Source organism: Aegilops tauschii, chromosome 7 (genome assembly GCF_002575655.3).
Source record: "Aegilops tauschii subsp. strangulata cultivar AL8/78 chromosome 7, Aet v6.0, whole genome shotgun sequence".
Lineage (NCBI taxonomy): Eukaryota > Viridiplantae > Streptophyta > Magnoliopsida > Poales > Poaceae > Aegilops > Aegilops tauschii.
In genome coordinates, this window is record NC_053041.3 from 651,235,082 (window position 1) to 651,379,260 (window position 144,179).

At 44.0% G+C, this 144,179-nt stretch overlaps 7 protein-coding genes and 1 long non-coding RNA gene across 9 annotated transcripts; 3 read left to right on the forward strand and 5 right to left on the reverse strand.

Annotated features, from left to right (window-relative positions):
* Positions 1-25,628: 25,628 nt before the first annotated feature.
* Positions 25,629-27,144, forward strand: LOC109777841 (vignain-like). Its single transcript, XM_020336400.2, has one exon. It carries the CDS (start codon positions 26,068-26,070, stop codon positions 27,142-27,144), a length of 1,077 nt encoding a protein of 358 aa, XP_020191989.1. The 5' UTR covers positions 25,629-26,067.
* A 4,724-nt stretch (positions 27,145-31,868) lies between these two features.
* On the forward strand, positions 31,869-35,502 carry LOC109777843 (acyl transferase 1). The gene is made up of 2 exons (XM_020336401.4): positions 31,869-32,447; positions 34,253-35,502. Exons 1-2 carry the CDS (start codon positions 31,995-31,997, stop codon positions 35,180-35,182), a joined length of 1,383 nt encoding a protein of 460 aa, XP_020191990.1. The 5' UTR covers positions 31,869-31,994; the 3' UTR covers positions 35,183-35,502.
* Positions 35,503-52,734: 17,232 nt separating this feature from the next.
* LOC141027615 (uncharacterized) lies at positions 52,735-53,411 on the reverse strand. Its single transcript, XM_073504704.1, has 2 exons — positions 53,292-53,411; positions 52,735-53,031 (listed from the first exon to the last, which is right to left on the reverse strand). The coding sequence occupies exons 1-2, from the start codon at positions 53,409-53,411 to the stop codon at positions 52,735-52,737; spliced, it is 417 nt and encodes a 138-aa protein (XP_073360805.1).
* A 15,079-nt stretch (positions 53,412-68,490) lies between these two features.
* LOC109777844 (SKP1-like protein 1) lies at positions 68,491-71,178 on the reverse strand. Its single transcript, XM_020336402.4, has 2 exons — positions 70,747-71,178; positions 68,491-68,880 (listed from the first exon to the last, which is right to left on the reverse strand). The coding sequence occupies exons 1-2, from the start codon at positions 71,101-71,103 to the stop codon at positions 68,722-68,724; spliced, it is 516 nt and encodes a 171-aa protein (XP_020191991.1). The 5' UTR covers positions 71,104-71,178; the 3' UTR covers positions 68,491-68,721.
* Positions 71,179-76,896: 5,718 nt separating this feature from the next.
* On the reverse strand, positions 76,897-79,586 carry LOC109777845 (SKP1-like protein 1). Its single transcript, XM_040396370.3, has 2 exons — positions 79,138-79,586; positions 76,897-77,272 (listed from the first exon to the last, which is right to left on the reverse strand). The coding sequence occupies exons 1-2, from the start codon at positions 79,408-79,410 to the stop codon at positions 77,114-77,116; spliced, it is 432 nt and encodes a 143-aa protein (XP_040252304.2). The 5' UTR covers positions 79,411-79,586; the 3' UTR covers positions 76,897-77,113.
* A 13,363-nt stretch (positions 79,587-92,949) lies between these two features.
* On the reverse strand, positions 92,950-96,485 carry LOC109777848 (uncharacterized). The gene is made up of 5 exons (XM_020336407.4): positions 95,785-96,485; positions 95,627-95,694; positions 94,370-94,501; positions 93,620-93,781; positions 92,950-93,509 (listed from the first exon to the last, which is right to left on the reverse strand). Exons 1-5 carry the CDS (start codon positions 96,230-96,232, stop codon positions 93,216-93,218), a joined length of 1,104 nt encoding a protein of 367 aa, XP_020191996.3. The 5' UTR covers positions 96,233-96,485; the 3' UTR covers positions 92,950-93,215.
* A 252-nt stretch (positions 96,486-96,737) lies between these two features.
* Positions 96,738-97,112, forward strand: LOC141027944 (uncharacterized). Its single transcript, XR_012189984.1, has 2 exons — positions 96,738-96,871; positions 96,965-97,112. It is a non-coding gene; the product is annotated as an uncharacterized lncRNA (long non-coding RNA).
* A 593-nt stretch (positions 97,113-97,705) lies between these two features.
* LOC109777849 (lysine-specific demethylase JMJ17) lies at positions 97,706-111,982 on the reverse strand. Of its 2 annotated transcripts, none has more exons than XR_002236440.4 (33): positions 110,375-111,982; positions 110,077-110,134; positions 109,553-109,675; positions 109,390-109,447; positions 109,173-109,309; positions 108,641-108,799; positions 108,465-108,548; positions 108,068-108,235; positions 107,633-107,785; positions 107,348-107,539; positions 107,198-107,263; positions 106,983-107,078; positions 106,769-106,855; positions 106,530-106,646; positions 106,230-106,437; positions 106,079-106,143; positions 105,493-105,551; positions 105,278-105,409; positions 105,052-105,208; positions 104,633-104,962; positions 103,430-103,612; positions 103,274-103,335; positions 101,128-101,203; positions 100,682-100,831; positions 100,464-100,591; positions 100,025-100,145; positions 99,877-99,950; positions 99,654-99,798; positions 99,368-99,452; positions 99,110-99,205; positions 98,928-99,023; positions 98,634-98,845; positions 97,706-98,334 (listed from the first exon to the last, which is right to left on the reverse strand). XR_002236440.4 is itself a non-coding variant. In XM_020336408.4 (33 exons), the coding sequence occupies exons 1-33, from the start codon at positions 111,886-111,888 to the stop codon at positions 98,070-98,072; spliced, it is 5,721 nt and encodes a 1,906-aa protein (XP_020191997.3). In that variant the 5' UTR covers positions 111,889-111,982; the 3' UTR covers positions 97,706-98,069. The 2 variants fall into 2 exon arrangements, 1 of the variants encoding a protein (XP_020191997.3); XM_020336408.4 differs by having other exon boundaries at positions 99,368-99,517.
* Positions 111,983-144,179: the final 32,197 nt, after the last annotated feature.

Consider the following 144,179-nt stretch of genomic DNA (forward strand, 5'->3'; position numbering starts at 1 on the left):
CATTGCCGCTGCCCCTCTCCATCGCCTTCGAGATGAATGCCAGAGGGAGACACAAGAGTCCAGCGCCGCCTTAACCGAGTAGGCACCATCACCGAACAGGCCTGTTGAGTAGACCATGGTGGCATGTCGACCAAGTCCAAAACCCGTGCCATCTCTGTTCCAGTTCTACTCACGTCAGCCGATGGTCGGGGGAGAAAGGCCGGATCAACCATCCTGAAGCCCCAAACCGAGAACCACCACCTTTGACTTCCCCAAAATGCCGATGCCCCACAAGGGAGTTTGGCTGCAACAGTTCGATGATAGCACAAACATATATCACCAATACCGAGGAGCAAAGCATCCTCCTGACGGGGAAGGTGTTGAGGCGAACTTATCTGCCGTAGTGCCACCCCATAACCATGGCGGTTCATCCCAAGGCATGCTCCTACTTTCAACATGTTGGGAATGGAGGTGTCGAGGTTTCCACCCCATCCCTCCTCTCACATGAGAAAATCAAATGCCACAGACATATATCAGTTCTAACGCCAAGAAAAATGAGGTCCCCGGGGAAAAGGAGATGAGACCCGCCTAGCATGCCCTCCGCACATCCCATCCTATCAAAGCCAAGTCATTGGCAGCTCGTTCATTAGAGAAAGTACAATAAGGTGACCTAGGTAGCCTGTAAGACTTTAAATATTATAGTTTTGCTAAGTTTGAAGAGAGAGAAGAGGAGAGAGAAGAGATGAGGGCTACTAGTTAACAGCCGGCTATAGCACGTGCTCTTAGATACTTTGTGACATAGTGAGGTGGGCCATGTATCAACAAAGTAGTACACATTTATATCTAGCTATGGTACTTGCCGGCTATAAGCTTGGCTATAGATGACATGGCAAAATCATATAGTCAGCAGCTGGCTGTACTATTAACCATGCTCTTACAACCCTCTCTTCTCTTCCTCAGCCACATGGCTTCCATTGCCGATGGACTGAAGGAGCACATGCGCACAACACCTGTTCGACCAAATATCAAGCCTACGACCAGATATGATTGGATAGAGACCTCCCAGAAAAAAATTCATCTAAATAGAATTCTCTGTTTATAGATTTATCCTTGATAATCGTGTTCTCATTGAGTTTTATCCTCATTTTTTCTTGTTTAAGGACTTGGACACGAGGAGGGTACTACTTAGGGGCAAGTGCGTGGGAGGTCTCTATCCAATCATATCTTCATCAACGTCATCGAATAAACAAGCCTTTGTTGCTATCAAGCCTTCTTCAGCAAACACTAGTAGAAAAAGGGTCAAATGTGAAGCACATTAGTGCCGGTTTGATTTTGACCCGGCACTAATGTATCCATTAGTGCCGGTTCCAACGGCTAGGCAGGCGGAGATCATTAGTACCGGTTCGTGAGCAACCTTTTGTACCGGTTCGTGTCACGAACCGGTACTAATGATGCTTCGTCAGGCTGGGGCCCCACGGACACCTTTAGTACCGGTTCGTGTCATGAACCGGTACTATAGTTTTTTAGTAAGCTGTTTTTTAGTCCCACCTCGCGAAGAGAGAGACACTAGGAGCGGTTTATAAGCCTTGAGTGCAGAGACGATGAAGGAGAGGCGCAATGCTCATCTGCACGTTGCTTAGCTTTAAGCCTTGAGGAATAGTGTAGACTGCACGGAGCTATGTGCAGTGCAGTTTGCACTATTCCGAAAGGCTTGAAGCTAATTAACGAGCATTGTGCCTCTTTTTTATATTTAATAACTTATTACAACTCCGGACTTCTTGTGTTACGGCAAAAACTGGACGCACTTCGTGTACAAACTGGACAATCTCTTTCGAAGTATCAGGGTTTCTGACGAGAACTCATCTGTTACATGGGCACTTCATTTTTTTAAACTTATTACAACTCCAGACTTTTTTACGTTCCGTACACACCATTCAAAACGATGTCATCAATTTCCAACACGTTCTGACATCATTTGCTGTTTTTCAGTCATTTGAACTCCAGCCTATTTTTTCATTCAGTATGCATCATTCAAAGCGACATCATCAATTTCCAACACGTTCTGACATCATTTGCTGTTTTCAGTCATTTACCGATTTGTTTAGAGAGCTAAATGACGGTGAAATTGAAAATCACTACAAAATGAACTCTGAAAATGTTGGAACTTGGCATGGTATCATCATTTCGCACGCATAGCATGTGCAAAAGAGTAGAGAGGGTCACGGCGAAAACTGGACGCACCTCGTGTACAAACTGGACAATCTCTTTCAGAGTATCAGGGTTTCGGACGAGAACTCATCTGTTACACGGGCACTTCAATGTTTTTTAAACTTATTTGAATTCCAGCCTATTTTTGCGTTCAGTATGCGTCATTCAAAGCGACGTCATCAATTTCCAACACGTTCTGACATCATTTGCTGTTTTTCAGTCATTTACCGATTTGTTTAGAGAGCTAAATGACGGTGAAATTGAAAATCACTACAAAATGAATAGCAGAAAATTAATAATGCAGAAAACAAAAAAAAAACTATATAATTTTTTTATATTCACAAAGAAACTAAATACAGCAAAAAAATTACTCGAAAATAAATAGAAGAAAATTATATAAAAAATTGTTGGGGCGCTGCCCGCTGGGCCTGCCAACCCTAGGGTTTGCAAATACAGGCCCAGAAGGGCTAGAAGGCTCAACGGGCAGCGCGCCAAAGTTAGGCCCAGAAGCCTGCTATAGAGAGGAGTTCGAGACAGCAGCCGCGCCGGGGCTTTTAAACTGGTGCGGGCGCCCCTCGGCTAGCAAGGTGGGACTAAACTTGCCCGCGCCGCTCCTGCGCCAGCGCACACCTTTAGTACCGGGTCGTGGCTCCAACCAGTACTAAAGGGGGGCTTTAGTACCGGTTGGAGCCACGACCCGGTACTAAAGGGGCAGTTTCCCGCCCCTTGGCCTGGCGAAAATTGGCCTTTAGTACCGGTTGGTGGCTTCAACCGGTACTAAAGGTCCCTCCTATATATATGGCACTTACGAAAAATTCAGTTTGATCGACCACCACTTCTTCTCCAACTACTTCGCGCGACATCGCCGCCGCCCTCGCCGCCCCCGTAGCGCGCCGTCGCCCCCGCCGCCCGTCGTCGCCGTCGCCCTCACCGCCCGTCGTCGTCGTCACCGCCGTCGCCCTCACTGCCCGTCGTCGCACCCGCCGCCCGTCGCCGCCGCCCCGTACCACGTCGCCGTCTTGATCGCGTCGTCGCCCCCGGCCTGTCGCTCGTCGTCGCGCCGTCCCCGTCGCATCGCCGTCTCGCGCCGCCGCCCCCCGCTCGTACACACACAGACATACACACACACATACACACACAGACACACACACACACACACACACACACACACATTGTTTTTACTTATTTTCTGTTTTCTGTTGTTTAGATTAATGTTAGATAAATTACGTAGGTAAGAATGTTAGAATGTTAATGTTAGATGAATTATATGGAAAAAATGTTAAATATTAATGTCAATTTTAGATGAATTAGCTAGATATTAATTAGGTATATATATGAGATTTGAACTAGTTGAATTAATATAACTAGTTTATTTTTAGTATGAGAATTAATAGAACAAGTTTATTTTTAGTAAGAAAATTTAGGTATATGAGATTATTTAAACTAGTTGAATTAATATAACTAGTTTATTTTTAGTAAATGCTTAGTTGAACTAGTTGAATTAGTAGAACTAGTTTATTTTTAGTAAGAAAATTTAGGTATATGAGATTTGATGACCTAATTAAAATATTACTATATATATAGCTACTTTATATATTTTAGTTAGAAAATTAATAGAACTAGTTTATTTTTAGTAAATTCTTAGTTGAATTAGTTGAATTAATAGAACTAGTTTATTTTTAGTAAGAAAATTTAGATATCTGAGATTTGATGATCTAATTAAAATATTACTATATGGAACTAGCTACTTTATTTTAGTAAGAAAATTAATAGAACACGTTTATTTTTATTAAATGCTTAGTTGAATTAATAGAACTAGTTGAACTAATAGAAGTAGTTGAATTAGTTGAATTAATAGAACTAGTAAGTGTTTAATGTTTCACCTATATGAACATAGGAAATATCGTCTGACGACGAAAAAGATTTCATTAAGTGCGAATTCTGTGAAGACCAGCGCGGCCTGTGCGACAGAAATTTCCTTGTTGATGATAGGCGCTTCAGCATCAAGCTGGATGAGACCTTCGAAGTGGATACAGTAAGTCACAACGACAAGTCTTTTTTCCTAATTAAGCATGACTTATATATGCTTCATTTGCTTCAACTTATAATTTTAAATTTTCACTATTCTACTAGCGCATCCCCTGCCATGCAAGAATTTTTGTCTTGGATAAGATAGGTTTCAGTGCTATGGAAACTATGGAGGTAAAGAGAGTTTACCTGAAGACCGAGCATGCTGGTTATACTTTCAACGTCAAATTATACAATGCAGACACGTACACCTATTTTGAATGCAAAACTTGGCAAGCACTATGCAAGGCTTATGCATTTGAGCCTGATATGGTTATCACCTTTGATATTCGTCCCGAAGATAATATTGAAGGTAATAGGGACATCTGGGTCGATGTGCAGACGCCTCCAGTTCTACCATTATGTGAGTTTCTCAATCATATTTATGTCTTTGATATTGTTTATTCAAAAATAGTTGACAACTAATTTCTATTGACAGCTTATTTCCATTCAAGCAAACATGTCCGGCGCTTGGTAGACTGGACCTACTACTGTCCCGGAGCTGAACTAAACTGCGAGGAGATAAGTCATTATGTTTCATGGCTTGAGGATCTTGATGCTGTTAAGAGAAATCATTTTCCTGAATTTTAAAATCTTAATACTCAAAACGTGCGACCAATAGTGATCGTATTGAACTACGGTCACATGTATTTGGGAAAGATGGTAAGATTTTTACTATTAGTCCTTAGTGCATCTTTTGCATACATTATTTTTCAAGCTAAACTTTCATTGCTAAGTATATTAATTACTATACGATGTTCTTCAACAGGGACTCCCGATGACAGTTGTGGCTTAGTGGATCGAGACTAAAGGTCGCATGTCAATTGTTAGCTTACGGCCAAGATATCCTACAGTGCACATGAGTGCATTCAGGATTTCTGAAAGCGATGAATGCTTAATAGTGAAAGATTGGAGCAAAATTGTTAACGATCGCAGAGAAGTACTAGGGGGCAGCAATCAGAAGCGCAGCCCACGATTAGGAGACAGGTTCATCTGCATGCTCCAATATGATGAATCAGGAGAGCTATACATGTTCTATGCTATTTTACCTAAGAGAGAGCAGCAGGAGTGATTTAGCTGGTTATCATGCTCTTAGTACTTGTTGTCCTCTCATGGGTGTCCGTGTTCTTCGTCCTGAACTTAATCTCAAAGAGTGATTTGCTTTTGTGGTGTTATGAACGCTTATAATATCATGACCATGTTGAACTCGATGATATCGTTGCTAGCTAGTATATACTGTTGTTGGTGATGATATGATGCAAGAGTTTTTATATTAATATGATGATGATGATGATGATGAGTTATTATATCATTTATGAAAGAAACCGCATATTAGTTTCAACTGGATGGATCCTAGCTAAGTGATCAAGTATATGCCATATCCATATTACTCACATGCATCCAGTCGAAACTAATCTGCGGTACTTTCACCTAATGATTTCACAACTCATTATAATGTAAAACAATCACTAAATTAAATTGAAAACACAAAACTAAAGGAAATAAAAATTAAAACCAAAACACACCCAAACATTTAGTACCGGTTGGTGTTACCAACCGGTACTAATGTCCTACACGCACCCGGGCCTGGCTCGTGCCACGTGGTGGCACGTTAGCGCCGGTTCGTGCCAAACCGGTACTAAAGGGGGGGGCTTTAGTCTCCACTCCATAGTTCCGGTTGCAGAACCGGCACTAAAGGCCCTTACGAACCGGTGATAAAGGCCGGTTCTGCACTAGTGAAAGTGGCACAGTAGATTAGGCCATCCTTCATCAGTCATTGTTAAGCTTGTTCTTAGTAAAAATAAACTTCCCCATTGTCTTGAGTCTAGCATTCAGTCTATTTGTGATCCTTGTCAGCGAGCTAAAAGTCATCATCTACCATATCCTATTTCTATCAGCATTTCCTCTGCACCCCTACAACTTGTATTTTCAGATGTTTGGGGGCCAGCTCCTACCTCTGTTGGTAGACACTCATATTATGTAAGCTTCATTGATGACTATAGCAAATTTACTTGGATCTATCTCCTTAAGAAACGATCTGAAGTGTTTCAAGTTTTCAAGAATTTTCAAAACCTTGTTGAACGAAAACTAAACACAAAGATCATTGCTATGCAGACTGACTAGGGAGGTGAGTACAAGAAGCTCAATTTGTTTTTTCAGGAACTTGGCATCTCACACCATGTTTCATGTCCCCCATGCACATCAACAGAATGGTTCCGCTGAAAGGAAACATCGTCATGTTGTTGAAGTAGGGCTAGCCCTACTAGCAAATGCATCAATGCCATTGAAGTTCTGGGATGAAGCCTTCTTGACTACCACATATCTCATAAATTTACTTCCTAGCAAGGTTATCAACTATGAGATTCCTCTCACACGTCTTTTTGGCATTACTCCTGATTATAAATCACTACGTGTATTCGGTTGTGCTTGCTGGCCAAACCTTCGTCCATATAATACACGTAAACTTGCGTTTCGTTCAAAGAAGTGTGCCTTCCTTGGGTATAGTCCCATCCATAAAGGAGTCAAATGCCTAGATGTTTCCACCGGTAAGGTATATATTTCTCGCGATGTCGTGTCTGATGAATCCGTATACCCTTTTGAGTCCCTTCATCCGAATGCCGGAGCACTCCTTAGGAAAGAAATTCTTCTCCTTCCACCCAATCTCCAAAACTTAGATCAAGGGGGCGACAATTGCACTAATCCAACTGATGATCCTACCAGTATTAATGGTGTACCTACTCCTATGCAGGACCTTCCAGAAGACGTAGCAGAAATCGGTGCAGAAAATGATCCAAATTTTGGTGAAAATGAACCTATATTTCATGGGTTAGAAGAAGACGAAGCTGGCGCTGAACACGAGGGCGATCCGGTGTCACCTGGAACTCCTGTGCGTCAGGATTCCTCGGATCAGGCGCGCGGATCAACCCTGGACCGCGCGCTGGACAGGATCCGCTCGCGCCAGTCAGGCGTCGCCACGTCGTCACATGCCGGGTCCGCCTCGTGCCCCACGCGCGGGCTAGCGAAATCGACAGCGGCAGAAACCGCGTCGCCCGACTCGGGATCTCTGACCCGCATGCATCCGCAGATCGGTGCGGGATCTTCTGTGGCAATCGAGTCGGGTGCAGTCACGGCTTCAGCCACACAGCATGCCACGGGGTCTGATCCAGGATCTGCTGTGCAAAGTGGTTCCAGGATGTCATCGGGATCTTCTGCAGCAAATTCGTCTACACCATCTCCTGTGCAGAAGCCTACACGTCACATAGTTCAGCCACAATCTGTTCCACGGGTCACAACTCGACTATAAAAAGTTATAAGCAATCCCAAAATCAGAACTGATGGCACTATACGATATGGCATGTTGTCTGTCACAGGGGAACCGCCAAGACTAGAGGATGCTCTTGGAGATCCAAAGTGGAAAAATGCAATGGATGAAGAGTATTTGGCACTCATGAGGAATAAAACTTGGCATCTTGTGCCTGAGCAAAGAGGTAAATATGTCATTGATTGTAAATGGGTTTACAGAATCAAGAAGAAGGCAGATGGTTCGATTGACAGATATAAAGCACGTCTAGTTGCAAAAGGTTTTAAACAACGTTATGGTCTAGATTATGAAGATACTTCCAGTCCCGTTGTTAAGGCTGCAACTATTAGACTTGTGTTAGCTGTTGCAGTTTCCAGGGGATGGAGCTTGAGACAGCTTTAGGGTAACGTAGCAGAAAACAAAAAATTTCTGACCTACGCACCAGCCCAGGACCACTATGGAGACTGCATACAAGGTTTGATCTTTTTCGTTACCGACTCGTAGCGCAGCGGGAAGTAGAGTCGATGACGATCGGCGGTGCAGATCCCCGCAGCTAGGATTTACAACCTCCCAACCGCGAGGATGAATACCCTCATCCGCCATACGGACAGCCCTCCGGGAGGCGGTCGAACAGTCCCCCGGACGGTGTCGCGGACAGCCCTTCGGGAGGACCTTCGAAACTCGAACGGTCACTCGGACAGCCCTCCGGGAGGACCCATAGAACTCGGACCGTCACTTGGACAGCCCTTCGGGAGGCACTCTCGAACAGCCCCTCAGGGCACTAAGATCGAAACTACGACCTCTCTACAGAGTTGCACACATACGGTGACAGCTATCCGGCAGGGCTTCGTCGTCCAGAACTAGTTCCTGCCGGAACCCAGACAGCCTTTCGGCTCTACGAAACTATTTCGCTGGGAGGGAGAGAAGAAGCCAGATCATTGCAATGGCATGTATGTGAGAAGGGATGATCCTTTAGGCAGCCCCCTCCACCCCTATTTATAGGCCAAGCCCAAGGGTGGCTTCTCCAAGAAGCCAAGGGGGGAAATACCAAAAAGGCCCTCAAGGTGGCTTCTCCAAGAAGCCAAGCAAAAAGCACTTTCACTATTCATGACGACATTTTTCAGCGTCCGTTCGAATTGAAAATATTTATGTGGGCTCAGAACATTTCCAGTACCCACTAAAATAATTTTCAACGCGTTCTGAAACAATTTCGGTTTAGTGATTTTCATCTGCGAAAAGCAAACAAGAATGCGTTTTCACTATTCATGAAGACAATTTTTCGCGTCCACTAAATCCGAAAATATTTCTGTGGGTCTTAGAATAATTCCAGTACCCACTAAAATGATTTTGGATTCGTTCTGAAACAATTTCAGATTAGTGAATTTCATCTGCGAAAAACAGCCAAAGCGGTACCGGCAGCTCCGAAACATTTTCGGTTTTTATTTCTGAAAATTCCAAAAAGTTTCCAGAATGATTCTGGCACCCTCCAAGAATTATCAGGCATGTGCCGAAACCATTTTGACTTAATGGCATACCCCGAAACAACTTTTTCGATTTCACCGAAACTCATCCGATGACCTCTCTCTGCGGTACGATTCCGCTGTCCGAAACTTTTCGGTGATTTTCTCTCAGACTCCCTGTCTAGTATTCAGCAGATAGATGACCCTTAAGCGTGTGACCCTATAGGTTCGGTGAAGTATAGACATGACCAGGAACCCCTTCCGATCAATGATCAACATCGGAGCCGTGGACACCCATATTGACCCCTATACCCACACGAATGAATATTCGAGTGAACCTCCAGTTGAGGTGAGCTATTCCTGTTGCTTCACGATATATCACAAACACCTGAGGTGAGATTTATTGCATCCCCTGGGCCAACACTTTGTCCACTATGCAAGTTACCTCGTTACCGGTTTTGTTCTCTTTTCTCGTTTCGTGTTCCGGCATCCCCGTGATCGAATCACAAAGTGTCTGGCCAGACGATGATGGACACCGTAACACCGAGTGGGCCCGAGTATATCTCTCCATCGTCGGAGGAGCAAATCCCAATCTCGAGCTATCAAGTTACTTAACATACTTTCCCATGAACCCGTAAGCCGCCGTAATAGCCATCCAGTTACGGATGACGTTTAACAAACCCCAAAGTTCATGAAGCAAGCATGAAGAAACTCGATACTCTCATGGTCTAAGGAATTATGCAAACATTAACTATCTCTGTGTTATAAACCATTAACTTGTGACGAATGTATCTCATAGCATAACATCAATTCGGGTCAATTCAACACAAATGTCCTTCCTGACATTGTGCCCTCAAAGTTGCTTGGCATAGACATGCCCATGATTGGGAAAACATAATCATCATGCAACACTTGAGCTAGTCTTAGAGGCACGACTAGGAATACATTTTACCGTTTATTATTCCACACGTGCATATGGGTTCTCCCCAGAGCCTTTATGGATATACGAGCTCGGGAACCACAGCAGTTATAGCATGGAACATAAACATAATTATGAACAAGGAGATAATCAATAACATTTATTATTGCCTCTAGGGCATATCTCCTACAACAGCTAGATGTTAAGAACGCGTTCTTGCATTGTGTTCTGGAAGAGGAGGTTTACATAAGGCAACCACCTGGGTATGTAAACAAGAAGGTACCTCATTATGTATGCAAGCTTGATAAGGCGTTTTATGGTTTGAAACAAGCACCAAGGGCATGGTACTCAAGGTTAAGCTCTCAGTTAAGGCGCCTTGGTTTTGTTGCATCTAAGGCTGACACTTCACTGTTCATCTACAACAAGGCAAACATAACTATATTTGTATTAGTATATGTTGATGATATCATAGTTGCAAGCTCTTTACAAAGTGCTACTAATGCTCTTCTGCATGATTTAAGTTCAGAGTTTGCTTTGAAGGATCTTGGTGATCTACATTTCTTCTTGGGCATTGAGGTGAAGAATATTCAAGATGGCATAATATTGAACCAAGAAATATATGCCACTGAACTTCTAGCTTGCATGGGGATGAAAGATTGTAAGCCTTGACCCACACCATTATCCTCTTCAGAAAAGCTTTCAGCCTTTGAAGGTGAGCCACTCAAAGAAGAAGAGTTCACAAAATACAGGAGTGCAGTAGGAGCCCTACAGTACTTGACACTAACAAGACCTGATATTTCCTTTGCTGTTAACAAGGTTTGTCAGTATCTTCATGCACCTACTACTGTACACCGGACAGCTGTTAAGAGGATTGTACGGTACATAAGATATACTGTGAGCTTAGGCCTTCAAGTTAAACATTCTAACTCCACCCTTGTTAGTGCCTTCTCCGATGCTGACTGGGTAGGATGCAGTGACGACAGGAAGTCAACTGGAGGATTTGCAGTATTCTTTGGTTCTAATCTGATCTCTTGGAGTGCCAGAAAACAAGCCACAGTATCCAGGTCAAGTACTGATGCTGAATACAAGTCACTAGCTAATGCAACTGCCGAAATCATTTGGGTTGAATCATTGCTAAATGAGTTGGGAATTAAGCAGAGTCGTGTCATGTTTGTGGTGTGACAACTTAGGAGCCACATATCTTTCTGCAAATCCAGTGTTTCATGGCAGAACCAAGCATATAGAAATTGACTTTCACTTTGTAAGAGAAAGGGTTGCAGAAAAAGAAGTTAGACATACGATTCATCCCTTCCAGAGATCAAGTTGCAGATGGATTCACTAAAGCTTTGCCAGTTAAGCCTTTCGAGGAATTCAAGAGGAATCTTAATATATAATAGTTGAGATTAACGGAGGGTGTTAGACTTAGAGATATATTTCTGTTGTAATCTCAAACTAACTCTATCTCTTCCTCTCCCGTAGCTCTTTCTATCTCCTATGTAACTACCGAATCCCCAAGAGATCGGTACAACCTTGTAAGCCACGGCAGGGGCGTTTTCTACCTCAATCAATATATACACGCGGCTCCCTTACAAGGGAGTAGGAACGCTTCTATCTAATATTGACAACCACATCCTGGAGTTCCATGGTAAGCTGCTATGGGCATCGGTCCATGCTGATCTTAACTGGATTTTGTTTTGATTTTTGCGTTGGACGAAGAAGCAGGTGTCGAGATGCGTTGGGTGGCGATGGACAGCCGGAGCTTATGTGACAGTGTCCTGTTTCTCGGTTTCCCCACCAACTCCGGCATGGATGCCGCTCAGCTAGCACTAGTAGAAAAAGAGGCTTCCATACGCCCCCATTAGTCCCCAAAACAATCGAACCGCGACAAAAGGGGCCTTTAGTCGCGTTCGGGAGGAGACCCTTGACCAACTATCTGGGCCCAGCGCGCTCGGTCGACAGCTGGCGGACGGGAGGGGCTTTAGTCCCGGTTGGCCTGGCCAACCGGGACTAAAGGTCCCCGAAGGCCTTTAGTCGCGGTTGGCCAGGCCAACCGGGACTAAAGGCCCATCCAGCTGGCGGACGGGAGGGGCTTTAGTCCCGGTTGGCCTGGCCAACTAGGACTAAAGGTCCCCGAAGGCCTTTAGTGGCGGTTGGCCAGGCCAACCGGGACTAAAGGCCCATCCCTATATATAGGACTCAGCTCACTTCACTTCACTCAGCTCACTTCACAATTTTCAGAAGGGGGTGGTGGGTTTGCTTTTGATTCCTCCTATGGACACAAGGTGTTCGATGAAATGCCCGAGAGCCTGAAACAAACATGATATGAAGTGTCCGAGCCACACTTGAGCTTTCTCATTTATTTTTCCTCCGCGATCGCGGTTAGCAACTTGAACCTTTCATGTGTCATTGATAAAATACGCATGTGTGTAGTTCATTGTTTAATTTGTATTATTTCTAGCTAGTTAGTTTAACAAATGCATGATGGTTAATTATATACTTTATATAATAATAATGCAGATGAATCGGCAATGGATGTACGGTCCCCGACTCTCCGGCGAGTTCACTACGGGTTTGAAAGATTTCCTCGTAGTGGCAAATGCGAACAAGCAGCAAGGTTTTATTATCTGTCCATGTGCTGTCTGTAAGAATCAGAAGGGTTACTCCTCCTCAAGCGACGTTCACATGCACCTGCTTCGGCACGGTTTCATGCCAAGCTATAATTGTTGGACCAAGCATGGAGAAAGAGGGGTTAGAATGGAAGAAGATGAAGAAGGGGATGATATCGATGACAACTATCATGATCATTTCGGTGATACTTTCATGGAGGATGATGCTGAAGGTGGGGAAGGGTTAGGTGAAGGTGAAGAAGAGGCACATGATGAGCCCGCTGATGATCTTGGTCGGACCATTGCTGATGCACGGAGACGCTGCGAAACTGACAAGGATAGGGAGAATTTGGATCGCATGTTAGAGGATCACAAAAAGTCGTTGTATCCAGGATGCGATAATAGTCTGAAAAAGCTGGGCTGCACACTGGATTTGCTAAAATGGAAGGCACAGGAAGGTGTACGTGACTCATCATTTGAAAATTTGCTGAAAATGTTGAAGAATATGTTTCCGAAGAATAACGAGTTGCCCGCCAGTACGTACGAAGCAAAGAAGGTTGTCTGCCCTCTAGGTTTAGAGGTTCTGAAGATACATGCATGCATTAACGACTGCATCCTCTACCGCGGTGAATACGAGAATTTGAATGAATGCCCTGTATGCACTGCATTGCGTTATAAGATCAGAGGCGATGACCCTGGTGACGATGTTGAGGGCGAGAAACCCAGGAAGAGGGTTCCCGCCAAGGTGATGTGGTATGCTCCTATAATACCACGGTTGAAACGTCTGTTCATGAACAAAAAGCATGCCAAGTCGTTGCGATGGCACAAAGAGGACCATAAGTCCGACGGGGAGTTGAGACACCCCGCTGATGGAACGCAATGGAGAAAGATCGACAGAGTGTTCAAAGATTTTGCAGCTGACGCAAGGAACATAAGATTTGGTCTAAGTACTGATGGCATGAATCCTTTTGGCGAGCAGAGCTCCAGCCATAGCACCTGGCCCGTGACTCTATGCATCTACAACCTTCCTCCTTGGTTGTGCATGAAGCGGAAGTTCATTATGATGCCAGTGCTCATCCAAGGTCCAAAGCAACCCGGGAACGACATCGATGTGTACCTAAGGCCATTAGTTGATGAACTTTTACAGTTGTGGGCCAGACCTAGTGTACGTGTCTGGGATGAGCACAAAGGAGAGGAATTTGACCTACGAGCGTTGCTTTTTGTAACCATCAACGATTGGCCTGCTCTCAATAACCTTTCGGGACAGACAAATAAGGGATACAATGCATGCACGCACTGCTTACATGAGACTGAAAGTGTACATTTGGTTAATTGTAAGAAGAACGTGTACCTGGGTCATCGTCGATTTCTTCCCCGAAATCATAACGTAAGAAAGAAAGGCAAGCATTTCAACGGCAAGGCAGATCACCGGCCGAAGCCTGCGGAACGTACTGGTGCTGAGATATTTGATATGGTCAAGGATTTGAAAGTCATCTTTGGAAAGGGTCCTGGCGGACAATCAGTTCCGCGGGGAGTTGACGGGCACACACCCATGTGGAAGAAGAAATCTATATTTTGGGAGCTAGAATATTGGAAAGTCCTAGATGTCCGCTCTGCAATCGACGTGATGCATGTTACGACGAATATTTGCGTGAACCTGCTAAGCTTCTTGGGCGTGTATGGGAAGACAAATGATACAAAGGAAGCACGGCAGGACCAGCAACTTTTGAAAGACCCAGATGACCGGCATCCGGAATGGTTTCAAGGTCGTGCCAGCTACGCTCTTACCAAAGAAGAGAAGGTCTTTTTTTTTGAATGCCTGAGCAGTATGAAGGTCCCGTCTGGCTTCTCGTCGAATATAAAGGGAATAATAAACATGGCGGAGAAAAAGTTCCAAAACCTGAAGTCTCACGACTGCCACGTGATTATGACGCAATTGCTTCCGATTGCTTTGAGGGGGCTCCTACCGGAAAATGTTCGAGTAGCCATTGTGAAGCTATGTGCATTCCTCAATGCAATCTCTCAGAAGGTAATCAATCCAGAAGATCTACCACGGTTACAGAACGATGTGGTCCAATGCCTTGTCAGTTTCGAGTTGGTGTTCCCACCATCCTTCTTCGATATTATGACGCACCTCCTGCTCCACCTAGTCGAAGAGATTTCCATTCTCGGTCCTGTATTTCTACACAATATGTTCCCCTTTGAGAGGTTCATGGGAGTATTAAAGAAATATGTTCGTAACCGTGCTAGGCCAGAAGGAAGCATCGTCAAGGGCTATGGAAATGAGGAGGTAATTGAGTTCTGTATTGACTATGTTCCTGACCTTAAGCCGATTGGTATTCCTCAATCGCGGCACGAGGGGAGACTAAGTGGAAAAGGAAAGATCGGAAGGAAATCCACGATATGTATGGACGGTCATTCTATGACTGAAGCACACCACACAGTTCTCCAAAATTCCAGCTTTGTGGCTCCGTACTTCGAGCAACACAAGAATATTTTACGCTCGGACAACCCGGGGAAGCCTGAATCCTGGATTAGAAAGGCCCACATGGAGACTTTCGGCAGTTGGTTGCGAAAACATTTAATGAATGACAATGATGTTGGAGATCAGCTGTACATGTTGGCCAAGAAACCATCTTCGACTATAACGATTTTCCAAGGGTACGAGATAAATGGGAATACATTTTACACCATCGCCCAAGATAAAAAGAGCACCAACCAAAACAGTGGTGTCCGCTTTGATGCAGCAACCGAGAATGGGCGAAAGGTCACATATTATGGTTACATAGAGGAGATATGGGAACTTGACTATGGACCCTCCTTTAAGGTCCCTTTGTTCCGGTGCAAATGGTTCAAGCTAACAGGAGGTGGGGTAAAGGTGGACGAGCAATACGGAATGACAATGGTGGATTTCAACAATCTTGGTTACCTTGACGAACCATTCGTCTTTGCCAAAGATGTCGCTCAGGTTTTTTATTTGAAGGACATGAGTAGCAAACCGAGGAAACGGAAAGATAAGAAAACGATCAGTACATCATGCGATGATCCAAAGCACCACATTGTTCTTTCAGGGAAAAGAAACATCGTGGGAGTGGAGGACAAGACAGACATATCAGAAGATTATAATATGTTTGGTGAAATTCCGCCCTTCAAAGTGAACACTGACCCAAGCATTAAGTTAAATGATGAGGATGCTCCATGGATACGGCACAATCGTAAGCAAGCGGGGACACAAGGGAAGAATTGATGTGTAATAATTTATTGTACCAAACTTTGTATTTGGTCGATGAACTGAATGATGTATCAAACCTTTTGTCAAACCTTCAAGGGATTTTAAAATGAATTAGTTTTATTTTTCTGATTTTTTTGATATATAATTGTATTTTTTAGATTTTAAAATGAATTAGTTTTATTTTTCTGATTTTTTTGATATATTATTTGTATTTTAAAAATCATTGAAAGCTAAAAGAATTTTCATAAAGAACTTTTTTGTTAGAAACTTTAATAGCAAAAATAATTATCATAAAGTAAAATAAATAAGTAATTAGAAACAAAACAAAATAAAATAAAATAAATAAGTTTTTTGTTGTAAGTAGAAACAAAACAAAATAAATAAAGCAAAAAAGAAAACAAAAAACAGGCAAAAATAAAAAATATGCCACCTACTGGGCCACCACGGCCTGAATACGACTAGAAACCCATCGATGGGCCAGGATTCAGGCCCGCAGAAGGCCCAGTAGGCCCATCAGGCATAGCAGTGACAATTAGGCCCGTAAGCCTGCAATGGAGAGGAGCTCAAGAGGGGAGCGGCAGTGGGGCTTATAAACCACTGCGCGCCCCTCTCAACTAGCGAGGTGGGACTAAACTAGCGAGGGGAGCGGCAGTGGTAGCAGCACAATGCCTTTAGTCCCGGTTGGGGAGGCGGACCGCGACTAAAGGGTACCCTTTAGTCGCGGTTGTTGTCCCCAACCGCGACTAAAGGGTCTTTCTGCGCGGGAACGAAAGCGGCGCCAAAACCCTTTAGTCCCGGTTGGGGAGGCGGACCGCGACTAAAGGTACCCTTTAGTCGCGGTTGGTGTGGCCAACCGCGACTAAAGGGTACCTTTAGTCGCGGTCCGCCTCCCCAACCGGGACTAAAGGTACCTTTAGTCGCGCGCCGCCGTCCCCGTCCCCAGTGAGCGCCGCCGCCGCCCGTGCCCTGCCCTTGCCCGCCGCAGCCCCTGCCCTTGCCCGCCGCCCGCTGCCCCTGCCTGCCGTCCTCCGCGCGCCTCCCGCCGCCGGAAAAGGAAGAAGAAGAAAGAAAAAGGAAGAAGAAGAAGAAAAAAGGAAGAAGAAAACAAAAGAAAAACAGAAGAAAAACAAGAAAAAGGAAGAAAAAAGGAAAAAGGAAGAAAAAAAAGAAAACAAAAGAAAAAGGAAGAAGAAGGAAAAAAGAAAACAAAAGAAAACACAAGAAAAACAAACAGAAGAAAAAAACAGAAGAAAAAAGGAAAAAGGAAGAAAAAAACAGAAGAAAAACAAAAGAAAACAAAAGAAAACAGAAGAAAAAGGAAGAAGAAAAAAAGAAGAAAGAAAAAGGAAGAAGAAAAAAATGAAAACCAAATGAAAACCAAAAGAAAGAAGAAAGAAAAAGGAAGAAGAAAAAAAGAAGAAGAAAGGAAGAAGAAAGGAAGAAGAAGAAAGAAAGAAGAAAGAAAAAGGAAGAAGAAGAAAGAAAGAAGAAAGAAAAAGGAAGAAGAAGAAAGAAAGAAGAAAGAAACCATTTGAAAAAAGAATAAAAGAAAGAAGAAAGAAAGAAGAAAGAAAAGGAAGAAGAAAAAAGGAAGAAGAAAGAAAAAGGAAGAAGAAAAAAAAAGAAAACAAAACAAAAGAAACCAAATGAAAACCAAAAAGAAAGAAGAAAGAAAACCAAATGAAAACCAAAAGAAAGAAGAAAAAAAAAAGGAAGAAGAAAAAAAGAAAGAAGAAAGAAAGAAGAAAGAAAAAGGAAGAAGAAAAAAGAAGAAAGAAAAAGGAAGAAGAAAAAAAGAAGAAAGAAAAAGGAAGAAGAAAAAAAATGAAAACCAAATGAAAACCAAAAGAAAGAAGAAAGAAAAAGGAAGAAGAAAAAAGGAAGAAGAAAGGAAGAAGAAGAAAGAAAGAAGAAAGAAAAAGGAAGAAGAAGAAAGAAAGAAGAAAGAGGAAGAAGAAAGGAAGAAGAAGAAAAAAAGAAGAAAAAAGGAAGAAGAAAGAAACCAAATGAAAACCAAAAAGAAAAAAAAGAAAACAAAACAAAATACTTGGCAGTGCTCAATAATCTTATTTTTTAATTCCTCCTCCTCTATGTCCCCTTAATCTTATTTTTTAATTCCTTTATACTTAAAGAATTTTTACTACATGCAGGAGTGACATATGGCGGACGATAGAGCCAAGCCGCTTAGGGATCCGGAGGCTGAACGTTATTTAATGGGCATCATCAACAACGAGATTCCTTATGTGCCGGGCTCAGAATATGAGCAACAAGAGGATGTAGTCTCTTCTTTTCTGAACCTTGACGGTGGAACAGAGATTGTCGATGATCAAGAAGGTGAAGGAACGGACATTGTCGACGGAGGTCAACCGTCAACAAACGACGATCTCGAATTGCAAGTAGCAACCACCTCCGGCGAGGTATATATATACATTGAGCCTCTCGTGATACAAACTTACTGAAATGTGAATACATATGTATTAACGCGCGCGACTCTCTTTCTTTTTTTAGCCCTCCGGATCGAGTACGACAAAGCGTGGCAAATCCAAGGCGATGAAAACAGGAGAAACATATGCCATTGAGTTTGTCAGTGAAACCGGCAAGCCCCTACAGCACACCTCAAAGTTTATCAACCAATGCGGAGTCGTTGTTAGAGACAACGTCCCGATCACCGTCCAGGAATGGAAGCAGCCAAAGAAGGCACGTCTTGGTTTCAGTTTTGTCGACAAGAGAACGAAAAAGGATTGCTGGAGAAAGCTTATGGATCATTTCATTCTACCTCCGGAATACAACAAAGTCGATGAATTCGGTAACGAGGTTCCAGGTGGACGTCAGAGGAGGAGGCTAGTTAAAGAGTTCGCTCTTCAGAAGATGGGCGAAGCATTCCGGAACTTCAAGAAAAATTTAACCCGTGACTATGTCAACAAGGGCAAGACTCCGGATTTCAATGGACAACATGAGAAACTGAAAGATGATTGGCCAGAATTTGTGAGGCAAAAGCAATCGGAGCATTTCAAGGAAATATCAAAAAAAAATAAGGATAATGCGAGTAAGAAAAAGTTCCATCATATTATAGGGCCAGGAGGATACCGCCTTTCGGAGCCTAGGTGGCAGAAGATGGAGGAGGACCTGAGGGTGCGAGGAATCCCTCTAGGTACAGAGGGATGGGACCCAAGGGCCAAAAGCTGGTGGTACGGGCATGGGGGATCGCTAGACCCAGAGACAGGGGTGTGTGTTCACCAGCAGAGACAGTTTGCTCCCACCCAAGCCCTTATTGACGCAATGACCCAAGCTCAAGAGGGCTTGATCAAGTTCAACAGAGAGAAAGACGCACTGACAACAGCCCTCGGGAATGATGAACACGGAGGACGTGTACGAGGCAAAGGCAAAGTTCCGTGGAAAGTAGGGTTTTCCCAGGACAATGACCCGTACTGTTACAGAAGCCGTAAGAGAAAGACGGACCGGGATGCAGATCTTATGACGAAGTTTGCATCGGAACTCCATGAGTTGAAGCAGACCGTGCATGAACTAGTAAAAGAAAAATCGGCTGCAGAGCCGCATGAAGATCATGAAGCGGATCGCGGAAGCCAGCAGCGGAGAACCAGCGTGGCTTCCACGGATGCCCCGCCTGGTGCTAGTGCACCGATGATCGAGATTCGTGCACCGGAGCCTCACTACCCCGTGGATGATGTAAAGGAGATGAAAGAATGTGATCTGCATTATCCCGTGGGGAACGTTTCCACGAAGGTAGCTAGCGGCAGTGCTTTACCCTGTACACCTGGAGCACTCCACCACAACAACCCCATTGCATATGGCTATGCTCGTGTCACGGTGGAAGACATAGTCCAAGGGTTTGAGGACCTGGAGATTGACAAACCTACACCCGAAGGGGAGAGAAGACTTGGAGATGTCAAGCGCCAGTTCATTCTATGGAAAAAGAAGTACATAGTGTTTCCAGGCGAGGCGCCAAGGCTAGCAAGTCCACCCCCCTCCGATGGTGGTGGTGGTGGTGATGGTGGTGGTGGCGGTGGTGGTGGTCGTGGTGGTTCACCTACACCTCCTTCACGCCATTCGACGTCGTCCCCCGATCCACAACCTCCGGCGGGTACGACGCCCCCCAATCCTCCTCCGGCGGGTACGACGCCCCCCAATCCACCTCCGGCAAAGGAAACCCGCTCCTGGACTATTAACCCGGACCCTTATGTACCTAAGACCACAAGGGTACCGGAGCCATCACTGAAGCCTCTCCTCCCAAGGCCTGGGGAACTTAGTGAAGCTGAAACCAAATTGGCCGCGTCTGCTGATTATGAGAAATGGAAGGCGGATATGAAGGCGAAAAAAGAGCCTGAGCCCAAGCAAGTATTCACTGAGAAGCAAAAGAAGTGGGCTAAGGATTTTTTGACGACACCGTCCCAAGCCGAGCTGAATATGCCTGACGACTATGGACATGAACTTCGTAGGCAAGCAAAAATATTGAAGGAGGAGAAAGAAGAAAGTAAAAAAAGCGGGAAACAAGTTGACCAGCTCGGGATGCAGAAGAAACAATCGATCCCCCCGCTCATAGTGAAAGCCGGTCCGGAAGAGGACCCCGAGATCATAGCAGCTGCGGCAGCACTTGGATTGACTGTAGCGAGTGCCATGAAACAAGCGTCCGAGATGGGTTTGACTCTTCGTGCCTTCTTAGGCCTTGAGGATGCGCCAGTATGTGAGATAGCATTACAATATGTGCGGAATGGGCCTCTCGTCGAGCCTGCGCGGGAAAAGAGTCTACCACCACAAATGCGAAATCTACTACGTTGGTACAAGCATTTCATAACATGGGCCGACAAAGAATATGTTTATGCGGATGTTACAGAGGAGCATCACACCAAACGGTACTCTGTAGAAGTTCATATGAGTGAATTGTTCCAGCTGTTCAATCTGCGCGACCTCGACAAATCTATGCTGAGTTGCTACGTTCTGTAAGTGATTTATTTCTACCTCATCTCGTTCTTCATTGCCTGCACATGTCAATTAACGATATGTGGGTCAATGAACCCAACATCATGGATGTTTCTTATTTTGCATTCCCAAATCTTCAATCTGCATAATAGCGTACGCAACAATATAGTTAGGACAATATATATATATATATATATATATATATATATATATATATATATATATATATATATATATATATATATATATATATATGCAAAATAAGAAACATCCATGATGTTGGGTTCATTGACCCACATATCGTTAATTGACATGTGTTACAACATCACCCCGAAGACGTGGAGAAAGACTTGTACAAGTTTCTTAGAAAGCATCAACTCAAAAGTCATATTCTATTTCCTTACCATTTTGAGTGAGTGTTTCTCTCTTGTGCCCATTCTCTTTTGTTTACTCCATGCATGGTATGTCTAATCGATGAGTTATGCATGACTGTGCATGTAACGTGTCCGCAGGTTCCACTGGATTCTGCTAAATATTGAACTTCACACCTCCAGAGTTCTAATCATGGACTCTATGGATTCGGATCCAAAGCGTTGGGCCGACATGAGAAAAATGCTGCAAAAGTAATTATTTTCAATCATTTGAGCTCTATATCGATCGGTCTCTTTCGTTCATTTCCTAATATCAAGTAACTAATAACTCCCTTGTTCATTTAATTTTCTTTGCCCTGTAGGGTTTGGAGACGGTTCTCAGAAGAAATTGTCGGTGAATTCAAACATGAGCTAGATTTCAGAAGGTTAGTTAATGTGGATAAGCAGCCACCGGGGACCAATCTATGTGGATACTATGTTTGTGAGAACATCCGGAGACACACCTCTGAGCGGAAGGCATCGGATAGCGTGCGGAACGCGACGGATAACTTGCGGAGGAGGCTTAGTCCAGAAGCTCGCTTCCGACCAATTCAAGAAGAATTAGCAGGATTTTTCATGAGGGAAGTCATCAATCCTAAAGGAGAACACTATACCGAGGACGAAGAAATTTATATGCATACCCGAGATTGAAACTTGTTCGAAGTTGTATATGGTCATCCATCCTAATTGTGTATGGAAACTTGTTCGAAGTTGTATATGGTCACCCGAGATTGAATATATATTATATATTCCTCTTGAATTCTTCTTGTTTGAAATTTCATATGCATGTATATAGTAGCGTAGAATATGTGTACTGAAACTTCATCAAAATTAAAATAAAACACAAAATAAAATATAAAAGAAATAAAACACTCCAAACTAAAAAGAAACCAGGTTTAGGGGGGCTAAAACCCTAAACCTGCGGAGGAGGCCTTTAGTCCCGGTTGGCCACGAGAACCGGGACTAAAGGTCCTCCGCCCCGACGGACCACTGGCGCCCACGTGGACGGGCCTTTAGTCCCGGTCAGCCACAAGAACCGGGACTAAAGCCTTTAGTCGCGGTCCGTAAGAGGCGCGACTAAAAGGGGGGTCTTTAGTCGCGCATATTTAGTCCCGGTTGCACAGCCGGGACTAAAGGCAGTTGCGAACCGGGACTAAAGGGCTTTTTTCTACCAGTGTAGGCATGGACATCGAACACTGCCTTCGATGGTGGTTGTGCCTACTTAGTTTTCCAACACTGCCTGTTGAGGTATAGCTTCATCAGTGGCAAGACCGAGGCTGTGGAGCATCATCTTCTTAGACCGACCCACTATGTGCCACGTGTGTGGCTCCAACCCCAACCTTCCATTGCCCCAATCCGCGATATTCAAGAGAGACTCGAGGCTCGATCCAAACAAGGTGAACCAACAAGTTTTATTTAGTCTCACGGGATTTGTGTGGTCAAAAGTAGAATTTATTCATTTCGGTGCGGTTTTGTAGTGAAATTATTTTGAAGCACGACATCCTTTTGTCACTAAAGCAAAAATTTATGCATAATATAGCATCTACCACTGCGTGGTCATTTTAACACTAATTTATCTATCACTTAATAGGAACGTGACGCTCTAAAGTTTATGTGCACGATTAGCTAGCAACAGACCGTGCTAAGCTTTTCTTTTTCTTTTTTGAGGGGTCAGATTTTGCGAAGCTACTAGTTGAGAGTTGTGAGGGAGGTAAAAAAGGCTGCAGCAACAGCGTCATTGTTAGGCTTTAAAATTTTCCAACCCTCACGTCCTATGCGTTCCTGGCCGCCTGGCCGTTCCATCTATTTAATACTACAATTACAATGGTACCTATAAACTGGGTCAGTTCTCAGTTATCCCAAAGGCTGCTACTCCCCGTAGTTGATTGGGTTGGCCCGCAGTAATGGGCCCAATATGCTAGAAGTCCTCCATTCGCCACTCTATCTCGCCTGGGCCCAATATGCTAGAAGTCCTCCATTCGCCACTCTATCTCGCACAGCCTTCCATCACCCAAGTGTAGGCCGGCCCATGGTCACTTTGTTGTTTCTTTGTTTTTCAATTTTTTTGTCTTTCCTTTTTTTTCCTTTTTATGTTCTTGTTTCTATTTCTTTCCTTTTTCTTTTTCCTTTTTTTCATTTATTTACCTTATCGTGTATTATAGAAATTTCACAGCGTCTTACAAAAATGGTCATCGTATATTAAGAAAATATTCATGGTATCCTACAAAAATCATCCGTTATAAAAATGTTCATCGTATCTTAGAAATTATTCATCGAATATAAAAATGTTCATTGTGTTTCTGAAATGGTTCACCGTTTATTACCGATGTTCAATGTGTATTCAAAAATTGCGAAACAAATAATAGAAAATGTTCAATGCGTATTCAAAAATTGTTCACGTATATATTCATTTTTTTTAAATGTTCATCGTATAATACAAAATATTTCTTCATGTATTATTGAAATGTTCATTATATCTTAAGAAAATCTTCAAGATATACTACAAATGTTCAACGGATATTACGAAATATTTAATTAGTATTCTTCAAAATGATCAAAGTAAAAACCGACCCAAAAACCTGTCTGATATAGTAAACTGGATGCTATAGTCTAGACTGCTAGAATAAAACCTAACGCTACAGTAAAACCAACGAAAAACGAAGAGCCAAAAAAATAAAAAATAGCTTGCAAGCAGAGTGATCCAGCTCAGCAGGCGCGTGCCTAGGCAAGGCTATCTCCTGTTGATGCACGCGGGCGTCACACAGGGGTCTCGTGTTGCCATGGTTGTTGCCCTCCCATCAGAGCAACTCTAGCAGACCCCACAAAAAGCCCCGACCCGCAAAATAACCGTCAAAATGCGGTCAGCGCGGAAAATCCCGCCCAAACAGACCCCACAAACGTGACCGGCCCGTAAACATTTTTGTGGCGCGCGGCAAAATCTCGGCCCCAATCCGCGAATACGCAGGTTTCCGCCTCGCCCCTACGGTGCCCCGTGTCTCCGTGAAGCGGTTGGCGGAATCACGCCGCGGGGGCGTCCCCCACCCTCCACCATCGATATGCTGCATCCCCCCCCCCCCCCCCCCCCCCCGCGCACGCGGATCCGGCGAGACGAGCCACCCCTCGTCGTTGTCGCCGCCGGGGATCGACCGCCTTCGAGCCGCCCCTAGTCGCCGCCCGGGATCGCCCGCCCCACGAGCTGCCGGTTAGTGTTTGCTTGTGCTTTGTGTCGAGCGCTATGCATAGTTGGTTGACGCGGCGTGCGATTTTTGTTCATGTAGATGAATTCAGCCGGTGCGAGAAGTTTTTGCTCGATGATTCGTCCGATTCGGACGACTCGAATGTTGAGACGCTGCATGCAAACTATCGGCAGCAGACGTTGGTGATGGCTCTTGCCGTGAAGGAGCACGAAGACGAGAACCGAAAGAGGCGGCGAGGATCGACCGTCGGGCGTCTTTGCATTCCTCGGAATCGCCATCTGGGGAACGAGATGTTGATGCAAGACTACTTCGCGGAGAATCCAACATTGGCAAAGGGCTGGACAGTAACAAACTCATTTTTATATTCATTTTTTATTTAATTCATGTGTTATTTGTATTCGTGACAAGTTTTATATTGCATTATTTAGTTTGCTTCGGCGATTTGAATAATTATTTGTAATGTGGATGATTGTTGTATTGTGTTGGTATTGATAATTCTTCTGAATAATTATTTTGTAGTGTGAATGATTGTTTTATTTTTGTGGTGAGGTATTGATATTTGCGAACCGGCGGCAGCGGCACAAGAGCAGACCCCATAAAGCCGGCCCTTAAAAGAGTATATTCCACGAATATCCTTTTATATGGGTCCGTTTTGCGGGGTCTGTCTTTGCGGCCGGCCGCGCCGGCCCGCAATGCCGTTTTTCCGCGAACTGCAAACGCATTTTACGGGCGGCGGGATACGGGGTCTACTAGAGATGCTCTCACTACCAGACCTTAACCTCAACCAGCGGCGCCGCCGCCCCAAATCTTGACGTCCACCGCAACATGCAAGCTTGCTCGACGCCGGTGCCAATTGAACCAGCGTCCACAAGCGGCTGCCATCCATAGGAAAGGTGGACGCACTCCCTCGATGTCGACATACCCCACGGACCGAGGGTGAATGATGATGTCTTGTCAGTGCACAGAGCGATAACGGTCTATCACATCTGAAAGCACCGTTTACGGAGGAAGAGATGGAACGAGTCATCAAATCCGTTATTGGATTTGATCAATTACAAATGAGTCTAGATTTTGCATTTATACCTTCATTGGCAAGGAAATTACTTTCCATATGGTTGGTTTTGGTATATGCTGATGTATGTCAATTGACGACTTTCCAAAAATAGTTGACGCATGGAAATGCAATACCTTCCAAACAATTTTGCATGGCATGGCTAATATGGAAAGAGTAAAATCTTCTTAAAATTAAATGTGTGCCATCCATATCTAGTGCCATGTTTGGTAGGGTGGACGTTAAAATAGGATGTTTTTTAGCATTATGAAAAATTAATAAATTCATTGACTAGAAGGAATCTTTGTATTTCTTACTCGTGAGCGGATACCTGTGATTCAACATCTTTCCAAATATAAAGGTGGCAAGTTAGTTGTTTATGATTTCATTTGGATAATTTTGAATACATGCTCCACAACTTGTGCGTCTAAAGGTATGACAGAAGGAAAGCGTTAAAAGGAGAAGTATGAATTGGAAAAAAGTTAAAACTTGTTTGATTCTATCTCATACATGGAAAGTCATGCATGCAAATAAATTAGGAAACTACTTCAGCATTTCCTAGTTTCAGGGGATATGCGAAAGCTACATGTGCACCACAAGGATATCTACTATATATAAGGAGGACCAAAGCTACCTAGGACACTCCAAGCGACGCCGATAGATACCTAGGACACTCGAAGCAACCACTTAGTGTTTACAATGGCAAGAGCAATTGCAACGTTATGTATACTTATGGCCATCGTGCTTGTTGCCGCTATGCCGGCAGTGAGCTCGATAGACATCACAGATAGGGACCTGGGGTCAGAGGAGTCCATGTGGGCACTATATGAGCGTTGGTGTGAGCATCTCAATGTGGATTGTGACCACGGTGACAAGGCTCGGCGATTTAATGTGTTCAAAGAAAATGCTCGCATGATCCACGAATTCAACCAAGGTGATGCACCCTACAAGCTGAGCCTAAACCTCTTCGGTGACATGACCGATGAAGAGGATGACCACGTGTACGGTCACTGCTCTAACCTCACGTCAGATGGTGGGAACCGGCACCAAGGCAAGTTCACACATGGCGTTGTTGTTGCGCGCGACGACCTCCCAATGTATGTGGACTGGCGCATGATGGGTTATGATCAACGCCCATCGGCGGTGACAAGCGTGAAGCGGAAAATTGGTTGTCGGGCCTGTTGGGCCTTTGCAGCGACGGCGGCCGTGGAGGGCATCAACTCTATTAGGACCAGGAAGCTGATTCCATTGTCCGCGCAACAACTTGTAGACTGCGACAAGAAAAATTTCGGCTGTCGTGGCGGCAACGCACAATTGGCCTTCAAGTACATAAAAGAAAACGGAGGCATCACCAGTGATGCTAACTATCCGTATGTTGCCTTTGAGCAGGGTCGTTGCTTGGTGCCAAAAAAGAACCCCATCATCACCATCGACGGCTTCAAACGGGTGCCGCCAAATTATGAGCTGGCCTTGATGCAGGCGGTGGCATCCCAACCGGTCGTTGTGGTAGTTGACCCGAATGGCTTCCGGCGATACGGGGGAGGCGTATTTGTGGGGCCGTGTGGGACGAATCTGACCCATGAAATGATAGTGGTGGGCTATGGCACCACCGATGAGCATGACCTCAAGAGACGTGTAGACTACTGGATCATAAAGAACTCATGGGGGGCAAAATGGGGTGAAGACGGCTACATCCGCATGGCACGCGGCGTGAGCGGTCTCACCGAGGGATTATGTGGCATCCTGATGGAAGCGTCATACCCAGTGAAAAATTAAGAAGGATGGTGGCAATGATATCGAGATGGATTGTTGGGACTCGACGCTATATGTTTCTGGAATTTGATCCTTCATGTCCTCCATCATGATTCGGGCACAAAGTAGCATTTTGTTTAATACGAAGAGCAATAAATTCCTAACATATAGCTATAAGTATATTGAAATGGCCTAGCATGTTCACAGACATGATCTATATAGTTGGATGATGTGTCCCCCTGTTGAGGACTTATGTGATTGCTTGTTCATAGACATCAAAATTTGGCTAGTCCCAATGCAATACTCCCTCCATTCCTTTTTATAAGTCGTATTTGCTTTTCGCAAAATTGCACAATGTAAGGTGGATTTATTCTAATTTCTCATTGGGGACATTAAAACTGAGTACTAATGCACTCCTCTCAGGCAAAACGCTGTGTTGCGACCACTATCGGTCACTAGCATTCATAAGGATTGCATCATTTGCATGGTGGTAACCTACACTAGGGCTCATGGCATACGAAACATACAAAACCAAAATGAGAATTTAATACTAGTGAGGGGCCAGTACCCCCTCCCTGTCAGGAATCTTATAATTTGGAAATGTTACCACCATCCAAATAATGGTATTTTGTACAGTACATTGCACAGTGAGATAGGTTTGAACTGGGTGAGGTTCTTGTATTTGATACTCCCTCCGTAAAGAAATATAAGAGCATTTAGATCACTAAAGTAGTGATCTAAACGCTCTTATATTTCTTGACAGAGGGAGTACAAATCATATATGAATTCTCTCCATCTGTCTATTAGTTACTAATAGATGGCAGTTGTCTGTAAGTTGCCCTTTTCCATCGCTCCTTCAAATTATCCTGAAGTACTACTGTTTTTGTCGACCTCTGGATCAAAACCACCCGAGGCACATTAATGCCAGTAACCAAGCGTAATGGAACGCGCCACATATATATACCGTGGATAATACGATCGGACTGCCATGACCTATCCCAGCAGCCTTAAGAAGGTTAACCTTTCAGATTCCACATGATGGAAAATGAAATGAGAGGCTATGAAATCTCTATTATTTAAAAAGAATAAGTTTCCCGTTTCACCTTACTTCCCACCACCTCTTTGTCAAAAATTCCCTTATGATAATCAATCTCCTTAATTTACTCACCTTTTAAACCAATTTCATTTTAATTTACTTACCAAACTTCTCATCAAGATATAAGGTAAATCACAAGCAAACGTAAATTACAGCGCAGGAGCATTGTCCTAGTGAAAAATAAAAGCAAATGTTGGCTATTTGATATATGACGATACATACATGACACTCTGCTCATGTAACTGAGCCTTCATTCCACACAAAATTAGAACGCACCTTTGATACATGCTAGTCTGCTTATATAATTGCTGGGAGAAGCTGGAATTTTATTGCAGTTACTATTGTTAGCCAACTAATTCCATTCTACCAAGCCGCCAAATGAGTTCTATGTGTTACGAAAATGTTCTAAAACTGATGTTTTTCTTTTTATGATTTTCTAGAAGGGTGGTGGTATTGTGATAGCCTAGCCGTTTTTTGTGTGAGAAACTTTCAATCTATTCATCTTCAATCATTGTAATACAAAAAACACCACAGGTAATAAAAATTACAATCAAGTCAGTGGACCACCTAGCGACGAGTACAAGCACTTGAGGAGCCGGCCACGAAGGGCATCCAGGACTTGAGGTTCTCGGTGTGGAACACCAAGGAGAGGATGTGGTGGTCGCCAACTGGCGCAAAGAGGAGGCCACAATTTTAAAAAAATGGAGGTGAGGGGGTGGGGTTTGCGAAAAAAGCTTTCACACGGTAGTGGTCAACCTGCCACATGTGCAAGCCAAAGCTGGATGCAACGTGGATATGACTAGGGTGACACACTTACCAAACTTTTATGATCCAACTATGCATTTTCATAGTATTAAAACTAACTTGACAGTCCTCAAATAGTTTTAATACTTGCGTATTCTACTCTTTTAAAATGTATACTGACAAGAGCCTTAAATTTTTCCATTGATTTTCACTTGTTTTGAAGTAATTGTTTTAGTTGGTTGCTTTCAAGTACCTATTTGTATTTTAACATGCTGGGCATTATCTAATTTAGCAAAGTACTTTAAAATGGGCTTATGGGCCGTGGGCTGTGGAAAGAAAGCGTTTTTACGTACTGTGGCCTTTCCTTGACCCAGGTTATCTACATGTGCAGTGCTGTTACGAAAAAAACATGTGCAGTGCCTTCCTGGCTCTCAACCGGCCTTCCTGGCATCAAATGCCCCCCTGCCTTTGCCAACAGCCTTCTATCAAATTTTGCATCAAAACACTTCATTCCGTCATTCAGAAGAACTGGCATTTCCATGATCTCACAAGAAAGAATAGAGCAGAGTTGAAGCTACACATACACCCATGTTGATTAATCTAAGGATCGGAGTTGCCGATCCTGTTGCTAGTGTTTGCAAAATCAAACAGGGATTGAGTAAACAAGGAAGAGATTCAGTTGATTAATCAAAGGATTTGCCGACCCTGCAGCCACAACTGTTAATTAATTCAGCGAGGTGAGACTAGCAAGCTCATCACTAAGTTAGCTCTGCTCTCTAGTAGTCTAGTATGTACAACACTAATTATTTTCAGACCATCCACGCCAATTGCGACTAACAGGTCCACGGCAGTAAGCTCGTGTGGTGTCACCTGGATGGATGTGTGCTGCATTTTGCATATCATATTGATCTGTAAAATTCTGTATTTTCTGAAGTCCTCTGCGTCCCACATATCCAGGTTCATCCTTTCATTTCAGCCTCCGCCTGCGCTGCTCATTTCAGCCTCTCTTGCGCTTGTGTCGTCTGCCTCGTTTTCTTCTCTCCGCGCACAACCGACAGCAAAATTTCTCTGCAAGGCGCGTGTATCGCTCTAGTACCTGCTACTAGACCACGTAGAACTAACCCCTGCCAACTCTAGCATCATATATATATAACCTAACTAATTAACCTTCCTACCTACACCCACCATAGCAAACTAGCTTGGAGCCGACAGATGCTCCTGGATAAACGAATAATCTTAGTTGGTGCCTGGCCCAAGGTGATAAACTAGACCTAGCGGCAAGCAAGTAGATCTCAAGGTAAGTACACTGCATAATCACATCCAAAGCAATCCATTCTAAATTTTCCACACATGGACATGCACATAATATATAGTGCTTAATTAATTTGGGTTTTGGTGATCCTATGCATCTTGAGACTCACTATCATCGGAAAAGGAAATATTCGATCGTCACCCTTGACCAGAGGTATCTTTGGACAGACGGGTCGATCTCACAAACTCTCGTAAATAGTGCAGCTAGTTGACCTGAACGAATCACGATGATCAGGGGAGAAAAACTACCATTAAAGAATGGGCAATCAGATCCAAATCTTGGGTAACCGCACTTCACAAACTGTATTCATTTGTTGCATGTGGCTGCCACGTACCTGGATGGATCAATCGGCCATATGCATGGAAATCAAACTAGTAAGCAAGATCAGCAACCTCATGACACTTAGCCAATGTTGTTGCTTCATGGCAGCGGAGTCCTCTGTGCCACTACCCCACTAGAGATGAAGGTGTTGCCCGATGGATGACAGCCACATTGCCCTACCAACACATCAATGTATTAGCGCCTAATGATGGCCATTGCTAAAGAACCAGGTCCATATGCAATCAAAAACTGGTATTACTTTAAAAAAACTGGTATATGTTTTTCCTTCTAAAAAACTGATGTATGTATCTTCATCGATCTACTTGTTAACAATACTACCTACTTAATTACAATACCACATAGTTAATTAATAGAAAATTTTACCTCTTGGAAGGTAAGAGACCATCAGCAATTTTGCAGGGCTAATATTAACTCTGCTCTTCTACAATGTACATACTGCCCCTATACCGGCGGGCTAACCATGCATTTACCCTCTACCGCTACTGACTTAAGCTCTGCTAGTTAGAGTGGATGTAGGGGCTGTTTGGATCGCTATCCTGAGCTGCCCAGCCAAATATTTGGCGTTGACCGCAACGTTGGTGTCCGTTTGGCTGGGCTCCAAAATTTTGGCTTGCCAAGGCCCAGAGGCTCTTTCCAGTGCATTCGATAGCCAACTCCTGGGGGAGACGTTGGCGGCCGAATCAATCGCCAATATTTTGGCTGCCGATGGGTTGGCAGGGCTGCTGTGGGCAGCAACCAAACAGCCCCGTAGTTACCCTAACTAGTACACTTGCCCACACCATGTCTTGTGAAATAGTTAATACAAATAATTTAAAAATATATTATTGATATGGTCAATGCTTTATATGGTGCCCATAGCACCTCAGACACTGTCAAGTGTCAGCAATGTCATCGGACTCTCCACTATGGAAGGGCTTGATGACAGTTAAGGTTGAATTTTTTAGCAGAGGTTCCTTCTCAGCGGGCAATGGTCTGGACACAAGATTTGGGGAAGATATATACGTGGCTAGGGGATCCTTCAATACCCGAGCCTATATAATATCATGTGGCGAGAAGACGTTTTCGTTGCCTGCTAGGTGTTAGGGACGTGTCCGTTGAATATCGAGTTTCAATGTTCGCTTACTGGGTTAAATGAATGGCATGTGGATCAACTTACTGCACCGTTCTGTTGGAAGTAGCATACTTGCGATATCTTGTCTTTTAAGCTCATATGTGTGGACCTGGGATAATCGTGCAACACATGAAAGCTGAAGCCTATAAATTGAGGGTCCTTACGCCATATCCACATGACAAGCTGCCCTGTGTCCATTACACAAGTAGAAGAACAAACCAGCTACTCAGGTACGCACTACACTAGACGCTCCTCCCTATTTAGCAAATATGCCATCCTTTGTGGCGCGTCGGAAAAAACCAGAGCTCGTGCTACCGGCGCAAGCAACACCGCACGAGACTCTGGCTCTCTCCGACGTTGACGACGCCATAGACCTGCGATTTCTGCAGCCTGCCATCGAGTTCTTTCGTGCTGTCGACATCGACATTGATGACCACGGGCTGGGGCGGCCTGCCACAGCTGCCAAGGTAGTCAAGGCGGCCCTCGCGAAGGCTCTGGTGCACTACTACCCGCTGGCAGGCCGTCTCCGGGAGGCTGCTGGGGGAAAACTAGCCGTCGAGTGCACAGGGGAAGGCGTCGTGTTCGTGGAGGCGGAGGCAGACGTGTCCATGGATGAGCTCGGCAAGCCGTCGCCTCTGCCACCATACCCGTGCGTGGAAGAACTGTTGTGCGAGGTGGGCGACCCTAGGGTTGTTCTTGGAGTTCCCTTGTTCTTCATGCAGGTAGCTACTTAGCTAGCCTTCAACTCTTCACGTCATTATTTCACACTATTGTCTATCTATATACTACTTTCATTAGTGTAAAAAACGCTCTTATATTATGAGATGAAGGAAGTATATTATTAAAACAAGAGCCAAACAAGTTACTCCCTCCGTTCCTAAATATAAGACCTTTTAGATATTCCACAATAAACTACATACGGATATATATAGACATACTTTATAGTGTAGATTTACTCATTTTGCTTCATATGAAGTCTATAGTGAAATCCCTAAATGTCTTATATTTAGGAATGGAGGGAGTACTACGTACATCCATATTAACTATATTAACTATTTGCAATGGTTATGGTTCAAAGTCAAAAATGCACACAATATTTATCATGTGCAAAAACATTTTCTAAAAGGGTCACGTATGCACCCACTGGGCGACACATGGCCAATCAGATTCTACATGCATTAGGTACGTAATTATAAATTATATTTCCATAAGGACACGCACAGGCATTAACTAAACAACAAGGGTCTCCCGAAAAAAACAGGCATAACTAACTATATCCATTTCAATTACCTTCACATATTAGTATTGTCTTATGTTAAACTTTATGAACTTTGGCAGTTTGTAATTTTTTTACCAACATCTACAATACCAAAGAAAACCATATAAGATTCATCATTGAATATATTTTCATATATATATATATAGGACGCCAGTTTGGGACACCTAGGTGCCTGGGCACCTTGCCTCTTCATCGTTGGATCGTGTTCAGCGATTGATTTGGAAACCAATAAAAATGCATTAATTGCTAGTTAATTTGGCAGGCTTTAATTCGTGGACCGTCCCATGCATGCATGTCACGTGATAAAAAGGCAGGGTATTAATACGTAGGTCGACATTTATTGCATTCTTATATAACATGTATTTTGCCCTTGTATAACAGATCAAATTAGGAATGGGTACGTATGACGCAAGATTTCATTGGATATATACGCACCCTGAGAATGCACATAATTTTGGTAGTAGGTATTGCATACCCGTATTAGATAGTTAGAAAATAAAATAAAACATAAATAGTTCTAAAAATAAATTATTGGGTATATACGTACCCGCATGTGTACATAATTACATGAGTAGGTATTAGATACCCGTATTTGTACATAATATTGTTAGTAGGTATTTTTGTATGGTATCGTTAGTAGGTATTAAATACCCATATATTTACATAAATTATTGGGTATATACATACCCGATATGTACATAATTTCGTTAATAGGTATTAAATACTCATATTAAATAGTTAAAAAAATAGAACGTAATAGCTCAGAGAATAATTTACTGGGTATATATACCCGTGTATGCACATAATTTTATTACTAAGTATTAGATACCCGTATTAGATAGTTAGGAAACAAAAATACGCGTATTAGATACTCATAGTAGTTCAGAAGAAAATAAAATATTACTTTGATTTATTGTATGGCAAGTCTTGCATGCCTAATAGTTAAAAATGAACATAAAATGTAAACACGGAAAGTCTTGCATGAAGAATAATTAGGAAACAAATCAAACATTCATTGTGCGGCTGTACATACCTAAAACAATTAAGGTGCCCGGGCACCTAGGTGTCCCAGTTAATTTACCTATATATATATATATATTTACAGTAAATGTTTTTATTTTCTTATATAAATTTGGTCAAACTTTATAAAGTTTGTCTTAGGATAATATATAAAATCGACACGGAGGAAGCCATGGCTTAACAACATTATTAACATTTCTTATTTTCTGTATTAAATAATGTAAATAGGTAACCCAGCTGAGATGTGGAGGATTTGTGATTGGTCTTCACATATGCCACAACATCGCCGACGGCTACGGCACCACTCAATTCCTGAAATGCATCGCCGACTTGGCTCGTACCGGTGGTGATGCCTCCCAAATCGTATTGCCCGTGTGGAATAGAGAGATCCTGACCGCACGCATCCCACCGCACATAAACCCAGAATTCGTGGGATTCCTCCAAAGATTAGGCAGCAAAGGCGATGATGTTATGTTGTCAACACCGCCGGAAGAAATGGTCGTCCGCTTCTTCCTCTTCGGCCCAGAAGACATCGCAGCACTACGTAGCCACCATGCCCCCGCACATCTTTCGCCACCAGCGACAAGCTTCGAGCTTCTGACCGCGGTCATGTGGCGTTGCCGCACGGTGGCGCTCGGCTATGAGCACCACCAGCGGGTGGGCCTAATGTTCTCTATGAATGTGCGCGGGGGTGGGAAGCGCCATGGACTCGTCCCGCATGGGTTTTACGGCAACGCACTATTCTACCCTGTGGCAGACACGACCGCCGGAGAGCTATCTGGCAACCCGCTTGGCTACACACTCGGACTCATCCGTGAGGCCAAGCGCAACATGACAGACGACAACATGGAGTCCATGGTGGATTTCATGGCATCTCTACATGGGCGGCCACCTCTCACCATTGACAAAATGTATGAGGTCTCTGACATGAAATGGATTGGACAGGAGGCACTGGACTTCCGATGGGCGAAGCGAGTTGGCGGCGGCTTACCCATGGTGGGGGACATCTCCTTCGACTCTGTGAGTTGCCACATGAGGTGTAAGAATGGCAAGGGTCAGGACGTGATCGTGATAAACATGATATTGCCAGGACCTGCAATGGACAAGTTTGAGAAGGAGATTGCTGTTTGGGTGTGCAATGGACAAGACGAAAAGTAGTGGTCCGGCTCAATTCGATCAGCCTCATACACCCCTACTAAAATAAACCCCAGCGAGCAAGTGCTTAATCACCATGTCGTTTTGAGTTTGCGACTATGTAGGTGAGGTCGTCGTAAATTTGTAAACTTCTAAATAAAGTGCCCCCTCTCAATAAATTATGTTTAAATAATGCAAGGTTGCTTGCATTAATTTGCACTTGCTTTTGGGTATCTCCAACTGCTTCTCCGCTAACCTTTAAAAAATCTGCTTTAAGGAAGGAAGGAAAGAAGTAGAGTGTTTTTTCTGTGAGAGTTGATCAACTGATTGGGCAGAGTCAATGGCAGTGAGTGAGTTCTGTATGTTTTGGCATGATTCGTTCATTTGATTCGCTGGAACAGCCTTCGAACCGCAACTCAGATCAATCGATCTAGAACGGGATTCGGATTCGCTCAGATCAGTAGCGATTCCGTGCACGATTCACCGAACTCAAAATGAATCCAAATAATGAGACCATTGCTAACCTGATATGGGCATGAGTGCAGCAGCTCGACCCAGCCAGTGGCTACACAACAGCTATGCAGACACGAATGGCCTATGGCCCTAAGTGAATATTAGTTGCTCATTATCCAACATGGTATTAGATGCTAGGTAGCCTCTCCCCGTACGATGCAACTCCGTGCATGCTCCATCCTAGCCGCCGCCGCCGCTGAGCTCTGCTCCTAGTCTTCCTCCGGCTGCCCCCTGCTTGGCTTCAGCCACCCCTGCTCGTTTTTCAGCTCGCCGCTGCTGTGCTCGGCCGCATCCGGCCGCGCTGCCGGCCGCACTAGGCCCGTCCCAATCTGCAGCCTCTCGAGCAGGTCGTCTTTCTCTTGCGCCCAGCCGCCCCTACCTCCTCGTCTGGCCGACGTCGCTGGCCCTCTCCGCCTGGCCGCCGCCGCCGGCCCTCTCCGCCTGGCCGCCGCCGTTCCTTTCCCCTCCAGTCGCGGGCCCCCTCTCTGTCCGACCGCCGCCGGTCCTCTCCGACCGGCCGCCGCCATACCGTCTCAGTCCAGTCGCCGGAGCTCCCCTTGCCGCTCGGTTCCCCACCTCGAGGATTTGGCTGGTCCTCGCTCGGTTCCCCACCTCGAGGGAGCCTCAGCTCAATCTAGGCGTTTCTGTGCCCATTGACTTCAAGTCAAAAGAAGAGAGAGATGCTGATGCCACCGGTACCACCGGTTCTTGCTGCTGATGCTTCTCAGGCTGATCGAGATGCAGCCAAAGCTCTCGATGATGCCGCGGTTGATGCTTATGATCAGCAGATGTCAGCTTATTCAGATGCTCTTTCTGCCTACCGGGATGATCTGTCTGCTTGCACTCAGTGGTGCAATGACGATGCTCGTGTTGCTGCTGTTCTTACCGCAAGTGTTCTCCCTCAGTTTGCTTCGGAATTCATGGGCCTCAGCACCGTTGCAGCAATGTGGTCTTATTTATGTCAGCGCTATCAGCCCTCTGGTGATGCTCTCTACTTATCTGTGGTGCGTCAGGAGCACGCTCTTCAGCAGGGTGACTCCTCTGTTGACGAGTTCTACACACAGAGTTCTGCCATCTGGCGCCAGCTTGACTCTCTTCGGACAGTTGTTTGTGGATCTTGCTACTGCTGTCCGACTATGCGGTCTGACATGGAGTTTCAACATGTCCATGAGTTCTTATCTCGCCTCCGCCCCGAGTTTGAGCCTCGGCGTGCTCACTTACTTGCTCGTGGTCGTGTTCCTATCTCGGAGGTACTTGCTGAGCTTCGTGCTGAGGAGACTCGCCTTCGTTCTGCATGGTTGCTTGCGGTTCCTTCTGTGTTGGCGGCCCGAGCTCCTGTGTCGTCTGCTCTTCCCACTGCTCCACCGCTCCTGCCCACACCTTCAGGGGGTGGGTCGCCCTCCTTATGTTGAGAAGGGTCGGTCGTGCCGTGACACCTTCTGTGACTACTGCTCCAGGCTAGGTCACCCAGAGTCTGATTGTCGCCAAAAGCAGCGAAACCAGAGGCGCTCCTCTTCAAGTGGGACTCCGGTGTTGTCATCGACTCCGTCACTCACTGACCAGGACATTGTGCGGCTCAAGCGCCTTCTGGCTTCCCCCGGTTCTTCATCGACAGGCTCTGCTGCTGCTGTGACTGCTTTCACCACTTCATCATCGCAGGCATCCACACCGTTAGGTACATCTTCGTGGGTTCTGGACTCTGGAGCTTCCTTTCGTATGTCCTCTGATTCTTCAGCGTTGTCTTCTCTTCGCCCTCTTGATTCTCCTTTTAATGTTCTTACTGCCGATGGCACCTCTCTTCCTATTGCTAGTCGTGGTATTCTTTCCACTCCGTCCTTTTCTGTTCCTAGTGTTTCTCATGTTCCTCGGCTTACCATGAATCTTTTTTCCGCTGCCCAACTTACTGATTCTGGTTGTCGTATCATTCTTGATACCGACTCTTGCTCCATTCAGGATCATCGCCCCAAGGTTTTGGTTGGTGCTAGCCCCCGGCGCCATGAGTCAGAGGGCCTTTGGGAGGTTGACTGGCTTTGTGTTCCTTCCGCTGCCACCACTTCTGCCAGCTCTCATGCTCTTGCTACCTCTTCGTCTGCGTCCTTCCAGCAGTGGCATCATCGCCTTGGTCACATCTGTGGCTCTCGCTTGTCATCATTAGTGCGTCAGGGCCTCTTAGGGTCTGTATCTGGAGATGTTTCTTTACATTGTAATAGTTGTAGACTTGTCAAACAGACCTAGTTACCTTATCCTACCTGTGAGTCTGTATCTCAGCGTCTGTTTGACTTAGTTCATTCTGATGTCTGGGGTCCTGCTCCCTTTGATTCGAAAGGTGGTCATCGCTACTATGTTTTGTTTATTGATGATTTCTCTCGCTACACTTGGCTCTACTTTATGAAATCTCGTAGTGAGGTTCTCTCTATATACAAACGATTTGCTGCCATGGTTCACACCCAGTTTTCCACGCATGTTCGTATTTTTCGTGCTGACTCCGCTGGAGAGTATATCTCCCGGCTATTGCGTGGTTTTCTCGCAGAACAGAGTACTCTTGCCCAGTTCTCATGTCCTGGTGCTCATGCTCAGAATGGCGTTGCAGAACGTAAGCATCGTCATCTACTTGAGACAGCTCGTGCGCTGATGATTGCTGCTTCTCTTCCACCTCATCTTTGGGCTGAGGCTATTTCTGCATCCACCTATCTCATCAACATTCAGCCATCGACTGCACTGCAGGGTGGTATTCCTATGGAGTGTCTCACTGGTCGTTCTCCTGACTACTCAGCTCTTCGTATGTTTGGACGTGTGTGCTATGTCCTTCTTGCCCCCCGAGAACGCACCAAACTGACTGCTCAGTCGGTTGAGTGTGTCTTTCTTGGCTATAGTAATGAGCACAAGGGCTATCGCTGTTGGGATCCTGTTGGTCGTCGCTTGCGTATCTCGCGTGATGTGACTTTTGACGAGTCTTGTTCTTACTACCCACGTCCTTCTTCCTCGAGCTTCTCTGTGGACGATCTTTTCTTCTCCTTCTCGATACACCCTGCTATGTGCCTCCTGTTTCCCCTCTTCCTCCGGCACCTCTCACTCATTCTCATTCACCACCGACACCCTCTTCACCATCCTCCTCCTCCACCTCTCCACCATCATCTCCAGTTCGTCGGCCTCTCTCACCGTTTCCTCTCCACTATACTCGCCGCCCTCGTACTGAGGATGCTTCCCCTGACACGCCTTCCACCTCTGGTGCACCTCCCTTCACGCCTCCCCCAGTTCATAACCTCCATGCTTGGCCTCGCCCCCCGCCTGATCGCTATTCTCCTGATCGGTACGGTCTCTCTATTATTGCTGAGCCCACTTCCTATCGGACTGCCATGACTCAGCCTGAATGGCAGCTTGCGATGGCCGAAGAGCTTGCTGCCCTTGAGCGCTCCGGCACATGGGATCTAGTTCCCCTCCCTTCCGGTGTTCGTCCCATCACCTGCAAGTGGGTCTACAAGATTAAGACTCACTCTGATGATTCTCTTGAGCGCTAGAAAGCTCGTCTTGTGCCCCGTGATTTTCAGCAGGAGCAGGGACGCGGTTATGATGAGACATTCGCTCCTATGGCCCACATGACCACTGTCCGCACTCTCCTTACTGTGGCTTATGTTCGTCATTGGTCTATCTCTCAACCTGATGTCGAGAACGCTTTTCTCAATGGCGAGTTGCGTGAGGAGGTTTATATGCAGCCACCATCGGGGTACTATGCTCCTGATGGCATGGTCTGTAGACTTCGCCGCCCCCTCTATGGTCTTAAACAGGCCCCTCGCGCCTGGTTCGAGCGCTTCGCCTCTGTAGTAACTGCCGCTGGTTTCTTGCCCACTGATCATGATCGCGCGTTGTTTGTTCACACGTCTCCTCGTGGTCGGACTCTTCTCCTTCTCTATCTTGATGACATGATCATCACTGGTGATGACTCTGACTACATTGCCTTTGTTAAGGCATGCCTTCGCGACCAGTTCCTCATCAATGATCTTGGTCCACTTTGATATTTTCTTGGGATTGAGATCTCCTCAACCTCGGATGGCTTCTACATCTCCCAGGAAAAATATATTCAGGATCTTCTTGCTCGTCCTTCTCTTGGTGATGAGCGCACTGTTGTGACTCCTATGGAGCTCAACGTTCAGCTTCGTTCCTCTGACGGTGACCCTCTTCCTAATCCCACTAGCTATCGTCACCTCGTTGGCAGCCTTGTCTACCTTGTCGTTACACGTCCCGACATATCCTATCATGTCCACATTCTGAGTTAGTTTGTTTCAGCACCCACCTCTGTCCATGGTAACCCACAAGTATAGGGGATCGCAACAGTTTTCGAGGGTAGAGTATTCAACCCAAATTTATTAATTCGACACAAGGGGAGCCAACGAATATTCTCAAGTATTAGCAGTTGAGTTGTCAATGCAACCACACATGGATAACTTAATATCTGCAGCAAAGTATTTAGTAGCAAAGTAATATGGAAGTAACGGTAACAGTAGCAAAAGTAATATTTTTGGGTTTTGTAGTGATTGTAATAGTAGCAACGGAAAAGTAAATAAGCGAAGAACAATATGTGAAAAGCTCATAGGCATTCGATCGGTGATGGAGAATTATGCCGGATGCGGTTCATCATGTAACAGTCATAACATAGGGTGACACAGAACTAGCTCCAATTCATCAATGTAATGTAGGCATGTATTCCGAATATAGTCATACGTGCTTATGAAAAAGAACTTGCATGACATCTTTTGTCCTACCCTCCCGTGGCAGCGGGGTCCTAATGGAAACTAAGGGATATTAAGGCCTCCTTTTAATAGAGTACCGGACCAAAGCATTAACACATAGTGAATACATGAACTCCTCAAACTATGGTCATCACCGGGAGTGGTCCCGATTATTGTCACTTCGGGGTTGCTGGATCATAACACATAGTAGGTGACTATAGACTTGCAAGATAGGATCAAGAACTCACATATATTCATGAAAACATAATAGGTTCAGATCTGAAATCATGGCACTCGGGCCCTAGTGACAAGCATTAAGCATAGCAAAGTCATAGCAACATCAATCTCAGAACATAGTGGATATTAGGGATCAAACCCTAACAAAACTAACTCGATTACATGATAAATCTCATCCAACCCATCACCGTCCAGCAAGTCTACGATGGAATTACTCACGCACGGAGGTGAGCGTCATGAAATTGGTGATGGAGGATGGTTGATGATGACGACGGTGACGAATCCCCCTCTCCAGAACCCCGAACGGACTCCAGATCAGCCCTCCCCAGAGGTTTTCGGGCTTGGTGGCGGCTCCGTATCGTAAAACGCGATGAATCTTTCTCTCTGATTTTTTTCTCCCCGAACACGAATATATGGAGTTGCAGTTGAGGTCGGTGGAGCGTCAGGGGGCCAACGAGGCAGGGGGCGCGCCCAGGGGGGCAGGCGCGGGCGCGCCCCCCACCCTCGTGGACAGGGTGTGGGCCCCCTGACGTGGATTCTTCTTCCAGTATTTTTAATATTTTCCAAAAATATGTTCCGTGGAGTTTCAGGTCATTCCGAGAACTTTTGTTTCTGCACATAAATAACACCATGGCAATTCTGCTGAAAACAGCATCAGTCCGGGTTAGTTCCATTCAAATCATGCAAGTTAGAGTCCAAAACAAGGGCAAAAGTGTTTGGAAAAGTAGATATGACGGAGACGTATCAACTCCCCCAAGCTTAAACCCTTGCTTGTCCTCAAGCAATTCAGTTGATAAACTGAAAGTGATAAAGAAAAACTTTTACAAACTCTGTTTGCTCTTGTTGTTGTAAATATGTAAAGCCAGCATTCAAGTTTTTAGCAAAGATTATGACTAACCATATTCACAATAACTCTTAGGTCTCGTATTTACTCATGTCAATGGCATAATCAACTAGCAAGCAATAATAATAAATCTCGGATGACAACACTTTCTCAAAACAATCATGATATGACATAACAAGATGGTATCTCGCTAGCCCTTTCTGAGACCGCAAAACATAAATGCAGAGCACCTTTTAAAGATCAAGGACTGACTAGACATTGTAATTCATGGTAAAAGAGATCCAGTCATAGTCATACCCAATATAAATTAATAGTAATGAATGCAAATGACAGCAGTGCTCTCCAGCTAGTGCTTTTTAATAAGAGGGTGATGACTCGACATAAAAGTAAATAGATAGGCCCTTCGCAGAGGGAAGCAGGGATTTGTAGAGGTGCGAGAGCTCGGTTTTTAAAGCAGAGATAAATAATATTTTGAGCGGCATACTTTCATTGTCAACATAACAACCAAGAGATGGCAATATCTTCCATGCTACACACATTATAGGCGGTTCCCAAACATAATGGTAAAGTTTATACTCCCCCTCCACCAACAAGCATCAATCCATGGCTTGCTCGAAACAACGAGTGCCTCCAACTAGCAACAGTCCCAGGGGGAGTTTTGTTTGCAATTATTTTGATTTAGTTTGCATAAAGCATGGGACTGGGCATCCCGGTGACCAGCCATTTTCTCGTGAGTGAGGAGCGGAGTCCACTCCTCTTGATAATAACCTGCCTAGCATGGAAGATACGGACAGCCCTAGTTGATACATGAGCTATTCGAGTATACAAAACAGAATTGAAGGTTTAGAGTTTGGCACATACAAATTTACTTGGAACGGCAGGTAGATACCGCATATAGGAAGGTATGGTGGACTCATATGGCATAACTTTGGGGTTTAAGGGATTGGATGCACAAGCAGTATTCCCGCTTAGTACAAGTGTAGGCTAGCAAAAGACTGGGAAGCGACCAACTAGAGAGCGACAACAGTCATGAACATGCATTAAAATTAATAAACATTGAGTACAAGCCTGAGTAGGATATAATCCACCATGAACATAAATATCGTGAAGGCTATGTTGATTTTGTTTCAACTACATGCGTGAACATGTGCCAAGTCGAGTCACTTAAATCATTCAAAGGAGGATACCAGCCCACTATACCACATCACAACCATTTTAATAGCATGTTGGCACGCAAGGTAAACCATTATAATTCATAGCTAATCAAGCATGGCACGAGCAATTATAATCTCTAATTGTCATTGCAAACATGTTTATTCATAATAAGCTGAATCAGGAACGATGAACTAATTATATTTACAAAAACAAGAGAGGTCGAGTTCATACCAGCTTTTCTCATCTCAGTCAGTCCATCATATATCGTCATAATTGCCTTTCACTTGCACGACCAACGATGTGAATGATAATAAGAGTGCACGTGCATTGGACTAAGCTGGAATCTGTGAGCATTCAATAAACAGGAGAAGACAAGGCAATATGGGCTCTTGGTTAAATCAACAATAATGCATATAAGAGCCACTTTAACAATTTAATCACGGTCTTCTCCTATCGATGCCCAAAGAAAAGAAAAGAAATAAAAACTATTTACACGGGAAAGCTCCCAACAAGCAAAAGAAGAACAGGAAATCTTTTTGGGTTTTCTTTTTAATTATTACTACTACAGCAAGAAAAGTAAACCAGCTAAAGCTTTTACCAATTTTTTTGGTTTTTCTTAAGGTTTATCAAACACATAAGAAGAAAGCAAGAAAAAGAAAATAAACTAGCATGGATATTACAGTGAAAAAGTATGAGCACCGACATCTAGCAATGAGTGTCTGTGAACATAAATGTAATGTCAGTGGGAAATACGTACTCCCCCAAGCTTAGGCTTTTGGCCTAAGTTGGTTTATTGCCACGGATGGCCTGGCGGATACCCATAGTTGTAGCCGGGGTCGTACTGAGATGCGGCGGCTATTGCCTCCTGGGCTGCAGCGTGGCGGCGTGCTGCCTCCGCCCTCCTCTCGTACTCATCTGCCTCCTCCCTGGTTATAAAATGTCTTCCTTTTGCCTGAAAGTCAAAGAGAGCAGGAGCAGGGAGAATAATATTGACAGGGTGACGCCTGTCAAAGATTAGTCGGTACTGGAGAGGTGATTCATTCCTCTCGACAAACTGGTGGTGAACCATAGCATTAAAGTCTAGGTAAGTAGGAGGCAATTCAATATCATCATCACGTATGGTTACACCAAGAAAATCAGCTAAGCGGGTTGCATAAATTCCACCAAAGAAATCTCCATTAAATCTATTATGATGCAACCTACGTGCAACAATGGCTCCCAAATTATAAGATTTGTCTCCTAACACAGCACTCCTAAGAATACTGAGGTCAGGGACACACATGTGACATGCTTCATCCTTGCCATTAATGCACCTACCTATGAAGAGAGCAAAATAATGTATAGCAGGAAAAATGAATACTCCCTATGGTAGCTTGTGTTATGTCTCTGGATTCCCCCACAGTTATACTGGCAAGAAAATCTCTAAATTCAGATTTGCGAGGCTCAAGAGGACTACCCCATTGTGGAAGTTTGCAAGCAGTGGTAAAATCCTCTAAGTCCATGGTATAAGAATTTTCATAAAGATCAAACAGGACAGTTTGAGAATTACGTGAAGATGAATATTCAAACCTCCTCACAAAGGAACTAGTGAGATAGTGGTACTGGGGGCACTTTTCTGCCTCGAAGCTCACAAGATCAGCACTGCGCAAATATGCGTTAAATTCTTCCTTGATTTCTGCTCGATCCATAAATTCTTCTGAAGGCCATTCACAAGGCCGCACTGGGGCATCCCTTGGTGATTCATCATCAACATCACGCATTGCAGGCCTGGGTCCTTGCTTCCTTGAGGAACCACCTTGGTACATTTTCCTAAGCATATTTCTTCCTCTGAAAAATTTCTGAAATTTTTAGTAACTTCAAATAAAAGTGAACCAAGCTCAACAAAATTGAAAGCAACTACTCCTACAAGTGCCTAGAGGCTATATCATGCATTAGAACTACTTGGAACCATATAAATTTGACATGCAAGCTCAAGAACATGGTCACCTAGGCAGCACAAATTTGCAATGAATAAAGCACTAGAACAAAAACTAATTGGACCAATGGAGGAGTCACATACCAAGGAACAATCCCCCCAAGCAGTTTTGTGAGAGGTGCTTTGAGCAAGGAGATCGAAAATCGCAGCAAAATGAGCTAGAACTCGTGCTTGAGCTGGATGGTGATTTTTTTGGGAGGAAGAAGAAGTGTGTGGGTGCAGGAATAAGTGGAGGGGAGCCACCGTGGGCCCACAAGGCAGGGGCGCGCCCTGTAGGGGTGGGAGCGCCCTGGACCCTCGTGGCCAGGTGTTTGCTCCCCCTGCTGTGTTCTCAGTTCCAGATATTTTCAAATATTCGAGAAAAAATCATATTAAATTGGCAGGGCATTTGGAGAACTTTTATTTTCGGGGTATTTTTATATTGCACGGATAAATCAGAAAACAGACCAAAAAATACTATTTTTACTTTATTCCAACTAAATAACAGAAAGTAGGAGGTACAGAAGGTTGTGCCTTCTAACTTCATCCATCTCATGCTCATCAAAAGGAATCCATTAACAAGGTTGATCAGGTCTTGTTAACAAACTCATTCCGAATAACATGAAATCGAAGAAATTTCGAATAACACTATGTTACCTCAACGGGGATATGCACATCCCCAATAATAAGAATATCATATTTCTTCTTGACAGTAGGTAGAGGAAATTCAAAACCTCCAATAATAATCGATGGAATTTTTCCAATAGAATTGATACTATGAACTTGAGGTTGTTTCCTCGGAAAGTGTACCGTATGCTCATTACCATTGACATGAAAAGTGACATTGCCTTTGTTGCAATCAATAACAGCCCCTGCAGTATTCAAAAAGGGTCGTCCAAGAATAATAGACATACTATCGTCCTCGAGAATATCAAGAATAACAAAGTCTGTTAAAATAGTAACGTTTGCAACCACAACAGGCACACCCTCACAAATACCGACAGGTATAGCAGTTGATTTATCAGCCATTTGCAAAGATATTTCAGTAGGTGTCAACTTATTCAAATCAAGTCTACGATATAAAGAGAGAGGCATAACACTAACACCGGCTCCAAGATCACATAAAGCAGTTCTAACATAATTTCTTTTAATGGAGCATGGTATAGTAGGTACTCCTGGATCTCCAAGTTTCTTTGGTATTCCACCCTTAAAAGTATAATTAGCAAGCCTGGTGGAGATTTCAGCTTCCGGTATCTTTCTTTTATTAGTAACAATTTCTTTCATGTACTTAGCATAACGATTCATTTTGAGCATATCAGTTAATCGCATACGTAAAAAGATAGGTCTAATCATTTCAGCAAAGCGCTCAAAATCCTCATCATCCTTTTTCTTGGATGGTTTGGGAGGAAAAGGCATGGGTTTCTGAACCCATGGTTCTCTTTCTTTACCATGTTTCCTAGCAACAAAGTCTCTCTTATCATAACGTTGACTTTTTGATTGTGGGTTATCAAGATCAATAGCAGGTTCAATTTCTACATCATTATCATCTAGGTTGAGCATCATCATGAACACCATCATTAACATTTTCATTAGGTTCATGTTCATTACCAGATTGTGTTTCAGCATTTGAAATAGAGATATCATTTGGATTCTCAAGTGGTTCAGCAATAGGTTCACTAGGAGCATGCAAAGTCCTATCATTTTTCTTTTTCTTCTTTTTAGAAGGACTAGGTGCATCAATATTATTTCTCTGAGAATCTTGTTCAATTTTCTTAGGGTGGCCTTCAGGATACAAAGGTTCCTGAGTCATTTTACCGGTTCTAGTAGCCACTCTAACAGCATAATCATTATTCTTATTATTTAATTCATTGAGCAAATCATTTTGAGCTTTAAGTACTTGTTCTACTTGAGTGGTAACCATAGAAGCATGTTTACTAATGAGTTTAAGTTCACCTTTAACTCTAGACATATAATCACCCAAGTGTTCAGGCATATTGGAATTGTATTTCAATTGTCTACCAAAATAAGCATTGAAGTTTTCTTGTTTGACAATAAAATTATCAAACTCTTCTAAGCATTGTCTAGCAGACTTATTAGGAGGGATTTCAGCTTTAACATATCTATAGAGAGAATTTACCTTTACTACCTGTGTCGGGTTATCAAGACCATGAGTATCTTCAATGGGTGATGAATTAAGATCATATGTTTATTCAACAGGCGGTAAATTAAGACCATGTATCTCTTCAATAGGAGGTAAATTCTTAACATCTTCAGCTTTAATACCTTTTTCTTTCATAGATTTCTTTGCCTCTTGCATATCTTCAGGACTGAGAAATAGAACACCTCTTTTCTTCGGAGTTGGTTTAGGAATAGGCTCAGGAATTGGCTCAGGAAGTTTCCAATTATTTTCATTTGTCAACATATTATTCAATAGAATTTCAGCTTCATCCGGCGTTCTTTCCCTGAAAACAGAACCAGCACAACAATCCAGGTAATCTCTGGAAGCATCGGTTAGTCCATTATAAAAGATATCAAGTATTTCATTTTTCTTAAGAGGATGATCAGGCAAAGCATTAAGTAATTGGAGAAGCCTCCCCCAAGCTTGTGGGAGACTCTCTTCTTCAATTTGCACAAAATTGTATATATCCCTTAGAGCAGCTTGTTTCTTATGAGCAGGTAAATATTTAGCAGAGAAGTAATAAATCATATCCTGGGGACTACGCACACAACCAGGATCAAGAGAATTAAACCATATCTTAGCATCACCCTTTAATGAGAATGGGAATATTTTAAGGATATAAAGGTAGCGAGATTTCTCATCATTAGTGAACAGGGTGGCTATATCATTTAATTTAGTAAGATGTGCCACAACAGTTTCAGATTCATAGCCATAAAAAGGATCAGATTCAACCAAAGTAATTATATCAGGATCAATAGAGAATTCATAATCCTTATCAGTAACACAGATCGGTGAAGTAGCAAAAACAGGGTCAGGTTTCATTCTAGCATTAAGAGATTGCTGCTTCCATTTAGCTAATAACCTCTTTAGATCATATTCATACGTCTCCAACGTATCTATAATTTTGATTGCTCCATGCTATATTATCTTCTATTTTGGACATTATTGGGCTTTATTATTCAATTTTACATTATTTTTGGGACTAACCTATTAACCGGAGGCCTAGCCCAGAATTGTTGTTTTTTGCCTATTTCAGAGTTTCGCAGAAAAAGAATATCAAACGGAGTCCAAGCGGAATGAAACCTTCGGGAACGTGATTTTCGGAACGAACATGATCCAGAGGACTTGGACCCTATGTCAAGAAATCAAACAGGAAACCACGAGGTAGGGGGGCGCGCCTACCCCCCCTCCCCCAGGCATGCCCTCCACCCTCGTGGGCCCCACGTTGGTCCACCGACGTACTCCTTCCTCCTATATATACCTACATACCCCCAAACAATCAGATATGGAGCCAAAAACCTAATTCCACCGCCGCAACCTTCTGTACCCACGAGATCCCATCTTGGGGCCTGTTCCGGAGCTCTGCCGGAGGGGGCATCGATCACGGAGGGCTTCTACATCAACACCATAGCCTCTCCGATGAAGTGTGAGTAGTTTACCTCAGACCTTCAGGTCCATAGTTATTACCTAGATGGCTTCCTCTCTCTTTTTGGATCTCAATACAATGTTCTCCCCCTCTCTCGTGGAGATCTATTTGATGTAATCTTCTTTTGCGGTGTGTTTGTTGAGACCGATGAATTGTGGGTTTATGATCAAGTTTATCTATGAACAATATTTGAATCTTCTGAATTCTTTTATGTATGATTGGTTATCTTTGCAAGTCTCTTCAAATTATCAGTTTGGTTTGGCCTACTAGATTGATCTTTCTTGCAATGGGAGAAGTGCTTAGCTTTGGGTTCAATCTTGCGGTGTCCTTTCCCAGTGACAGTAGGGGCAGCAAGGCACGTATTGTATTGTTGCCATCGAGGATAACAAGATGGGGTTTTTATCATATTGCATGAATTTATCCCTCTACATCATGTCATCTTGCTTAAAGCGTTACTTTGTTCTTATGAACTTAATACTCTAGATGCATGCTGGATAGCGGTCGATGTGTGGAGTAATAGTAGTAGATGCAGGCAGGAGTCGGTCTACTTGTCTCGGACGTGATGCCTATATACATGATCATACCTAGATATTCTCATAACTATGCTCAATTCTGTCAATTGCTCAACAGTAATTTGTTCACCCACCGTAAAATACTTATGCTCTTGAGGGAAGCCACTAGTGAAACCTATGGCCCCCCGGGTCTATCTTCCATCATATTAATCTTCCAACACTTAGTTATTTCCGTTGCTTTTTATTTTGCTTTTACTTTACTTTGCATCTTTATCATAAAAATACCAAAAATATTATCTTATCATATCTATCAGATCTCACTCTCGTAAGTGACCGTGTAGGGATTGACAACCCCTTATCGCGTTGGTTGTGAGGATTTATTTGTTTGTGTAGGTGCAAGGGACTCGCGCGTAGCCTCCTACTGGATTGATACCTTGGTTCTCAAAAACTGAGGGAAATACTTACGCTACTTTGCTGCATCACCCTTTCCTCTTCAAGGGAAAACCAACGCAGTGCTCAAGAGGTAGCACATATCTATCATTGCAAGCTAAAATAGCTCTAGCAGCTTCTTCATCCATAACATAACCCTCAGGAACAACAGGCAATTCATATTTATTAGGGGGAGAGTCTTCATCATCACTATCTTCAATATTATCAGTTTCAATAATTTCATTCTCCCTAACCCTAGCAAGTTGTTCATCAAGAAATTCACCAGGTGGAACAGTAGTATCAAGCATAGAAGTAGTTTCATCATAAGTATCATGCATAGCAGAAGTGGCATCATCAATAACATGCGACATATCAGAATGAATAGCAGAAACAGGTTTAGGTGTCGCAAGCTTACTCAAAACAGAAGGTGAATCAAGTGCAGAGCTAGATGGCAGTTCCTTACCTCCCCTCGTAGTTGAGGGATAAATTTTTGTTTTCTCGTCTTTCAAGTTCTTCATAGTGACCAGCAGATATAAATCCCAAATGACTCAAAGAATAGAGCTATGCTCCCCGGCAACGGCGCCAGAAAATAGTCTTGATAACCCACAAGTATAGGGGATCGCAACAGTTTTCGAGGGTAGATTATTCAACCCAAATTTATTGATTCGACACAAGGGGAGCCAAAGAATATTCTCAAGTATTAGCAGTTGAGTTGTCAATTCAACCACACCTGGATAACTTAGTATCTGCACCAAAGTACTTAGTAGCAAAGTAATATGGAAGTAACGGTAACAGTAGCAAAAGTAATATTTTTGGGTTTTGTAATGATTGTAACAGTAGCAACGGAAAAGTAAATAAGCGAAGAACAATATGTGAAAAGCTCGTAGGCATTGGATCGGTGATGGAGAATTATGCCGAATGCGGTTCATCATGTAACAGTCATAACATAGGGTGACACAGAACTAGCTCCAATTCATCAATGTAATGTAGGCATGTATTCCGAACATAGTCATGTGTGCTTATGGAAAAGAACTTGCATGACATCTTTTGTCCTACCCTCCCGTGGCAGCGGGGTCCTAATGGAAACTAAGGGATATTAAGGCCTCCTTTTAATAGCGTACCAGATCAAAGCATTAACACATAGGGAATACATGAACTCCTCAAACTATGGTCATCACTGGGAGTGGTCCCGATTATTGTCACTTCGGGGTTGCCGGATTATAACACATAGTAGGTGACTATAGACTTGCAAGATAGGATCAAGAACTCACATATATTCATGAAAACATAACAGGTTCAGATCTGAAATCATGGCACTCGGGCCCTAGTGACAAGCATTAAGCATAGCAAAGTCATAGCAACATCAATCTCAGAACATAGTGGATACTAGGGATCAAACCCCTAACAAAACTAACTCGATTACGTGATAAATCTCATCCAACCCATAATCGTCCAGCAAGCCTACGATGGAATTACTCACGCACGGCGGTGAGCATCATGAAATTGGTGATGGAGGATGGTTGATGATGACGACAGCGATGAATGCCCCTCTCCGGAGCCTCGAACGGACTCCAGATCAGCCCTCCCGAGAGGTTTTAGGGCTTGGCGGCGGCTCCGTATCGTAAAACGCGATGAATCTTTCTCTCTGATTTTTTTCTCCCCGAACACGAATATATGGAGTTGGAGTTGAGGTCGATGGAGCGTCAGGGGGCCCACGAGGCAGGGGGGCGTGCCCCCCACCCTCGTGTACAGGGTGTGGGCCCCTGACGTGGATTCTTCTTCCAGTATTTTTAATATTTTCCAAAAATATGTTCCGTGAAGTTTCAGGTCATTCCGAGAACTTTTGTTTCTGAACATAAATAACACCATGGCAATCCTGCTGAAAACAGCGTCAGTCCGGGTTAGTTCCATTCAAATCATGCAAGTTAGAGTCCAAAACAAGGGCAAAAGTGTTTGGAAAAGTAGATACGATGGAGACGTATCAGTCCACTATAGTCATCTCCTCCGTGTTCTTCGATATCTTTGTGGCACGATCTCTCATCGTCTTTTCTTTCCCCGCTCCAGCTCTCTTGAGCTCCAGGCCTACTCTGATGCTACATGGGCTAGTGATCCCTCTGATCGATGCCCGTTGTCTGCTTACTGTGTCTTTCTTGGTGGCTCTCTTATTGCCTAGAAGACCAAGAAACACACTGTCGTTTCTCGCTTGAGTACAGAGACTGAGTTGCCAGCCATGGCTATGTTGACAGCTGAGGTGGTTTGGTTATGGTGGTTACTCGAGGATTTTGGTGTGTCTACTACTACCTCGATTCCCTTACTGTCAGACAGTACCGGTGCTATCAGCATTGCGCGTGACCCGGTGAAGCATGAGCTCACCAAGCACATCGGTGTGGATGCCCACTTTGTGTGTGCTGCTGTGCAGGATCAGACTCTCGCTCTTCACTATGTGCCATCTGAGTTACAGTTGGCGGACTTCTTCACGAAGGCACAGACTCGAGCGCAGCATGGTTTTCTTCTCTCCAAACTTAGTGTTGTTGATCCACCATGAGTTTGAGGGAGGGTGTTAGATGTGTATAGTCCCTTTTCGGTACATCCCCATTGTATAAGGGGTTTCCTGCACTTTACCACACATGTATATGTAATGGCCTATGGCCCTCAGTGAATACTAGTTGCTCATTATCCAACAGGAGTGACGACGACGAAGATGTCATGTCTGACGATTCGGCTCAGTCCAGCAGCACATAATTTCAGATGCGCGCATCGCCTCCCTCACGGATCGTCTCCGTTCTCCCCTAATCCTACGTGATAGTCGATTGGCAATCTGGATTTGCATTTAGGAGTTGTAGAATTTGGAGAAGACGATGGGGGTGGAGAGAGCTCGGGCTTCGTGGGGAAGACGCTGAATCCGATTTGGTAAGAAGCACTACCACATGTGGGCCTCTAACTGAAATTCTTTTTTTATTTTGACATGTCCACATGAAAAGATTTTTTTTAATGTCCAGCAATTGCTGGCTATTTCATTGATTCATAGCAGGGAGAAACATGGTGAAAAACAAAGAGATGTGGGGTGGTCAGGGACCAAGGATGAAAAGAAAAGAACGTAAAAAAGGTATTTTAGAAGCCAAAAATCTCACGGTGGTTCCCCGAACGGGCTCTCAATACAGTTCGCTCCAGCGAGTCTCCATAACTCCATCGAGTTTCTCAATTCCCTCAAAATGCCAGAGATGGAGGCTGCCTTGTTTTGGAAGGTGCATCTATTCCGTTCCTGCCAGATCTCCCAGCATGCTGCCAGCTGTATGGTTTTTGTTCCTTTCCTTTCCCTTGGCGCTGTCTTATTGATGATTTCTCTGATGATCAGCACCGGTTGCTTCTGGCGCCACTCATCCTTCGGTGGAAGGTGGAGCAACCGCGCCATGATGCCACCAGTTGCAACACGCTCCATGCCTTGGGGAATTCCCAGAATATGTGCTTGCTTGTTTCAAGATTTCTGTGGCAGAGCTGGTAGAAGTAGCCATTCGGCTAGCCCCAACGCTGGAGCCTATTGTTTGACCAGACTCGGTCCTGCAGTAGCAGCCAAAAAAACATCTTGATCTTCCCTGGAGCTCAAGTTTTCCATATGATGCTATCGAACTCGGACAAGTGCCGGCCCTGGAACTGCATTTTGTAAGCAGAGTTTGCTGTGTATCCTCCTTTCGCCTCAAGGTTCCACCGAATTTGGTCCCTTTCTTCTCCATTGAGTATGATGTTTGCCTCTCGAATTCTTTGGTGCAGCTGCAGGAAATCCGGCAGTAGCTGGTTGACATCACCATGCTCAAGGTCGCTGATCCAAGTGTGGTTGTGCAGCGCTTCATAGACAGTCATGTTTTTGCGTCGGGAGTGGTGGAACAGGTTTGGGTACCTCTGAGCAAGGGTTCCTGGTCCCAGCCAGGTTGATTGCCAGAAGATCATTGTTCTGCCATCGCCAACAGTCACCGTTGTTGCTGCGGCAATAATGCTCTGTCATCCTCGTCGCATGGCGGTGGTGTGCCAACCCATGATCTGTCCGGGTCCTTCCATGCAATCCATAGCCAACGTAGCCGGGGGGCTCGGCTAAAACTTTGAAGGTCCAGGATCCCGAGTCCACCCCTCTCGGTTGGAGTACACACCGTTGGACAATTTACCTTGCAGCTCGCCCCTGATATCGCCTCCTCCTGCTTCCAAAGGAATCTACTCCTGCACTTGTCAATCTCCTTGAGCAGCTTTGGTGGCACTTGCAGCACTGAGAGGGCAAAGGTGGTCATCGCGCTGAGGACGCTCCGGACCAGCTCTCTTCTGCTGACAAAAGGGAGCAGCCGGTCTTTCCATCCTGCTAACCTAGCCCTAATTCTATTGATGAGGAACTACAGGTGCACTAATCTAAGCCATGCGGTCTTCACGGGGAGGCCTAAGTACTTTATAGGGAAGGAGGTAATGGAGCCGCCAAAACTACTGAGGATCTCAGCGAGATCAAAATTCTCGCATCTGATCGGTGTTGCTATTGATTTCGCCGGGTTGACATGCAAGCCAGTGGCTTTTCCGAACTCAATTAGGATCTCCATGATGGTGTCTATTTCATGCCGGTCCGGGTTTGCGAAGATGACCGCGTCATCCGCATAGAGGCTGACTCTGAGCTTGCTCTCTCGGCCTGGCAATGGTGATATCAGGTCTTGCTCCACCGCCGCTTTGAGCACTCTATGTGCCGGATCAATGGCTAGGATAAATAAGAGTGGCGAGAGAGGGTCACCCTGCCGCAGCCCCTTGCGGTGTCTAATCATTGGCCCTGCGATGCCGTTGAGCAGGAAGGTCGACGAGGAGGTGGAGAGGAGGAGAGCAATCCAATCTCGCCATCGCGCGCTAAAACCTAGTTGTTGAAGCAGCTCAAGCAGATAATCCCAAGAAACATTATCGAAGGCCTTTGAGATGTCTAATTTGAGTAGCAGGGCCAGCGTCTTCTTGGCGTGGAGGGACTTGACGCAGTTTTGCACGTAGAGGAAGCTGTCATCTATGCATTTGGTTCGGAGGAAAGCCGTCTGCGCCAGGGAGATCAAGTTCTGAATCACCGTTGCTAAGCGGAGGGAGAGAACTTTCGAGATCAGTTTTGCTATGGAGTGTATCAAACTAATGGGCCTGTAGCCGGTGATTGTAGCGGCGCCGTCTTTCTTTGGAAGGAGCACTACAGCAGCTGTGTTGAGCATCTGGAAATTTCCTCCGGCGAGGTGGTAGAACTGATGAAAAACCTCCATGATATCCCTCTTTATGGTTTGCCAGCAAATTCTGAAGAAAACGCCGGAGAACCCGTCCGGGCCAGGTGATTTCTCCGCCGGCCATTGTTTGATTGCTTGCCACACTTCGTGCTCGGTGAAAGGGTTGTCTAGGCCGCCGCCTTGCACCCTTGGCATGTCGATGTAGCTCCAATCAATTGTGCTGGCTCGGCCCTGTCTAGTCCCTAAAGATCTATCGAAATGGCTGTGGACTAGTTCCTCCTTTTCATCATGAGTTGTGGCAACTCCAGCCGGTCCTTGCAATGAGTGGATGAAGTTTTTTCGGTGCCTGCCATTGATCTAGGCCTGGAAGAAGGCTGTTTGGGCATCGCCTGCTTGCAGCCATGTTATCCTAGATGCCTGGCGTTTCCGGGCCCTCTCCACCGCCGCTAGCCCTAGAATTCACAGTTTCAAAAGCTTTCGCAGGTGGAATTCTCCCTCTGTGAGCGGCCGACATTCTTGTGCGATGTCCAAGCGTAGCACAACCAGCGTGGCCAGCTGCAGTTGTACCTTTGCATCACTAAACAGCGATTTACTCCAAATTTTTAGTTCTCTGGCTACCCTATGCATCTTAATGTTCAGGCGAGCGAAAGCGCAAGTTGTTGGGGCTGGGTGTTGCCATGCTCTTTCTACAGTCTCGTGAAAACGAGGGAACCTTGGCCAGAAGGACTCAAAACGGAACCGCGGCGCCTAACGAGGGGCTGCAGCTGCCGCGAGGAGCAGCGGGCAGTGATCCGAGCACGAGGTGGAAGCCGCGTGCAACATGAAATTGGGGAACATGCCCTCCCATTCGACCGTGCAGAAAAACTTATCTATGCTCGCAAGAGTTGGGTCTTGGCGTTCGCTACTCCATGTAAAACGCCTATTTTTGCATTTAATCTCTCGTAGCCCATCAGCGTCGATTGCCGCTCTAAATTTTCCCATGATCCTCCTATTTATGTTGCTATTGTTTTTGTCGCGGGCCTCGTAGATAATGTTGAAATCTCCATTGAGGAGCCAGGCCTCGCCTTGGGGAGGGGCGCTCCTCACTAGTTCAGCCAGAAAACTATCCTTTCGCGCCCCCTCCGATGGACCGTAGACCGTTGTCAGCCAAAAACTACACCCTGAGGAGAGGACTGAAACTTTGGTCGTGATGGAGAGCTCACCGATCGCATGGGACTGGATTCGGATCGAGGTTGAATCCCAGAAGATGGCAGCGCCTCCTGTTGTGCCATTAGCTGGCAAGACGATGCAGTCGTCAAGTCTCTGCCCCCCTACTTCCTGAATGCAAAGAATGGCGAGGCGGTGCGTGTTTGCAGTGCCTTGCACTACGGAGCGTCGGGCAGGGTTGTTTAGGCCCCGGACATTTCAGCTCAAGATCGGGCAGGTTGTGCTACTCATTTGGAACCAAGATCATCCGCAAGAGGCTGGCCATGGAGACGAGCCCGGCATGGACGACGACGGCTACGTTTTACTGAAAATAGAGACGAGTACACAATCATACCATCTGGGGGTTGCCGGCGGCCACCAATAGGCCCAAAACCCCGCCGGCAAACAGCTAGCAACCATGCCCAACTACTGTTACAACTCGCGAGCCCTAAGGCAAACATACTACAACCTAACTTCATCCAGCGCATGGCTGGTCGTCGTCGACTACAGTGGTGAACTAACATGTGGAGCCTGGGTGGCCGGAGGCCTCTCCATCAGGGCCAAGCATGCCAGCAGCTGCCTTGAGGGCCTGGGCGTCCAGGCAGATCAGCCGCGCGATCGCGGTGATGTAATCGTCTGCCAGAGGCTCGTCGAAATGGCGGATGAGCGCCTCAGCCACAACCGCCGTCATCTTCTCCCTCGGTCCCAGGATCCCGAGGCCATGCACGAGGCGGAGCGTTGCTCTTTGCGCGGGGGGTACTAACGACGGGTTACTTGCTTGGCGAGCGATGGTAGTCTTGCGGGGCGGGGGGCTTGTCTCTTGCTGGAGGCTTGCCGACCACCGGAGTAGGCACGCTGGTGAAGAAAGGGAGGGTTGGTGGCCGCGAACCTTGCTTCCACCGCCCCCTCCAAGCTGCAGCTCGGTCACCTGCCTGGTCACGGCCCCCAGCTGGAGCGCGTGTGAGGTCGTGGTGGTGGGGGTGTGGCGTGCCAGGGACAGCGCCAGCCCCATGTCCAGAGACTCTCTGCTGGCTCTGTCTTCGTCGCCGAAATTGAGAGGCTTTTTCAACTTGGCCGCGATCACCTCGTCCAGCACCGAAGCCACGGCGTCGGGGTGCTTGGGTGGAGCTAGCTGCTTCTTGTCCCCCTCAAAGAATTCAGCCACTGGGTAATCCGCCGGCGTGGTTGAGGAGGAAGCAGCGTCACGGTGCAGCTTGCGTGGCGGGGTGAGAAGGAACACAGGCGCCCCCCTGCCCCGGCGGCAGCAACCTCTCCTTGGCAGGCTCCTTGCCCCGGGAGGCCGATGGGCGGGCGTCCTCCCTGCTCTTGCCCCTCGATCCGCCAGGGGCGCGCTCTTGGGCAGGCTGTTTGCATGCACCGACGTCGAGCTGCCGGTCCCCAGGTGCACAATGGCGGTGCCTCGACACCGGGGTGCGACTGCGGTGCCTGGTACTGGCCGCGGACGTCTTGCCGTGGTCGCCCGCGCGCCCCCTCCTCAGCAGCGTGTCCTTCCATGAGCGCCGGTGGTAGCCCGGGTCATCTCTGTCGTGTCCTCTGAGTGCGCCACCCGACGGCATCCCCTTGCAGCCAGAGGAGGCGACGCGCGGCGGCGGGTGCAGCAGGGGCGCTAGGGCCTGCGCGGGCCGCCCATCCTTGACGCGCACGGTCCAGACCCCGGGGTCGATGCGGGGGTATGGGCGGTCATCCTCATCATCGTCGTCGGAGGGGAGGCCGCTCTGCGGCGAGTGCGAGGAGCGCGGCGAGAGCGGCGTCCAGTCTTCAACACGGTCGACATGCAGCAGCAGGTCGTACTGCAGCAGCTCCGGCGGGGGGGCCACCGCGCGGCTCAGTGGCGAGTAGCCTTGCATCTCCTCCACGCGGCCCGCCCCCCTCGCATGCTTCCAGATCGTGCGCTTGGTCGGGATGAAGGAGAGGCTCCAGACCCAGACCCAGCACACGAAAAGCTTGGTGTCGGCGCGCTCAAAGGTCCGGCTGTCGAGGCGGTCGACAATCACCTTGTCTCCAATGGCCTCCACGGCGCCCTCGAGCAGCCAGAGCTGCATGGGCAGCTTCTCGATCACCACCTGGACGTGCAGCATCCACTTCTGGTGCACAGCATGGGCGTCCTCCCGCCACGGCTCGAGCAGGAATGGCACCCCATCGACGGTGAGCGAGCCGTGCCGCACCGCCAGGTCCTTGTGCGCCGGCAAGTTGAAGAAGACGAAGAAGTCTTCGGGATCTTGAGCTCTCTCTCCAGCGCCCTCCCGATGGACAGGGGGCTAGCAGCGTGCACCTTGGTGCCCACCGCAGTGATGATGACGGCGTGCTGGTTCAGCAGGAACACCTGGTGCTCCATTGCAGGGGTGGAGGCGATGACCTTGTCGCTGTTGCGCGGGCGGCGGGCGTGGTCCATGGCCGGTGCGAGCTCCATGGCCGCAGGGGGGTGGTGAGGGGCGGGCGGCGGAGGTGGAGGTGGCGGTGGTGATGAGGAGCCGTGGGCAGGGGAGACCGGGCGCCCAAGATCACCCAGCCGCTCTCTAGCAGAACCCCCCCCCCCCCCCCTCTCTTGTTGCGTTGATTTTGCGGGCATTCCCAGCCGTAGTGCCCCTGCCGCTTGCAGATGATGGAGCGCAGGGGGTCTCTACAATCTATCCTACGATGGCGAGTGCTCAGGCATCGAAAACAGAGACCTTTGAACCTGCTTAAAAAGGCCTCGCGGCCGGAGTTGTGGCGATGGCGACCGGGGGGGAGTGCTGTTTCCGGATCCGGCCGGAGCCCGCTGGATCAGAGCACGCGCGCCGGTTCTTGCGGGATTGATGGAGCGTCCAGCCATCTTCAATGCCTCCGTCCACCGGCCGAGCTTGGGGGGACGGCACCACCACAATGGATTTGAGGCGATTGCCCCCAAACTGGGGAGGCACGGAGTTGTCCGCTGGGGCAGAGGCTGCAGCATGCCAATCCGCGCAGGGAGAACGAGGCCGAGGCGCAGATCCGCGACGACGGGGCGGCAGGGGTCTCCGGCACCTGGGACGGACCGCTGGACGCAGCCCAGATCTCCCCCTTCTCCGGGGTGCTCCAGGCGAGGTTGGCGGTCGGCGAGGCCGGGGCCCCCGCGTGGGAGCAGCGCGGCATGCCCAGGGGCGGAATCCCCGGCGGTCGGTGGTGGAGGCTAGGGTGTGGGTGGCCGCCGGCCAGCGACGCGGGGGGGGGGGGGGGGGGGGGGGGAGGGTAGGGATTAAACATAGTGAGTTTAAGCACTTCGTAGGGATGTATGTAACAAAATAATGGGTACATCATTTATTCTAAATCTCCTCCATGGTAAAGAAACATACTTGCTGTTGCAATCTGCGCTGTCAAATAAGTCAACAGATGATATCTGCCATGCCCAACATGGGAACATTATGCAGTCATCAATATGATGAATGTTAAAAAATATACTATTCATAAAACATGACACTCTGAGTGATGAGCACCAAGTTCAGCATTGTAGCCACTAAGCACTAATCTGCCAATCGATGCAGCACCGAAGGCACTGATCCATTGCTTGGTCGAATCCCAAAACCTCAATGTTGTGGACTTGACACCTACTTTGAGGTCATCTTCTTTTTTTGTTTTTTTTTTTTTGAGGGAACTACGGCGGGCAAGGCCAGCCTGAACTCATTTTATTGAAATAGTTTTACATAGTATTTACAGAGAGGCGAGAGAGGGGGGGGGGGGGGGGGGGTGTGTTAAGGAGAAAAATAAAAGCTAGGGACTAAGCTACATTCAGACGGGACAACATAATTCCCCAGTCGATCAGAATTTGTTTCCGGGTCTCATTAGCACATCTGTTTGACCAAAGGAAGATTTATTGAGCAGCACGACGGAGAACAGTTCCCAAGGATTCGACCTCATTCTGGAAAATTTTGGCCTTTCTTCTCTTCCAGATACTCCAGAGGATAGCCAAGATGACAGTGTTGCGGGCCTTGCAAGTAAGCTGTGGATTTTGCAGGTCGTGTATAGTCTCGCAATCAGCAGGAGCAATGTTTAGGGAGTCGACGACCGTCCAGACCTCAGAGGCCGTTGGGCAGTGTAGCAGCAAGTGGGAAGTTGATTCAGTTTCCGAGCAGAACGGGCAGGAGTCAGAGTCTGAGAGACTTCTTCGGAATCGACGCTCGTTGGTGAACAATCGCCCTTTGTGTGCGAGCCAGAGAAACAACCTGCATCGGTTAGTCGCATAGTTCTTCCCCCAGATGAAGTCTGCGAACAGATCCTCTGGCCGAGAGGCAAAAGCCACTTCATATGCATAAGCAACAGTGAGGGGTTTGACGTTAATCCTGCATATACGTGAATCTGGCACCTGCGGCATTAAGATAACAGTGGCTAATAGGGATCGCAAGGATTGATGTTCGGAGTTAGCAGCGTTGGATAAACGTGGCTGTAGTGAAAGGCGCAGGTCCACATCGGCTAGCACGGACGCAACTGAGACATTCGGTTTGGTGGTGTGTGAGAAGAGATTTGGATAGTGGGAAGCTAGAGGAACAGCGCTGATCCAGAGATCCAGCCAGAAGGCGCTAGAGATACCGTTGCCAATTTTGACCCGGGTGATGGAGCGAAGAAAGGAAAGGCCGGAAGTTAGATCTTTCCAGACGTTCGTGTGCAACCTATGGGTGTCCCCAATGTAGTGCCCACCGGCCCAGCCGTAGGTGTTAGCAAGCCACGTCTCCCAGGAGGCGTTGCCTGGGCAGTGGATTTTACTTAGCGATTTGAGGAGGCAAATATTGTGGGTGCGCAGGCAACGGAAACCGAGACCACCTTTGCGAATCGGTGCACAAACCTCATCCCAAGCAACCTTACACTGTCCCCCATTGACAGTGTCGTCACCGGCCCAGAAGAAAGCGCGACAACGTTTGTCGATCTCTAGAGTAGTGCCAGCAGGAAGAAGCATAGCGCTCATGGCGTAGGTGGGGAGGGCACGAATAACGGACTTGACGAGGACCGCCCTACCGGCTGCAGAGAGAAGGTGTCCTCGCCAACCGGCCAACCGCTTGTCTACCTTGGCAATCATAGGGTGGAAATCTAGCAGCCGTAATTTATGCGTGGATAAAGGGAGGCCGAGGTAATTTTGAGGGAAAGAAGCAATTGTGCAACCTAGAGAGGATGCCATAAGCGTAGCAGAGTGAGGGTCTACATGGATCGGAGCGAACGTGCTTTTTTCAAAGTTGATCGTAAGCCCAGTAGCCAATGGGAAGTTATGTAAAATAAGTTTAAGGTGGGCTAGATGGTCGGGGTCGGCCTTGATGATAATGAGAGTGTCATCGGCATATTGAAGCACCGGACAGGGGGAGTTTGTGGTGATTGGATGTTGCAGAAGGCCTTGATTGGAGGCATGAAGAATCATACGTTGCAGGACGTCGGCAACAATAATAAATAGGTATGGGGAGATTGAATCGCCTTGCCTAAGGCCATTTTTGCATTGGATCCAATTCCCGGGGACACCGTCGAGCAGGATGGCTGATTGACTGGAGTTATTTAACATCATAATCCAACGTATCCAAGTATCTGGGAAACCTTTCGCCTTGAGAATCTTGCACAGACAGTCCCAGGAGACTGAGTCGAAGGCTTCCTTAAAGTCTAATTTTAGAACTAAAGCCGGACAATTCCGCTTGTGGCAAGCTTGGACAATATCCGCGGCAAGGATGAAGTTTTCCACAATGTTACGTCCTTTAATGAACCCAGATTGGTCAGGGTGGACGAGGTCCGGAATACGCGGTTGAACTCGATTAGTTAGGCATTTGGAGCAGAGTTTTACGGAACAGTTCTGAAGCGAGATCAGCCTGAGATGATCTGGTTCGGAAGTTGCTAGTTTTTTAGGAATGAGAACGATAAAGGACTTGTTAATGCGTGTAAGGTCGGCGGTGCAAGAGTGAAAAGAAGATAAAAGATGCATCAGATCGTTTTTAACAAGGTCCCAGTTTGCTTTGTAAAAAGCCGGCCCAAAGCCGTCTGGGCCTGGACTTGCGTTGTCGTTCATGGAGAGCAAAGCCTTCTTGAGTTCATCTAGGGTGAAAGGCACGCATAGAGCGTTGGACTGAGACGAATTGAGACGAGACGTTGAAACCAACTCATCAAGGTTGGGGGGCATGTGACAGGCGGTTGGAGAGCCGATGATTTTTTTTTGAAGTACTCGCGTAGAGGCTGATGCTTGCCTGAGTGAGAGGAAACATCGACGCCGTTTACGGTGAGAGCCTTTATCTGGTTTTTACGCATACGAATGGTGGTGCAAAGGTGGAAATACTCAAGAGTTCTCATCTCCGAGGGAACAGTCCTTAATTTTGGCACGTTGACGCCAGTAAAGCGCGGAGAGAGCATTGTGTTGATGTAGCGAGAGAGCCACCTGGGTGCGCAAGGAGCGTTCGAGGGTGGACAGAGTGCGCGATTCTTCTATCTTGTCAAGGAAGGTGATGACAGTTTTACAGTTTTTGGTGATCACCAGAGGAGACCTAGCCTTCCTAGCCCAAGTATTGGCTGCGGCCCGCACCCGTTTTAGTTTTAGGCACAGAGAGGCTAAGTTCTGAGAGGGAGGAACACTGTTCCAATTTTGCGTGATAAGATTTTTGAAAGGCTGGAAACGCAGGAGACCATTGTTGAAGCGAAGGATGGATGGTTTAGGAATTTTGGAGGATGCAGAGAGGACTAACGGAACGTGGTCTGACGTCGTACGGCAAGAGGATGTGAGAGAAGAGTCTGGTAGAAGAAAGCTCCAGTCGGTGTTAACGAAAGCCCTATCTAAACGAACGAGGATAGGAGGGGTCTGCTGATTGGACCAGGTATATAACCTGTCGAGCAGGGGAAGCTCCTGAAGCTTAATTTGGTTAAGTATTCGAGATTGAGAAGGTATCGTTATTAGCCTTGGCCGCCAAGTGTAACGTTAAGGAGAACGTGAGTGAAGTAACAGAAGAGACCGAGAAGTCCTGATCGTTCCAGGCAGTAAGGATCCCGCCGGCAGATCCAATTGAGGGAAGAAAGTGAAAGGAGCGCAGGTTAAGGGGAAGAGTTTGGTTTCCTGGAGACAAATGAAGGAGGTCATCTTCTTGGTCCTGACATGTATTGGGATGCGTCCATAAGTAATCAAGACAATCATGATAAGATGTTTTTGCTGACTTTAGATATATGAAAGAACACCACTAGTCAAATACCCGATGTGCATCTATGGTATCGTACACCAATGTCCAACATATACCAGAAGTGTACAATGGGAGGATGACTACAGGATCTAAGCACTCTTTGATAGCAGCCAATCCTAACAAAGCTCCTACCTGAGGCTGTTAAAATATTCATCGTTGTGGTCACTTGGTCAATGAGATCAAATCGTTGAGTGCATCGATAGTTGAGTTTTGCGTTGTTGTGGCTAAAAGATTAGTAAATAGTGCTGCTGATTTGTTGGCTAGGGAGGGTTGCTTGAATAAGCTTTGTATAAGACATTAAGACTTGGTTCCTGACTTCCTGGTACCACTGGAGAGTCCTCACCGTTGTAGCCTCGGAGATTCCGCCATATGAATAAACTGCAACTTTTCCCCGCTCAAAGAAAAGCCCAAGTTATTCAAGGTGCTGGTGTAGCCAAGCCAGCTACTGCGCTGCTCGCTGCCCCCAAGTGCAAGCCTGGCGGCCTCTTCACCATCCGCCGCTCGCGCAGACAGCAGGGTTATACGAATATTAGTAGCTCTGCCGTATTTCAAGACATAGAAAAAAGTTGGATTCAAATATTGGTATGGAATATCAAGCATATCAAGGGGCATGTCTCCTCCTCCTAAAACCTTGCAACACTTTGATCTCCATCTGCGCGCGAGCGATCCATGCAGAGCCCTGGAATTATCTTTGCTTAAAAAATCTAGGCGCTTCGGGAGTCTTTCCCAGTACTATTTTACTTTTGACATGTTCCATTTCACCACTTAAAATCCAGGCACAAGATGTTATGGCAATATACGGGAATCATCTTCGTTCTCTTATAAAATGTAGCATAAAGGAAACATTTGTAGACAAAAAGTTCACATGGTTTACAGTCCGACGAATTAAACTGGGAAAAACTTGCTAAGAATCACAGGAGTATCTAGCAGGTAGCTAGTCTCCCGAGAATCCCCCTCCTCCGGACCACGAGTCCCCTCCACCCGAGCCCGACGACGAAGAGCTTCCCCAGTCCCAGAAGCCCCCTGACGACGGCGGGGACACGTCCGACTCTGCCGCCGCAGAGGAGGAGGAGGAGTCCTTAGTAGAGTCTGGTCCAGTGGAAGATCCTCGGGGAGGCTTGTCATCGTCCAAAAGCGCCGCCATCTCCCAGTCAGAATCATCAAACTCATCAAGCAGGCTTCGGGAGATGCCATGTCTGAGAAAGGCACGCGCGACGAAGCAAATAAATTAACAAAACAAGATGCCGGCACGATTTTTACTTGCTTAACGAGCTTAGACATAGGAGCTTAATTAATAAGTTTGCTAACCCTTTTTGTTTGCGTCGCCTCCGTGCTCCAGGTGACTTGTCGCCGTTCTTATCGGTACGACGCTTCTCAGACTGCATGTACCAATTAATTTTGATGCTGCCAATATGTATGCAGTTAATCAAGCTACAGAAGATTAGTCCCCGCAAAAGTAAAATGTGCATAAGATCTACTTATATACCCCATAAATATAAACATGAGAGGGCATATCAAAACTATCACAACTACCTCCTTCGCAAGGCCAGATCGAAATCGATCGACAGCGCGACCATGCATGCATGCAGCTAATCATTTCGGATGCATGTTACGTACCCGGCCGCCGGCGTCCTCACTCTTGCCGGAAGAGGCGGTGTTGCTGCTGAAGGATACAGCCGACGCAGGGCTCAAAGGGATGCGAGCCGGAAGCCTCGGGCTAGCTTGCCGATCGCCGGAGCGCGAGGGTAGCAACGGCAGATCGCCGCATGGACGTCGCCATGGCCGATCCCGATCGGATCGGATCTCTCCTCGATTTGTTTCGTTTGATGCAGCCGCCAGACCGTCGACGCCTTCTATATGTGGTGACGAGTACGGATCGTTCAAACCCTATCCCGAGCTTATACTAGTATGTTTCTTTATTCACGAGAACGAAAACAAAAAACTTCACATCATGTTTCAGGAAGAAAGGCTTATTGATCAAGAAAGAAACTTGAACTACCGAGAGGGATGGAGATGCGTAAGAGCATCTCCAACAGCCGCGCTAAATAAGCGCCGCGCCGCAAATTTGCCCTTTTTAGTGCGCGCGCAATCGATAGAGGGGCTCCAGCGGACGCGCAATAAGCGCGCGCGCGGCATATAGAGTTGGGCGCACGGTCCGAATCGCCACCGCGCGCTGTGTATTTGGTGCGCCCGCTTCCGCGGGCGGCACACTCGAGTGCTCGCGTTGCACTCTCTCCGCCGCTCCACCTTTGCCCCGCACGCGCCGCTGCCGGCGATTTGACCCGATAGACGCCCACGATCTAGATTGGGAGAAGCACTTTTTCTTTTTGGACACATCAATCCTCAATGAGGCGCAAAAGGAGTATGTCAATCTTGCCCGTGAAAAAGTCTTGATCCAAAAAAAGCCATAATTCGCGCCATGGGTGGCTTCGGAGCTACCATGGGCGGCATGGGTGCCATGGGTGGCTTTGGAGCTACCATGAAGACCAAGGGAGGCATGAGTGGCTTCGGAGCACCTCCGGGCGGCATGGCCGGCATGGGAGGCATGATTTTTGTTATTCACCAGAAAGAAAAGAAAAAACTTCACATCATGTTTCAGAAAGGAAGGCTTATTGATCAAGAAAGAAACTTGAACGACCGGGAGGGATGGAGATGTGTAAATAACAGCGACGCATGAAATCTGAAGCTGCACTGTCGATTCCTGAAGCAGGGAAAGATTCGGTCTACCAACGGCCCAAATCAGACGAGGAGGTTAAGTGTGAATCTTAAAGCTATATGCAGGTGTGTAGATGTGATTTTTTTTGTAAACACCTTTCTCGCGATATCAATCTCTGCTCGAAGAAATACTCCAAAGACTTCGATAAAGAGGCTGCAATTAGACTGGAGCAATGATGTTGTCACTCTTTCACCCACACGAACATTACCAATAATGGTTTTCTAAAGCGCCTTCAGTCGCCCATCTAAAAAGATGGGAAGCCTTGATCGATGAACGTATTTGAGCTAGGAATGATCCCCTAGAAGTACTGGCAGTAGAATCACCCTATCTTCACCATGGTGTCGAAGAAAGATTTCACCACCACAAAGAATCAAAGCAAAAAAAAAGCTTGACACAACAACATAAATTCATCAAATCCGAATAATCAGAACTACGAGGACAGAAAACTCTCTAACCTCATGGCACCGCCAAAAGAATGAGAGAAAATTTATTCTCACAAAACTACAATGCTCACTAGACGTTGACGAAAACACATGGAAACACAAGCAAACAAGAGATCTAACAAAAAAAGGCAAACGAAAAAGAAGGCAAATATTTGTGTGGTTTTCGCAAAAACGTTTTACAAGTGGGGGAGATGAAAACGAGAGGCAAATGGCAAATAATGTAAATTGCAAGGAGATGAGATTTGTCATTAGGAACCTGATAGATGTTGATGATGTCTCCCCGGCAACGGCGCTAGAAATTCTTTGACGGTAGCTTGAATCTGTGTTGGTAATTCCCCAAAGAGGAAGGGATGATGCAGCACAGCTATGGCAAGTATTTTCCTCAGTTATGAAACCAAGGTTATCAATCCACTAGGAGAACCAAGCAACACTATGTAGACGGTACCTGCACACAAAGAACAAATACTTGCAACCCAACGCATATGAGGGGTTGTCAATCCCTCTACGTTAAAAAGATAGATTAAATTGTATGAGATTGGATAAATATATCTGACTAAAACACAAAATAAAATAAGTAAAGAAAAAGTGGAGCAAGGTATTTTTGGGTTTTTGGAATAAGAGAACTGAAAACAATATGATTAAAGATAGACACGGGGGTCGTAGATTTCACTAGTGGCTTCTCTCGAGAAAATATCATACAGTGGGTAAACAGATTACAGTTGGGCAATTGATAGAAAAGCAAATAATTATGACAACATCCAAGGCAATGATCATGTATATAGGCATCACGTCCAAGATTAGAAGACCGACTCCTGCCTGCATCTACTACTATTCCTCCACACATCGACCGCTATCCAGCATGCATCTAGTGTATTAAGTTCATGGAGAAACGGAGTAATGCAATAAGAACGATGACATGATGTAGACAAGATCTATTCATGTAGGAATAGACCCCATATTTTTATCCTTAATAGCAATGATACATGCGCGCTCGCTACCCCTTCTGTCATTTTGTGAGGACACCGCAAGATCAAACCCACCACAAAGCACCTCTTCCCATTTCAAGAAAAAACAATGTAGTTGGCCTAGCTAAACCAAAGATTCGGAGAAGAAATATGAGGCTATAACAGTCATGCATATAAGATATCAAAGAAAATTCAAATAATATTCATAGATAGATCTGTTCATAAACTCGCACTTCACTGGATCCCAACAAACACACCACAAAAAGTCATTACATCAAATAGATATCCAAGAACATCGAGGAGAACATTGTATTAAGAATCAAAAAGAGAGAAGAAGCCACTGCCTACAGACCCGTAGGTCTATGGTGCATTACTCACGCATCATCGGAGGAGCACCAATGATGATGATGAACCCATCTGTGATCGTGTTCCCCTCCGGCAGAGTGCCGGAATAGGGCTCTAGATTGGATCTCGTGGTTCTGGAACTTGCGGTGGCTGGAATTGTGCTTTGTCGACTCCCCTAGGGTTTCTGAAATATTGGGAATTTATAGAGCTGAGAGGCAGTGGAAAGGACTCCCATGGTCCCCACCACCCACTTGGGCGCGCCAGGGGTCCTCTGGCGCGCCCTGGTGGGTTGTGGGTCCCATGGGCCTCCCCTCTGGTGCTTCCTTGGCTCCCAAGTTGTCTTCTGATCCCAAAAAAATCTCCAAAAAGTTTCGTGGCATTTCGACTCTGTTTGGTACTGATATTCTGCAAAGTAAAAAAGAAGCAAAAAACAGCAACTGGCACTCAGCACTATGTCAATAGGTTAGTCCCAAAAAATGATATAAAGTTGCTATAAAATGAATCTAAAACATCGAAGAATGATAATATAACAGCATGGAACAATCAAAAATTATAGATATGTTGCAGACGTATCACCCAACAATAAATTTTATTTGCAAACGTTTAATTATTTTAACCGGCTACTAGTGCCACAATATTTGGACGTTTGGATAGCAAACGGACTATGTTTCTCATGAAATTTGAAAGGTACCCTCACTAGCCAGTTCGGAGACCAGACAAATAATATCAACTATATCGGAGACCTCCTAGGTTTGGCCCAAACTTGGTCCCTTTTAATTTGCTAAGTCCATGGAACTCCATTACACCTACAAACACAATAAAACAAAGGAAAACTAAAAAAACTAATCAAGGCTAAAAGCTATGCAATGAACTCCGTAAAATGCATAAATATCAATAATCATGCATTGTGAGCATGAAAAATTGCTAGATGGAATTATATGAGGGATTCTTATACTAGCGTAAACTTTAAAGGGTGATGGAAAAATCCACACATCACCCGTTTATTCATTTAAATGGATTTTTTGTAAACAAATTATAAATATAATTCTAAAACCCTATATGTTTCAGGGTGGCCTTGCCATGGTCGTAAGTGGCTACCATAAAAATTTCAGGTCTTTTGAAATTAGTTTGATCCCTCAAATAATTTAAGCAACAATTTTTATTTTTATTTTTATTAGAATTGTAGAGAGAGGGGGGAAGAACATGGACCGTCTCTTAAGTAACAAGAGCATCCATCTTGATCGATGAACAAAACACACATGAATAACCAACGAAGAAGCCCAAATCACATGGTGGAAATCAGTGAAACAATGATGATAAGCAAGCAAAACATCCACTTGACAATAACGATTCATTTGACAAATGATAATTATGACCACCATTTTTTGCAAACATAACCACTGAATAAGTTCACCAACACCACCTTATAGATTCTTGGTTCCTTACAACCCATTATGACATAAACAAGCACACTAAAATGTAGACATTGGTAATACTAAGCGTTCATTACTTCAGCGCGGCCTAGATGTTCCTCTACTCAAAGGCCCACTAGTTCTCCCTGCGGATCTCCTCCTCCTCCTCAGGTTTTAATTTCTCATTGATGTTGAAGATCTTGCGGATCTCCTCTGGCGTCTTTCCCGTCATCATGTCAGCGACGGTCTGGCAAGTCAGGTCTAGGAGCCCCTTGATGTTGAGGTGGTTTGCAGCCTGAGAGGGGGCAAAAGTGCAAAAGGAATAATGGTGTGTCAGAGGGAAGCATGGGTTTACGAAAACATGGTTAATTACATATACCACCTACATAGATGTTTTGGCGACAAACTAAAACACAAACCAAGACATGCATTAATCAAAAGACATTGATTCAAAGACCATAACATGGGTTAACATAATTGGATCGATAGTCAAGAAAAGTTAACATAACTGTAACAAAATAGAGTGAGGTCATACACAGCTACATACATTCCTGCATGATAAATGATAATTTTGTAAGTGCATAAGCTACATGGGTTTAGATGACAAGTGCCACTTCTCAAAATGCATTGGCAATTGCATTCATCATCCGGTAATTTGGACATCAACATGTATGGCTAGTACACCACAATCATCAGTCAAGCAATGATACGCAGACGAACACATTCATAGTCAATATGGATCAATACAGTGGCATCTAAAAGATTAGCTCAGATGATAAAGGCAACGATAACAATAAAGTTAGAAACATAGTTATCTATCATAGCAAAATCAAACCACAACACAAAACTTGTGTTTAGGGCTCAGTAATATATGAAATTGGAATATGTATTGCTAGTGAAGATGACACATGTGAGATATAAATCTTATCTATGATAAAAATAAGATAACTATAAGAAAAGAAATTCAAAGTAAATAGTGCTAAACTCTTGCAAACAAGATCAGGATTTTATAGTCGCCATGGGAAGTCATGCATGGTTTCACTTCAAATGATGGAAAGCATCATCACTTCTCACATGGACATGCATATATAATGTATCATCTGGTGATTTAGCTACAAGGATGTAATGTTAATAGAACCACAATCAATACTCAACCAATGCTAGATAGAAGAAGGCATCTGTATATGACATGGATCAGTAGTGGTATCTAAAAGACTAGTTGAGATCGTAAATATTGGATAAAAAGTTAGAAACATTAGCATGATCATGTGATTTAGCTATCACTATGTATATAGCAAAAAAATAGTAAACCGATGCTAGATAGAAGAAGGCATTCATTGTTGACATATGGACCAATTATGGAATCTATAAGATTATATAAGGTAATAAAGACATAGATAGCAAATTTAGAAATAAGTGTGTGATCTACAAAGCATAATTACAAATACCAAAGTAGTAATGTACGATATTGGATTTATGTATTATAACTAAGGATGACACGTGCAACATACCACCCTATCTATGATAAACCAACATAACTATAACAAAAAAAATTCAGAGCAGATACAAATAAAGTCTAGCATACAAGATCATAATTTTACACTACATATGGACATTCATGCAAGGTTCAAATATAGAAACAACAGTGACATATGTAGCATAATCACAAAGACCATATATTGCTCTGCGTAGTCTGATGTTTCCGCAAGTTATCAAAGAGAAACCACTCGCTCTTCATCCCATATATGTAATTTACAAACACAATGATAGTGAATCTAATAATTTAAAATGTTTATATGTTATTCATATATAGTGAAGCATATTAGACCAGATGAACATGGAACTGTAAATTAATATAGCTCCCCAGATAATGCCCGAACCTAGCTATTAGGGTGAGTATGTATGGTCGACCGCTTTCTACATTGCCAATGACAACTCTTTATAACCTAAACATAATCCATTGTGTACCTAACCTAATCCAACCGAGTCAAATCTACCTTGATGAAGGTACAAGGACAGATTCCAATCTATCTAAATCTCAATCAGACACAAGTAACAAGCCACACAAACAAAAACAATCTTGATTCCAACCATGGGGAATAGTAAAAAATAGATCTAGAGAAAGTCAAGGAACAAATCGAAGAACGGAAAGTAATCACACCAGCATGAGGTCGAATATGGTGTCCTTATCGACCTTGATGAAATTGGCGTCCCAGTTTTTGAGGTCCTCCGCGAGCGCCGCAGGCACAGCCGATGTAGCATCTGACGCCCTAGCTCCTCCTCCAAAATCAGATGTGTTGGTGGCCTTTGCTTGGACGTGTTTGTTGTAGTACTCAATGACCTTGGAGAGGATCTTTGAGTTGACATTGCGGAGCAACAAGCCGTTGTCAGTATAGTCATCCTCGATCATGTGCCGGATCATTTGCGACTCCATGGCCACTACCTGCTCCACCTCAAACTCCTTACCGTCCGAACTCTTGAGCTTGATGATCTTCTTCTTGCCCTCTGCAGCCGCCATCGGGTGGATCGGAGCTAGGGTTGGGGTGGGAAAATTGGGGATCAGGGAAGCCCTAACTAGAAGAGGAAACTCTCGCGGCGGCGGAAGAAAGGGGGAAAGATGGGGTGTTTTATTGCAGGGTGGATTGGGCTTTTGGGGAATTTATTTTGGGCCAATTGAGCAACGTTTGGATGGGTAGATAAGTAGGGTACGGGCCTTAGAAAAAATGAAGCCAAATAATACAAAACCAGATGAAATCAAACCAAATTTGTTACGAGTTCAAAGGGGTCAAACTAGAAAATTTCTATTTTCCGATTTGATGAGGACAACGTTGGTATCTTCGGATGGAACTACTTTACCACCTTCCCAAGATGTGGGCTCACCTTATAAGTTGGCCCACGTGACGAAGGTTTCATTTTTATTTATTGTTTTGCGAATCGACGGGCTTAACACATGCCGAATGTTTTTCTGTCAAACCAAAAACATGCAGAAAAGAGTAATTGGCTCTAGGCATTGAATTTACAGTTTAGTTCAGAAAAATAATATAAATTGCTATAGATGGTATTAAAATAGCATGAATCAATCAAAAATTGTAGGTCAGTTTGAGACGTATGAGTCACCGAGCAGAACATAGTACATATGCATATACCTTCACCCCTATGAATGATGCAAGATTCGTTCGGTACTTTCTGCCAGCTCACGGGGTACATATTTAATTTGTACACTTATATTGTTTTTGCGGCTGGATCGAGCCGCGGAAAATTTGTGTTAGGGAAAGTTGCATGGAGAACAAAAAAAATTCTACACACACGAGATCTATCCATGAAGATGTATAGCTACGAGAGAGGGAGAGCATCTTCATACCCTTGAATATCGCTAAGCGGAAGCATTTATCAACGCGGTTGATGTAGTCGTACACCTTCACGATCTGTCCCGATCAAGTACCGAACGTACGGCACCTCCGCGTTCAACACACGTTTAGCTCGATAACGTCCTCACCTTCTTGATCCAGCAAGAGGAGCGAAGTAGTAGATGAGTTCCCGTAGCACGGCGGTGTGGTGACGGTGGTGGTGAAGAACAATCTTCGCAGGGCTTCGCCAAGCACAATGGAAATTATAATGGAGGATAAACTAGAGGGGGCGGGGTTGCCGGCACACGGCTTGGTGAGTCTTGATGTGTTTCGGGTGTCAGCCCTGCCCCTCTATTTATATGTTGAGCCCTGAGGTTGTTTCTTGGAGAAAGAGCCTCCTCAAAGTTTGTTTTGCCCGCAAGGCAAGATTCCTTCTCGGACTCCAGGACCAGACGCCATAGTTCTCGGCATCTGGCCCAGACGCCATGGGCTTCGGTATCTGGCCTAGGGCCAGATGCCAGGATCCCTGGCGTGTGGTCCCTGACCTCCGCAAAACTTCCTTTTGCAGTGACCTAAAGCCCCGTGGGCCTTACTCCCTGGCCTAACCATATCATCCTATATATCAATCTTTACCTCCGAACCATTCTGGAACTCCTGGTCATGTCCGTGATCTCATCCGGGACTCGGAACAACATTCGGTCACCAACATACATAACTCATATAATATTATATCATCAACGAACGTTAAGCGTGCGGACCCTATGATACGTCTCCAACGTATCTATAATTTTTTATCGTTCCATGCTATTATATTATCTATTTTGGATGTTTTATATGCATTAATATGCTATTTTATATTATTTTTTGGACTAACCTATTAACCTAGAGCCCAGTGCCAGTTCCTGTTTTTTTCCTTGTTTTAGAGTTTCGCAGAAAAGGAATACCAAACGGAGTCCAAACGGAATAAAACTTTCACGATGATTTTTCTTGGACCAGAAGTCATCCAGAGGAGTTGGAGTGCAAGTTAGAGAAGCCATGAGGCGGCCACAAGGACGGAGGGCGCGCCCCCCACCCTTGTGGGCCCCTCGTGACTCCATCGACCTAGTTTCTTCGCCTATATATTCTCATATATCCCAAAACCAATAGAGAGAGCAACAAAAACACTTTTCCACCGCCGCAACCTTTTGTAACCGTGAGATCCCATCTAGGGGCCTTTTCCGGCGTCCTGCCGGAGGGGGATTCGATCACGGAGGGCTTCTACATCAACACCATTGCCCTTCCGATGAAGCGTGAGTAGTTTGCCTCAGACCTACGGGTCCATAGCTAGTAGCTAGATGGCTTCTTCTTCTCTCTTTGATTCTCAACACCATGTTCTCCTCAATGTTCTTGGAGATCTATTTGATGTAATACTTTTTTGCGGTGTGTTTGCCGAGATCCGATGAATTGTGGATTTATGATCAGCTTATCTATGAATATTATTTGAATCTTCCCTAAATTCTTTTGTGCATGATTTCATATCTTTGTAATTCTCTTCGAACTATCGATTTGGTTTGGCCAACTAGATTGGTTTTTCTTGCAATGGGAGAAGTGCTTAGCTTTGGGTTCAATCTTGCGGTGTTCTTTCAAAGTGACAATAGGGCAGCAAGGCACGTATTATATTGTTGCCATCGAGGATAAAAAGATGGGGTTTTCATCATATTGCTTGAGTTAATTCCTCTACATCATGTCATCTTGCTTAATGCGTTACTCTGTTCTTTATGAACTTAATACTCTAGATGCATGCTGGATAGCGGTCGATGTGTGGAGTAATAGTAGTAGATGCAGAATCGTTTCGGTCTACTTGACACGGACGTGATGCCTATATTCATGATCATTGCCTTAGATATCGTCATAACTTTGCGCTTTTCAATCAATTGCTCGGCAGTAATTTGTTCACAAACCTTATTATTTTCTATCTTGAGAGAAGCCTCTAGTGAAACCTATGGCCCCAGGGTCTATTTTCCATCATATAAGTTTCCGATCTATAATTTTAGTTTCCGATTTACTTCCTTTGCGATCTTTTACTTTCCAATCTATAAAACAAAAATACCAAATATATTTACTTTACTGTTTATCTATCTCTATTAGATCTCACTTTTGCAACTAACCGTGAAGGGATTGACAACCCCTTTATCGCGTTGGGTGCAAGTTGTTTGATTGTTTGTGCAAGTATCCGGTGACTTGTGTGTTGTCTCCTACTGGATTGATACCTTGGTTCTCAAACTGAGGGAAATACTTACTCTACTTTGTTGCATCACCCTTTCCTCTTCAAGGGAAAAACCAACGCGAGCTCAAGAGGTAGCACCCTACGGGTTCGAGAATGATGTAGACATGACCGAGACGCTTCTCCGGTCAATAGCCAATAGCGGGACCTGGATGCCCATATTGGTTCCTTTATATTCTACGAAGATCTTTGCCGGTCGAACCTTTATGACAACACATGTAGTTCCCTTTGTCTATCGGTATGTTACTTGCCCGAGATTCGATCGTCAGTATTTCCATACCTAGTTCAATCTCGTTACCGACAAGTCTCTTTACTCGTTCCGTAATACATCATCCTATAACTAACTCCTTAGTCACTTTGCTTGCAAGCTTATTGTAATGTTGTATTACCGAGAGGGCCCAGAGATACCTCTCCGTCATATGAAGTGACAAATCCCAATCTTGATCCATGCCAACTCAACAGACACCTTTGGAGATACCTGTAGAGCATCTTTATGATCAGCCAGTTATGTTGTGACGTTTGATAGCACACAAGGTATTCCTCCGATATCAATAAACTGAACGATCATATGCCAAGCTAACGGATTGGTCTTGTCCATCACATCATTCTCCTAATGATGTGATCCCGTTATCAAATGACAACACATGTCCATGGTTAGGAAACCTTGAACATCTTTGATCAACGAGCTAGTCTAGTAGAGGCTTACTAGGGACACGGTATTTGTTTATGTATCCACACATGTATTTAAGTTTCTGATCAATACAATTCTAGCATGAATAATAAACCTTTATCATGAACAAGGAAATATAACAATAAAAACTTTATTATTGCCTCTAGGGCATATTTCCCGTCAGTCTCCCACTTTCACTAGAGTCAATAATCTAGATTGCAGTGTAATGAATCTAACACACATGGAGTCTTGGTGTTGATCATGTTTTGCCCGCGGAAGAGGTTTAGTCAACGGATCTGCCACATTCAGATTCGTATGTGCTTTGCAAATTTCTATGTCTCCATCCTTGACATTTTCACGAATAGAGTTGAAGAGTCCCTTGATGTGTTTGGTTCTCTTGTGAAACCTGGATTCCTTCGCTAATGCAAGTGCTCCAGTGTTGTCACAAAAGATTGTCATTGGACCCGATGCACAGGGTATTACATCCAGATCGGGTATGAACTCCTACATCCAAACTCCTTCATGCGCTGCTTCCAAAGCAGCTATGTACTCCGCTTCACACGTAGTTCCCGCCACGATGCTCTGCTTGGAAGTGCACCAACTGACAGCTCCACCATTCAATATAAATACTTATCTGGTTTGTGACTTAGAGTCATCTGGATCTGTGTTGAAGCTAGCATCGATGTAACCTTTTACGACGAGCTCTTCGTCACCTCCATAAACGAGAAACATACCATGGGTCCTTTTCAGGTACTTCTGCAGGATGTTCTTGACCGTTGTCTAGTGATCCACTCCTGGATTACTTTGGTACCTCCCTGCCAAACTTATGGCAAGGCACACATCAGGTCTGGTACACAGCAAGGCATACATAATAGAACCTATGGTTGAGGCATAGGGAATGACTTTCATTTTCTCTCTATCTTCTGTCGTGGTCGAACTTTGAGTCTGACTCAATTTAACACCTTGCAACACAGGCAAGAACCCTTTCTTTGACTGGTCCATTTTGAACTTCTTCAGAACTTTGTCAAGGTATGTGCTTTGTGAAAGTAATATTAAGCGTCTCGATCTATCCCTATAGATCTTGATGCCCAATATATAAGCAGCTTCACAGAGGTCTTTCATTGGAAAATTCTTATTCAAGTATCCTTTTATGCTATCCAGAAATTCTATATCATTTTCAATCAACAATATGTCATCCACACATAATATCAGAAATGCTATAGAGCTCCCACACACTTTCTTATAAATACAGGCTTCACCATCAGTCTGTATAAAACCATATGCTTTTATCACATCATCAAAGCGTATATTCCAACTCCGAGATGCTTGCACCAGTCCATAGATGGATCGCTGGAGCTTCAACACTTTGTTAGCACCTTTAGGATCGACAAAACCTTCTGGTTGCACCATATACAACTCTTCTTCAAGAAACCTGTTAAGGAATGCAGTTTTGGCATCCATTTGCCAGATTTCAAAATCATAAAATGCGGCAATTGGTAACATGATTCGGATAGACTTAAGACTCGCTACGGGTGAGAAAGTCTCATCGTAGTCAAGCCATTGAACATGTCGAAAACCTTTCGCGACATGTCAATAATCATGCATTGTGAACATGAAAAATTGCTAAATGGAATTATATGAGGGATTCTTATACTAGCGTAAACTTTAAAGAGTGATGGAAAAATCCACACATCACCCGTTTATTCATTTAAATGGATTTTTTGTAAACAAATTATAAATATAATTCTAAAACCCTATATGTTTTAGTGTGGCCTTGTCATGGTCGTAAGTGGCTACCCTAAAAATTTCAGGTCTTTTGAAATTAGTTTGATCCCTCAAATAATTTAAGGAACAATTTTTATTTTTATTTTTATTAGAATTGTAGAGAGAGAGGGGAAGAACATGGACCGTCTCTTAAGTAACAAGAGCATCCATCTTGATCGATGAACAAAACACACCTGAATAACCAACGAAGAAGCCCAAATCACATGGTGGAAATCAGTGAAACAATGATGATAAGCAAGCAAAACATCCACTTGACAATAACGATTCATTTGACAAATGATAATTATGACCACCATTTTTTTGCAAACATAACCACTGAATAAGTTCACCAACACCACCTTATAGATTCTTGGTTCCTTACAACCCATTATGACATAAACAAGCACACTAAAATGTAGACATTGGTAATACTAAGCGTTCATTACTTCAGCGCGGCCTAGATGTTCCTCTACTCAAAGGCCCACTAGTTCTCCCTGCGGATCTCCTCCTCCTCCTCAGGTTTTAATTTCTCATTGATGTTGAAGATCTTGCGGATCTCCTCTGGCGTCTTTCCCGTCATCATGTCAGCGACGGCCTGGCAAGTCAGGTCTAGGAGCCCCTTGATGTTGAGGTGGTTTGCAGCCTGAGAGGGGGCAAAAGTGCAAAAGGAATAATGGTGTGTCAGATGGAAGCATCGGTTTCTAAAAACATGGTTAATTACATATACCACCTACATAGATGTTCTTGCGACAAACTAGAACACAAAACAAGGCATGCATTAATCAAAAGACATTGATTCAAAGACCATAACATGGGTTAACATAATTGGATCGATAGTCAAGAAAAGTTAAAATAACTGTAACAAAATAGAGTGAGGTCATACACAGCTACATACATTCCTGCATGATAAATGATAATTTTGTAAGTGCATAAGCTACATGGGTTCAGATAACAAGCACCACGTCTCAAAATGCATTGGCAATTGCATTCATCATCCGGTAATTTGGATATCAACATGTATGGCTAGTACACCACAATCATCAGTCAAGCAATGATACGCAGATGAACACATTCATAGTCAATATGGATCAATATAGTGGCATCTAAAAGATTAGCTCAGATGATAAAGGCAGCGATAACAATAAAGTTAGAAACATAGTTATCCATCATAGCAAAATCAAACCACAACACAAAACTTGTATTTAGGGGTTAGTAATATATGAAATTGGAATATATACTGCAAGTGAAGATGACACATGTGAGATATAAATCTTATATATGATAAAATAAGATAACCATAAGAAAAGAAATTCAAAGTAAATAGCGCTAAACTCTTGCAAACAAGATCAGGATTTTATAGTGGCAATGGGAAGTCATGCATGGTTTCACTTCAAATGATGGAAAGCATCATCACTTCTCACATGGACATGCATAATGTATCATCTGGTGATTTAGCTACAAGGATGTAATGTTAATAGAACCACAATCAATACTCAACCAATGCTAGATAGAAGAAGGCATTCGTAGATGACATGGATCAATAGTGGTATCTAAAAGATTAGTTGAGATCATAAATATTGGATACAAAGTTAGAAACATTAGCATGATCATGTGATTTAGCTATCACTATGTATACAGTAAAATAAATAGTAAATCAATGCTAGATAGAAGAAGGCATTCATTGTTGACATATGGACCAGTAGTGGAATCTATAAGATTATATAAGATAATAAAGACAAAGATAGCAAATTTAGAAATAAGTGTGTGATCTACAAAGCATAATTACAAATACCAAAGTAGTAATGTGCGATATTGGATTTATGTATTATAACTAAGGATGACACATGCAACATACCACCCTATCTATGATAAACTAATATAACTATAACAAAACAAATTCAGAGCAAATACTACTAAAGTCTAGCATACAAGATCATAATTTTACACTAGATATGGACATTCATGCAAGGTTCAAATATAGAAATAACGGTGACATATGTAGCATAATCACAAAGACCATATATTGCTCTGCGTGGTCTGATGTTTCCGCAAGTTATTCAAAGAGAAACGACTCACTCTTCATCCCATATATGTAATTTACAAACACAATGATAGTGAATCTAATAATTTAAAATGTTTCTATGTTATTCATATATAGTGAAGCATATTAGACCAGATGAACATGGAACTGTAAATTAATATAGCTCCCCAGATAATGCCCGAACCTAGCTATTAGGGTGAGTCTGTATAGTCGGCCACTTTCTACATCGCCAATAACAACTCTTTATAACCTAAACATAATCCATTGTGTAACCTAACCTAATCCAATCGAGTCAAATCTACTTTGATGAAGGTACGAGGACAAATTCCAATCTATCTAAATCTCAATCAGACACAAGTAACAAGCCGGACAAAACAAAAACAATCTTGATTCCAACCATGGGGAATAGTATAAAATAGATCTAGAGAAAGTCAAGGAACAAATCGAAGGACGGAAAGTAATCACACCAGCATGATGTCGAATATGGTGTCCTTGTCGACCTTGACGAAATCTGCATCCCAGGTTTTTAGGTCCTCCACGAGCGCCGCAGGCACAGCCGATGTAGCATCTGACACCCTAGCTCCTCCTCCAAAATCAGATATGTCGGTGGCCTTTGCTTGGACGTGTTTGTTGCAGTACTCAATGACCTTGGAGAGGATCTTTGAGTTGACATTGCGGAGCAACAAGCCGTTGTCAGTATAGCCGTCCTCGATCATGTGCCGGATCATTTGCGACTCCATGGCCACCGCTTGCTCCACCTCAAACTCCTTACCGTCCGAACTCTTAAGCTTGATGATCTTCTTCTTGCCCTCTGCAGCCGCCACCGGGTGGATCGGAGCTAGGGTTGGGGTGGGAAAATTGGGGATCGAGGAAACCCTAACTAGAAGAGGAAACTCTGGCGGCGGCGGAAGAAAGGAGGAACGATGGTGTGTTTTGTTGCAGCGTGGATTGGGCTTTTGGGGAATTTATTTTGGGCCGATTGAGCAACGTTTGGATGAGTAGATATGTAGTGTATGGGCCTTAGAAAGAAATGAAGCAAAATAATACAAAACTAGATGAAATCAAACCAAATTTGTTACGAGTTCAAAGGGGTCAAACTAGAAAATTTGTATTTTCCGATTTGATGAGGACAACGTTGGTATCTTCGGTTGGAACTACTTTACCACCTTCCCAGGATGTGGGCTCACCTTATAAGTTGGCCCACATGACGAAGGTTTAATTTTTATTTACTATTTTACGAATCGACGGCTTAACACATGCCGAATGTTTTTCTGTCAAACCAAAAACATGCAGAAAAGAGTAACTGGCTCTAGGCATTGAATTTATAGTTTAGTTCGGAAAAATAATATAAATTGCTATAGATGGTATTATAATAGCATGAATCAATCAAAAACTCTACGTAAGTTTGAGACGTATGAGTCAACGAGCAGAACATAGTACATATGCATATACCTTCACACCTATGAATGATGCAAGATTCGTTGGGTACTTTCTGCCAGCTCACGGGGTACATATTTAATTTGTACACTTGTATTGATTGTGCGGCTGCATCGAGCTGCCGAAAATTTGTGTTGGGGAACGTTGCATTGAAAACTAAAATTTCTACACACACGCAAGATCTATCCATGGAGATGTATAGCTACGAGAGGGGGAGAGCATCTTCATACCCTTGAAGATCGCTAAGCGGAAGCATTTATCAACGTGGTTGATGTAGTCGTACACCTTCTGTTGGGGATCGTAGCAGAAATTAAAAAAATTCTACGCATCACCAAGATCAATCTATGGAGTCATCTAGCAACGAGAGAGATGAGTGCATCTACATACCCTTGTAGATCGCGAGCGGAAGCGTTCAAGTGAACGGGGTTGATGGAGTCGTACTCGTCGTGATCCAAATCACCGATGACCGAGCGCCGAACGGACGGCACCTCCGCGTTCAACACACGTACGGAGCAGCGACGTCTCCTCCTTCTTGATCCAGCAAGGGGGAAGGAGAGGTTGATGGAGATCCAGCAGCACGACGGCGTGGTGGTGGAAGTAGCGGGATTCCGACAGGGCTTTGCCAAGCGCTGCAGGAGGAGGGAGATGTGTCACGGGAGGGAGAGGGAGGCGCCAGGGGCTGTGGTACTGCTGCCCTCCCTCCCCCCCTTCTATATATAGGGCCCCTGGGGGGTCGCCGGCCCTGGAGATCCCATCTACAGGGGGGCGGCGGCCAATGGGGGAAACTTGCCCCCCAAGTCAGGTGGGGCGCCCCCACCCCCAGGGTTTCCAACCCTAGGCGCAGGGGGAGGCCCATGGGGGGCGCACCAGCCCACTAGGGGCTGGTTCCCTTCCCACTTCAGCCCATGGGGCCCTCCGGGATAGGTGGCCCCACCCGGTGGACCCCCGGGACCCTTCCGGTGGTCCCGGTACAATACCGGTGACCCCCGAAACTTTCCCGGTGGCCGAAACTAGACTTCCTATATATAATTCTTCACCTCCGGACCATTCCGGAACTCCTCGTGACGTCCGGGATCTCATCCGGGACTCCGAAAAACTTTCGGGTTTCCGCATACTAATATCTCTACAACCCTAGCGTCACCGAACCTTAAGTGTGTAGACCCTACGGGTTCGGGAGACATGCAGACATGGCCGAGACGACTCTCCGGTCAATAACCAATAGCGGGATCTGGATACCCATGTTGGCTCCCACATGTTCCACGATGATCTCATTGGATGAACCACGATGTCGAGGATTCAATCAATCCCGTATACAATTCCCTTTGTCAATCGGTACGTTACTTGCCCGAGATTCGATCGTCGGTATCCCAATACCTTGTTCAATCTCGTTACCGACAAGTCACTTTACTCATACCGTAATGCATGATCCCGTGCCCAAACACTTGGTCACATTGAGCTCATTATGATGATGCATTACCGAGTGGGCCCAGAGATACCTCTCCGTCATACGGAGTGACAAATCCCAGTCTCGATTCATGCCAACCCAACAGACACTTTCGGAGATACCCGTAGTGCACCTTTATAGCCACCCAGTTACGTTGTGACGTTTGGCACACCCAAAGCACTCCTACGGTATCCGGGAGTTGCACAATCTCATGGTCTAAGGAAATGATACTTGACATTTGGAAAAGCTCTAGCAAACGAACTACACGATCTTTGTGCTATGCTTAGGATTGGGTCTTGTCCATCACATCATTCTCCTAATGATGTGATCCCGTTATCAATGACATCTAATGTCCATAGTCAGGAAACCATGACCATCTATTGATCAACGAGCTAGTCAACTAGAGGCTCACTAGGGACATGTTGTGGTCTATGTATTCACACATGTATTACGATTTCCGGATAACACAATTATAGCATGAATAATAGACAATTATCATGAACAAGGAAATATAATAATAACCATTTTATTATTGCCTCTAGGGCATATTTCCAACAGTCTCCCACTTGCACTAGAGTCAATAATCTAGTTACATTGTGATGAATCGAACACCCATAGAGTTCTGGTGCTGATCATGTTTTGCTCTAGGGAGAGGTTTAGTCAACGGATCTGCTACATTCAGGTCTGTATGTACTTTACAAATATCTATGTCTCCATTTTGAACACTTTCACGAATGGAGTTGAAGCGACGCTTGATATGCCTGGTCTTCCTGTGAAACCTGGGCTCCTTGGCAAGGGCAATAGCTCCAGTGTTGTCACAGAAGAGAGTCATCGGGCCCGACGCATTGGGAATCACCCCTAGGTCGGTAATGAACTCCTTTATCCAGATTGCTTCTTGTGCTGCCTCTGAGGCCGCCATGTACTCCGCTTCACATGTAGATCCCGCCATAACGCTTTGCTTGCAACTGCACCAGCTTACTGCCCCACCATTCAAAATATACACGTATCCGGTTTGTGACTTAGAGTCATCCAGATCTGTGTCGAAGCTAGCATCGATGTAACCCTTTACGACGAGCTCTTCATCACCTCCATAAACGAGAAACATATCCTTAGTCCTCTTCAGGTACTTCAGGATATTCTTGACCGCTGTCCAGTGTTCCATGCCGGGATTACTTTGGTACCTTCCTACCAAACTTACGGCAAGGTTTACATCAGGTCTGGTACACAGCATGGCATACATAATAGACCCTATGGCCGAGGCATAGGAGATGACACTCATCTTTTCTCTATCTTCTGCCGTGGTCGGGCATTGAGCCGTGCTCAAATGCACACCTTGCAATACAGGCAAGAACCCCTTCTTGGACTGATCCATATTGAACTTCTTCAATATCTTGTCAAGGTACGTACTTTGTGAAAGACCAATGAGGCGTCTTGATCTATCTCTATAGATCTTGATGCCTAATATATAAGCCGCTTCTCCAAGGTCCTTCATTGAAAAACACTTGTTCAAGTAGGCCTTTATGCTTTCCAAGAATTCTATATCATTTCCCATCAATAGTATGTCATCCACATATAATATGAGAAATGCTACAGAGCTCCCACTCACTTTCTTGTAAACACAGGCTTCTCCATAAGTCTGTGTAAACCCAAACGCTTTGATCATCTCATCAAATCGAATGTTCCAACTCCGAGATGCTTGCACCAGCCCATAGATTGAGCGCTGGAGCTTGCATACTTTGTCAGCATTCTTAGGATCGACAAAACCTTCCGGCTGCATCATATACAATTCTTCCTTAAGGAAGCCGTTAAGGAATGCCGTTTTGACGTCCATTTGCCATATCTCATAATCATAGTATGCGGCAATTGCTAACATGATTCGGACGGACTTCAGCTTCGCTACGGGTGAGAAAGTCTCATAGTAGTCAACCCCTTGAACTTGTCGATAACCCTTAGCGACAAGTCGAGCCTTATAGATGGTCACATTACCATCCGCGTCTGTCTTCTTCTTAAAGATCCATTTATTTTCTATGGCTCGCCGATCATCGGGCAAGTCAGTCAAAGTCCATACTTTGTTTTCATACATGGATCCTATCTCGGATTGCATGGCTTCAAGCCATTTGTTGGAATCCGGGCCCGCCATCGCTTCTTCATAGTTCGAAGGTTCACCGTTGTCAAACAACATGATTTCCATGACAGGGTTGCCGTACCACTCTGGTGCGGAACGTGTCCTTGTGGACCTACGAAGTTCAGCAGTAACTTGATCTGAAGCTTCATGATCATCATCATTAACTTCCTCCCCAGTCGGTGCAGGCACCACAGGAACATCTTCCCGCGCTGCGCTACTTTCCGGTTTGGAAGGGGTGACTATCACCTCATCAAGTTCCACTTTCCTCCCACTCACTTCTTTCGAGAGAAACTCTTTCTCCAGAAAGGACCCGTTCTTGGCAACAAAGATCTTGCCTTCGGATCTGAGGTAGAAGGTATACCCAATGGTTTCCTTAGGGTATCCTATGAAGACGCATTTTTCCGACTTGGGTTCGAGCTTTTCAGGTTGAAGTTTCTTGACATAAGCATCGCATCCCCAAACTTTTAGAAACGACAGCTTAGGTTTCTTCCCAAACCATAATTCATACGGTGTCGTCTCAATGGATTTCGACGGAGCCCTATTTAAAGTGAATGCGGCAGTCTCTAAAGCATAGCCCCAGAATGATAGCGGTAGATCGGTAAGAGACATCATAGATCGCACCATATCCAATAGAGTGCGATTACGACGTTCGGACACACCATTACGCTGAGGTGTTCCAGGCGGCATGAGTTGTGAAACAATTCCACATTTCCTTAAGTGTGTGCCAAATTCGTGACTCAAATATTCCCCTCCACGATCTGATCGTAAGAACTTTATTTTCCTGTCACGTTGATTCTCAACCTCACTCTGAAATTCCTTGAACTTTTCAAAGGTCTCAGACTTGTGTTTCATTAGGTAGACATACCCATATCTACTCAAGTCATCAGTGAGAGTGAGAACATAACGATAGCCACCGCGAGCCTCAACACTCATTGGACCGCACACATCAGTATGTATGATTTCCAATAAGTTGGTTGCTCGCTCCATTGTTCCGGAGAACGGAGTCTTGGTCATCTTACCCATGAGGCATGGTTCGCACGTGTCAAATGATTCGTAATCAAGAGACTCTAAAAGTCCATCAGCATGGAGCTTCTTCATGCGCTTGACACCAATGTGACCAAGGCGGCAGTGCCACAAGTATGTGGGACTATCGTTATCAACTTTACATCTTTTGGTATTCACACTATGAATATGTGTAACATCACGTTCGAGATTCATTAAGAATAAACCATTGACCAGCGGGGCATGACCATAAAACATATCTCTCATATAAATAGAACAACCATTATTCTTGGATTTAAATGAGTAGCCATCTCGAAATAAACGAGATCCAGATACAATGTTCATGCTCAAAGCTGGCACTAAATAACAATTATTGAGGTTTAAAACTAATCCCGTAGGTAAATGCAGAGGTAGCGTGCCGACGGCGATCACATCGACCTTGGAACCATTCCCAACGCGCATCGTCACCTCGTCCTTCGCCAGTCTCCGCTTATTCCGCAGCTCCTGCTTTGAGTTACAAATATGAGCAAACGCACCGGTATCAAATACCCAGGAGCTACTACGAGTACTGGTAAGGTACACACCAATTACAAGTATATCACATATACCTTTGGTATTGCCGGCCTTCTTGTCCGCTAAGTATTTGGGGCAGTTCCGCTTCCAGTGACCACTTCCCTTGCAATAAAAGCACTCAGTCTCAGGCTTGGGTCCATTCTTTGGCTTCTTCCCGGCAACTGGCTTACCGGGCGCGGCAACTCCCTTGCCGTCCTTCTTGAAGTTCTTCTTACCCTTGCCTTTCTTGAACTTAGTGGTTTTATTCACCATCAACACTTGATGTTCCTTTCTGATCTCCACCTCCACTGATTTCAGCATTGAATATACCTCAGGAATGGTCTTTTCCATCCCCTGCATATTGAAGTTCGTCACAAAGCTCTTGTAGCTCGGTGGAAGCGACTGAAGGATTCTGTCAATGACCGCGTCATCCGAGAGATTAACTCCCAGCTGAGTCAAGCGGTTGTGTAACCCAGACATTTTGAGTATGTGCTCACTGACAGAACTATTTTCCTCCATCTTACAACTGAAGAACTTGTCGGAGACTTCATATCTCTCGACCCGGGCGTGAGCTTGGAAAACCATTTTCAGCTCTTCGAACATCTCATATGCTCCGTGTTGCTCAAAACGCTTTTGGAGCCCCGGTTCTAAGCTGTAAAGCATGCCGCACTGAACGAGGGAGTAATCATCAGCACGTGACTGCCAAGCATTCATAACGTCTTGGTTCTCTGGGATGGGTACATCACCTAGCGGTGCTTCCAGGACATAATCTTTCTTGGCAGCTATGAGGATGATCCTCAGGTTCCGGACCCAGTCCGTATAGTTGCTGCCATCATCTTTCAGTTTGGTTTTCTCTAGGAACGCGTTGAAGTTGAGGGCAACATTAGCGTGGGCCATTTGATCTACAAGACATATTGTAAAGATTTTAGACTAAGTTCATGATAATTAAGTTCATCTAATCAAATTATTCAATGAACTCCCACTCAGATAGACATCCCTCTAGTCATCTAAGTGAAACATGATCCGAGTCAACTAGGCCGTGTCCGATCATCACGTGAGACGGACTAGTCAACATCGGTGAACATCTTCATGTTGATCGTATCTTCTATACGACTCATGCTCGACCTTTCGGTCTTCCGTGTTCCGAGGCCATGTCTGTACATGCTAGGCTCGTCAAGTCAACCTAAGTGTATTGCGTGTGTAAATCTGGCTTACACCCGTTGTATTCGAACGTTAGAATCTATCAAACCCGATCATCACGTGGTGCTTCGAAACAACGAACCTTCGCAACGGTGCACAGTTAGGGGGAACACTTTCTTGAAATTTTAGTGAGGGATCATCTTATTTAAGCTACAGTCATTCAAAGCAAATAAGATGTAAAACATGATAAACATCACATGCAATCAAATAGTGACATGATATGGCCAATATCATTTTGCTCCTTTGATCTCCATCTTCGGGGCGCCATGATCATCTTCGTCACCGGCATGACACCATGATCTCCATCATCATGATCTCCATCATCGTGTCTTCATGAAGTTGTCACACCAACGATTACTTCTACTTCTATGGCTAACGTGTTTAGCAATAAAGTAAAGTAATTTACATGGCGTTATTCAATGACACGCAGGTCATACAAAAAATAAAGACAACTCCTATGGCTCCTGCCGGTTGTCATACTCATCGACATGCAAGTCGTGATTCCAATTACAAGAACATGATCAATCTCATACATCACATATATCATTCATCACATCCTTTTGGCCATATCACATCACACAGCATATGCTGCAAAAACAAGTTAGACGTCCTCTAATTGTTGTTGCATGTTTTTACGTGGCTTCTATAGGTTTCTAGCAAGAACGTTTCTTACCTACGTAAAACCACAACGTGATATGCCAATTTCTATTTACCCTTCATAAGGACCCTTTTCATCAAATCTGTTCCGACTAAAGTGGGAGAGACAGACACCCGCTAGCCACCTTATGCAACTAGTGCATGTCAGTCGGTGGAACCTGTCTCACGTAAGCGTACGTGTAAGGTCGGTCCGGGCCGCTTCATCCCACGATGCCGCCGAAACAAGATAAGACTAGTAGTGGCAAGAAAAATTGACAACATCTACGCCCACAACAAGTTTGTGTTCTACTCGTGCATAGAAACTACGCATAGACCTAGCTCATGATGCCACTGTTGGGGATCGTAGCAGAAATTAAAAAATTTCTACGCATCACCAAGATCAATCTATGGAGTCATCTAGCAACGAGAGAGATGAGTGCATCTACATACCCTCGTAGATCGCGAGCGGAAGCGTTCAAGTGAACGGGGTTGATGGAGTCGTACTCGTCGTGATCCAAATCACCGATGACCGAGCGCCGAACGGACGGCACCTCTGCGTTCAACACACGTACGGAGCAGCGACGTCTCCTCCTTCTTGATCCAGCAAGGGGGAAGGAGAGGTTGATGGAGATCCAGCAGCACGACGGCGTGGTGGTGGAAGTAGCGGGATTCCGACAGGGCTTCGCCAAGCGCTGCGGGAGGAGGGAGATGTGTCACGGGAGGGAGAGGGAGGCGCCAGGGGCTGTGGTACTGCTGCCCTCCCTCCCCCCTTCTATATATAGGGCCCCTGGGGGGCGCCGGCCCTGGAGATCCCATCTACAGGGGGGGCGGCCAAGGGGGGAAACTTGCCCCCCGAGTCAGGTGGGGCGCCCCCCACCCCCAGGGTTTCCAACCCTAGGCGCAAGGGGAGGCCCATGGGGGCGCACCAGCCCACCAGGGGCTGGTTCCCTTCCCACTTCAGCCCATGGGGCCCTCCGGGATAGGTGGCCCCACCCGGTAGACCCCCGGGACCCTTCCGGTGGTCCCGGTACAATACCGGTGACCCCCGAAACTTTCCCGGTGGCCGAAACTGGACTTCCTATATATAATTCTTCACCTCCGGACCATTCCGTAACTCCTCGTGACGTCCGGGATCTCATACGGGACTCCGAACAACTTTCGGGTTTCCGCATACTAATATCTCTACAACCCTAGCGTCACCGAACCTTAAGTGTGTAGACCCTACGGGTTCGGGAGACATGCAGACATGACCGAGACGACTCTACGGTCAATAACCAACAGCGGGATCTGGATACCCATGTTGGCTCCCACATGTTCCACGATGATTTCATCGGATGAACCACGATGTCGAGGATTCAATCAATCCCGTATACAATTCCCTTTGTCAATCGGTACGTTACTTGCCCGAGATTCGATCGTCGGTATCCCAATACCTTGTTCAATCTCGTTACCGACAAGTCACTTTACTCGTACCGTAATGCATGATCCCGTGACCAAACACTTGGTCACATTGAGCTCATTATGATGATGCATTACCGAGTGGGCCCAGAGATACCTCTCCATCATACGGAGTGACAAATCCCAGTCTCGATTCATGCCAACCCAACAGACACTTTCGGAGATACCCGTAGTGCACCTTTATAGCCACCCAGTTACGTTGTGACGTTTGGCACACCCAAAGCACTCCTATGGTATCCGGGAGTTGCACAATCTCATGGTCTAAGGAAATGATACTTGACATTTGGAAAAGCTCTAGCAAACGAACTACACGATCTTTGTGCTATGCTTAGGGCTGGGTCTTGTCCATCACATCATTCTCCTAATGATGTGATCCCGTTATCAATGACATCCAATGTCCATAGTCAGGAAACCATGACCATCTGTTGATCAACGAGCTAGTCAACTAGAGGCTCACTAGGGACATGTTGTGGTCTATGTATTCACACATGTATTACGATTTCCGGATAACACAATTATAGCATGAATAATAGACAATTATCATGAACAAGGAAATATAATAATAACCATTTTATTATTGCCTCTAGGGCATATTTCCAACACCTTCACGATCCGTCCCGATCAAGTACCGAACGCACGGCACCTCCGCATTCAGCACACGTTCAGCTCGATGACGTCCTCACCTTCTTGATCCATCAAGAGGGGCGAAGTAGTAGATGAGTTCCGTCAGCACGGTGGCGTGGTGACGGTGGTGATGAAGAACAATCTCCGTAGGGCTTCGCCAAGCACAACAGAAACTATGACGGAGGATAAACTAGAGGGGGCGGGGTTGCCGGCACACGGCTTGGTGAATCTTGATGTGTTCCGGGTGCTAGCCCTGCCCCTCTATTTATATGTTGAGCCCTGGGGTCATTTCTTGGATAAAGAGCCTCCTAAAACTCGGTTTTACCCGCAAGGCAAGAGTCCTTCTCGGACTCCAGGACCAGACGCCACAGTTCTTGGCGTTTGGCCCAGGGCCAGACGCCAGGGTCCCTGCATCTGGTCCCTAACCTTCGCAAAACTTCCTTTTGCACCGACCTAAAGCCCTGTGGGCCTTACCCCTTCGCCTAACCATATCATCCTATATATCAATCTTTACCTCCGAGCCATTCCGGAGCTCCTTGTCATGTTAGTGATCTCATCCGGGACTACGAACAACATTCGGTCACCAACATACATAACTCATATAATATTATATCGTTAACGAACGTTAAGCGTGTGGACCCTACGGATTCGAGAATGATGTAGACATGACCGAGACGCTTCTCCAGTCAATAGCCAATAGCGGGACCTGGATGCCCATATTAGTTCCTACATATTCTACGAAGATGTTTATCGGTCGAACCCTTATGACAACATACGTAGTTCCCTTTGTCTGTCAGTATGTTACTTGCCTGAGATTCGATCGTCAGTATCTCCATACCTAGTTAAATCTCGTTACCGGCAAGTCTCTTTACTCGTTATGTAATACATCATCCTGTAACTAACTCCTTAGTCACTTTGCTTGCAAGCTTCTTATGGTGTTGTATTACCGAGAGGGCCCAGAGATACTTCTTCATTATACGGAGTGACAAATCTCACTCTTGATCCATGCCAACTCAACAGACACCTTCGGAGATACCTGTAGAGCATCTTTATAATCACCCAGTTACGTTGTGACGTTTGACAGCACACATGGTATTCCTCCGGTATCCGGGGTTGCATGATCTCATGGTCGAAGGAATATGTATTTGACATTAAGAAAGCAGTAGCAATAAACTAAACGATCATCTGCTGAGCTAACGGATGGGTCTTGTCCATCACATCATTCTCCTGATATGATCCTGTTATCAAATGACAACACATGTCCGTGGTTAGGAAACCTTAACCATCTTTGATCAACGAGCTAGTCTAGTAGAGGCTTACTAGGGACACGGTATTCGTTTATGTATCCACACATGTATTTAAGTTTCCGATCAATACAATTCTAGCATTAATAATAACCTTTATCATGAATAAGGAAATACAATAATAACAACTTTATTATTACCTCTAGGGCATATTTCCATCAATTTGTGGATATTACATGTTGATACATCGACCATCACCGAATTACTCTTATAAAGGATGCAATTACTCTTATAAAGGATGATGGAGTACCGCCTCCGCACACCATCCGCCGCCTCGCGCGCCCTCCGCGTCGTCCAATGGAATAGTGGCGCCCCCTTCTGCCTGCCTCACGGCCACTCCACCGTCCAGCCATGTTGGGTCGTTCCTCACCCCTATGAGCGTGGGGAGCCTCTGGTCTGGCACCTTTTCTTCGCCACTACGTGCACATTTCTTGCAATGAGGGTGGTGTCTAAGACCAACTCCAATGCACCGACGCATTCTGTCCGTGCACATCTGTTTGGGTTGAAAGGAACACAAACCGCGGCCCAATGTGCCGACAAAAGTGGGCGTGTGTCCGCTTTTTGTCTGCATGCGACTCATTTCAGGCCCAGATTTGAGTCGGGTTTGCATCAGCACGGACATGAGGCGGACGCACGCGACGCCCGCCCTTGTCCTCCCCCTAGCCCGTCATTCGGTGGTACATTGGAAGTTACCCTCCTCTCTCGTCCAAAGCTAAGACACCCGGGCACCCCGCCTTCACCCGGTTCGGTCGGTTGTACATTGCCCAGGCCGCCGCCCGCACCCACAAACCTCCCCCGGCAACAGGCCGCTCCCGACGGGTACCCTTGCCAGCGAGCCAGGCCTAGTTTCACCGTTGTCGTAGCGCCCCCCCCCCCCCCCAACCCCCCACGACCATGCCACCACCCTCACCTCCGGCGCCGTCGGCAACGCTCCAATCCTGGCTTCCTCGATCGATGTTCGCCTCCACGGTCGCCACCATGCCGACAGGTCTGCTGCCTGGTCTGGAAGAGGCGCGGGGCTCTTCGCCGGTCGGCTTCTTCAACCACGCCCGCAAGGTGTTCGACGTTTCGTCCGCAAGGTACAAATGGATAGTGGAGACGAATACTTTTTCGACTACTTCATTTGTGATTCAGATGATTCATCGTTGGACGATGAGGAGTTTGTGGTTGCTACTTTGGCCGTCAATGACCACATTGCTAGGCAGTGGTCGATGTTTAGGGGCTCGATCCCGGGCCATGCTCCGGCGTTGAATCACAACAGAGAGAACGGCCTTTGCCTACTCTCAGAAGACTACTTCAAGTCTCTTCCCCACTCTTCAAACACAAGCTATTCCGGTGCCGCTTCCGGATGGCTAGACATGTGTTCTCGTATTCGCGAGGGGGTTGTGGCATACGATGATTATTTTGTATGCAAGGAGGATGTCCTTGGGAGAGGTTGGCTTCTCCTCTTATCAGAAATACACTGCAGCTATTCGAGTGCTTGCATACAAAATACCATGTGATCTGATTGATGAGTATGTCCGCATGAGTGAGTCCACGTGCCTAGAATCCATGTACAGGTTCTGGAAGATTGTGCTAGTAGTGTTTGGTCGGGAGTACTTGAGAGAGCCAACTGTTGCACCAGGTTGTTGGTGATCAATGCAGATAGGGGCTTTTCGGGGATGCTTGGTAGCACACAGATTGTAAGCACTACAAGTGGAAGAATTGTCTATCTGCTTGGCAGGGGTAGTATAGAGGTCATGTGAAAGTTTGCAATGTCATACTTGAGGCCGTGCTTCACAAGATCTTTGGATTTGGTACTCTTTTTTCGGCACGGCCGGCTCTCACAATGACACGACGTGCTTCAGCGTTCTTCGGTGTTTGGAAGGCTTGCAAAAGGCAATTGCCCAGAGGTCAATATTGACATCAACTACTACCACTATAACAAAGGATACTACCTTGCTGATGGTATTTATCCTCAGTGCGTTACTCTTGTGAAAACAATCCCCAACCTGATAGGAGAGAAGAGGCAGTGATTTGCCCAAACACAAAAGAGTGCTAGAAAGAATGTGGAGCGTGCTTTTGGTGCTCTTCAATCTCGATGAGGCATCATTCAATATCCTGCTAGAACTTAAGAGCACCAAAAAGTTTTGGGAAGCGATGAGTGCTAGTGTGATCATGCACAACATGATTATAGAGGATGAGCATGAGGATGAAATCTTCGACCATGGGTTTCAATATTAAGGTGAAAATGGTGTGCCTGAGCATGAAGGAGCGACAATTTTTACATAGTTCACTGAATTTTGTCATGAAATGCATGATTGGCATCTCACAATTATGTAAGAACCCAAATCACAACGGATATCAGTGAATCAACTTCTCCGCAAGCAACTCAAACAGAAGAAAAAGAAAAAGAAGACAACGAGGAGGAAGAGGCAAACACAAGAAGAGAAAGGAAAACAAAACTGTCAAAGTCTGCAACCAAGAAAGAGACTAGCTACAAGTTGCTCATTGCTGCTGCCTATAACTACATCATTCCATACCATACCAGACCATCAACCAACAACCGAATCCACTATTTCTATCATAGATCCGCCCGACCGGCGCCAACATCTTCGGTTAAATTGATCATACTCGACGACATTAATTATACTAACTAGACTTCTTTTTAAACTCACCCAGGAGAGACACGCAACCAACCAAACCAAACCCTAGAATCATCCATCATCCGCTAGCTAGCCTAGGCTCAACTTCCGCCGTACCAAACTAAACAGTCTACATCGTTCACTCCCGGATCGAGTTGATGTCGATGCCGCAGGACCGCGACTCCATCTGCCGCATCATGCCCGTCCATCCGCTCATCATCGCGTCCGACGGCAGCTTCTCCTCTCCGCGGGGCATCGGCATCAGCGGCGAAGGGCCCTCTTCCTCCGCCTCGCCTCCAACTCCGACTCCGTCTCCGCCCCTGCCCCCGTTGGCATCGCCGGTCTGTTCTTCCTCTGCTGCAGCAGGCTCCTGCCCGGCCTTGCCCTTCCTGCTCTTCTTCGACCCCGCGTACATGAAGCTCCCCACGATCACCTGCACCAACACACACAATCACCTGATCATTTATTTCTGGAACACAGCAGACCAAGGGCAAATTAATGAAATGCTGATGTTTCAGTAAAAAAAAAAAAGCGAGTGATCACCTGAACTGTCCCGGCTGCTGTCAGGACTCCACCAACGCTTCCTCCAATAACCCTGTGATCAGCGCCACACAGCGCTATGCATAGCCCTCCGTTTCGTGTGCGCGTAACACCGTCATCTATAACTAGGTATGATCCAGAGAGGCACAGGATTTCGAATCGACCCTGTCAAAGGTAATAGTGTGCATGCAAAAATTGTTACGGTGTTGTCCGTGACTGGTGTTATAACTTATAAGTGTAGCATTTCTTGGCAAAATAGAATAAATATTAATGATTCCATATTCATCAGCAATGGATCTAGGAACTGCAAACTTGAACAAATACCTCCTGTCCTAGGTTGCTAACAACATATCATGACTTCATTTGACGACAAAGGACAGAAGTAGTCAGGTTTACTTCTACCAAGACAACACATCAACAACGTATACATCAAGATGCAGCTACAAAATATGGAACAACAGGAAGGAGAGCACTGCGATGACAAATACTAGAGAACAACTGACATTACTGCCGATAACAGAGCATAAGAGACCATGCTACATATATAGAGAATAGGATCACAGACACTCCCATAACCCAGCCCAGCAGCCTTACTGTTAAACCAAATTCTGTAAGTAACTGGTAAAAGTTTGTGGGTAGGAAAACAGATAACTTGGAATATCTTGAGCACAGCTTCTGTTAAACAAGAATAGAATACAAGGCACATAGATATCAGTCTCTGGGCCACTGGTACTAACAACCATGAGAACATACCTCATATTTAACTACACTGCCGGAACCTGCATCCTGATGAAGGGTTGCTGTGGAGACAGCCCCTGATGCTGACATGATGCAGACCGCCCTTGGGCCCTGTTGCGAGAAGGACATTATCCTGGCTGCGACATCCTGCACAGATAGGCACAGACACACTATAACTATAAGCCCTGCAACAGAATGTGCATAATGCATAGAAGAAAACTACATTATTTAACAGTTTGCTTTGCTGTACTTTCGAAAGACAACTGAAGGTTTCACTCTATGCCTTCTTGGACTATAAGGCGAAGAAGGCAATCAAAGAATAGTTAACATCTGGTAACCAGATAGCAAGAGGGAAAAAGGAACCTAGGGATCAACAATGCACAGATAATGATATTCTAGTACATTAAAGCCAGCATGGACCATGTGGAACCAGATTCATGGGTTACTAGCCTAGCAAACAAAAACCATATCTAACTTGGGCTTTAGAAACCAAACATAACATGCTTTTTCCCTTGCTCAACAAAAGCTTTAGAAACCAAACATAACATGCTTATACATGGAGCCAGGCCCTAGCCCAAGTTATGGGCAGAGTTACTGCTTTCACACACCCTGTGGCATGTGGTTCCTGCCCGCATCCAATCGAATAAAAAGGCAAGGATCTTATTTATAGGAAGTGAAACCTGGAGATAGGAATAGCTTGGGAAACAGAGCAAGAGATGATATTAGTTTCCTTCCAATTAAAGATTGTCTCATTCAGTTCAACATCAGCATGTGGTGTGTTTTTTAAATAATACTCCCTCAAGTTTACTTGAGTGGCCAAAACCAAAAGCTGCGCTTAACATGTGCCAGTATAAAAACCGAAAGTTGTTGTGCAGAACAAGAAGGGGAAAGCAATGCAACACCCATTTCTAAAGCATAGAAAGTAAACATAATTGGCTGTAAGCATCATTGTCACATCACAATAAGTGATCAATATGCCTTGTCAGCGCAAACAAAAAAGGCATCCTTCTCAGAAAGATTTGCATCTATTATTTATCGGTTTATTTCAGGCAGGAAACAGCCGGAACTTTAGAAACCCGCGTCTTTTTGATCCACGGGTCCAAATCTAGCGAATTCTGCTAGAAAGGCGATGCGCTTTTTGCAAAAGTGCAGAGCAAGTAAGCACGTAAAGAAGAAACTGTGTTGGACTTTGGCAGGAAACTGGAGCAATTAATCTAATTCTGTGGGCAACCAACCACATTATCAGTACATATAAATGTGGGGGATACGGACCTCTCCTGATGGGATGATGATGACATGGGGCGTGAACCCGGTGCCGACGGTGCCGAGGAACGATTTCCCTGAAAAGAAGAACACAAAGGAACTGTCTTTCAATCTGGAAAATGCTCTGTTTTCCTTTCCATGTGAGTGGCGGAAGATTGGTTAGTTACCGAGGGAGGCGAGCTGCTGCATCTTGCCGGAGCCGGGGGGCCGGCCGCGGCGCTTCTCGGAGGAGGGCCCGCCGCCGGAGCCGGGCGTGACGGGGACGATGGCGGTGCAGGGGGAGGGGGCGGGGCCGGAGCCGGAGGCGTCGGGCTTGTACTTGCGGGGCCGGCCGCGCTTCTTCCTGCCGAGGTCGTCGTGCGCGGCGGCGGCGGAGACGGAGGCCCCCATCTGGCCCTGGGGAATGTGGGGGTGGGGGTGGGGGTCGGGGCCCATGGGGAAGGAGAAGACGTCGAGCGGGTGGTGGGTGCGGGGGTAGGCGTCAGGCGGCGGAGGGGAGGGAAAGGCAGGGGCTTGGGTGGCGGTGGAGGGGGTGGGGGAGGGGGAGGGGCGGTGGTGGACGTAGTAGGGGGAGGAGGAGGCCGCCAGGGAGGAGGAGTCGTCGGTGGAGTCCATTCATCCGACGGCGGGGGGGCGAGGGAGAGGAGGAGGAGGAGGGCGGCGGCAGCGGAAACCCTAGCTAGATTCGCCGGCGAGGCATGGGTGGATGGATTCCGGCGAGAGAGAAGGGGGAGGGGAGACGAGTGGAGGCCCAAACTCTTCTTTGCTAAAACCCTAGAAAAACAAGAGATGAGAGAGTGGGGTTGGTTTTGGTTTTGGTTTTGGTTCCATTCCAACCAACAACATGACTCACCACAACCTCAAACACATGTTTGGTGTTTCACCTCCCCTCCCCTCCCTCTCTCTCTCTCTCTCTCTCTCTCTCACGCACAAGCGTCGCCTCTTCAAAAAGGAAGTTGTCTTTTCTGCGATTTCTACTACTCTCTCGGTCGTAAGACGTTTTCTTTCTTGACTTTAATGTCAGACAGCCTCCGAGCCACCTTGCACCAATGTGAACCCAGGCAGGAACGATCCTCTACGGCCATTCGATGCACCCATCAGATGAATCAAGGCCGTTAATCACGCCCTGGCCAAAAGCGTCGGAATGCATAATGCAGTGTCAAAAACCGTCTTACATTATGAAACAGGGGGAGTAGTTTCTACTGGCATACAAAGGCTTATTATGTGAGTGGCATACCAGGCTTCTTATGCTAGGTATATGTTAATACTATATTATTGTGTTGCACTGGCATCTCATCTCCCGCTACATGGTCCACGGAATCGTATTGAAGAGCGCTAGTTTTACAGCTAGAGGGTGATATCGGTGTGATGGAATCCGGGAAAGAAGCAATCGGTGGGACGTGTGCACGAACAGTCAATTCAGTACAGCTACTACTTACCTATGAGAAACAATTGTGCAAAAAGTTACATACATGAATGCTCATGTTTACCCGTACTTGTAAATTTCCGTATTATGAGGGTTGGGTGGGGGGAGGTCGTTTGGTGCCAAGAGAGAACAATAAACTTCGGCGCTCTAAAAGAGCAAGAAATCCAAAAGCAAGTTTTACAAGCAAATGTACATGCCTAAATTTTAAACATTTGGAAAGAAAAAAAAATGTGATCTTCCAATGGGCCTTTGAATTTTCATTGAATCTATGATATGTTCCTTGTACAAGCGATGCAGGTAAATGTACCAATCAATATAAAAGCGCATGTTCTATAAATTTTAAACGCGCCTGGAATTAGTTAACAATTCTATCAAAAAACTGAACTGCATTCCTGATATATAGTTTACTCATAGAAAGAAAGATACAACAATTATTTCCAACAACACACAAGAGAATTGCATGCCAGTATAGCTGAGATACAGAACAGAGGTCAACATGCCTTCCATGGAAACCACAAAGCTCTCTTGAAAACAACCAAGTAACATCTTTTTCATAATTTGTACAGAAAAAGAAATACTCAACAGTATCTTTGGAGAAGTCCTAAGTTACAGTGGACAGTCATCTTGACTACAACATCACAACCTGCAATATAGACACCAAATGCAAATCCAACTTGATCTTCTATTAAGAAATTAACTTTTCTTCCAAGGGAATGAGTACACTTTGCTTTTACAGGAATGCTAATAACAAATGTCCTACAGCTCGAACCTTTACACATCATACACAATGGATGTACCGTCGAGCCCTAACAGGAATCATGTATTGGTTACTGGGGTAAAAAGAAAACCAGTGCGGCGCTAGTCACGCTACCACTAACCAGCACAGGCTATTTCTGGCAAGCTACAACTGATGGCAGGATCAAAACTGGTGGCACAAACCCGCCGTTTTCAGAAGTTGATCAGCCATAAGCACATGAAAGAATTGGAAAGGGAAAAAAAGCTAGCCTGAAGAAGATTTTGTACACGCTACAAATTAGGGCCTTTAAAAGGGGAAGAAATGTCTTGGGAATGTCCCATGAAATCGCTACGTCTTCTGGCTGTTCTGTGGGGAATCCTTTTGCTGTCCCGCCACGTGTTGTCTATTTCGCTATCTTGACGCAGAAGCTTTACCAAATCTACCCTAACCTGGGATTTCTCCCGTGTGTTGCTGCTGTTACACTTATTATCCTCCACAGTTTCTGGTTCGTCACCAGATGCTGGAGGAGTGTGAGGTCCTGCTTCGGCGCTTGATCTGAGACATGGGGAAAACGAGTCAGCTGAAAGAACGCGCAATGAAATGCACAGGATAAGCATGAGCGATTAAATCAACACTACCAGCGCCTTGCCATGCTAATGGGGTATTTTTACGGATCATAACTAAAAACAGTTGTCATATTGACATTCTTAATTCCACTAAGCAACAGATTCTGGTTCATGCTATCCTAGCATATAAAGTTATCAATGCGTTACTCCAAGCAAGGACATCATGCAGTGCAAACATCTAGACCAAGCTAACATATCCAAGGACATGGTTAAAATGAGTATACATACCTATCCTCCTCCCTGGCTGACCGGGGAAGCGATATAAACCCTTCGCCATTATTAGGACTGCAAGCAGGACAATAGAATGTTTTTGGAGGGGGGCCACACAAGTTGATACAATCAAAATGATACCACTCATCACACTGATCGCATGCTATCATGGCCCTGTTATCATATGGCTTGCGGCAAATGCAATAAAGAATGCTCCGATCTCTGAGTAACTGCAATGGAACTAGGCTGGTGAGAAAATAACCAACACACAGCTCAATGAATAATTAATGAGATCTAGAATTCGGCATGTACCTTCAGTTCCTTCTCGACGTGTACAGATAGATTCTCCCCTTGAACAATAAGTCCATAAACAAGATCAAGTGGAAGCTCGCCACAATCAAACGCAGCCTGCATCACAGCATGCATGGTCTTAAGGTTTGCAGGGTTTCATTCCTATCTTACAGAGCAAATAGCAAAAGAAACAGGCATCTCACCTTTCCTGCTTTGGCTAGCCACTGCTGACTGGTTTCCTTTATTTCCCAAATCTGCGACTTGAAGAAATCTTCACCAGATATCTCTAAATTTGAACCCTAATAGAATCAGTGCATTAAAGAATACATCAGGCCGAATGAATTTAAAATGTGATTGCCATTGAAATAAATCTTCACCTATATTTGGGAAGAATGCTCTATCCATCACCAAGCACCGAAATAAATGATCCAACAGGAGACGTATAGTTTAAATCATATTACCTCTTTATCAAGGCGCATCACGTGTTGGATCGATGCCTTTTTTCCACCGTACAAGATTTTATGAATTCGTTTCTTCCATATATATCTGTTCAATACCAACTCAATGTTACGGTTGATCTGCTGATCATATAAGCCAGCAGCTGATGTTGCCTACAAAAATGACCAAAAAGGTAAATAGCAATGGCATACTTAATTATATCTTCTAACAGATCCATCACTTCAGAGTCGAGAGCATCTAACGTTCATAAAATTGTTAAAAATAAGGGATAAGATTGCCAAGAATCACCTTTAGAGCAACCAGAAGAGGTTTGCACATCACACTAAGATCATTCCCGTTGCAAGAATCCACGTCATGCAAAATTTGCACCAAAGAGGACTTAAAGTCACAACCCTTCTTGATAATTTCCTCCAACAAATGCAACTCCTCAATTCTGTTAAAGGTCAGGTGAACCTTTGTAAGCCCAAATGAGGAATCTAAGTTTAAATTAAATAGTTATTTTTAAAATTACCCTGTGTAGAAACCCTTTGTAGAACTGAGGAGTTCACTAAGTGCACTAAGAGCAGGACGGTTCCCTTTAGAGATCTGTAACATTTGCATCGGTATCAGAATATAACATCAATCACAGACTTAATCAGATTTATCAAACTGATAAGTACCTTCTCTTGTATTCCTTTCTCTAATGGATCCCCGCTTTCTAAACAGAAGCAAAATGGACAAATATATTCAGTGGTTGTTCGTTTAGAAGCAAGCAGTGGTTCGGCACAAGAGCTGTGGTACCTGCATAATAGATCATTCAGTCAACAGACTGAGAAAATGCACAGAAAAATAAAACATGACAAACAGTATCGAGAAGGCATAGTTTGACCGAACTAGCTAGTTCCCTTCACTCAATACTCGCAGAAAAAAAATCATTTTTAATGCATTTACTTGAGCAGAAAAATAGCGTGTTCTTGTGTTGGATTCAGAGAATCCCATCTCATGTACACTACTGATCTATGTGCATACAAACAAGCATAGCATTCTAGCAGAAGCATAATATTATTTGATTGACACCTCAACGAACATGAAAAACCAATCCAAGCACATGTAATTTACCAGTCTTGACATATTACACATCTGGAGGCTACATCATCTCCCACGTCACATGAACAGATGACACAGAACCCTTTCCTCTTACAATCCTCAGCATATAACATAGAAGCGTTGTCCAATGATCCTCTGATCTGAAAACAGGAAGTGAAAAGCTCAAAGCGCTTGCCAATAAATAAATACAAGAAAGCAACAAACCGTCCTCATTTCAAACAGAAACCAACCTTCAGGAGAATGGAGAGTAAAGAACCATTATCATTGACATCAGGAGAAAGAGTACAGCGGCACTGATTGAACCACCCATCAATCTTTTTAATATCAAGAACAACCCTATCCATTTCACAACAATCAAGTGCAACAGACCGGCCACTGTCCTGTAAAGGTTCACATATCATGGATGTTGCAGAAGATATTCAACACAAAAGAATACAATCACTACTCAATATTTTCATGAAAATGTAAGGAAGTGTGGTGAAGTAAGTTAAAGCTTGCTATGGTGCATATCTCGTGAATCTAAATTTTAGCAAGAATTACACAAATAAACATGAATACAAGAAATAGCCATATTGCAAAAATATTTACAATGCTCTCATAAAAATGTTACAGAATTAACAGAAACAAAATGAATAAGAAATTCAGCACCTAGATATTGATAATATGAATGACTTACTCTGAGCCTTAGTAGTTCAGTCCAGGATTGGTGATCACGCGACATAAAGAAGGCATTACATTGCTCTGTCCATGACCTGAGAGGAAGGAAGAATTGTTGAATGATAAAATGATGGGCCTCAAATGTAACTTGATGGCTTGCACTATTACTCAAGTGCACTAAAGTAAAGTAAAAGGACTGGGAGCGCACGATGCAGCTTTCGAAAAAAGTGCACAAGGCAGAAAAAGGAGATAGTCTTGTACAGTGGTACTCCAGTATAATCTGTTAAATCATTTCAAAGATATTCCAGCTTCAATATGGAAGCGAGATCTGGTTATTCATATCTACCAAATTGCTTCCTAGTGCAGCTGCACTATCTCGAGTGATCAAGCGCACCGTCCATCCACCCTCTGATGCGTTTTTTGGCGTGATACGCCGAGTAGAGTATGTAGTCCATAACAAGCGGCGGTTATCAACATTAATCACAGGTTGTGGGCCATAAGACAATTAATGCGTTCACACAAAGTTGTGGGCAAATCTATGTGTCTTTGTGCATTTCGTTTCACAAAATTTCAAAAAGTTGTATATTTTGAAATCGACAATTAATGCGTTCACACAAGGTTCTTTGCGGCGGCATCTTAGAAACTACGTAGATCCCATTTGCATATGTTCTACAATTTTTTTTCTTTCAGAAAGCAACTTTGGTATTATATGAGGCCACTTTTAGTGCTACATTTGACAACTGCCTATTATGTACCATACCATAACTGCCAATTAGTCTGATGCTCCCCTAAGTTGGCTACTATAGTTATCCTACCACGACGGCCAAATTGCTTATTATGTCCCAAGTTGCCATTTGTGACCAACGAGCATCCTAACACTATCCTAAGTTGTCCTGCAATATTTGCCGGTACCGTATGCAAATTAGGAACCATGAGAGGGAGAACCATGGCTTAGAGCAGTGGTGAGCAGGTGCTGAAACCTGCCCACCCGCCCGAGTTCGAGTGACCCTACTCGCATTCTCAGTGTGTACTCAACTTTCGCCTTAATGAAACGGAATGGGCTGTCTAACCCATGATCTGAATTTTTTCATAGAAACCATGATAGGCAACTTTCATAGGACAACCATGGTTCCTAAGTTGTCTACATCACTACAAAGTTGCCTATGGGTGACACTGTTTTGTCGTCAAGTCGACGAGTCGCACTGGGAGGGTTGACTCAACCCCCTCGACTAGTCGATCGGCCAGGCTCGACTCGTCACGAGTCGCTACCCCAGAACGACTCATCGACTCAAAAACCTTGATTGGTGATGCTCTATTGCCTACAATACCATGTTAGTTGCTTATCATGGTTGCTAAGTTGCCCACCAAGGGACCAAAGTTGCCTACGATATCAGAAAGTTTTTGTGGGGCAACTTGGAATAATGTTAGAATACTTGCCAATCATGGTAGACAATTTAGAGATGATGGTATGCACCTTGGCAAACATGGTAGTCAACTTAAGGGGGCATTGAGTTGGTAGGCAGTTATGATAGGCAACTTTAAAGGTGATATTACACAACTTGATAGGCATGGTAGCCAACTTATAAGAGCTTGGGTAGATATGTAGTCATAGTATGCAACCTAACCGGAAAGTTGCCTTCCTGTAGCACCGAAGTTTCCCCAAGTAGCACCAAAATTGTTCATGCAAAAAAGTTTGTTGAAACATACCCACATGGGATCTAGTTTTGAAGAACTTGTCACGAGAAACCCAACGGTAAAAACAGATCTCAGTTCGGTTCAAAAGTTAGCTTTTTAAAAAACGGTAAAAACATACCCTTTTACATGGTTGTCACGATAAACACAACGGTAAAAACAGATCTTAATTCGGTTCAGAAGTTGTAGCATTTTAAAAAACGGTAAAAACATTCCCTTTTACATGGTTGTCACGATAAACACAACGGTAAGAACAGATCTTAATTCGGTTCAGAAGTTGTAGCTTTTTAAGAAACGGTAAAAACGTTCCCTTTTACATGGGGTTTCCTAATGTGTGTTACAGTAAGGAATCGCACAGATGGGACCAAGGGTGGGGGACCAGGTGATTCCATATCTGGTGCTTTCCTTTTTGGAGGGTCTGCTCGTCCACACTAATCCCATGAACAACACTGAGATTCTTACATGTGACTTACTTATGTTTGTTTATAGCATCCTCGAGCTTGGCAGTCATCATAGAATAAGGGACAGCAATTTCCTGCGACAAGCAAAAAGATAATGCTGCTGAAACCCAAGAACAGCTGAAGAAGTGAATGGAAAATGTGAAAAGTACGTCAGTTTTGAAAACTTGCCTGATGTTCTGCCAAAACATTTTCGACATCTTCCAGTCTATATTTTACAGAGTTTTCAGAACCAGGAAGCAAAACAAGTGCTTTCCTTAGCCAAGATAATCCGCTCATCAACAATGTAGCTAAAGGGCAGCTTGACAATGATGCAGGAAGGTGGACAGCTTCTTCAATTGCTCGATCAACAGCCTGCAAGGTTACATTTACATGGCTCTAGCAACTTCAGCTACGCAATTAAGACATATGTAGTGCAACGGATAACTATCTTTAGACAGTAACAAACAAGTTTCACTCTTCAGCTAAATAATACTCCCTCCGTCCCAAAATAAGTGTCTTAACTTTGTACTAACTTTAGTACAAAGTTGTACTAAACTTGAGACACTTATTTTGGGACAGAGGTAGTATGATTCAGTTTGGATGAGCAAGGACATGCATATCAAAAGACAACTAACTACTGTGGTGCACTGGTATACTATCAGTGGCAGTCCTAAAATGAAGATGACCCACACAAATCACACAGGTCCCTCATGAGTCATGATAAGTTGGATGTCACACAACGTGCATGGGCTATATCAAGGAATTTTTATTTTTTTGGAAATGGTGGCTGTGCACCATGGTGACCTGGGTACTACGGCAATAAGGGTGGACCAGTGGCCTTAAGATGGACCATGATGGCCTCTACTATTGCCGGCACAACCCTACCTCACAGACATGCTCTCTCTCATATAATGCAAGTGAATTTCAATGATTTTAAGAATTTGAGCTTTGGCAAGTTTGAGGGGGTACAGTGTTTGGATCTAGAAGACTGAGAAAGACAGAGGTGAATGAGGAAAAGTGCACGTGGTGAGACCTGCAGTGGAGATACAATCGCCCTGCACTCCTGCTACAAGAAAACGGATGGTGGACCCTTCTTTTGGTGCTGGAGCGATGTGACTGTTACTGTATTAATGTTCCATAGTATTCCGAAAACAAATAGCACACAACAATACTTGATAGTACTATAAGCATAATTATCTTCATCCATTAATGGAACCAAAAATGCAGGTGAAAAATATGAGCTCGGAAATTAAATTGGATTTAGGAGTGTCACTAAAACAATAAAAGCAAATATCTAAGATGGAGAGCATACTAAACAGCCTTGCTTTCTATACATGAACCAATCAAAATGACAGATGCAGTGAGTAACAGTTATGACAGTGAACATGTTACCTCTAACAAGGGAATCCTGCAGCAGAAAGATAGTGCTGTCAACATCCATCCAAGTGTCACCAAAGAATCTTTCATTTCATTAAGAACCTTTAACTCAAAACCAAGAGATAATCCACTTTCTATTTCTGCACTAATTTTACTTTGCAGCTCCTCCAAATCTCTTTCAAGTGGGTCAACTGTAGAGCCGATCACATTCAAATGCACTAGGGTTCTTAAACTGCTTAGCAGACTTTGTGAATTCTTTTCCCACTCTTCAATATTACTGAGAACAGAATTAAGTGCAGAAGTGTCGAGAATGACTTTCATAGTTGCAGGCTGACAGACTAAATCCTGTGATATGAAGAACCATGGTTATCAAAAATATTATAAATAAGTATACTTTCTGAAAATAATTATCATGAAAGCCATATTAAATGAACCTTCAAGTCATCAACTTTAAGACAAACTCCAAATCCAAGTCTATCACATCTAGGTCTCAGATAGGCCTGACATTTGTCCATCCACAACCTAGCAGCAATAATCTCTGCTTTCATAACTTGTTCAGATGGAAGTATAGCTTTTATATCCTCTGACCACCTGAAATAGGATAGTATAAAAAATAGTCTGTAGCATAAGAATAATATAGATCTCTATGATGACTAGTACCGGATATGATCCTCAAACTCAGAGAGAGAAGCTGACTGCTCAAGCATACGTCGAGCCTTCTCTTCCCAAGCAGTGGCATTTTTTAGCACCTCCGACAGACCAACAAATGGTTGCTCCTCTTCAATAGTTAATCTGGCAGACAGGTAATAATAGTGAGGCAGAGCAAAAGAATTATCCTATACAAGATTAGAAACTGGTGAATTGATTACACTTACATGGAGGCTTGTATCAGAATTTCTTTAATAAACTGCAGGGACATTTGTGTTGCAAGAGCCTGTTACATACTTGAATGTTAATGTAATCAATCTACTTAAGCATTAACGAAATAATATCTAAGCTCTGACTTGAATAAGGGATGGCTTATATAACACTTCTTTAGAATCAGATATCACAATGAAAGTTCATGCTTCCTGTGACAGGAATATAAAGATGTTATCGGAGGATCTGACCAAGTTCCAAAGACAGATTCATGACAAAGTTGACAGTTGCCAGCTTTCACAAACAATGTTAAAAATAAGAAGAAGTTAACGGGATTCAAGTTTCAACTCGGGTAAAAAGATATATGTTGGGTTCAATTCTAACATTTCGTCATGAAGTTTTAATCAACGTCTATTTTTCAGTTGATATAGTGAAAAACAAACTAGTGTCCGCTCATTTTATCAGCAAGAGCTACATGATCCAAATTTTGTAGGGGTCAATTGGTTTAATAGCATGATAAGTAGGTGTCTGCCAAAGTGAAACTAGGAAACAAATTCATATTACATGAGTTCTTACTCTCAGTACCACGGTTTAGAAAAATACCTCGGATGCTTGCTTCCTGCAGAAGGACCTCTTTAGTTCTTTCTCAACAAATGGCAGTTCGTCCACTGAGTAGAACAATATCTCTTGTGAGTTAGAAAATATAGCATTTCACTTACAACAATCGCCATGGATACAAGTATTAAAAATGTACCTTTTACTCTCAGTGATTTGCCGTCCTTTAGAATGGCTGTTAACTCCTCAACAATGTTGTGGTAATCATTCCTTTCAAAAAGTTTTGTGAGCATGCTATTAACATGACTTGCCCAGGAGCAAGCACCTGAATAACGTTGCTTAAGAAGGTTCAGCTCTGGAATGTTGAACTTGGTACCATCCAACGCAAGGAGGAAACTCTCCAGTTCCTGGAGTATTTACAACAAAAGAGTAACAAATCTGCATTCCTTCAAATTTGAATAGTTGAGAAAAGGAATAGAGGAGTAGGATGATTGCTAACCTTTAGACCAGGTGAGTCTTGGAGATATGATTGACACTGCATTCTCAATGATTCAGCTTCTTTCCACAGTTTTGAAACAAGATCAACTTCTGGAACTAGAGCTCGAAGTTGTGTCATCTATCAAGGTTTAGACATTGTCAAATGCCTGACGATCCAGAATAATGCACAAACATATGAACAGCACATGAATCAGAATTAACTTTGAAGGAGAAGCTGACAGCCAAAAAATTTGGACACACCTCTAATTTCAGAGTATTCAGGCAATCTATGTCAATGACGCCCAGTTTATTCACTTCAAGTAAATCACGTGCTTTCTTCAACCAAGACTACAGCACAAGTGAAATGCAAACATTCCAGAAGTTAAGAAACTCAATATGTTAAGAAACGAATGCATGGGAAAAGAAAATACCCCTAGCATATCAAATTAACGCATTACACTAATAAAGCGCATACCTTTGCAGAAGAAATCTCACAAGACAACATTGATGTTTCAGTTAGCTCGACAGGGAATTCAGAAGCCCGAGAGTACAGCGCTTCCAAGTGGTCAACCTAAGAAAACATGACAACGAGAAAACATTGTCACCACAATCTATGAAACGGTAGGTGGAAGAATTCAAGGATGCAATGTGAATCTAGTTTGTGTCCCGCAAAAGTTGATTCATGATTACCGTTGAGCAGGATGATAATGCAATGTTTATTTCACTAATCAGCATTTTTCCTCTCTCTGCATAGTCCTGCAACAGGGGGAAATTATAACAACTGAGTAAATCATAGGGACTTGTGATAAGAACTATACTACAGTACCTGATTTTACATACCTGCAGCTGTGCAAGACCAGGTTCACTGGATGCTTCACATCTCACAGCAACTAATTCTTCGATATCCACATACTTTACTTTCTCAGAACACTTGTCTTTACGAAGCAAACATTCATCGATTTTGGAAAGGCAATTTCTAACACTCAGACCCCATCTTTTAGCCTCGGTTAATTTTAGTGCCATGTTCCGAACCTAAGAAATCGATAGCATCACAGTAAATACAAGTCACTCAATTGTTGAAGAATTCTACACAAACCATAGCATGTTCAGCAGAAAAAGACGTACAGAGTCCATGTCATGGTCACCCCACAGAAATTGTTCAGCAGCTTCCAAGGCAGTGGAATATGCAGTATCCAAGAATGGCATATGGAGAATATGATCAGATTTTGAAAGCCAGTCCTTAGCAAGTTGTGCATATGACATATGCTGATCTTTGCCCTGCAGACAGGTCGACAAGGACCCATCAGAAGTAAGAAAAGAAACGAAACAAACATAATCGAGGTGGTCTTCCATTGCACAAAATTATGGTACATGGTGCAGCATAATTTCTTATTCACTGTATCAGATGTCATGGAATCATGAGAAGAGGAACCACCGAGAGATTGACAATACCATCGTAAAAAAGCAAGCAAATTACTCCATGCATACTCTTGTTTAATGGAATGCAAATATTCAAAACAGAGAACTCGACAGAATGGTGCATTGTAGTCCATATCAAACCTTTTTAGATGGCGTGGGGATGTCATTAAGCAACAAGGGGCTCTGCTTAACATTCTCCCCTGAGAGACTAGCCTTGACCTCGGAAGCTAAATCACCCAACTCTGCAAGGGTGTGGCGGTAAAGTAAGCGACGCTTCTCTGGACTGCATTCACAAAGGTGCTTCCAGTGCTGGGAAAGAAAGGAATTGTTTTTAACAAACTTGTTAAATCTTTTTTTACGAAAGCGCTATTCAGTGCCACTGCATAAGATGAACATCCTCATTGAAAGATCTTTTGCTACCGTAGAGCAGCTAAAATATGATGTTCATACCCATGTTTGGCAATAAATGGAACAAGACATAAAGATGACATGGAGTTAACAAATGAGTAAGCAAAATAATGCCATAACAAAAACGAACCTCAAGGCAAACATGAGAAGTCCTACAGCTACAGGAAACTGCTGATAGATACAGGTACTGTTGGCATATGATGCACTTCTTATCCTGCATAGTGAAATTTCGAAATGGTTATAATAGCACATTATACAGAGGGAAAATTACCATGACAGGGGATGAAGGTATATTGATAGAAATACCTCTTCATTTCCAATAAAGTTTGGGTTACTCCTTGGTTGCATTGGACTGGATTTGATAATCCCATTAATCCATAGCTCCTCTCGACATTTTTTCTCTTTAACAAATACCCTCTCAACTTCTTCTTTTAAGTAGGAAAGTGATTTATTGTCCACACCGTTCTGCAAATAAAAGGATTAGGGAATGTAAATATTTGCCAGCACTGTGCACATAAACATCTACAATAGACCATCTGATTCTACAGGTTACGTTTTGGGGCAAACATAAACAAGAAAATAAAGTGCATTAAAATAAATGTATGTGAGATTGTTAATATTTGTCACTTACGACAACAAAATACTGAACTCTCAAAGCTACCTGGTAGACAAACAAAAAAACTGATGATGAAATTCAATAAGCAAACCAGTATAACAGCAGATAAATTTACAAAAAAGGAGGTTTGCTGACCACAACTAAAAGAGCTAAGCTAGCATAACAATGACTCAAAATTAATACAGAAGATAAGCAGCAAATAATCAATAGTTATTCTCTAACCTTTGCGACCACATACAAAAGCTCTTCATGGGACAAAACAGGTGCCTTTCGGTACATACGGTACAGTTCAGCTCCAATTCCACCATGAGGCAGCCAGTCAGCAGGAGCAAAATTAACAGCCTCGGCGCAATTTAAACCTGAATTGAATGGTGCGTCTCAAATTTGAAATAACATCATAGCTGAAAGAAAAATGACTATGGAGTATGGCATGTATTACCTAAATTGAAACCACCATGGTAAGACCTTGGAAAAGTAATCACGAAGTTGCCAGGCTCCTAGAGAAAGATAGCAACAAACAAGTTTTATCTACTAGATGTTGTAAAGAACATCAGTACATATGGTAGAATCCTTGTCTGTTTGCAAAAGAAGTCTGTACTAACCTGCATGACACTGTAAACAGGAACACCATTTGCTTGTAAAACTGACGGATTCAGCATTGTGACGAGGTGAAATAGTAGGTCAGGTTGTGCATCAAATAGATCAGGTAAAGCCTTGCGCATGACCTGTAGGAGTTTAAAATGTTAAACATTTAAGTTACACATAAAAAGCTCAAATGTTACCAAACCAGAATAGCACTGATAAACAGAAATTGTTGCTAAGGAGCATTTTGCTTTGTTTTCTAGACAGTTGCTACAGATAAGAGAATAACAAATACAAAAAGATCTATTGTAATTCCGCTGTAGCTCAAAAGGTACAACAACAGTTGCTACAGGTAGTAATAATAAGAGAATAACTTTACTTTCCAGTTCCCAGTACAGAAGAAAAAATGTTTATCGAGGTGTAAAGAAAAGAAGCCAATGTGTTAGTACAAGTGCAATCAGTATTTGCACACTACTCAATATCACATTTGTATGAACTGGAGATACTAATATCATATTATTCTGTTTAGAAAAACATAACATACCCGCTCAAAAGCATTAGCCTCCGCTCCAGGTACCCCATACCAACATTTTGGTTCGCCCCTGAAATACGTCAGATAACCACAATTTACTTCGGGATGAACAACTCTAGGCCAAAAAATTAACAAAACAAAATGAATGCAGAACGTAAAAAAATTTGCTAGCATCCCTCACAAAACAACAAAAGAAAATTCTCGCCCCACTAATCAACAATCCATAAAACAAAAGTAAGAAAAACAATGTGGGTAAGCAAAGATAAAAAGATAACATGTCCAACATGCTATTCAGGCAGGATTTGCTTACCAATGTAAATAATTAATTGAATAAAAGCAATGGTCCTCAACATGCCAACAAAATGATGAAAACAGCATCCCCATGTAGAGCCACGGGACCATTACACCAGGAATTTTATCCTTGACGGTCCGAAGAACTGAACCTGGCAGGTTGGGAAAATTGTTGAGATTCCAAGGGCTGGAGCAGTACTTCTGCCACGCCTCTGGATCCACTGATGCTGGCACCGGATCGCCAAGGCGAGGAAACCCACTTCCGTAATCCGAAGTGTCAATGTCACTCCCATACATAACCTCCAGCTCCCCTGCCTTGCCCTCCACAATCTCCCAGAACAGCTTCTCGACCTGAACACGGCTAGGAGGTCTTGGCCCAAACCACTTTCTTCTCACCTTGTCATCAAATCGCTTGAAAGCATCAAGCTGACAGGTGTTCCTCCTTTCGACGAATCCGAAACAATCACTGTCAGGGTTCTTGCAGTCCGAGCAGTACCAGTTCCCCGGAGGCACACTCTCGAGCGGAGGTGATAAACAGTACATATGCCACCCTTTATCACAACGGTCGCACAGCAGCATGGCGTCCCCATGCAACCCACTGTCACACCGCTCGCAGACCTGATCGTCTTGGCTGACCTCTGCATCAAGCTTTCTCTTCTTCGGCTTGCGAGCCCCGGCAGACCCTGCATTTTTCCCGGGAGTGCCGTTGTTGTTACCATGGCGCTCATTAGAAGCCACTCCGGCGGCCTTCTGATTTCTCCTCTTCCGGCCGCTGCTGCTGCTAACGCCGGAAGCCTCCTCCTCATCCATCTCTTCATCCCGCGAACCAGAAACCGACGGCTGGTTGTCAAGCTCGACCTTTGCATCCGCCTGCTTCCCGCCCTGCGACGACGCGGATCTGTCCTTGGTGAACTTCTCGTAGTCGTAGAGATGCTCGTAGTAGAGCTGCGCGAGGACGTGCTTGGCGCACTCGGGCACGTGACGGGGCGGCGCCTTGTCGTCGACGAGGCGGACGACGTCGTCCCAGCGCCGGCCCTCGCAGGCGCCGTCGTAGCCGCCGAAGCGCTTGACGGCATGGAAGAGGCGGCAGAGGTCGAGCGGGCGGCCGTCGGAGAGGGCGGGCGGCCTGGGCGGGGCGGTCCGCTTGCGGCCCCGGCGCGGCGGCCCGGCGTCGGCCCTGGCGCGGAGGAACAGGGTGTAGTCGAGGAGGAAGGTGTCCCGGTCGGCCGGGGCGGGGCGGGCGAGGAGGCGGTGGATGGGCTGGCGCTTGGCGGGGAAGTTGAGGGCGGAGGCGTCGAGCGCCCTCGGCGGCGACCAGGACAGCGGCGGCACGATGCGGCAGACGCCGTAGGGCTCGGCGGCCGGGCGGATGCGCGCGACGTAGGCCAGCGGGTCCGCGAACTCCTCCTCCGTCGGGCGGAAGACGGGGGCCTCCGGGACGGAGGCGTATCCCGTGTCCGGGGCGGAGGCGCAGCCGGAGGGGGAGGGGGAGGGGGAGGTGGTGGTGGCCGGGAGGGGGCGGCCCTTCCCCATCGGCGGCGGAGCTAGGGTTTCGGCGAGATGGGACGGGACGGGGGTGGGGAATTGCGGTGCGGGGTGGGGTGTGTGTTTTCTTTTTCCGGAACGGTCCACGCAGAAGTTGGGACACGGCGAGAGGGCCGGGCCAAACAGGCCAGCCCGCGAGCACGCCGGCCCGGCACAGGCTAAACGGGTCATGCCTAGGACTGGAGCCTGGGCACGCGGGCCGGCACGGCACGGCCCGTTTATTTTTTATATATAATTTTAAAAATAAAATTATATATGTATACCTAAAATATAGCCCAATAGGCCTAAAAATCAGCCCAACTGGCTGAAAATGTGCAGCCCGGCGTTCTAAATGGGCCAACGGGCCGGCCCGTTTACTAATCAGGCAATGCCTGGGCCAAGGAGCAACGCCCGTGGGCCGGCACGGCATGGCCCGGCTATTAAACGTGCCACGGCGGGCCGTGCCGGGCCAGGCACAATTAGCACGGGTTGTGTCCTGTCGTGCCGTGCCGGGCCCGCCCGTTTGGCCAGATCTGCTCATGGGCGGTGCGATGCTGGGCCTTCAAGGGCCTGTTTAAGAAATTGAGAAGAAAAAAGGCCACTTCTGTCCTCTCAACTTTGGCTGAGGTCCAAATTTGTGGTCCTAAAACTTTGAAACCATTCATTTAAAAAAAAACTCAAAAAAAAGACATTGAAACCATTCTTTCCCTCAAGAGAGAATATCGAAACTGTATACATTTTTTCTTGGCCGTCGGATGACTTTTCGAATGTTTTTTCATTGGCATTGCATAAAATGAAGCGAATTTTGCAAATCTGTAAGGCTCCGCCGTGACTCCCTATGAGGTAAGATCACTCCACCTGAAGTTCCGTCGCCGCAAACCTCTGTAGCCATGAAAAACCAGTCTAGACCCTGTTCCGGCATCCTGCCGGAGGGGGAAATCATCACCGAAGGCCATCTTCATCATCCTGACTGCCACCATGATGATGAAGGAGTAGTTCACCCTCAGGGCTAAGGGTTTGTACTAGTAGCTATGTATTTGATCCCTCTCTCTCTCTCTCTTGTTCTTGATTTGGCACGATCTTGATGTATCGCTAGCTTTGTTAATATAGTTGGATCATATGGTGTTTCTCCCTCTCTATCTTGTTGTGATGAATTGAGTTTTCCCTTTGAGTTTTCGTTATTATCGGATTGGATACTTTTATAGATTTGAGAGCACTTTATGTATGTTTTGGCACTCAACTCGCGGATTCCTGAGGTGGCATTGGGGTAATCTATGCATAGGGGTTGATGCACGTTTTCGTCCTTGTTTCTTCGGTCGAAATCTTGGGGCACTGTTTGAAGTTCTTTGTGTTGGATTGAGTATTATGGATCTGAAGTTGTTTGATGTATATCGTATAATCAACTCACGGATACTCATGATGACATTGGAGTATCTAGATGACATTAGAGTTGGTTGAATGTGTATCGTATGGTGTTATTTTAGTACAAACTCTTGGTTTTTTTGTGATACTTATAGGAATAGCTCGATAGGTCGATCGAAGAGGATAACTTTGAGGTGGTTTCGTACCGTACAAACAATTTTGTCTTATGTTCTCCGCTAGATAAGAACTTTGGAGTGATTCTTCATCGCACGTTCACTACTGGAAATCCACATTTTACCTAGAGTCATATACCCTAGGGGAAATAGGAAAAACCATAGGGAAAGACTTCACCTTGGGCTTGCCCTAGGTAAAGAACCCTAGGTATAGTATAGTCGGTAAAGACCCCTTCCCCTAGGGTGTATCTAGCAAGCTCTAGGGAAAATTTCTTTACCTAGAGGCACAAGCCCTAGGGAAAGATTTCCATATGTATGTTGCAATCCACATGGATAGGTTGTTTACCTACAGCCAGGCCCTAGGGAAAGATTGTGGGGCCCTTTTGCGCCACATCACCATACTTTCCCTAGAGTTACATACTGTAGGGAAACACATTCCCCATATGTAGACATAATTCAAACGTGTAATTTAAATTTGAATTCATAACCAATAATTCAAATAATTCAAAATGGAGCCATAATTATGAAATGAAAATAACATCAAATAATTAGTGTGTGTGTGTGTATATATATAGATACCAATCGTCACATGCATACAGTAGATGCCAAGGCATCACCAGCCACCACATGTTTGACCAAAAAATAGGCGTGCTAGCTAGAGTTTGCTACATCTAACTGATTAAGCATCTCAATTAGCACGTACATACTGATGTAGGTCAACTAGAGTTTCCTACATTACAGAACATGTACTAGCATGTTAACTATACATGCACCAAAATATTACTCCACGCACTGTACATCCAAGAACATCAAGGAACCAACTGACTGCTCAATAGCGATAGGCTTAGTGCACCGGTTCCAGACTGACTAAAAAATCCCCCAAACATCCCTTCATCGTCTACAGCAGGAACACTTGCAGCAGTAACATGTTCCTGAAAAGAAAGATTCGCAAAATCTCAAAAGCTGGAACATGACAATAAGAACTTATTAGAGGAACTACAGGCAACTCTGTGTTCCAATGAAAATTAGTGAGTTACATCAAGTCGACAAAGTCTAAACAGAATTTCCTATTTCCAGTAATTAGAACAAAGGCATGCAAAATCTGGTATAAATTTTGGCAGCATAACAACTATAAACTGGACAATTGGACAAAAAATATATTATGATCCCTCCAACATCCTCACACAGCCCCATTAATCAACATTAATCCCAAATGATCCAGCACCACACAGGCTAGCATCACACATCACATAAGCATGCATATTGTCACAAGTATGTGAATAGGTATCTCTCAACTTATCCATACACACATAAGTAATGCAACTACACACGCTGCATCGTTCTGAATCAGTTCACTGGTTGTTTTGGTACAAATAAATGAGACCAAAGACTATACTGAAGGAAGGATAAACATTTACTACCAACAATAGCCATGTGAAACTATTATTTGCACACAGAAACAACAATATGTACTACTATGTTTGAAGCACCCTATGGTGCATTGCATTCGTGTTTTATCCCAATCAAGAAATTATACTACAAACAGCTCTAACATTCTCTTCTGAAAAGGAAAGAAGGCAAACATGCATTGTTCAATATACCCCTCTTACTAAGTTATTTAACCCTGGAAGGTCACAACGAACAGACCATTACTATTTGTATCATTTGAGATCAGTTTGAGAAATACATACATTATTAGAGCTAGGATTTGTTTCTTTTTGAGAACACAAAGCTGGCGATTCTTTGCTATTTTCTAGAATCTGCAAAAGAAGAGCCAGGTTTTAGAAGTAACCCTTATCATGCTTTAAATGTATTAATGTGTGTGTGTGTGTGTTTGCTTGAGATGGATGATTACATACTTGGATGGTAGATCGTTGCGGAGATCCAGGAGGAGAAAGCGAACGAAAAGGAGGTGGAACCGGCGGCGGTGGTCATCAATTGTTTTGTTCTCCTACTACCATTGCAACATTTTGAGCAAGGACAAGAAAATCCAAACTTGGCACTACGGACACCCTCAAAAACATGGTTCACAAAAGCATTTGTATTGCGTATCCACTCATCAGAATGCCTTCCATTATCCTTCCACCCACTATACATCCAGCTACGTTGAGCATCCAAAGACATGGTTTGGTTTTGTACTTAAATCTGAAATAAAAATGAATTGCTACGATCACGAGTCGCATCCCAACAAAAAATGAATGCATCATACACACTAATATAGAAAACCACTCATCACCAACAAAAAATAACCCCACATCCCCACATCATACAAGTGAACAATGCATTAATCAACATAGTTTTCATGGAAAGAAGAAATCATAATACCTACTTGATTTAGCAATGCCTTTCTTCTCTGTTGCTTTGATGCCACGAGCAGGGAACTTTTCTTCAAGCAAACAACACCCGACACTTGTTAGTTTCTGAAAAAATGTAGAAAACCAATGAAGAATGTTAGAGGACTTCCATTTATTCATAACATAAAACAGAGACTCAGGTGGAAAAGCCCAACAATTGCGGGTACTAGCTTTCATATGGATAACTAAACAACAATGGTAAAACGCACACGCAATTTTGTCTACATAACTACAGCAATCGTAAAATGCAGTAATCTGACCACTGTTAACACGAGCATATATAGTAATCAATGAAGCTATTGTTTTTGTCATTCATGCAATTGCAGTAGCTATGAACAAATTCAACAGATAAACTACATGAAACATTTCCTGTTCACTGTGTTTAGTGTCTGCATTCTGACCACAATTTACATGGTTGAATGGCTCATTCATGTGTTCGTGCATCTCCATATCAATTAGTTCTTCTATTTCTTATTTTGCTAGAAATTTCTTTTATTCCTATGACCTTCCATACACCTTTTAACCAAGATGTTTAAACTGAAAACCCCACCTGCTGGAGAAGATACTGAACAACGTCCACATGTACTAAATAGTGCACCACCTACTACTTCCTTCGGATGCTAAAACCAAAACAACAGTTTCAGAATTTTACTAGAAATACACAAGTACAACTATCTAAGCCTACAATCAAACATCTTTCTAAACTAGAGGGGAAGAGAGATAGGGACAACCTTTTGGACAGAAGCGGCTGCGTACAACAGAGCAGATCGGGTGCTCGTCCAATCAGCGGGGGCGGCACCGTCTCCACATTCAAAGAGCGACGCGGTCAGCAGAGTTAAGGGCGTCGCGGATGCGGTCACCACGGGTGGCACGACGCCGTCACCCCGGCCGTCGTGGCCATTGCCACCACGCCCGTCGCGACTGTCACCGGTGCAGTACAGGGGGAAGAAGGGGCGCGACGGAGGGGGGCGGGCCGGGGCGCAGCGGAGCGTGGCGGCACGGGGCGAAGCAGGTCGCGGTGGCGCAGGGCGAAGCAGGTCGCGGCGACACGGGGCGGAGCAGGTCGCGGCGGTGCAGGGCGGGCGGGGATAGAAGATTCGTGAGAGAGGGGATTTTTTAGTCTGGCAGCGCAGCGCTTGGGGTTTGGGTGAAGCGTGAAGGAGGGACCTAGCCAAAAAAATTCCTCTACGCGCCCTTTTTCCCTTCGTTTTCTCACTGATCAGTGGGCCCAACTTGTGCGAGGGGAAATAATTGGCGCGCAGTGTCGATAAAGGAGCGCGGGAGGCAATCTACGTGGCCACATCGAGGGCTTCTCTTCGGTCTTTTTTGGCTTCGATGGTATGTACGTGGCACCACCCTAGGGAAAGTTTAGTTTCTAATTTTTTTTGGCTGGAAAGACATGTTTCCCTAGAGGGTCCTGTTCATTTCTTTTCTATCCCTTGAGTTAGCTAATGAGCTCTAGGTAAAGAGGTTGACTCTAGGTAAAATGTGGATTTCTAGTAGTGGTTGAGGGATGGTTATATGATCCAATTATATTAGCATTGTTGAGAGATTGCACTAGTGAAAGTATGAACCCTAGGCCTCATTTTCAAGCATTGCAATGTCGTTTGTGCTCACTTTTGTTACTTGCTACCTTGCTGTTTTTATTGTTCCTATTACAAAAATCAATATCTACTATCATTACTACACTTGTATCATCATCTCTTCGCCGAACTAGTGCACCTATACAATTTACCATTTGTATTTCGTGTGTTGGGGACACAAGAGAGTGTTTGTTATTTGGTTGTAGGGTTGTTTGAGAGAGACCATCTTCATCCTATGCCTCCCACAGATTGATAAACCTTAGGTCATCCATTTGAGGGAAATTTGCTACTATCATACAAAACTCTGCGCTTGGAGGCCCAACACGAGTCTACAAGAACAAGTTGTGTAGTAGACATCAATAAGGCGTCCAATCTAGATTTACTTATACTAGGTAGAGAAAACATGATTAAACATATGCCTAAGCGGCGGCATCAGGGCCAGCGAGGACCGCCATTATGCGGAGTGCCTTCATGTCTAGACGCGTGAGCTTTGCGATGCCGCAATGTCCTCGGAAATGGCACGCCAGAGCCTTCGCTGCCTTGGTAGTCATCTTATCCTTTGGGCCCAGCAACCCGAGTGGCTGGACAAGGGCCATGAAAGCTCTCGCGGCAACAGACACTAGTGCTTGGTTCACGGTCTGTGTGCGTTGTACCTCGCACGAAATGGACGTGGCCTTTGTCTTCATGGGCACGGACGGGTGGCATGGCGGCGAAGCAGAGATGATGGGTGGGGCGGGGTGGGGCAGTGCTGGGGCTGATATCCTTGGGTTGGGCCCAACGCATTGAGCGGCTGATGACTCACAAGTATAGGGGATCAATCGTAGTCTTTTTAATAAGTAAGAGTGTCAAACCCAACGAGAAGCAAAAGGAATCAACAAGCGGTTTCCAGTAAGGTATTCTCTACAAGTGATGTAAGACAGTTGTGGCAGATAGTTTGATAGTAATATAATTTGCAGCAAATAACAAGTAACCAAACTACCAAAGTGCAGCAAGGTGGCCTAATCCTTATTGTTGCTAAGGATAAGCCGGAAGAACTTCTTATAGTGATTTAAGTGCTCTTGAGGACACACGGGAATTTCATCTAGTTACTTTCACCACGATTCACTGACTCACGTTCATTGCTTTAATAAGTTATGTGGGTGGACCGGTGATACGTCCATTTTGCATCATGTTTTCCTACTATTATTTATTATGTTTTGGGTCATTATTTCACTCTATGATGCAATTCTTATGCCTTTTCTCTCATATTTTGCAAGTTTCACATGAAGAGGGAGATTGCCGGCAGCTGGAATTAGACAAACTAGCAATACCAATGTTACGTTTGGTTGCTATACTACGGAATTTCCAGGACGCGCTTAAAGTTGATGCGGTGCGCCCGACGGCCAGTCGTCCCGATGGCTAGCCAACCATCCACGAGGGCGAGCGTGATGGGTCAAGTCCGTGCTGGCGCAGCTCCTCGTGTACGGGAAAGTCCAATGGCCGAGAGATCCAGAGCAGAGTTTGTTCACGCCGGCCAGCACGAGGGTGAAACCATGGCCGGCTGCCTCGCCGTCATACACCTCCATAGAGAGTCGAAGCCTATTCAGTGGGAAAAAAGCGAGGGACACGCAATTCAATCTGGAGCCTAGTGGTTTGATGGAAGCGTGGAACTCGTCATCGGTCGGTGATGATCGGTGGTACTCTACAGTGGGGGTTGAGTGGTGTGGGTTCGTGACCCTTGAGACTCGACCGGGACAGCGGAGGCTTGACGCGGTAATAGCGGCGAGGCGTGCGATATGCACGGGGCATGGAGACGGGCCAGGGCTCTGGTGGTCATACATGTGGTGAGACAACTGCGAATTTGACTCGGGATGACTACAAGCAATGGTGAAATTCCTTCAAGTTTCAGACAGGCGGTCAATAAAGGAGCGGTGATGTTGAGTTCAGGTAACTTTTATGTGTGACACCCAATATGTGAGTTGTTCATTTTCACGCAGGTCAGTGATCAGTGTGTGATTGCGTTGGACGGATACTCTGGAAGTTGGGAGCACAAACTAGAGTAATAAGGAACTTAATTTTGCTCGAGTGTTGACTGTGGTAAACAAAAGGAGGGACTACAAGTTGCAGGTGGAGTCATATGGAGTCTTTGGAGTAGCACTCATGCTCATGGGATAAACTCAAGTCCAATGTGGAGTTTGTTAGAGTTGTGTCGAATATTGTCTACAAGGTAGGTTACTGTTGCACTCTGAGTAGTATTGTGTTTACATAGGATATGGAGTCGTGTCCTAGTAGGTGATGTCTACTACGCAACTTTATTCCTGTAGACACGTGTTGGGCCTCCAAGTGCAGAGTTTTGTAGGATAGTAGCAATTTTCCCTCAAGTGGATAACCTAAGGTTTATCAATCCGTGAGAGGTGTAGGATGAAGATGGTATCTCTCAAACGACCCTGCAACCAAATACAAGAAAATTCTTGTGTCCCCAACACACCCAATACAATGGCAAATTGTATAGGTGCACTAGTTCGGCGAAGAGATGGTGATAAAAGTGTAATATGGATGGTAGAAATATATTTTTACAATCTGAATAAATAAAAACAACAAGGTAGCAAATAGTAAACGGGCACAAAAACGGTGTTGCAATGCTTAAAAATGAGGCATAGGGTCCGTACTTTCGCTAGTGAAACCTCTCAACAATGCTAACATTGTTGGATCATATGGTTATCCCTCAAAGTGCAATAAAGAATAACTCCCGAGTTCCTATTAGTGGAGAACAAAAGATAGGAATTGTTTGTAGGTCACGAAACCACCTCAAATCTATTCTTTCCGTTCGATCTATTCAAGAGTTCGTACTAAAATAACACAAAGCTATTTTTTTCCGTTCGATCTATCCTAGAGTTCGTACTAGAATAACATCAAAGCAAATTCATATTCATAATACTCAATCCACACAAAGAACTATAAAGAGACCCCAAAGTTTCCGTCGGAGAAAAACATGCATCAACCCCTATGCATAGATTACCCCAATATCACCGCGCGAATCCGCGAGTTGAATGCCATAACACATATCAAGTGAATCAATAAGCTACGTCATTGTCACGCCAAGTATTCATATTGCAAGACATATATCATGTGTTCTCATCTCTGACTATTCAATCCGACAAGACAAAACTTTGAAGGGCAAATATTCAATTCATCATAACAAGAGTACAGAGTGGAGAAAGATCATATGATCCAACTATATTAACAAAGCCCATGATATAGATCACGAGAGAGAGAGAGAGAGATCAAACACATAGCTACTAGTACAAAACCTCAGCCCCGAGGATGGACTACTCCTTCCTCATCGTGGTGGCCGCCAGGATGATGAAGATGGCCACCGGAGATGATTCCCCCCTCCGGCAGGGTGCCAGAACGGGGTCTAGATTGGATCTCGTGGATACAGAGGCCTTGCGGCGGCGGAAGTTCTCGTCTAGGGCTATCCCGAAGGGTTTCGGAATGTTTGGGAATTTATAGTGCAAAGAGGGGGTGAGGGAGGTCACTAAGGTGGGCACAACCCACCTGGGCGTGCCAGGGGGCCCTGGCGCGCCCTGGTGGGTTGTGCCCCCCCTCGGGGCACCCCCCAGGTGTAGGTCAGGCCTAGTGGGTTCCTTCTGGTCCATAAAAAATCTCCAAAAAATTACGCGGTGTTTGGACTCTGTTTGATATTGATTTCTTGCGATGTAAAAAACAAGCAAAAAATAGCAACTGGCACTAGGCACTGGGTCAATAGGTTAGTCCCAAAAATGATATAAAGTTGCCATTAAATGATTGTAAACACCCAAGAATGATAAAATAACAACATGAATACTTCATAAATTATAGATACGTTGGAGACGTATCAGCATCCCCAAGCTTAATTCCTACTCGTCCTCGAGTAGGTAAATGATAAAAGAAATAATTTATGAAGTGTGAATGCTAGCAAAGTGCATAAGTTTGATCAATGATAATTTCAATCACTTTTCCTAGCATCATAACAGCAATTCTTTCTTATAAAACTTCTCATGTTATAGTAGCAACCAATTCACATGTTAAGGTTCAAACAATAAACTCTCTTGAAACTCAACAACCTATGTTCTCAGTCACCAAGCAATTGCAATTCAACTTATCAACAGAGTCTAAGTAAGAGCTCCACATACTCAACCATCATATAGTCTTCTATGATTGCTAACACTCACCGCATACATATGAGCAAAACGTTTCAACCAGATACATAGAAAGATAGGGGCTTATAATTTCGCCTCACAACGTATTCACCTTTGGGTGATGTCAACAATAATAACTCATGCTACCAATATTCAACTCGACATATGTGCCTAGACCTTTCCTCACCATATGATGCTTGCCAAAGGAGAAAAATAAAAAGGAATAGAGAGAAAAACTTTGACTCTTTGCATAAAAGTAAATACATAAAAGTAAAAGATAGGCCCTTCGTAGAGGGAAGCAGAGGTTGCCTTGCGCTTATTTGTTTGTATGCTCAACCCCTTAGTGCAAAAGAACGTCACGTTATATTGCCCCTTATGATATCAACCTTTATTATGCAGTCTGTCGCTTTTATTCTTTGCCATCACAAGTTCGTACAACGCTCAATTTTCTCTTACACTAAATGATCTAACACTTTTAGAAGCAATTTTTATTGCCTTATTGCACCGATGACAACTTACTTGAAGGATCTTGCTCAATGCTTAGGTAGGTATGGTGGACTCTAAAAAAGATTTGGGTTTAAGGGTTTTTGGATGCACAAGTAGTATCTCTACTTGGTGCGGAATTTTTGGCTAGCAAAGATAGGGGGCAAGCACCCCATGTTGAAGGATATATGACAATATGATGTCTACTACGCAGCCTTCTTCTTGTAGACGTTGTTGGGCCTCCAAGTGCAGAGGTTTGTAGGACAGTAGCAAATTTCCCTCAAGTGGATGACCTAAGGTTTATCAATCCGTGGGAGGCGTAGGATGAAGATGGTCTCTCTCAAGCAACCCTGCAACCAAATAACAAAGAGTCTCTTGTGTCCCCAACACACCCAATACAATGGTAAATTGTATAGGTGCACTAGTTCGGCGAAGAGATGGTGATACAAGTGCAATATGGATAGTAGATATAGGTTTTTGTAATCTGAAAATATAAAAACAGCAAGGTAACTATTGATAAAAATGAGCACAAACGGTATTGCAATGCTAGGAAATAAGGCCTAAGGTTCATACTTTCACTAGTGCAAGTTCTCTCAACAATAATAACATAATTGGATCATATAACTATCCCTCAACATGCAACAAAGAGTCACTCCAAAGGCACTAATAGCGGAGAACAAACGAAGAGAGTATGGTAGGGTACGAAACCACCTCAAAGTTATCCTTTCTGCTCGATCTATTCAAGAGCCTGTAGTAAAATAACATGAAGCTATTCTTTCCGTTCAATCTATCATAGAGTTCATACTAGAATAACACCTTAAGACACAAATCAACCAAAACCCTAATGTCACCTAGATACTCCATTGTCACCTCAAGTATCCGTGGGCATGATTATACGATATGCATCACACAATCTCAGATTCATCTATTCAACCAACACAAAGTACTTCAAAGAGTGCCCCAAAGTTTCTACCGGAGAGTCAAGACGAAAACGTGTGCCAACCCCTATGCATAGGTTCATGGGCGGAACCCGCAATTTGATCACCAAAACATACATCAAGTGGATCACGTGATATCCCATTGTCACCACAGATAAGCACGGCAAGACATACATCAAGTGTTCTCAAATCCTTAAAGACTCAATCCGATAAGATAACTTCAAAGGGAAAACTCAATCCATTACAAGAGAGTAGAGGGGGAGAAACATCATAAGATCCAACTGTAATAGCAAAGCTCGCGATACATCAAGATCGTACCACCTCAAGAACACGAGAGAGAGAGAGAGAGAGATCAAACACATAGCTACTGGTACATACCCTCAGCCCCGAGGGTGAACTACTCCCTCCTCGTCATGGAGAGTGCCGGGATGATGAAGATGGCCACCGGTGAGGGTTCCCCCTCCGGCAGGGTGCCGGAACGGGCTCCCGAGAGGTTTTTGGTGGCTACAGAGGCTTGCGGCGGCGGAACTCCCGATCTATTGTTCGCCCCGATGTTTTTAGGGTATATGGGAATATATAGGCGAAAGAAGTCGGTTGGGGGAGCCACGAGGGGCCCAGGAGATAGGGGGGCGCGCCCAGTAGGGGGGGCGCACCCTCCACCCTCCTAGCTTCCTCGTTGCTTCCTTTACGTGTACTTCAAGTTCCCTGGATTGCTTCCGTTCCAAAAATAACGCTCCCGAAGGTTTCATTCCGTTTGGACTCCGTTTGATATTCCTTTTTTTCGAAATACTGAAATAGGCAAGAAAACATCAATATGGGCTGGGACTCCGGTTAATAGGTTAGTCCCAAAAATAATATAAAAGTGTATAATAAAGCTCGTAAACATCCAAAACAGATAATAAAATAGCATGAATGCTTCATAAATTATAGATACGTTGGAGACGTATCAGCATCCCCAAGCTTAATTCCTGCTCGTCCTCGAGTAGGTAAATGATAAAAGAAATAATTTATGAAGTGTGAATACTAGCAGGTGCATAAGTTTAATCAATGATAATTTCAATCAGCTTCTCTAGCATGATTATATGTCATAACAGTAGTTCATCTCATAAAACTTCTCACGATCAAGTAACAAACTATTCACATGTTAAAGCATAAACCATAAACTTTCTTGAAAACTAGCAAACTTCATTCTCAGTCATCAAACAATTACAATTCATCTTATTTTCAGGAAGGGTCTATGTCAGAGCTTTGATTTAGCAAACTTCATATACTCAACCATCATATAGTCTTCTACAATTGCTAACACTCACGCAATACTTATGGTTATGGAGTTTTAATCGGACACTGAGAAAGATAGGGGCTTATAATTTCGCCTCCCAACGTATTCACCTTTGGGTGATGTCAACAATAATAGTTCATGCTAACTTACATCCAATCAGGATCTTTCCAACACGAGGTGCTTGCTAAAGGATAAAATGAAAAAGGGAAAGGTGAAGATCACCTTGACTCTTGCATAAAAGTAAAAGATAGGCCCTTCGCAAAGGGAAGCAGGGATTTGCAGAGGTGCCAGAGCTCGATTTTGAAATAGAGATAAATAATTTTGAGAGGTATGATCTCATTGTCAACATAACAACCAAGAGTTCCCAATATCTTCCATACTACATACATTATAGGCGGTTCCCAAACAGAATGGTAAAAGTTTTTACTCCCCCTCCACCAGCAATCATCAATCCATGGCTTGCCCGAAACAACGGGTGCCTCCAACTAACATCAATCCTGGGGGAGTTTTGTTTGCAATTATTTTTGATTTGATTTTGATCTTTTGATCATGGGACTGGGCATCCCGATTACCAGCCATTTTCTCGTGAATGATGAGCGGAGTCCACTCATCTTGAGAATAACCCACCTAGCATGGAAGATACTGACATCCCCTAGTCGCTACATGAGCGATTCGGGCATACAAAACATATTATTATTTGAAGGTTTAGAGTTTGGCACATGCAAATTTACTTGGAATGGCAGGTAAATACCGCATATAGGTAGGTATGGTGGACACTCATGGCAAAAACTGGGTTTAAGGATATTTGGAAGCACAAGTAGTATCTCTACTTGGTGCAAGGAATTTTGGCTAGAATGAGGGGGGAAGGCAAGCTCAACATGTTTGAATGATCCATGACAATATACTTTAACTGAGATGTGGGAAAACATAACCCATTACGTTGTCTTCCTTGTCCAACATCAACTCTTTAGCATGTCATACTTAATGAGTGCTCACAATTATAAAAGATATCTAGGATAGTATATTTATATGTGAAATCTCTCTTCCTTCAATATTCTTTCATGAATTGTTCAAGTGACCAATACAATGCTTGCTAACCTTCAATAAATTTACTACCTCTACTTCTTAGATGTAAAGTCATTACTCCTAACGGGGTAAGCATATGAAACATATATAATTTCATATTTATGACATTCAACTCATTCAACCATTTACTCATAGGATATAAGTGAAGCACACGAGTAAATGACAAACTACTCCAAAAAGATATAAGTGAAGATCAATGGGTAGTTAAATAATTATGTAACTATGTGAAGACTCTCTCTCATTTAAGAATTTCAGATCTTGGTATTTTATTCAAACAGCAAGTAAAGCAAAATAAAATGACATTGCAAGGATAGCACAACTCATGTGAAGAAGCAAAAACTTAGGTTCAACCGATACTAACCGATAATTGTTGAAGAAGAAAGGCGGGATGCCTAACGGGGCATCCCCAAGCTTATATGCTTGAGACTTCTTGAAATATTATCTAGGGATGCCTTGGGCATCCCCAAGCTTGAGCTTTTGTGTCTCCTTAATTTCTTTTATATCACGATCTCCCTAAATCTCAAAAGCTTCATCCGCACAAAACTCAACAAGGACTCGTGAGATAAGTTAGTGTAAACCAATGCGAAACCTTATCATTTTCTACTGTGAAAAATCACTAAAATTATTATTCAACATTGCATACTAAATGTCTATGCATATTTAATACTCCTATCCTCAAATAGAATCATTAAACAAGCAAACATATGCGAACAATGCAAACATAACAGCAATCTGCCAAAACAGTACAGTCTGTAAAGAATGCAAGATTCATCATACTTCCCTACCTCGAAAAATTATGAAAGAAAACTCCCACTGTAGTAAATTTATCAGAGCTTATTATGCAAAAGGTTTCAACATTTTATCACATTTTGACTTTTCTAAGGAATTTTTGCAACAGCGGCAAACTTTCTGTTTTGAAACAGCAACATGTATACTTGCAAAATAAGCATGGTAAAAGCTATCCTTGACATTTTTACTGAAACTAAAGATGCAAAACATTATTCTAAATAACAGCAAGCAAATACTAGCAAAATAAAATGATGCTCCAAGCAAAACACATATCATGTGGTGAATAAAAATATAGCTCCAAGTAAAGTTACCGATGAACGAAGACGAAAGAGGGGATGCCATCCGGGGCATCCCCAAGATTAGGCTCTTGGTTGTCCTTGAATATCTTGGGGTGCCTTGGGCATCCCCAAGCTTAGGCTCTTGGCACTCCTTATTCCATAGTCCATCAAATCTTTACCCAAAACTTGAAAACTTCACAACACAAAACTCAACAGAAATCTCGTAAGCTCCATTAGCAAAAGGAAACAAAACACCATCTCAAGGTACTGTAATGAACTCATTATTTATTTATATTGGTGTTAAACCTACTGTATTCCAACTTCTCTATGGTTTATAAACTATTTTACTAGCCATAGATTCATCAAAATAAGCAAACAACACACGAAAAACAGAATCTGTCAAAAACAGAACAGTCTGTAGTAATCTGTAACTAACACAAACTTCTGGAACTCCAAAAATTCTACCAAAATAGGAAGTCTTGGGCAATTTGATTATTGATCTGCTGCAATTGTAATCAGTATCTTATCACGTTCTGGTGATTTTTAACAGTTGTTTTCGTGAACAGAAAGTTTCTGGGATTTTCAGCAAGATCAAATAACTATCATCCAAGAAGATCCTATAGGTCTTACTTGGCACAAACACTAATTAAAACATAAAACCACATCTAACCAGAGGCTATATCGAATATTTATTACTAAAGAGAACCAAAAAGCAAGAAACAAAAATAAAATTGGGTTGCCTCGCAACAAGCGCTATCGTTTAACGCCCCTAGCTAGGCATGATGATTTCAATGATGCTCACATAAAAGATAAGAATTGAAACATAAAGAGAGCATCATGAAGCATATTACTAACACATTTAAGTCTAACCCACTTCCTATGCCTAGGGATTTTGTGAGCAAACTACTTATGGGACAATAATCAGCTAGCATAGGAAGGCAAAACAAGCATAACTTCAAGATTTTAAGCACATAGAGATGAAACTTGATATTATTGCAATTCCTACAAGCATATGTTCCTCCCTCATAATAATTTTCAGTAGCATCATGAATGAATTCAACAATATAAACAGCACCTAAAGCATTCTTTCCATGATCTACTTGCATAGAAAATTTAGTACTCTCCACATAAGCAAATTTATTCTCATCAATAGTAGTGGGAGCAAACTCAACAAAATAACTATCATGTGATTGAAAATTAAGATCAAGATGACATGTTTCATGGTTATCATTATTCTTTATAGCATACGTGTCATCACAATAATCATCATAGATAGGAGGCATACTTTCATCATAGTAAATTTGCTCATCAAAGCTTGGGGGACAAAAAATATCATCTTCATCAAACATAGCTTCCCCAAGCTTGTGGCTTTGCATATCATTAGCATCATGGATATTCAAGGAGTTCATACTAACAACATTGCAATCATGCTCATCATTCAAAGATTTAGTATCAAACATTTTATAGACTTCTTCTTCTAGCACTTGAGCACAATTTTCCTTTTCATCATACTTACGAAAGATATTAAAAATATGAAGTGTATGAGACAAACTCAATTCCATTTTTTTGTAATTTTATTTTATAAACTAAACTAGTGATAAAACAAGAAACAAAAAGATTTGATTGCAAGATCTAAAGATATACCTTCAAGCACTCACCTCCTCGGCAACGGCGCCAGAAACTGCTTGATGTCTACTACGCAACCTTCTTCTTGTAGACGTTGTTGGGCCTCCAAGTGCAGAGGTTTGTAGGACAGTAGCAAATTTCCCTCAAGTGGATGACCTAAGGTTTATCAATCCGTGGGAGGCGTAGGATGAAGATGGTCTCTCTCAAGCAACCCTGCAACCAAATAACAAAGAGTCTCTTGTGTCCCCAACACACCCAATACAATGGTAAATTGTATAGGTGCACTAGTTCGGCGAAGAGATGGTGATACAAGTGCAATATGGATAGTAGATATAGGTTTTTGTAATCTGAAAATATAAAAACAGCAAGGTAACTATTGATAAAAGTGAGCACAAACGGTATTGCAATGCTAGGAAATAAGGCCTAAGGTTCATACTTTCACTAGTGCAAGTTCTCTCAACAATAATAACATAATTGGATCATATAACTATCCCTCAACATGCAACAAAGAGTCACTCCAAAGGCACTAATAGCGGAGAACAAACGAAGAGAGTATGGTAGGGTACGAAACAACCTCAAAGTTATCCTTTCTGCTCGACCTATTCAAGAGCCTGTAGTAAAATAACATGAAGCTATTCTTTCCGTTCAATCTATCATAGAGTTCATACTAGAATAACACCTTAAGACACAAATCAATCAAAACCCTAATGTCACCTAGATACTCCATTGTCACCTCAAGTATCCGTGGGCATGATTATACGATATGCATCACACAATCTCAGATTCATCTATTCGACCAACACAAAGTACTTCAAAGAGTGCCCCAAAGTTTCTACCGGAGAGTCAAGACGAAAACGTGTGCCAACCCCTATGCATAGGTTCATGGGCGGAACCCGCAAGTTGATCACCAAAACATACATCAAGTGGATCACGTGATATCCCATTGTCACCACAGATAAGCACGACAAGACATACATCAAGTGTTCTCAAATCCTTAAAGACTCAATCTGATAAGATAACTTCAAAGGGAAAACTCAATCCATTACAAGAGAGTAGAGGGGGAGAAATATCATAAGATCCAACTATAATAGCAAAGCTCGCGACACATCAAGATCGTACCACCTCAAGAACACGAGAGAGAGAGAGAGAGAGAGAGAGAGAGAGATCAAACACATAGCTACTGGTACATACCCTCAGCCCTGAGGGTGAACTACTCCCTCCTCGTCATGGAGAGCGCCAGGATGATGAAGATGGCCACCGGTGAGGGTTCCCCCTCTGGCAGGGTGCCGGAACGGGCTCCCGAGAGGTTTTGGTGGCTACTGAGGCTTGCAGCGGCGGAACTCCCGATCTATTGTTCGCCCCGATGTTTTTAGGGTATATGGGAATATATAGGCGAAAGAAGTCGATCGGGGGAGCCACGAGGGGCCCAGGAGACAGGGGGCGCGCCTAGTAGGGGGGCGCCCTCCACCCTCCTGGCTTCCTCGTTGCTTCCTTTACGTGTACTCCAAGTTCCCTGGATTGCTTCCGTTCCAAAAATAACGCTCCCGAAGGTTTCATTCCGTTTGGACTCCATTTGATATTCCTTTTTTTCGAAATACTGAAATAGGCAAGAAAACAGCAATATGGGCTGGGCCTCCGGTTAATAGGTTAGTCCCAAAAATAATATAAAAGTGTATAATAAAGCCCGTAAACATCCAAAACAGATAATAAAATAGCATGAATGCTTCATAAATTATAGATACGTTGGAGACGGATCACAATATAACTTCTATGTGAATATGAACAAACATAAATCATTACGTTGTCTTCCTTGTCCAACATCAACAATTTTGGCATATAATATTTTGTTGGGGGCTCACAATCACAAAAGATTTCCATGGTAGTGTATTTGCATGTGAAATTTCTCTTCCTTATACTAATTATTCGTGAATTGCTTGTATGACTAATATTGTGATTGTCAAGCCTCAAAAGATTTCACTTTCTAAACCCAATGTGAAGCTACCACTAGGCATGATATAATTTCAACTTCATGTCATTCAATTTATTCAACAATTTACTCATATGATATAAGTGAAGCACAAGAGTAAATGACAAACCACTCCAAAAAGATATAAGTGAAGATCATGCGAGTAGTTAAGTAAATAGGCAGCTATTTGAGGACTCTCTCTTATTCAAAAACTTTCAAATCTAAGTATTTTATTACAAACAGAAAACAAGATGAAAATAAAATGACATTTCAAGAGTAGCACAACTGATGTGAAGAAGCAAAAACTTAGGCTCAACCGATACTAACCGATAATTGTTGAAGAAGAAAGGTGGGATGCCCACCGGGGCATCCCCAAGCTTAGATGCTTGAGACTTCTTGGAATATTAACTTGGGATGCCTTGGGCATCCCCAAGCTTGAACTTTTGTGTCTCCTTAATTCCTCTCATATCACGGTTTCCCTAAATCTCAAAAACCCACACAAAACTCAACAAGAACTCGTGAGATAAGTTAGTATAAATCAATGCAAAACCTTATCATTCTCTACTGTAGCAAATCACAAAAATTATTATTCAACATTGCATACTAAAATGCCTCTGCATATTTAATACTTATATCCTCAAATAGAATCATTAAACAAGCAAACATATGCAAATAATGCAAACATAACAGCAATCTGCCAAAACAGTACAGTCTGTAAAGAATGCAATATTCATCATACTTCCCTAACTCCAAAAATTATGAGAAAAATAATACACTTTAGAAAATTTATCAGAGCTATTTTGCAAAAAGTTTCAGCATTTTATCACATTCTGACTTTTCTAGGGAATTTTTGCAACATCGATAAACTTTCTGTTTTGAAACAGCAACTCATATACTTGCAAGATAAGCATGGCAAAGGCTATACTTGACATTTTTATTGAAAAGAAAGATGAAAAACATTATTCTAAATAACAGCAAGCACATACTAGCAAAATAAAATGACGCTCCAAGAAAAACACATATCATGTGACGAATGAAAACATAGCTCCAAGTGAGGTTACCGATAATGTTGAAGACGAAAGAGGGGATGCCATCCGGGGCATCCCCAAGCTTAGTTGCTTGGATCTCCCTTGAATATTACCTTGGGGGTGCCTTGGGCATCCCCAAGCTTAGGGTATTGTCACTCCTTATTCTCCTCATATCAACTTCTCACCCAAAACTTGAAAACTTCAATCACACAAAACTTAACGGAACCTTGTGAGATAGGTTAGTATGATAAAGAGCAAACCATTTCAATTTTGGTACTGTCAAAGACAAGATTCATAATTGTTTCCACACAATTCCTACTGTAGCATATCATTTCCACAATTTATATTGAGCAATATAAGCCATAGAAACAGGGAAACAAGCAAACTATGCATTGAAAACAGAATCTGTCAAAAACAGAATAGTCTGTAGTAATTTGTACTCAAACCATACTTCTGCTACTCCACAAATTATGAAAAAAACTGGACCACATGAGAAATTTGTATATTAATCTTCTTCAAAAAGAATCAACTCAAAATCACTCTTCTGTTAAAAATGAGAGCTATTTTCGTGAGCGCAAGAGTTTCTGTTTTTCAGCAAGATCAAATCAACTATCACCCAACATGATCCCAAAGGCTTTACTTGGCACTTTATTGAAACAAAGACAATAAAACATGATTAATACAGTAGCCTAATCATGTGAACACACAAAAACAGTAGGTAAAAGTGTTGGGTTGTCTCCCAACAAGCGCTTTTCTTTAATGCCTTTTAGCTAGGCATGATGAGTTCAATGATGCTCGCATAAAAGATAAGAACTGAAACATAAAGAGAGCATCATGAAGCATATGACTAGCACATTTAAGTCTAACCCACTTCCTATGCATAGGGATTTTGTGAGCAAATAACTTTTGGGAGCAAGAATCAATTAGCATAGGAGGGCAAAACAAGTGCAATTTCAAAACGTTCAACACATAGAGAGGAAACTTGATATTGTTGCAACACCTACAGGCATATGTTCCTCTCTCATAGTAATTTTCAGTAGCATCATGAATGAATTCAACAATATAGCCATCACATAAAGCATTCTTTTCATGATCCACAAGCATAGAAATTTTACTACTCTCCACATAAGCAAATTTATTCTCATGAATAGTAGTGGGAGTAAACTCAACAAAATAACTATCATGGGATTGAAAATTAAAATAATGATGACAAGTTTCATGGTTATTATTATTCTTTATAGCATACATGTCATCACCATAATCATCATAGATTGGAACTTTGTTCTCATAATAAATTGGAACCTCTTCCAAAATAGTGGAATAATCACTAAATAAAGTCATGACCTCTCCAAATCCACTTTCATCATTATAATCATCATAAATAGGAGGCATGCTATCATAATAATAATTTATCTCATCAAAACTTGGGGGAGTAAAAATATCATCTTCATCGATCATAGCATCCCCAAGCTTAGCTTGTAGCTTTGCATATCGTTAACATCATGGATATTCAAAGAATTGATGCCAACAACATTGCAATCATGCTCATCATTCATGCCAATCATTTTATTAAATTCTTCTTCTAACAATTGAGCACAATTTTCCGAACCATCATTTTCAAGAAAGATATTATAAAGATGATCAATAATATGATGCAACCTCAACTCCATTTTTTGTAGTTTTCTTTTATGAACCAAACTAGTGATAAACAAGAAACTAAAAGATTCGATTGCAAGATCTAAAGATATACCTTCAAGCACTCACCTCCCCAGCAACGACGCCAGAAAAGAGCTTAATGTCTACTACGCAACTTTATTCTTGTAGACACGTGTCGGGCCTCCAAGCGCAGAGTTTTGTAGGATAGTAGCAATTTTCCCTCAAGTGGATGACCTAAGGTCTATAAATCCGTGAGAGGTGTTGGATGAAGATGGTCTCTCTCAAACGACCCTGCAACCAAATACAAGAAATCTCTTGTGTCCCCAACACACCCAATACAATGGCAAATTGTATAGGTGCACTAGTTCGGCGAAGAGATGGTGATAAAAGTGTAATATGGATGGTAGAAATATATTTTTATAATCTGAATAAATAAAAACAGCATGGTAGCAAATAGTAAACGGGCACAAAACGGTGTTGCAATGCTTAAAAATGAGGCCTAGGGTTCGTACTTCCGCTAGTGCAACCTCTCAACGATGCTAACATAGTTGGATCATATGATTATCCCTCAAAGTGCAATAAAGAATAACTCCCGAGTTCCTATTAGTGGAGAACAAAAGATAGGAATTGTTTGTAGGTCACGAAACCACCTCAAAGCTATTCTTTCCGTTCGATCTATTCAAGAGTTCGTACTAAAATAACACAAAGCTATTTTTTCCGTTCGATCTATCCTAGAGTTCGTACTAGAATAACACCAAAGCAAATTCATATTCATAATACTCAATCCACACAAAGAACTATAAAGAGACCCCAAAGTTTCCGTCGGAGAAAAATGTGCATCAACCCCTATGCATAGATTACCCCAATATCACCGCGGGAATCCGCGAGTTGAATGCCATAACACATATCAAGTGAATCAATAAGATACCTCAAAGTCACGTCAAGTATTCATATTGCAAGACATATATCATGTGTTCTCATCTCTGAATATTCAATCCGACAAGACAAAACTTTGAAGGGTAAAGATTCAATTCATCATAACAAGAGTATAGAGGGGAGAAACATCATATGATCCGACTATATTAACAAAGCCCATGATATAGATCACGAGAGAGAGAGAGATCAAACACATAGCTACTGGTACAAACCCTCAGCCCCGAGGGTGGACTACTCCCTCCTCATCGTGGTGGCTGCCGGGATGATGAAGATGGCCACCGGAGATGATTCCCCCCGCCGGCAAGGTGCCGGAACGGGGTCTAGATTGGATCTCGTGGAGAGGCCTTGCGGCGGCGGAACTTCTCGTCTAGGGCTACCCCAAAGGGTTTCGGAATATTTGGGAATTTATAGTACAAAGAGGGGGTGCGGGAGGCCACCAAGGTGGGCAAAACCCACCTGGGCGTGCCAGGGGGCCCTGGCGCGCCCTGGTGGGTTGTGCCCCCCTCGGGGCACCCCCAGGTGCAGCTCAGGCCCAGTGGGTTCCTTCTGGTCCATCAAAAATTTCCAAAAAGTTACGCGGTGTTTGGACTCCGTTTGATATATATTTCCTGCGATGTAAAAAACAAGCAAAAAACAGCAACTGGCACTAGGCACTGGGTCAATAGGTTAGTCCCAAAAATGATATGAAGTTGCCATTAAATGATTGTAAACACCCAAGAATGATAAAATAACAGCATGAATACTTCATAAATTATAGATACGTTGGAGACGTATCAGTAGGACACTTGTATCCTAGGCCTCTCATATATAGCGGGGGTAGATACACGATGTAGCCTATGCCAACATAATAGCACAGGCGCGCAAGGGGGAGCCGGCGGCGTGTGCCGGCGCCTGGGTGGCCGGTGTGCGGTATTGTGACGGTGCCACGGGGAGGAGCGCCCGTAGTCAGGCCCCGGGGATGTAGCCATATGATACGTCTCCAACGTATCTATAATTTATGAAGTATTCATGCTATTTTATTATCTGTTTTGAATGATTACGGGCTTTATTATACACTTTTATATTACTTTTGGGACTAACCTACTAACCGGAGGCCCAGCCCATATTGCTGTTTTATTGCCTGTTTCAGTATTTCGAAGAAAAGGAATATCAAACGGAGTCCAAACGGAATGAAACCTTCGGGAGCGTGATTTTTGGAACGAACATGATCCGGGAGACTTGGAGTACATGTAAGGGAAGCAACGAGGAAGCCAGGAGGGTGGAGGGCGCGCCCCCTGTCTCCTGGGCCCCTCGAGCGTCCCCCGACCGACTTCTTTTGCCTATATATTCCCATATACCCTAAAACCATCGAATACGAAGATAGATCGGGTGTTCCGCCACCGCAAGCCTCTGTAGCCACCAAAAACCTCTCGGGAGCCCGTTTCGGCACCTTGCCGGAGGGGGAACCCCTCACCGGTGGCCATCTTCATCATCCTGGCGCTCTCCATGATGAGGAGGGAGTAGTTCACCCTCGGGGCTGAGGGTATGTACCAGTAGCTATGTGTTTGATCTCTCTCTCTCTCTCTCGTGTTCTTGATTTGGCACGATCTTGATGTATCGCGAGCTTTGCTATTATAGTTGGATCTTATGATGTTTCTTCCCCCCTCTACTCTCTTGTAATGGATTGAGTTTTCCCTTTGAAGTTATCTTATTGGATTGGGTCTTTAAGGATTTGAGAACACTTGATGTATGTCTTGCCGTGCTTATCTGTGGTGACAATGGGATATCACGTGATCCACTTGATGTATGTTTTGGTGATCAACTTGCGGGTTCCCCCCATGAACCTATGCATAGGGGTTGGCACACGTTTTTGTCTTGACTCTCCGGTAGAAACTTTGGGGCACTCTTTGAAGTACTTTGTGTTGGTTGAATAGATGAATCTGAGATTGTGTGATGCATATCATATAATCATGCCCACGGATACTTGAGGTGACAATGGAGTATCTAGGTGACATTAGGGTTTTGGTTGATTTGTGTCCTAAGGTGTTATTCTAGTACGAACTCTTGAATAGATTGATCCGAAAGAATAACTTTGAGGTGGTTTCGTACCCTACCATAATCTCTTCGTTTGTTCTCCGCTATTAGTGGCTTTGGAGTGACTCTTTGTTGCATGTTGAGGGATAGTTATATGGTCCAATTATGTTATTATTGTTGAGAGAACTTGCACTAGTGAAAGTATGATCCGTAGGCCTTGTTTCCTAGCATTGCAATACCGTTTATGCTCACTTTTATCACTTGTTACCTTGCTGTTTTTATATTTTCAGATTACAAAAACCTATATCTACTATCCATATTGCACTTGTATCACCATCTCTTTGCCGAACTAGTGTACCTATACAATTTACCATTGTATTGGGTGTGTTGGGGACACAAGAGACTTTCTGTTATTTGGTTGCAGGGTTGTTCGAGAGAGACCATCTTCATCCTACGCCTCCCACGGATTGATAAACCTTAGGTCATCCACTTGAGGGAAATTTGTTACTGTCCGACAAACCTGTGCACTTGCAGGCCCAACAACGTCTACAAGAAGAAGGTTGTGTAGTAGACATCAAGCTCTTTTCTGGCGCCGTTGCCGGGGAGGCTAGGTAAGCGGCACTCACACCCCGTCAACTAAGCTCTTTTCTGGCGCCGTTGCCGGGGAGGTGAGTGCTTGAAGGTATATCTTTAGATCTTGCAATCGAATCTTTTTGTTTCTTGTTTTATCACTAGTTTAGTCTATAAAAGAAAACTATAAAAAAATGGAATTGAGTTTGTCTCATACGCTTCATCTTTTTAATATCTTTCGTAAGTATGATGAAAAGGAAAAGTGTGCTCATGTGCTAGAAGAAGAAGTCTATAAAATGTTTGTCACTAAATCTTTGAATGATGAGCATGATTGCAATGTTGTTAGTATGAATTCCTTGAATATCCATGATGCTAATGATATGCAAAGCCACAAGCTTGGGGAAGCTATGTTTGATGAAGATGATATTTTTTGTCCCCCAAGTTTTGATGAGAAAATTTATTATGATGAAAGCATGCCTCCTATTTATGATGATTATATTGATGAAAGTGGATTTGGAGAGGTCATGACTTTATTTAGTGATGAATCCACTATTTCGGAAGAGGTTCCAATTGATTATGAGAACAAAAATGCTATTTATGATGATTATTGTGATGACTTGTATGCTATAAAGAATAATGATAACCATGAAACTTGTCATCAAGATTTTAGTTTTCAATTGGATTATGCTTCACATGATAGTTATTTTGTTGAGTTTGCTCCCACTACTATTGATGAGAAGAATTTTGCTTATGAGTAGTAAATTTTCTATGCAAGTAGATCATGAAAAGAATGCTTTAGGTGCTGTTTATATTGTTGAATTTATTCATGATGCTACTGAACATTATTATGAGGGAGGAATCTATGCTTGTAGGAATTGCAATGATGTCAAGTTTCCTCTCTATGTGCTTAAAATCTTGAAGTTATGCTTGTTTTACCTTCCTATGCAAGTTGATTCTTGTTCCCATAAGTTGTTTGCTCACAAAATCCCTATGCATAGGAAGTGGGTTAGGCTTAAATGTGCTAGTCATGTGCTTCATGATGCTCCCGTTGTGTTTCAATTCTTATCTTTTATGTGAGCATCATTTTCATCATCATGCCTAGCTAGAAAGGCATTAAAGAAAAGCGCTTGTTGGGAGACAAAACAATATTTATCCTTACTGTTTTTGTGTGTCCACATGATTATTCTACTGTAGTAATCATGTTTTATAGCTTTTGTTTCAATAAAGTGCCAAGTAAGACCTATAGGATAACCTATGGTGATAGTTAATTTGATTCTGCTGAAAAATAGAAACTTTGCGCGCACGAGAAAAAATTTAGTAAATCACAGAAAAGTGTTTTTGCGTTGATTCTTTTTGCTGTAGATCAATAATCAAATTATCTAGGTCTTCCTATTTTGATAGAATTTTTGGAGTTCCAGAAATTTGCGTTAGTTACAGATTACTACAGACTGTTCTGTTTTTGACAGATTCTGTTTTTCGTGTGTTGTTTGCTTATTTTGATGAATCTATGGCTAGTAAAATAGTTTATAAACCATAGATAAGTTGGAATACAGTAGGTTTAACACCAACATAAATAAATAATGAGTTAATTACAGTACCTTGAAGTGGTGTTTTGTTTTCTTTCGCTAACGGAGCTTACGAGTTTTCTATTGAGTTTTGTGTTGTGAAGTTTTCAAGTTTTGGGTAAAGATTCGATGGACTATGGAATAAGGAGTGGCAAGAGCCTAAGCTTGGGGATGCCCAAGGCACCCCAAGGTAATATTCAAGGATGACCAAGAGCCTAAGCCTGGGGATGCCCCGGAAGGCATCCCCTCTTTCGTCTTCGTTCATCGGTAACTTTACTTGGAGCTATATTTTTATTCACCACATGATATGTGGAGCGTCATTTTATTTTGTTAGTATTTGCTTGCTGTTATTTAGAATAATGTTTTGCATCTATATTTTCAATAAAAATGTCAAGGATAGCCTTTACCATGCTTATTTTGCTAGTATACATGTTGCTGTTTGAAAACAGAAAGTTTACCGCTGTTGCAAAAATTCCTTAGAAAAGTCAGAGTGTGATAAAATGTTGAAACCTTTTGCATTATAAGCTCTGATAAATTTACTACAGTGGGAATTTTCTTTCATAATTTTTGGAGTTAGGGAAGTATGATGAATCTTGCATGCTTTACAGACTATACTGTTTGGCAGATTGCTGTTATGGTTGCATTGTTTGCATATGTTTGCTTGTTTAATGATTCTATTTGAGGATAGAAGTGTTAAATATGCAGAAGCATTTAGTATGCAATGTTGAATAATAATAATTTTAGTGATTTGCTACAGTAGAGTATGATAAGGTTTTTGCATTGGTTTATACTAACTTATCTCACGAGTCCTTGTTGAGTTTTGTGTGGATGAAACTTTTGAGATTTAGGGAGACCGTGATATAAAAGGAATTAAGGAGACACAAAAGTTCAAGCTTGGGGATGCCCAAGGCACCCCAAGATAATATTTCAAGAAGTCTCAAGCATCTAAGCTTGGGGATGCCCCGGTAGGCATCCCACCTTTCTTCAACAATTATCGGTTAGTATCGGTTGAGCCTAAGTTTTTGCTTCTTCACATGAGTTGTGCTATCCTTGCAATGTCATTTTATTTTGTTTTGCTTGCTGTTTGTATACAATACCAAGATCTGAAATTCTTTATTGAGAGAGAGTCTTCACATAAGTTATATAATTATTTAGCTACTCATTGATCTTCACTTATATCTTTTTGGAGTAGCTTGTCATTTACTCGTGTGCTTCACTTATATTCTATGAGTAAATGGTTGAATGAGTTGGATGTCATAAATCTGAAATTATATATGTTTCATTTGCTTACCCCATGGGGAGTAATGACTTCACATCTAAGAAGTAGAGGTTGTAAATTTATTGAAGGTTAGCAAGTATTGTATTGGTCATTTGAACAATTTATGAAAGAATATTGAAGGAAGAGAGATTTCACATATAAATATACTATCCTAGACATCTTTTATAATTGTGGGCACTCATTAAGTATGACATGCTAAAGAGTTGATGTTGGACAAGGAAGACAACGTAATGGGTTATGTTTTCTCACATCTCAGTTAAAGTATATTGTCATGGATCATTCAAACATGTTGAGCTTGCCTTTCCCCCTCAGGCTAGCCAAATTCCTTGCACCAAGTAGAGATACTACTTGTGCTTCCAAATATCCTTAAACCCAGTTTTGCCATGAGAGTCCACCATACCTACCTATATGCGGTATTTACCTGCCGTTCCAAGTAAATTTGCATGTGCCAAACTCTAAACCTTCAAATAATAATCTGTTTTGTATGCCCGAATCGCTCATGTAGCGACTAGGGGCTGTCAGTATCTTCCATGCTTGGTGGGTTATTCTCACGATGAGTGGACTCCGCTCATCATTCATGAGAAAATGGCTGGCAACCGGGATGCCCAGTCCCATGATCAAAAGATCAAAATCAAATAAAAAATAATTGCAAACAAAACTCCCCCAGGATTGATGTTAGTTGGAGGCACCCGTTGTTTCGGGCAAGCCATGGATTGATGATTGCTGGTGGAGGGGGAGTAAAAACTTTACCATTCTGTTTGGGAACCGCCTATAATGTATGTAGTATGGAAGATATTGGGAACTCTTGGTTGTTATGTTGACAATGAGATCATACCTCTCAAAATTATTTTCATCTCTATTTCAAAATCGAGCCCTGGCACCTCTGCAAATCCCTGCTTTCCTCTGTGAAGGGCCTATCTTTTACTTTATGTCTTTTACTTTATGCAAGAGTCAAGGTGATCTTCACCTTTCCCTTTTTCATTTTATCCTTTGGCAAGCACCTCGTGTTGGAGAGATCCTGATATATATATCCAATTGGATGTAAGTTAGCATGGACTATTGTTGACATCACCCAAAGGTGAATACGTTGGGAGGCAACACTATAAGCCCCTATCTTTCTCAGTGTCCGATTAAGACTCCATAACCATTAGTATTGCGTGAGTGTTAGCAATTGTGGAAGACTATATGATAGTTGAGTATGTGGAGTTTGCTAAATTAAAGCTCTGACATAGACCCTTCCTGAAAATAAGATGAATTGTAATTGTTTGATGACTAAGAATGAAGTTTGCTAGTTTTCAAGAAAGTTTATGGTCCATGCTTTAACATGTGAATTGCTTGTTACTTGTTCGTGAGAAGTTTTATGAGATGAACTACTGTTATGACATATAATCATGCTAGAAAAGGTGATTGAAATTATCATTGATCAAACTTGTGCACCTGCTAGCATTCACACTTCATAAATTCTTTCTTTTATCATTTACCTACTCGAGGACGAGTAGGAATTAAGCTTGGGGATGCTGATACGTCTCCAACCTATCTATAATTTATGAAGTATTCATGCTATTTTATTATCTGTTTTGAATGATTATGGGCTTTATTATACACTTTTATATTACTTTTGGGACTAACCTACTAACCGGAGCCCCAGCCCATATTGTTGTTTTATTGCCTGTTTCAGTATTTCAAAGAAAAGGAATATCAAACGGAGTCCAAATGGAATGAAACCTTCGGGAGCGTGATTTTTGGAACGAACATGATCCGGGAGACTTGGAGTACACGTAAGGGAAGCAACGAGGAAGCCAGGAGGGTGGAGGGTGCGCCCTTCCTTCCTGGGCGCCCCTGTCTCCTGGGCCCCTCGAGCGTCCCCCGACCGACTTCTTTCGCCTATATATTCCCATATACCCTAAAACCATCGAATACGAAGATAGATCGGGAGTTCTGCCGCCGCAAGCCTCTGTAGCCACCAAAAACCTCTCGGGAGCCCGTTCCGGCACCCTGCCGGAGGGGGAACGCATCACTGGTAGCCATCTTCATCATCCCGGCGCTCTCCATGACGAGGAGGGAGTAGTTCACCCTCGGGGCTGAGGGTATGTACCAGTAGCTATGTGTTTGATCTCTCTCTCTCTCTCTCTCTCTCTCGTGTTCTTGATTTGGCACGATCTTGATGTATCGCGAGCTTTGCTATTATAGTTGGATCTTATGATGTTTCTTCCCCCTCTACTCTCTTGTAATGGATTGAGTTTTCCCTTTGAAGTTATCTTATTGGATTGGGTCTTTAAGGATTTGAGAACACTTGATGTATGTCTTGCCGTGCTTATCTGTGGTGACAATGGGATATCACGTGATCCACTTGATGTATGTTTTGGTGATCAACTTGCGGGTTCCGCCCATGAACCTATGCATAGGGGTTGGCACATGTTTTCGTCTTGACTCTCCGGTAGAAACTTTGGGGCACTCTTTGAAGTACTTTGTGTTGGTTGAATAGATGAATCTGAGATTGTGTGATGCATATCGTATAATCATGGCCAAGGATACTTGAGATGACAATGGAGTATCTAGGTGACATTAGGGTTTTGGTTGATTTGTGTCTTAAGCTGTTATTCTAGTACGAACTCTTGAATAGAATGATCCGAAAGAATAACTTTGAGGTGGTTTTGTACCCTACCATAATCTCTTCGTTTGTTCTCCGCTATTAGTGGCTTTGGAGTGACTCTTTGTTGCATGTTGAGGGATAGTTATATGATCCAATTATGTTATTATTGTTGAGAGAACTTGCACTAGTGAAAGTATGATCCCTAGGCTTTGTTTCCTAGCATTGCAATACCGTTTACACTCACTTTTATCACTTGTTACCTTGCTGTTTTTATATTTTCAGATTACAAAAACCTATATCTACTATCCATATTGCACTTGTATCACCATCTCTTTGCCGAACTAGTGCACCTATACAATTTACCATTGTATTGGGTGTGTTGGGGACACAAGAGACTTTCTGTTATTTGGTTGTAGGGTTGTTCGAGAGAGACCATCTTCAACCTACGCCTCCCACGGATTGATAAACCTTAGGTCATCCACTTGAGGGAAATTTGCTACTGTCCTATAAACCTGTGCACTTGCAGGCCCAACAACGTCTACAAGAAGATGGTTGTGTAGTAGACATCACCATATCGGTGAACCTCGTTAACAAATCTCGGTGTCGTGCTCGTGTGATTGCTTGATCCTCGAATGATCGACGGTATGCCTCGGATTTATTCTAACATTTTCATGACTGAAAACCAAACTTGTAGATCCATAGTTCAGACCTAATAGCTAGCACAGTTCACAATACCACCACATAGATCTAATAATGCTAAACATACAATGAGTTACACGTAATTACATGCTCACTAGGATTCTTTGTTCCTAACTAACCACTCCCCCCCGATTTTCACGGGGGTGGGCCCCTCCTCCCCCTTAATCTCCAATCAAAACCCACCTGTTTGTAAAACCCGTGTAAACCTATTTATGTGTAGCATTACTCGTGTTAGCGGCGCCGTCAAGGCCAGCGAGGCCCGACGCGATGTGGAGTGCCCTCATGTCGGTGTGCGGGAGTCTGAGTACTTGCGAGGACTTAGAGAAAGAGACAAGACACAAATTTGTGGCGAAAACACATACGAATAACGTTCAATTATGTAAAGTCGATACTAATGATCATATGCACAAGTACATAGGTCTGCAAAGCTATGCCTCGACCCATGGCCCGAGGGGATTACTCATACATCGCAATCAGATCACAGATGAAAACATTATAGATGGGATTGATAGATGGAGGATTATAAAGATCTTACAATGTCGCCATATGTGATGTGTCCATTACAAGTATGACAAACTATGGGGAGAATGGTTATGAAGATGGCGGTGGCTAGGGTTTTGTCCTTGAAATGGCTTTCTGGTGGCTCTTTTAGCCATCGTGGGAATTTCTGGCTTCTGGTGACTCCTCTATTTCTTCCATCAAATGGACCATTTGGGATTTACAATCTTTTGCACTTATTAGTCGTTATTGAAAGAATCAGAGTGATTTTCTTGAAATATCCGGGATTATCCGCAAGTGACGTGGAAGTATAAACCATGGTATCCAATATCTTTTTGTCGCAGGCTCGCGATGGGTGATCAACACACAAGCAATACATTTATCAATTTAAAACTGGATTCGCCATCGGAAACGCTCTAGTGTAATTGATTTTTCATAAAGATTTTACCAGGAACTCGTATAAGTGCTAGTCATATAGTCCTTGAAGCATTATCCCATTTATCAGCGCGAATGACGATGACAAACATTAAAAGGCAGATGCCCACCAGTGAAAAATTCTCAAAGATGCTTGCCCTGGTTGATGAACTAGTCTCCGCCTATGACACGTCTCAAACATTGAAATGATCGGTATGGTTGACTAGAGGGGGGTTGAATAGGCAACTAACAATTTTGAACTTCTTTTAACAAATTAGGCTAAACAAGGAAGTAAGTTGTCTAGATATGCAACTAGGTCGACAACCTATATGACAAGCACACTAACAACAACAAAAGCAAGCACAAAATAGAAACACAATAAAATTTTGCACAAAGTAATGGTAAGATGTAACCGCAAGTAGAGTCGATGGAGACGAGGATGTGTTGCCGAAGTTCCCTCCTTTTGGGGGAGGTACGTCTCTGTTGAAGCGGTGTGAAGGCACAATGCTCCAAGAAGCCACTAGAGCCATCGTATTCTCCTCACGCCCTCGCACAATGCAAGATGTCGTGATTCCACTAGGGGTGCACTTGAAGGCGGCGTTCAAACCTTTACAAACAAGGTTGGGGCTCTCTCCACAACTTAATTGGAGGCTCCTAACACCACCACGAAGCTTCGCCACAACGGAATGTGGCTCTGAGGTAACCTCTTCCATCTAGAGTGCCCAAAGACCCCAAGAGTAACAGGATCCACAATGGATTAAGGGGAATCAAACTGAAGGAAATATGCCCTAGAGGCAATAATAAAGTTATTATTTATTTCCTTATTTCATGATAAATGTTTATTATTCATGCTAGAATTCACTACACCACAACACTTGATTGGGGGTAGTTAACTGCCGGGAGAAAAACCTATCTACACTACAAAAAAAAGACACATCCGTGACATTTTGGGCCGAACGAATTTTTTCCTGT

Bases quoted from the DNA above. Each gene is read 5' to 3' on its own strand.
- LOC141027615 (XM_073504704.1), bottom strand. From the start codon at position 53,411: ATGACCACCTTTGCCCTCTCAGTGCTGCAAGTGCCACCAAAGCTGCTC. The intron at 53,032-53,291 runs GTAAATTGTCCA...ACCCTTGCTCAG, and splicing joins TATCAGGGGCGAGCTGCAAG to AGGTACCCAAACCTGTTCCA.
- LOC109777845 (XM_040396370.3), bottom strand. From the start codon at position 79,410: ATGGAGTCGCAAATGATCCGGCACATGATCGAGGACGGCTATACTGAC. The intron at 77,273-79,137 runs GTGTGATTACTT...GCCCCCTCTCAG, and splicing joins CCATATTCGACATCATGCTG to GCTGCAAACCACCTCAACAT.
- LOC109777843 (XM_020336401.4), top strand. From the start codon at position 31,995: ATGCCATCCTTTGTGGCGCGTCGGAAAAAACCAGAGCTCGTGCTACCG. The intron at 32,448-34,252 runs GTAGCTACTTAG...TAATGTAAATAG, and splicing joins TTCCCTTGTTCTTCATGCAG to GTAACCCAGCTGAGATGTGG.
- LOC109777844 (XM_020336402.4), bottom strand. From the start codon at position 71,103: ATGGCGGCTGCAGAGGGCAAGAAGAAGATCATCAAGCTCAAGAGTTCG. The intron at 68,881-70,746 runs GTGTGATTACTT...GCCCCCTCTCAG, and splicing joins CCATATTCGACCTCATGCTG to GCTGCAAACCACCTCAACAT.
- LOC109777849 (XM_020336408.4), bottom strand. From the start codon at position 111,888: ATGGGGAAGGGCCGCCCCCTCCCGGCCACCACCACCTCCCCCTCCCCC. The intron at 106,144-106,229 runs GTACATTTTTAA...TGTTCTACTCAG, and splicing joins CAAATCACTGAGAGTAAAAG to TGGACGAACTGCCATTTGTT. The intron at 98,846-98,927 runs GTACATGCCGAA...GTTCCATTGCAG, and splicing joins ACGTCGAGAAGGAACTGAAG to TTACTCAGAGATCGGAGCAT.
- LOC109777841 (XM_020336400.2), top strand. From the start codon at position 26,068: ATGGCAAGAGCAATTGCAACGTTATGTATACTTATGGCCATCGTGCTT.
- LOC109777848 (XM_020336407.4), bottom strand. From the start codon at position 96,232: ATGGACTCCACCGACGACTCCTCCTCCCTGGCGGCCTCCTCCTCCCCC. The intron at 93,782-94,369 runs GTATGTTCTCAT...TACCTTTGACAG, and splicing joins GCAGTGTAGTTAAATATGAG to GGTCGATTCGAAATCCTGTG. The intron at 93,510-93,619 runs GTGATCACTCGC...GTGTTGGTGCAG, and splicing joins CAGCAGCCGGGACAGTTCAG to GTGATCGTGGGGAGCTTCAT.